A 121,896-nucleotide genomic window follows, 5' to 3' on the forward strand; every position below is an offset into this window, starting at 1 on the left:
TGTGGGTAAACAATCTCCAAACACATTCCACATGAGCAAAACACAGGAGAAGCAAATGCAATAATTATTGTTTCCCTTTTCCTCTGGGGCTTCTCAGCTTCCCAGGAGAAAAATCCTGGGCGAAGGGATTTTTTCAGAGAATGTGAATGCCACAGGAGATCAGCAAACAGATTGGGACATCAGGCCGGGCACCCACAGCCACTCTTTGAGGGGCACATTTGTGCACGAACTAACTCTGCTACACTTTTGTACATCATTAGGCTAATGTGCTGTTTAAATAGAGTCATCAGTCATTTTGTTATTAAACCCCTTTGTGCCTGGCAACAAACTGATGGGAAACGAAAGCATTAGTAGGTTGTTTGAGTATTGTAAAACAGTACTTGTAAAGCTCCCACTGCTTCAGTGGAAGGTGAAAAAGCACAGAGGAGCTAATTTATTGTGCCAAAACAAGCCTATGAAAGTGCTGTGACTTGAATTGAAATAACCAATGGAGTTGCCTTTTATTTGTTCTGACATGCTCGAGACTTTCAAGCATACATTGGGGTTGCATTTGCAGCTTTTTCCTAACAATCCTGAAACTTGCAAGTCTTAAAAAAAAAAAAAAAAAAAAAAAACACTAAGGAAAAAGGAAAGCTGAGAGTCTCATGAAACCTATAGTTCCAGCAGCTTATACCTTAAGAAGGATGAACTGACACTAGTCTCCTTATTTCAGAATTAAAACACTATATTCTTGCTCAGAGCTTATTGAGTACTTAAAAAATTACATATTTCTGCTTTTGCTCTCGGGTATCTTTATTTCAGTATGCAGTTGCAGGGAGCTACTCTAATAGTGCCCCACTTAATTCTGTATTGAAGCTTTGCACTTAAACCACAAATAAAACTCTTCTGTCTCACAATCGCATTGCTGAGTTTAACTTCCATATTATGGTCATGGGTTTTTCAAGGAAACCACAGTTTGTGCATCACATCCTGTATGAAACACATTTTGGCTTTTCCCAGGAAGCAGTTAAAAATCCCATTTATTAGCCCTGTCAACAGCAGCTGTCGAAACACTATAGCCCAACTTGTTCATTCCCACAGCTGTAGCTCCTCGAGGAGAACAATGAAAGGTCAAAGGCAGTGGCTGCCCATTTTCCTGCACTGAGGTCTAAGTTGTTCCTCAAACCTGATCAACTACAATGGGAGAGCACAGTCCTTAGCAGCACAGAGCAAGTGAAGACATCAGTTTGCTCACTCTCTCTTCCAGCATGAAGGAAGTGTCTTTAAATGGCCCTAGACTGAGCTGCATTCAAAAAGAGGCAAGAAGAGATCTCAGAATCTTAGAATATTCTGAGTTGGAAGGGACCCAGAAACATCAGTGAGTGCAGCTCTTAAGTGAATGGCCTGTGCTCACAACCTTGGGGTTATTAGCACTAAATATTAGTTATTTATTGGCTCCAGCCCATAAATGAGCTGGGCAGAAGAGCTGGGGCCTCCCTGCCCAAGGATGCCAACACACAGGTGCTCAAAAGATTCAGGAGCAGCACTCAGACTGCGCAAGCACTTGGAAATCTCATGAGGGCTAACAGAAAGGTGAAACAGTTTAGGCTATGAACCTCTTGGGGTTGAGGGAAGAGAGGTCCATTCCTGCCCACAGGCTTCAGTGCAGGGAGCACAGAATCATGCACTGGTTTGATTTGGAAGGAACCTGAAAGATCATTTGGTTCCAATCCTGCTGCCACGGCCAGGGACACCTTCCACTAAACCAGGTTGCTCAGATCCCAATCCAACCTGGCCTTGAGCACTTCCAGGGATAGGGATGAACTGCAAGGTGGAAAGAGACTCCTGCCTTCTTGTGCCAGGCAAATTTTGAATACTCATCTTGTGTTTGACTCTGGTCCAAAAGCCAATGGAATCAGCTCTCTGACTATCAAGGGGCTCTTCTACTTACACAGCAGCTTGAATTATATAAATATGGGACGCCAAAGGCTTTTGAAGCTTGATTGTCTCACTCCAGCAGCTGAGAAACTGCAGACTTGTCTGCTTCCTAAGCCCCACCAAATGAACTCTCTTTTGCCCTCAGCTCTGATTCCAACGCAGACATCATGGCCTGGCACCCTGGCAGAGTGCTTGGGGAGGGTTAGGGCTGGTCGCCTTGAAGTGACACGCTCCAGACAGTGGCCTTGCAGAGCAAACAGACCTTCATTTCACACCAAGAGGACAGCAGAGCAAATTGAAAAGCTTTGGGAAGCAGTGCAGGCAGCATCAGTTTTCTGCCTGTCTATTGTATACCCTAAAAACAAAACAGCTCCCTAAACCTCAACATGCTATAAAAGTGCCAAAAGCAGGAAAAAGAAGAGACAGCTATTGCACTGTTATCCATATCAATTTTATGTCTCAGAATCCTCTGTGTATGAATTTTTCATTTTTTTTCTTTAATAAGTACTAGCATGCCAGAAAGTCTCATAAAAGAGAAAGAGACCATCAGGGGTAATATAATGTTGAGGAGAGGAATGAGTAAGAGCAAGCAGGCCCCACGATCTGGAAAGAGAGCTTGTTCTCAGATATTTGGGGGTGGGAACCACTTTTATTTTAATGTCCTGATTGAAGCCAACAGCCCTGATTCTTCCTTCCACACTAATTAGACAAGTAACCATGACTAAGTCAATTTGGTTGGAGACTAACTAATGAAAGAGAAAAATCCCAAATTAACATTTCCACTTGTAACATTAATTCAGGGAAGAATTAAAGTGGTTTGGGTGCTTATTTTTGCATTTTCTGCATCTTAGCGACTTTGGGCTTCTCTTTAAAATGTAACTTAATTTAGGTTTGAATTCCGTTTCCTGAGTGTGTGTTTTCTTGGGGCTGGAGCATCCCTGTGGTGTGCTTTGCCCATAAGCTCAACCCTGATTCTCCCCATGTTGCTTTCTAGAACTGTAAGCAAATAGATGGCATTAATAATACATGCTCAGGCCACACACTGTGCCCAACCTTGCCTCCTAACAGAGAACCTCTCACTTTACTGCAAATAAGTGTGATAGCAAATTGATACATTTTCCCATTTATTTTTGTTTTCAGAGGAACAGGATTAGCAAAGGAAGCAGATGCACAAACATCACAGGAGCTACTGGTAAACAGGAGCACATGGGACACTGGCTGGTATGATCTGCCACAAAGTCACCACTCGCTTGTGTCCTCTGCAATATTAATCAGCTGCTGTGCTGGCAGTGCCACTGCTGCCTCCACACTGAGCTCATTCCTGCTCTATTCCTTGAGGAGGTGGCTGTTCCCTGCTGGAGCTGCTCCATGATGTGGCACCAGGGGTGAGCCGTGTCTGACGTCAAAGCAGATGTGAATTTGTGAAGCTCTTTTTCTCGTGGAGTCTTTAAGCTCAAATATAATTAGCTAAAAGCCTTTTCTAATACCATCATTCTCCCAATGGGCTGCCTTTCTGGAAGATCAAGGAAAAACCTTGGCTGATGAAGCACTGAAAGTACAGCCAGAGTTAAGCACAGGGAAGGTGGTTGCTACAGCCAGCAGCTCAACCCCTCTCTCCTTCCCAGCTGTGCCCAGGCACTGCAGCCCCTGCCCCTCCTGCACTCCCACACTCAGGATTCTTCCACACTTTTCAAACATGGACCAGCTTCACAATGGAGATATGTAGCTACAGAGCTGATTCTGAGCCCACTCTGTGTGTGTGACACAAACAGGCATTAAATCCTTAATTCTGGGGGCACCAGCTCCATGACACCCTTGCCACTCTCTGCTGGCTGTGCTTTGATAATTCAACACTGCTGAAAGCCTCAAAGTAAAAAGGCAGGAATACACCTCAGCTCTGCAGGCTGTTTTTAGCCAGACAGCTGAACTCCTGACACTCTGGCACGATTGTTTTTGTTAACAATACGAAAGGTGGTAATGTGAGAGCAGGGCTTGGAGCTGGGAAAATTGAGATCCACATTTTTATGGTACCCGTGAAAATGAATAGAAATCAGGGATCGTCCCCCCACTCATCCCACCACAACCAGGGTTTTCAACACATCCAACATTACCCTGGGAATCTCCAAAAGCTCCAGCTGGTGATGGAAGATGCTAGAAGGACTTAAGAAATTACTCAATCCAACTAAAAGCATTAAAAAGGGAGATGGTTTGATTATAAAAATATTTCTGCCCCAGACTGGGAAGAGTTAAACCCCCCAGTTCTGCACAACAGCACAGGGTTTTTTAATTCTTTGCCTTTTTTTTTTCCCTTCCTTTGAATGGGTTTGTTTGTTTCCCCTTGGAGACTGCACACACAATAGGCAGATTTTTCAATTAAGCCATTTTTTTTCCACTTTTAGTCTTCAATGGAGCCCAGGTGCCAATTGTTTGCTGCTTGGTTTCTGCCTTCCCTTTCCTGCCGACAGCTTAACCCCTTTCTCTCCTTCCTGCTTTTGGGGCTGACGTTGGTCATGCAGATGATGCTGATGTGGATGGCTGATAAGTGATTATCAAACAGCTTGGGAATGGTCTGTATCAGGTATCAGAGGCATTAAAAAATGCAGTATATGGACCATCCACCAATGAATTTAGCTACAGTTGGATAGTAACTAATCATCTTTCCTTTGAAGCCCTCTTCATAGCATATTTATTTGTAAAGTGAAAGCACTTGGGTTTTATTTTAAAAAAAATACTACAAATCACCAACAGCCAGCTTAAGCGAGCATGTCCTGATTTATTTCAGGAAGACTGACAAAGACATTGGAATGTTTTTTCTTTTAAATCCCTCACGACCCCATCGTGTACTGGGGAGGCAGCTCAGCAAGTTTTAGCCCACAGCTGCCATCCTGTGCTCATGGAGAGCAACCTCTCCAGCTGGCCCAGCTTCTGGAAAGCACAGAACAGGGCTTTGCACAGATCAGGGATTAAGCTAGACCCCAGGTTCAGCTCAGCTCAGTCACTGTTAGAAGCCTTAAGCCCTTTTTTCTATCAGATTGATCGTGGTTGTCGTGCAGCCACTGTGGTGCTGTCGACGCTGCAGCCCAGCCTGACATGGGGATCAGGTGCTTGGGGTTCTGCCTCATGTGTTAAACACCAAAGAGGAAGAGCAGATAAAACCCCTGCCCTGCCACATGCCTCACTCTGTGCCACTGCTATGAGAGGAGGGTGAAAGATCTGGTCAGTTTGAGCTCTGTAAAGAAGTTACAGAGCAGTGATGAGTGCCTGAATCACATCCCCTGCAGCCATCAGGGGAGTGAGGGCAGGAAAAGGGCAGAGAAAGGAAATAAAAAAACAACAGAACACCAAGACTGGAGGATGTGAGGATGAATCCAAAACTATGCTCTCCAAGAGCTGAAAGAACACATTTTTAAGAACAAGACATCTAACCTGGGACTTGCGCTCTTTCCAGATCCTCACGGCACCATAACCCATTAAAAAAAAAAAACAAAAACAAAAAAACAAACAAACAAAAAAAAAAACCATCTGTGGAAATGGGATGCTCCTTTAAGCCTTGCAGAGACTTTCTCCAGCACCACAAACCACCCTTCCTGTTGCTCTTCCTTTACCACCCAGTGCTGAGCCATGGAGACCTGCTTGTTTTGTGTGTGTGTGTATTTCAGAGGTTTTTTTTAAACCAAGAAAAAAATCAATATCAAATTTTAAAAAGAACCCCCAGGGATCTGGGGAAAGTGGGCATAAATATCAAACAAAACACAAAGAAAGGCTGAGCTACTAAGAGATCATACTTAGAGCAGCAGTGGTGGGGTGGGAGGGAAGAAATATAGCAGACAAATTAAACACCATTTAGGAGGGTTTCTACACAATGTTTACATCCCAGGCAGCATTTAGAAGTGACAATTTAGTGATTTATCATATCCCAGTTGAGTCCTTCCCTGTCAAAGTGATACGCAGAACCAGCAGAGCACCTCTGAACACACTGTTTACTACAAGGCACCACCAACAAACCCAGAAGAGCTTCACCCTTGGCCAACTCTGTCCCCTTGGGCCTTCTGAGAAGCTGGGATTTAGGAGAAGGCCCTGCAGGGGAACAGTGTTTCAAATGTCAAAGGATTTAAAAATATATAAGGCTGTAAAAGCTAATGGGACCTGAAAGAATTTAAGGAGAAGGTGTCTTAGCAGAGCATCTTTGGCCAGTGAAGCCAAATAACCCTCAAAAATCATGAATGGAGGATCTGGGAGCGAAGCCCAGCAGGAGATGCTGGCAACATGAACTCCTGCCCCACGCAAGAGGGTCCCCAGAGACCTAAAACTCCATGCAAAGCAGATAGGATCTGACCACAACACCTGCCTTGGGCCAAACCTGCTCCTTATTTTTCATGAGCCACACAGAAACATGGTGTATTTATGATCACTTCTTTCACCAGACTTGGTTGAAATCAGCACTGGATCCCAAAACTGAAGGAGATGCCTTGTGTAGACAATTCCTTCTTCAAGGCTCAGCTCCAGCACCAGGCTTTAGACCTGGCATGCATATGCATTTGGCAGAGAGTAGCAAATCAAGTGAAAGAACATTTCAGGGGTTTTTTTCAGTTGATTGTTTAGGAATTTACTTGGAATAAGCTTCCTCCCCAAGAGGGATTTCAATTCTGCACATGCACAAAGAGGAGAAAACATTAATGCAGTGTTAAGACAGCTCAGTGCTGAGAGCAGCATGCACAGGCTGAGCAGAAGGCCCTCTGAAGTTATGTGACACCCAAAACTAGGTATTAGCAATTTTTCAAGGACTAAGGTGTGAAGTGTCCAATGACAAGAGCAACCTTCCCCCTTGAAAACTGGCCCAGCAGACACAATTCCCCCTGAGACTCAACCAGGTCACAGGACAGGTCTCCTCACCCCTTGGTGGGGGGACTGGAATGCTGCTGGTGGCATCAAGGGACACACATCAGGTCCTCTCTGGGGATCTCCAAGGGACAGGAATTGTTCCTCTTTAAAGGCACACTTTAAAGATAGTACTTTGTGAAATAAAACTAAAAAAAAAATAAAAATCCAACAACTATGGCATCCTAAAACCAAGGAATATGCAGGTGAGACTTACCCTCTGGCTCTGCTTTCCATGCAGGTTTCAGGTTGGCTTTCCTTTCAGGATCCTGCCTGGTTCCAGGCATTACATAGCTGTAGTGATTAATTACAGCATGTTACAACTGAGATTTAAGCTTCTGTTGAATTTGTGGTTTTTATTTCCCCATCCTGACCAACTCGGGCAATCCATAGACTTGGGAGCCATCAGAAAAAATGGTTCATAAAATATTAAGGGTGCTGCTTCCCAATGACATGGGAGAGCTGTGGGAACTGAGCTGGTACCAGGGTGTAATTAACTCAGGGTAAGGTTAGATCATTATATTTCCAAGCAAAATAGGGGTGTATAACAGCATTGGGTCTTCAGTGGCCAATGCATTTTGTAAACGGGCTAACATATGTAGTCTTTCAGAAGACTCTGAATCCAAACCCATGTGTGGCTGTAATTTAATGTGCAGTGCTTTATGCAATTATACCTACAGATGCCTAAGTGAGAATTTAAATTAGCATTAACTTGATAGCTTTTGCTGAAGGCAGACGAATGCAAACGGGTGCTGGGCAGATTTCCCTGTGAAGCTCTGCCCATCCCCATCAGCTCCCGAGGCACTGCTCCAAATGCAAACCCTGGGGATCCTTTTAGCAATTAGGCCCGTTCTCTGCACAAGTGGGTTCAGAAATGAGAACCCATCTCTGTAAAAACCACATCTCCCCTGTGCAAAGTGGCACCATTCGGGGAGAGAATGATGCTCAAACAGGAGGTCCCCACCTCCTGGGTTCATGTAAGGGTAATCTTTGCCCAGAAATTCTTACAAATCTGTATATACCCCTTTTCTGACCCCAAAGAAGCCCTAAAGAAGACAAATTATCAAATGATACATGGGCAAGGGTTGGTATTTCATGGTTCTGCTGCATTGAACCACAACATATCTCTTGTCCTTAATGCTCCTTGGATGGTCAGCACCCAAACCCCAGGCAGGACTAAAGGATTTGATAGGATGTCTCTTTTAAACACTGAGGTTTGCAGACAGAGCTTGTCGCAACTTGAAGCCCAAAAGCAACCTTTACTCTGATCTCAACAAACCATGGAACTTTTCAACTACCCGAAGGAATTTCAGATTCCTCCAAACCAAATAATCAATATATTGTTCCCTGGCTGTGGTGACTGCAGAACCTGCAATGGCAGAGAGGTTTTCTCCCTGTCACTAATGAGTATTAGGAGGGCTGGCTTCATGTGTGTGTTAGCAGCAAACACACAGCATAAAAATGATTCAGAAGCAGCCTGATACCCTAATTTTATGAAAAAACAAAGCAACAGGACACAGAATCAGCTGTGACAGGGGAATTATCAGCTGAGTAGAGCACCATTTGTTTGCTGCAGATGCAGCAGCAGGCTTGGATCCTTCCCTCCCAAAAGCAGGTGCAGGTCAAGTAAACTGAGATACGCCAGGACATGGCACCTCCTGGGCATCTCCCCACTGGGCAGGAGGCAGACTGACATCAAAGGCCTGTGTGCCACCTGTTAAACAGCAGATTTCATCTTCCCCACTCTGCTGCAAGGAAACATCTGACGAGCTGGCTCAATCCACAGCTGCACACGTCACCTTGGTAATCTACTACTTGGAGCAGTTTCTCCCTTCAGCAGCTCTTAGAATTGGAGCTGGAAGGCTGAAAGGTTTTTAAAACACCTGGGAAGCATTTCTGGACCTCTCATCTGTCTGAGGAATGGCATATCTCAATGAGCACACACCACTTCTCCCAAAACCCAGAGACTGAATTTTCCTTTTAGCACAGATCAGGTTAAGAGGCACAATTGCTTTGTATGAAAAACAGGTTGTAAATTATTATTTAATGGAATGATATTAAGACAAGACTTACTCTTGTATCCAGAGAGGGGACAGAGAATGTTCCTTCCTTTCCTGGGATCTCCTCTGGGATCATCTATAGCTATAGGATAGTCTGCAATTTGGGCGGGCCAGGTTGTAGCTCCTGGATTTCTGTGGAGAAGTTCCAGCAGCAATAATGCAGCTACGTGTCCTTCAGCAAGACTCTCATCTCAAGGCAGCAAAGTTCATATCCCAAAGCTCACCACAGTAAATCCTCAAGCTCACTAAAATGTTTCAAGCCTCTTCATTTCCCCCTCTATGAAGGAATAATGTGACCTTGGAGAGCTGCTTTGTAGTTGGGTTTTCTTTTTTTGCTGAACAACAAAGGAACAGCTGTTCAGAATTTTTTTTTTTTTTTTTTGTCGCTGTTGTCTTTCATTGCAGGAATGTGTGTACTGAATATTTAGGACACATTATCTGAAAATAAAAGTACTGTTAACGAAAGCAGCTCATGAGCAAACACATGATGCCTCGCACAGTGAGGCAATTTCCCAGATCCCTTTGTGGTGTGACCAGGACAGTGGGATGGTGCTGTCTGGGCAGCATCAGGGAGGCAGGTGCTTGTTGCAGGAAGGTGCTGCAGTGGTCAGCTGGCTGGAAATGCCTCAGGAGCACAGGAGTGACTCAACTTCCTTAACCCTGACCAGATTTTAGCAAGGTGATGGGTCCTCTGCCAGCCTACATGTCTTTCCTGACTATAATGCACAGCACAACATTACAACAGAATATTTTTGCCTTTCTTTTTTTTTTTTTTAAATCGAGGTGGAAAGCTGAGGGTGTTTTGCCAGGTGAGGGAAGGAGAATTTCAGTGCTGGTTTTAGAAGCCCACAAGCCTCACGTGACCTTTGGCTCCTGGGAGCTGCCATGAGTTATCCAAGCTGTCACCAGAGCTGGAGGCTGCAGCACAGCTCTGCCTCTGCCCCTGAGGAAAGGAGGCCTCTCATCTGAGAACGTGGCACGGGAAAGCTCAAAAATCCTTCAGGGAGGAAAAATAAACAGGAAAGGAGAGAAGGCGGAGGGAGAAATGTGCACAACAGACACTACCTGCGAGTAGGCTAAGAGCTCCCACTCCTCCTCCCTTGGAAAAGCTCTCCTCCAAAGGTGAGAAACATCTTTCTATATTTATCTCACTCACTGAGCAGGAAAATATGCCCTGACCCAGCTTTATTTACCCAGGACATGCTATGGAGGGAGGTTTTAATCCAAACACAGTGCTGAAAATGGGATGGATGATTAAAATGCTGACATAGCACCCCATTTGTGTCTCTAAAGGTTGAGTGTAATTTTCTGCCTTTCATAATTGCTCTGTCTATCCCTTTCTGCCTTTTCCAGTGCATTTGCTCTTCCTAATCTGGCCTCAGCTTTCTAAATATGGCTTTTTATTGATTCCAGACTTTCTGTTCACTCCAGATGAGCATCACCAAGGCTGAGAAATTGGTCAGCAGTGCTTTGTCCCTGATAATTTTTTTTTTCCAGTTTTGACACAAATACTATAAGCACAGGATGGAAACCTAATCCCTGCTGCCTGGCAAGCAACGCTGGCACCTCTGGTCTGATCCAAACAAACACACACACATGAAGAAATGGGTCCTGACAGCCTCCTGCTCGGTGCAGAGCTGCACATCCTTAGAGTAAAAACCATTTTAAGTGGTTTAACCCCACTCTTTAAGTCCTGTTGGGTCTACACTGGAGGCTCAGCTCTCCGGAACAGCAAGTATCAGTAAGACACTGCTGTGGATGTTATATTTTAGATCCTTGCTGATCCAATGATATAAGATATGATTGTCCACATCCATATCCCAGCTGCCTTCCCTTGGACCAGCTTCCCTGCACTTTGTCTGATCAAATCCCCCTGTCTGTTGTAAAACACCCCGTTGTGTGATTTCACAAACACAGGTCTCAATAGCTGCAGGTGTCTTTGGCTCTTTCCAGCCAGGGAAAGATTCCTTGCCTCCAGGTCAAGGAATCATGGAATGGTTTGGGTTGGAAGGGACCTTGAAGGCGTATCTTTGCTTTATCCAACACTTCCACAGGTGAGAGGGTGGCTCACCTGCTTCAGAGCTGCTTGCTTTTCTCATGCCTTTCACAACCAAAGCCTGAAGGGCAGGACCTCAGTGAGGAGCTGTTTACCAGAGAGACTTGGGAATTTCTGCAGAGTGAACTAACAAGGCCCTAGGTCTGTCCCTGATCAGCAGGAGTTTGTTCAAGAGGCTGCTCTGGAAGGATGGAGAGCTCATAGCTGTAGCAAGGCAGATCCTTACCGAAACCAGATCCTTTCCAAAGGATTTAAGAGCTGAAGCTGCTTAAACATTCATGTAGCCCTAACACCAATCTCTATCAAAGCCAAAAGCAGATCCCTCATGGAAATAAATAAGACTGGAGCAAACATTGCCATGCTGCTTCCAAATACTCCTGCAGCCTCCAACTGTTGCTGTTTATGGAGAGCACAAAAGGACATTTCTGCAGCCTGTGCTGGAAAAAGCCAGGAGTGCAACTTCTCACCACCCCCAGCACATTTTCATAGAGACAAACACAGGGTTTGTGTCCCCCTAGAGTGTCTGGGGAGGGAGAAGCAAGACCCAGCCAGAGTGGTGGAATTGCAGACTCCAGGCAAGCTGGGCTGAACTGATGGTTCAATGGAAATACTGCTTGTAAACCCCCCCAAAATACATAACTGGTTGGTAGAGGCCAGCTTTGGTAGAGGAAAGCTTTGGTACAGCTTTCTCTGACAGACTGACACCCTGGAAAGACAGCTGCCTGAATAAGCTTCATTTCTGTATTTGATGAGCATCTTGTGCATCAGCCAGGATACTCCTTGTGGTTCACAGCACAGAAAACATCGATTTTGCATCTTCATTCATCATCATCACCATCACCATCCTCATCCCTTCCCATCTTTGGTAATCTGGGGCTATGCAGATGAAGGCAGCAGATTCCCTTTCTTTTGGCAACCATGGAAGAGCACCATCATCCAAGATGGACTCTGAGCCCTTCTTCCTCCCTTTCCCTGAAATGCCCCAGCAAAGGACACAGTCTCTGTGCCAGCAGGGCCAGCAGCAAACAAATCCCCTCCCAGGACATGGACACAAGCCCCAGGATGGAGCTCAGCAGCTGGGCTGGCAAATTGCTGCTGCCTCTGCATTGAAAGAGTGATTTTAGCTCACACATTAGAACATTATAAAAGGTTTACTTTTTCATCTGAGTAATTAAAATACGTGAAGCACAGAAATTAACTGAGAAACATCCAAATAAAACCTCTCAGCCAGGAACCAGGCTCAGGAGTAAGCACTTTCTTATGCAAACCTGCAGAGCCCAGTGCTCAGGAGCATTCACCTGGCATGGCTGTCAGGGGAGGTCACCTTCACAGCCCTAATATCACACATCAGCAAGAGCTGGACTTGTTGAAGGGTGAAGAGCAGTGGAGGGGATAAAGTTCTCATCACCTTTCATCAGGGAGGGCCCCACAATTGTCACTGCATGGCACAGAATACCCTCAAGATGTGCTAACAGTTTTGCCCCTCTGTGTGAAGCCCTTCCAAGCATCAAATGAGGAGAGCTTGGGTTTTGTTTTTCTTTAGTTGTAAGTTTAAACAAACATAATTTATCAGCTTTCTTTCAGTGTTGCACTGCTTTCTGTCACGGCACTGCCCAAGGAATTACAGCACTGCAAATATTTGCTGGGTTTAATTTGTTTTTACATAATTATTTAATCCCTCCACAGAAAAAGCCCCTCACTGTGGGTGCTGATAGCATCCAAAATTAAGTTGTTAGAGGAGCAGCTCAATGTATTTCCAAAATTCAAGGTCTTCTAGACTCAGCTTTGTGTCAATTATGGAATCATTTCAGTCTTTTAGCAACGTGCATTCCTTTTCCTTTCTGGTTAAACCTGGAAAAAGATTTTCCCCCTCCTCCCAGCAGCAGGTTTATTTTCAAGTCGGGTAAATAAGCACCCCTGAGCAATGGCCTTAGGCATTCATTGCCCCTGCTGGCCCCTCATTGTGCATTTCAGCCCAGCATCCCTTTCCCTGGCCAGTCCTAACTGGAAAATAGTTGTGCTCTGCAAAAAGCACTGGGAGACCTTGAATTAGCACACTGTGAAAGTTAGGATTAGGAGGAAGTCATTAACAATAGCTGCATGCCCTGAAAGCCTCTCATTTAATGGAGTGGTGAGAGATTATTTACACTGTGACATTAAACATCCTGATAACCAAATGTCTCATCAGCTCAAGATGTGCCCTTTAATTCCTGCTACCTTGCTAAAAACTCACGTCAAACCTGCATGGACTCTGCTCACACCAAAAATGAATCTCTTCCCTCTGCTGGAAGGCATTTTTTCCTGACCCGAGTTATGTATCTGGGTAATGAGGTGTAATAGAAAAGTGTTTAGGAGTCTCACATCAGTTTAGATGGAAGGATTAGCACTTAAAGAGAGCAGATTAATCTTTGCAAGACCCAAAACTATCCCCTGGCTCCTGCCAGAGAGACCCGCTGCACCTAAATTTCTTCCTCTAACATGTATAAAACTAAAGTGACCTAATTTATGGAACTGAAACAGAAATGGGCACGTGGTACAACTCAGACACAGACCTGTAGATCATCTCCACACAACCTTGGACCTTGTGATTAATTAGGCATGGAGGACATGAGCTGTGTACAGGACACACTTCAGTGCCTCTCAGAAATACTGGAGCGGTTTTTGTGGCCAGGCATTGCCTGGGCAGGAGTGTCAGAGCATCCTCCCTCCCTCCCTCCCTCCCTCCCTCCCCATCCACCAGGTCGTGCCATACTGTCTCACTTGACCCCATGTCAAGCAATTTTATTTCTTAAATACGTTATTAATTTCATTAACTTTGATGTTTGGGAGATTTATTTTTTTTAACCCCACCTAAAGCCAAGAGGGGCTTAGAGAGAAGATAATCACTGCTTGTACAGAAAGACAAATAGGCCAAAGGGGATCTTTCTGATACTCTTGCCTGATCTCTTGCCATCTCCCAGCAAGGTCTGAACCGTCTGCAGCAAATAAAGTATAAGATTACACTCCTAAGAACATCTGACCCTAAAATGACAGGTCTTTGACAAGGGGTCACCTCCCCTGGTATGGATGTCCCAGGAATGGTAGTCAATACCAGACAAAGAGGCTCTACATATTAATATTTAAAAAAAAAAAAGGCTTGAAAGGCCAATATTCAATATGCATCAAATTCACAGATTCAATTTGTTTCCATTATTTTAAGAAGTTAGTCTCAGCTCCCAGCCACCATTGAAGGGCTAGAAGAAGGCAAGAACACCAGGGACCAAGGGCAGACTTCTCTGAGCAACAAGTTGCAGAGCATCACCACCCTCACAGTGAAGAATTTCTTCCTAATATCCAATTTAAAACATTCTTTTGTCGGTTTAAAGTAATTCCTCCTTGTCCTAGAACTGCATGTCCCTGTAAAAAGTCCCTCTCCAGCTATTCTGTAGCCCCTTTAGGTACCGGGAGGTGTTCTAAGCTCTCCCTGGTTCCTTCTCTTCTCCAGGCTGAGCAGCTCCAGCTCTCTCATCCTGGCTTCATGGCAGAGGTGCTCCACCCCTCTGATCACCTTCAGGACCCTGCTCTGGACTCACTCCAATGTGTCCACATCCTTCTTCTGCAGAGGACCCCAGAGCTGGATGCAGCACTGCAGATGGGATCTCACCAGAGCAGGGCAGAATCCCCTTCCTCAGCCTGCTGCCCACGCTGCTTTAGGTGCAGCCAGGATAATTTATGCAGATTACTTTTCATTTCAAACCAGCCCAAATATAGAAACCCCACACTCCTCTTCAATAAGCTATTTGCTAAATTATATCAGGTGGCCAACCCTACACTGGGATAGATTGCTCCAGCCCTGACCCCGGAACGTGCTTGTGGTAGAAATTGCAGATAATTCAATGATTCTTTGTGCTGGCTCAGCTCAAGGCTTCTCTTGAGCCCAGAGTTCAGTGCTATGAAATTGGCATCCCAAGAAACCAGCCCTGTGACAGAACTGGGTCCATTTGCTTTGGGCTGGAACCAACGTGTTCATTAATGGCAGCGTCCCAGAATGGACTGGGGCTGGCTCACTGTCACCTTGATTATTTTTATGAAAATCCTTTGCTAGGATTTTTCCTCCTATTCTAGCTGAGAAGCCTCAGAAAGGAAACGTAAACAATAACCATCTGATGGCTGTGGAATGTGCTCTGGAGGTTGTTTACCAACAGATGCATCTTTGACTGGTCTCACGTGAATTGTTTTTACTTAATGACCAACCATGGTCCATTTGGGTCGACTCTGAGAGTCACGGGTTTTTGTTATTTATTCCTTTCTATTCCTTTCCAGCCTTCTGATGAATCCTTTCTCTCTATTCTTTTAATATAGCATTTTTAATATAATATATATCATAATATAATAAATCAGCCTTCTGAAAAATGGAGTCAAGTTTCTCATCTCTTCTCTCATCCTGGGACCCCTTGAACACAGCCACATTTGGTGGCTCCGAGTGAGTGGCACTGATGGTCACCACAGCTCATCTCAGAGGAGAGCTCACTGCTTTGTCAGCTTTGCTCCTCACATCCTCTCGTTAAATTTCCATCTAGGTCCCACATACTTGGCTTGCTAAGAAGCAAGGATTATTTTTTTTTTTCAATTAGCTCAATGTTTGCCAAAGCAAACAGCCAGACTGAGAGGCACAGGGCTCAGGGATTGGGACAGATCTGCATCCCCAGAGCATGATGCCACCAAACAGCTGAATTCAGCCACAAGGTGACACAAGATGACATTTTTTAGGTCTGGTGAGTCCTGACTGTTATTTTAGGGTTGAGCCAAGGGAGGAAGACATTGTACTTGGATGTTTGACCAGACTAAAGCAAACTTGCCTCATCAGGTACTAAATCTTCTTACCCCTGAACCCTGAGCTAGAAATTCAGCTACAAACAGTGAGATGAAGGGAAAGAGTCTGAGAAGACAGCACAAAGAAACAATTGGGAAAGATTCACTCCTGTCATGAGCTAAAGCACACAAATGAGATAGCCCAGCAACTGATTTCTGGAAAGCAGCTGGCCAAGGTGGGATATCAACAGGCTGGAAATCTCATTTCCATCTTTTCAAGCAGATGCTAGCTCACCTCCCTGACCCAGCAAAGAAAGGTCATTTATAGGCCCTGCTCATTTCTGAGAGCTGGAGATGGCACTGACAGCTTGGTGCCATACCAAGGCTGTCCAGAAGTGTCATTTTGGGAAGCACAAGGCTTTGTAATTAGTTAAGCTCTGTGATCCCCACTGGGGATCCCAAGGCAATGAAGATGTGCCAGTGATACATTTTTTTTCTGCCTCATGAGAACTGAGCAGTGCTCCAGAAACTATTCAAGAAATCTATTTCAAGCCTAAATAAAAACTACACTCTCCCTGCAAAAGTATGAGATACATTTTTCATCCTCCTGAGAGGAAAAGCTTTGGGAGAAGGTGTCACATGGGAGAAGCTCAAGGCACACTGCCAGCAGCAGAGGGGGAGGGTTGACACCTTAGATCATTACTTTTCTCTCATCAGCAGATATGAGAACCCCATTTTGTGATGCCAATCCTTTGTCACACTCTCCCATGAAGGGAAAGGGCTACAACCAGCCTGCTTAGCACAGTGCCTGCTGTGAAATGACCACGGGAGATAGACCTGGGTGGGAGTTCCAGTCAGCAGGCAGAGTAGCACACAAACTACATCGTTCCCAGTAACTTTTCCTTGCCCCTTGGTTCAGATTTATCTTTTATTTTTCATCAACTGGATAAAACTGAGCCTTCAGAAACGCAGCCTTCCCACCACACACATCCCATTACACTGTCACCAGAGGCAATCCCAGGAAAGCCAAGATTTAAGAAACAAACTGGAGAAGGTCTCAGACTGGCTCCAAAAATTATTACTGTTTTTTTCACCCCAAGCTTTGTGGTCTTTTCTTTCTGCTCTACACTGTTCTGTATCTCCTGCAGATTGTCCCAGCTTGGGGTAATTTGGTGTTCATAAAACATCAACTTCCCAATTTTGCTGCTGGGGCTGGCAGGTAAAAACATGCTTTGCTTTGCAGCTGTTTGTTGTGCATCTACTAAAGCATTCCAAAGCCACAGGGGTAGGAAAAGCAGGAAAAAAATATTTTTCATCCTTTTCATCATTACTGCAGAGGGCTGAATGCACAGCAGGTGCAGATAAGCACGAGATCCTCCACCTTGTTACACCACCTGCTTTGCACTTTAGTCACTCAATTCGGCCAAAACCAAAATAAACATGTTATTTTAGATTGCCCAGCAAATTCTCTACATTTAAACAACCAAACTGAGGGGTTTGGGGTGTTTTTAAACCATAATGACCATTCAAGAAGGCTTCCAGCTGTCCCACTGCTCTGCACTCAGCCTGAACTAGACTTCACCAACACTCAGGGCAGCTCATCTGTACGAGCCCCTCTCATTTTTCAGGTAGATTGATGCAGACACAGGAATATTTGAGTCCCCAGCCACACCCTCTCCCTGTTCCCACAGCCAGCCTCCTGGCAGGCATTCACTGCTGGCCCAGTGAGATCACAGAGTTGGTTTATCAGCACTCCTTTTTCACAAGAGAAGGTCCCCCAGGGTAGAGCTGGCACTGCACAATTATTTCCTGGAACTGAGGCTCTCTCCCCACACCCAAACAGCCCCATCGCTTGGGCAAAACACCTGGAGGTGCTTCCCCCAGCAGCACAAACACAACTGATGCCATTTACAAACAAAATGTGCCCAGATCTTTGCAGAGAAAGAAGTTTAGCAGCAGGAACAACAACTGCAAAATATTTTATGTTTAAACTAAGGCTGCCAGGAGGAAGGTGACTCAGATGCATCTACACTTTCCTCCTTGGAGCTCAGTGCTCATGTCATCCTGCGTCAGCCATCAAACCAGCTCTGCTTTACTGCTGCAGAAACCTGTTTTTCATGTCCTTATTTCCTGCCTGATGGTTTCTTGTGTGGGAGGCAGCACCAAGTCTATGGCACAACATTTGTAGGACCTGTCTGATGAGAGATAATTTAATTTCTGTGTGAACTGGTATTTATTACACTGGGGAAATGGGGAGTTTATCCCTCTGGTTCAGCCTGGATGGCTTTGTTTCAGCTCACACTCCAAAATGATTGAAAAAAACAGCTTTAAGGCATTTCTAAAATAAAAAGATGTCAGCAAATTAACAGTGGTTTTAAGGCCCTTGTATTTCTGGGAAGGTGAAACCTCTGTGTTAAACCCTCTGGGATCATCACTTGGGCTTCCTGTGTTTCTCAAGCTCTCAAAGTAAAATTGACCCACCAAACTCATATTTGTCTCAATCCTAATCCCTGCATCATCCTTCAGGTGCATTTTCCCACAATGAAATTGGAGTAGAAAATGCCTTAGGAGATGCTTTGCAGCCCCTTCTTCCCCAAAGGCCCAGTCTGCTTTAATTAGGAATGCTCTTCAAGCACAAGGTTTGGATGCAGCCAGTGAGACTCACATTGCAGAAGGACCATCAATGGTCTGATAAAGACATAGCACTTTCAAGCAGGCTACTGGGACTTAGGAAGATATTTGAAATACAGTTCTAGCAGTGGAAAATGAAATACTCTTAGACATGGCCGCTCCCCAAAACAGCTTTGCGTGGATCCACCTGCCCTGCAGCACAGCCTGCTCCCTTTCTCCTTACTGCCCTCTGCTCAGAATCAACCCAAACCTGGGCTATTTAAATTCCTGTAAGACACAGTGCAGCTGCTGGGCAGCAAATGCAGTCTTCCCAAAGTGGCTGCCAACGACCTGGCTTGCAGGGCAGACTTCAGGGAGGAGATGGCACTTTCCTCAGTGGCTTTTCCTGTCCTCTCTTTGCCATGCAGACCATGGCGTGGCTCTGTTCTGGCAGTCAGCCCCAAGGCAGGGCTGTGGTGAGGACAGGGTGAGCTCTCTCCTCCTTGCTGTGACACCTGAGCCAGCAGCAATGGCACGGTGACCTCGGTCTGTGCCATCACCGGCTTGAGCTGCTCTGGGCAGCACCATGGGAAGATCTTGCTCAGTGATGACCCTGAGACTGGCTCAGCTGGCTGGAACGTGATGCTAAGGATACCAGGTTTGTGGGCTTGATCCTGTGTGGGCCATTTGATGGTCCCTGTGAGTCCCTTCCAACTCAGGATGTTCTGTGATTCTGTGATGAGATACCTCGTACACAACAGGAAGGTTTTGGCTGAGAAGTCAGTGCTACAAAGGCCTAAGGGTACAGGTTCCTGCTGACAGACAGCCAGGGTAAGCCTCTCTCACAGACATTTGTTTCCCTGGCCCAATTCAAAACCCCGGTGATGGGGGCTTAACAGCTGTCAGAGAGCTTCAGTCACCACCAAAGAGCCACCACCCTTCAGGTCTCACTTTGTACCGCCTCCCATCATGGTTAAATGCAAAACATCACAAATAAAAATCTCTCCTTGCTTCTCTGCATTCGGTTGTCCTGCAGGAGACAGAGAGGAGGAACCCTCTGACCTCAAGAAACTTTGAAGATTTGTACACGAACAAAGTCGCCCCCCGTCTATTTCTGAAATTATGGCTATCAAAATCACACCAAATGTTGACTTTTGTTTGTCTTTTCTCCAGTTTGAATAATTTCTAATGTTAATGAGTTCTTAAAATTGGTATGGTTGGAGAAGTTGATGGACATGTCCCACCAGCAGACCATTCCCAGGAATGGCTGGTGAGCCCTTCTCAGCCAATTGCCAGGGCACCAACCACCCATGGATCCTGTCATGGGTGTTTCAAGTCTTTGGGTTTTTTTCATGTATCCCTTTCCAAAGGCTTTTCCCAAGACTTGCTCCCTCTGGTAGGCACTGTCTCCTGCCTTTCCTGTTGAGAACTAAATGACACAGCACTCATGGATGTGATTATTGCTGAGAGCTCAGTGCTTCCAGCGAGTGTGGTTAACACTGGGCAAAGGATGCTGGAGATTTTAAGGAGAATCTGATAAAAAAAGAAAGGCAGAATAACCTTAAACAAAGAGCCAATTATTTTCTTTCAGGGAATAAGACTAAAAAAATTGGTTTTTTTCTGTGCTAATGATGACAAAGTCCATCCTTCGCTGCCCTGAATGCTGGGGCTTAGGGAAAGAGCCAGCGAAGGTGTTTTGTTTTGTTTCTGTTAACACAAAGAATATGGGTAGACAAAAAGGATTTTCTAAACTTGGCTCCTGATGTAGGTACACAGATATACAACAAAATGAGTGACAGATTTGCCCAGCACATTTCAAGCAGCAATATGGATATTTTCCCTGCTAATTGAATCATTAGCTAGTCCGCCCTCAAAGTTACAGGACTTGTGATAAAATTAATACTGTGATAATCAGTGATGTGATCCTTTTCCAGCTCTGCAGAACAGTTCTCTTGCCCTCTTTCTGCCTCTGCTTTCCCATCTACAGAGGTGATAATTTCCTTTTTCTTTTTTTCCTCTCAAAACAGGAGACTAATCTCAAGAAAATTACTTTCTTTTTTTTGATGGAAGATAGTGCATCAGACAAACTATTTGTGGGTATTAAACAAGGGAAACTTTGAGACATATGTGCTGCTTGTCTTCTTTTTCATCCAAGGGATAATGAATCCTCAGGTCCTTTTTTTCAAGTTTATAAATAAGGTTTGGAAGTGCATTGAGCATGAGGGGAGTCATCATTCTTATGTTGTTCTGCAGTGCCAAGACCACGCTGGTAAATTAAAGCGCCTTTTATCAGTCCAGAGGAGGGATCTGCCACTGAGTAATCTCCCATCCTCTCTGTGGGGCAGATTACAGGGAGAAAAGGGCAGCCTGCCAGGGAGGGATGGCTCTTGCTCTTTAAAATTGTGAGTGACCTGTCAGCAGGGTTCCTTTTTTCCCATTTGCTCTGAATTTCACAGTAGCTTCTTGACCTCATTAGAAGACTGAAGGCCTGTCTTGGGACCGAGGTTGGTGGAAAATTGAACCAGACCCAAGGAATATTCAATTCAAACAAATGGATCACAGAAAAGCCCACACTACAATTAAACCTGAAGATAACTCAGTGGCTGTGAGGAAGCCAGCAGAGTTGCAATGATGCTGCCATTGCTGCAGGATGGATTTGGGAGCACCGAGAGAGCAGGAATTCATTTTCCCCCTTTTTTGTCAGCCTGAATTCCTCTCCTGGGTAACACCAGCCTGTCCTGATGCAAGGACACGTGAGCCATCCAGCAATGCCAGCTGTCCCTCCTTCCCAAGGGCCTCAGGGAAGGAGCAGCAAGGAGCCCACACAGCATGAGTAGGGCAGGGAGAGTAGGACAGCCAAAGCTCTCAGTTCTGATGGTGGCAGCTAAGCCAATTGTTACTTTTTTGGACATCTTATCTGCCTGCTCTGCCCATGAAATGGTCCAGCAACAGGCAAGCTGGCATCAACCCTGCTTGCTCTGGAGCTGACTCCATCTGAGTAATTCTCTGAGTTGTCCCAGGAGGGGCTCCAAAGCCAAACCTTACCTACAGGGTTTGGAGTTTTTTCCTTCCTGAAAATTCAGAGAGCAACAAGGTTGTGAGATTTTTCCTGTGGGTGGTCACTGAAACTTGGCCATGACCAACCCGCCCTTCCCACACTGCACACGGACAGAGGAGTTTGCAGCACACAGCTCCCCACAGCCCATGATCTTCAAAACCATGTTTGTGCTCAACATGCCATGGGACTGAGCCCTGACTGGGGGTCACCCAGTGACCCAGGTGTTGTGCCAAGTGCCCCCCCCCAGCCTGGATTTGAGACAACTTGCTCTCAGATTGTGGTCAGACATGGGTGAGACCCTTCTGGTGGAGGGATGAAGAGGTCTCAGCTGCAGGGCACTGGCTGGGTCACACTGCTTTCCCTCAGTGCTGTAATTACTGCAGTTGTACTCCCAGGTCGAGGCAAAGGTTGTGTAAAATGTCAAACAGGCTCATTAATGCAGGTTTTCAGAAGTATTGAGTGCTCATGAATACAGAGAGCAGCAGAATGGGGAAGGTTGGAAGGGACTGTGGTGGGTCATCTCCCAAGTGCACCCTGGAGTCACAGAGCTGGTTCAAAGGCTGCTTTCACCTGCTCAATCCCTTTTTGTGATGGAGCAATGGCAGGGAGTGGGATGAGCTCAGCATGGGTGGGTGCTTGGCAGCCCCAGGAACCAGTTCTGTCAGCAGTGACCATCTCCTCAGAGCACAATGCATCCACAAAAATCCCACAGCAATGCACAGGGCAGCTGGGAAAGCAGAGACAGCTTGCTGTCAAAAGCCTTTTTTGGTGTCACTCAGGTGTGCCAAAATGGATAGAGAGCAGTGAGGGGATAAATATATGTTGTGTTCTCAATGTAAAAGTGTTGTTATCTTATTGCAAGAGTCCCATACCTTCTCGGTGATTTCTCACGGGTAGTTCTTCTCAACACTGCTCCTTCCTCTTCAAAGCCCAGACAGCAACTGGCTCTAGGTCCCAGTTCTCCCTGTCTTATAGGACTGTTCTTCCTTACTGGCTGCAGCTGTGAGTCAAGCCTGTTTCTGATCTTGGATAATTGGCCTGGCTGCAACTCTTTGGGAGTAAAGCTGCTTTTTACACATTTCTTATACTCTATTCCCACCACAAATACAGAATAAGCCATTGAGACCATGAAGTCTGCAGTAGCTCCTGCTCCTCAGCTCTCCCCAGCTGAAGTGTAGCTGTCCTCAGCTACTCTGAAGTGTAGACTCCTTCCTGGGAATTTTTCCAGAATTATCTTGTATTTCCCCTCCACCACCAGCAGCAATAGGCACAGATAAACCAGCAGAGCCCATGCCCTTGTTAACCTCCTGATCCCAATGGGAAGCTTCCAGTTCCAGCATCCTCTTCTTGGGTTCTTAGACAGCAGTTTGTAAAACCAAGGTCCTGCAAACTAGAAGCACCTATTTCTTGAAAAATGCCACCCAGCTTCATTTCTTAGCTCCCAGTCTCTTACTTGTTGGAGGTCACACATTTGCCTCAGGTCTGCTTAAGGCCATTTGAAGCACCCCAGGTCATTCCCTGCCCAGGAGCCATGGCTGGGATGGGTGAGGGGCTCAGAGGTGCTGATACCCCTGCAGCAGGAGCTGGATCTGGCTGCCTGTGCCGTGCTGCTCTCAAAGCAGTGACATGTTTCCATGCACTGCTGCTCCAAAGTTAAAAGCTTGTCATAACATGTCAGGTGGCAAGGCTGAAATGTGAGTCTGATGAGACAACTTTTAGTCCAGAGTAGGCAGCCTTCTCTGGGTGCCAAAGAGAGGGAAAGTTGGCATCTGAGCTACTGGGAAAAGGGCTTTGTTTGCTTATGGCTGGAGGAAAGCACCAGAGAAAGGAACCAAGGAACCAGTTGGGAATTTGGAGAATTGGTAGTTTTAAAAATATTAACCATTCATTTTCCTGGAGCTGTACAATATTTCCATGAGCTTCAGAGTTGGGTGAACAGCAGGATATGATTGCCATCCATCTCCCTTAAAAAAATAGAAAAAGCAAAGAACACCTGAATTCCTCAGTACAGGGAAAAAAATTCATTTTTCAAGTGCTAGGCGAGAACGTAGAAAAATCTGGGCATTTCCCACTCCCAAAATAATGTGGCCCAAGCCCTGATCCCTTAATATTTAGGAAAGGTGGAAGCAAATTATTAGTGCACCCTGGTTACAGAAACAACACTGGCACAGGTTGTCCAGAGAAGCTGTGGCTGCCCCATCCCTGGGAGTGTTCAAGACCAGGCTGAACGGGGCTCTGGGCAACGTGGTCTAGTGGAAGGTGCTCCTGTCCATGGCAGATTATCTTTAAGGTCCCTTCCAACCTAAACCATTCCACGTGATTCAATGAATACTGGGGCTGAATTTTTTAGGGTCTTTCATGGGATGGCCAATTGCATGAAAGAGGGCAAGGCAGCTAGCTGTGGACATTACAAAGGATAAAGGTGAAAGATAAATGAAGAATCCAGGTTGAAGCACCTTGGCTGACATTTTCCCCTTCACAGCTTTTCTAGGGCAGTGCTCAGGTCCTGAGGGAGATCCCAGAATCACAGAATCACAGAATTTCTAGGTTGGAAGAGATTTTTAAGATCATCGAGTCCAACCCATGTTCCAAGACCTCAACTAGATCATGGCACCAAGTGCCACACCCAGTCTTTTCTTTAAACACATCCAGGGATGGTAACTCCACCACCTCCCTGGGCAGATGATTCCAGTATTTGACCACTCTTTCTGTGAAAAACTTCCTCCTTAATTCCAGCCTGGATCTCCCTTGGTGCAGCTTGAGACTGTGTCCTCTTGTTCTGTCTGTTGTTGCCTGGAGAAAGAGAGCGACCCCAGCTCAGCACAGCCACCCTTCAGGAAGTTGAAGAGAGTGATAAGGTCACCTCTGAGTCTCCTTTTCTCCAGGCTAAATAACCCCAGCTCCCTCAGTCGTTCTTCAGGTGGGAAGATGCTGGTGCACATCAGGCCTGAGGTGGATGAGGACCATGGCTGTCTTCTGTATGACACTTTGCCAGAGATCTTGGGTGACATGGGGCTTTCAGTTCTTCTCTGAAGGGAAAAAATAGGGTAAATAAAGAAAACAGTATGGTTTTAAATGCACTGCAAATCAGTAATTGCTTCAGCAGCACAACCCAAATATGTGCCCTCATTAGATTATTCCAATTTCATCACTTTTAGGCAACTTGTCGACATACCAGCGCTAGCAAGGAAAAATCCTTCAAAAGCATTTTTTTTTATTTTTATCCTCTGAGTGTCCAACTCCTTTTGCTAAATTTCTACAGATTGGAGCTCAAATTACCATTTCTGACCAGTGCAGAGACAAATGATGAAACATTCATGAGTTATTCTTACTCTTCATCTTATGGAAGCATCAGCCAGCACTAAATTTGCATGATCTAACCAAAGTAGACATTTCACAGAAAAGCACTTTCTATAGCAATATTGAAAAACTTCTATATATTGAGGTAAAACCATCAAGTTTCTGCCCTCGCTGGTGCAAAGTCACACGTTGTTTGAAGAGCATCCCACTGAATTTTCTAAAGATGTGTAAATTTGTCATCTGGACCACAGGAGATAAAGCAGGGTTAAAACACTGAGCAAAACTGAAGTTAACAAGCACAAGGTTCATAAACCTTGCAATAGAAGCTTGCAGAAACCTTTCAAGGCTCATCCAATAAAGCCCTATGGCACTTTGTTCTTCCCCCTCCTCTCAAATCTCCATCTGTCTGAGCCAGCATCAGCAGGAAATTTTGCATGGAAGCTTGCCAGATAAAATAGCTACTTCATCTGCCTTTCAACTGCCATTAGTTTTAGAGAGTTCTTCAAAAACATGTTAAAAATCTCTATTACTTTTTAGCTACGTCCCAAGTTAGAGCTGGGCCAAGTCTTGTGTCTTTGTGTCTGCCTCACAAAAAGGAGATTCACGTGTGCTTTAGTATCATATATGCAAATATTTCCAATCTGCACTCTGCCCTCCCCACCTCATCCTGTACTGAAAGCTGAAAATGCTCCTGCTTGTTAGAAAATCCAAAAAGTTCTTTAGTTTATTTAAATCTACCTCACTGCTGCCTGAATTGTCCCAAAACCTCCAGATACAGCTGTCTCAGAAGGCTAAGTGGACTTGACCTTTAATCCTTGACTAGGGTTAGACTTCAATATCCCTGTTCAGTGGCTGACACAAACAGGAGTTTGTCACCACGAGCTAGGGTGACAATTGACCTCCTGGTATCTTGTTTTACAAAAAACCTCTTTGATATCCCTTCCCACAGCACGGCACAGGTCATGTAATGCGCCCATAGATGCTTTAAAAAAATCCCATTAATTTGACACCTGGTAGATTTATTTCCGTGAGGATGGAGACCTCCTCAAACAAGGGCTGTCTCCGTGGGTCAAGGTGCATTTTTTTTATTGCTGAGTTTTTTTAGGAGGATTGTGCTCTGTTACTGGAGTAGATCCCAGCCAGAAGACTTCCAAAGGGAAAGAAACTTCATGTTCCTGTGGTGAAATGTCCCATTCTATTATTCGTTACCATCTGCTTCTCTTGGAAGGCTACCCGGGACATTCTCATAGAATCGTGGAAAGGTTTGGGTTGGAAGGGACCTTAAAGATAATCCAGTTGCAGCACCCTGCCATGGCTAGGGACACCTTACACTAGACCAGGTTTGCTCAGAGCTCCATCCAGCCTGGCCTTGAACAATTCCAGGGGTGGAACATGCACAGCATCTCCAGGCAACCTATGCTAGTGCTTTTTATCAAGGACACACAGAATTGCTGAAAATTTGCAGAGAAATGCAGGAAAATAAGATTCATCATATTTGACGTTTACCAAACCTGACAGCATCTCCTTAAATTTGTGGAGTGAACATTTTCAGCGTAATGAATTTTATTTGGTGCTCTTTATTAATACAGCAGTGACTTTTCTTTCTGTGTTTTTAATAGTCAGGAAGTGTCATTTTTGATCTACACTTTAATAATAAGTGGAATATAATTCCCAATGAAAAGTGCCAAGAAGGGTACTTATGTGAGGCTGCTCTGCCTCGAGCATTAATGAAGTATGAGATGGTGCAGCAGGCACAGTTGTGTTATGTGTAATGATACAAATTGAATGTATGTAATATAATTATTTGTGGTGTAACACAACTGCTGCACAAATAGTGCCCCTGGCAGAAAATGTGGCTGTTATGATAGGAAGGCACTGTTAATGCCACTGAGCATTACAATCAATTCTCGATAACATCACGTGAACCAAGCTAATAAATTGGGAATTATATGCCTCCTGCACATTTCTGCCTATGTGAGCCAGGATTTGTTTGATAATAGAGTATCAAATAATCCTGCTGAAAAAAAAAGAAACAGTTAAAAAAGCTGGAAGTTAACAAACCAAGAAGAATCCAAACGTAGCACTGAAATGATGGATGTTCCACCCCTGGAATTGTTTGAGGCCAGACTGGATGAGGCTCTGAACAACCTGGTGTAGAGGAAAGTGTCCTGGATGATTTTTTGGGTCCCTCCCAACCCAATCCAACCAATTCCCTGATTCTATGATGCTGCACCTCTGTGAAACACAGGGCTCCCACCTGCATGAACAAGGGGTGCCCAGGCACCTCTGCCCAGACCAAAACGTCCCGAGGGAGCCAAGAGGAGTCGCAGGCTGCTGATGTTTGGGTGGAAAGGTTCCCTCCAACCCCCCCAGCACAAGGCAGTGCAGCAGGTCTGGAAAAGGCTGGGAACCACACATCACTAGACTGGAAAAACAGAAGAGGGATTATCCAGAGAAGCTGCACAATCTGCCAGATAAACCACTGGTGCTCCCTGTGGAGAGAGCTTTTGCAGCTCCCCTCGGATAGACTGAGAGGAGGGATGAGGGCTAGCATAAACCTCATCATCTGCTAAAGGAGAAATTGGAGAAATCACTCAAACAAGGCAGGGATTCAACAGGGACCGAGTTCTGGTGAGACAGCTCAAGGAAATTTAGATTACAATGATGGAGAGGAAGATTAAAACTCAGGGCTGAGTGAGTAATGCACAACAAATGCATTCAAATGCATCTCTTCCATCGAGGCCCTTCCAGGACTACCATCACCTCACAATCTTTAACGCACTTACTCTGCTGGGAGGAAGGCAGTGCTGCTATTTCTGATTTCACTCAGGGAATGGAAACATGGGGAGATTAAATACCTTCCTCAAGGTGACCCAAAAGATCTGCTCCAGAAAAAGGAGCATTTCAGTTCTCGGCACAGCCAGAGGAGCATTGCTGTCACCTGCCTGTGAAGAGCAGGTCCCTCTGGGGTACACATTTGCTCCTCAGGTGTTTCCTTCAGCTGGCAGTTGTGGGCTGCAGATCCCGGCTCTGGGCCTCAACACCAAAGAGCCCGTCAGTTCCTTGCCCAGGCTCCTCTTCTCTGCTCATTCACAGAATTCTGCTGAAGGCACCAGGAATTTTTTGGAGGGCACCAGGAGGCGCAGGGTGAGGGTGACACATCCATGCTGGCACGTTTGGCACTCCTTTAATGACTGCAGCAGGAGGCAGGAAGGGTAGAGCTGCCTGCATTAATGACAGTGTGGAGACTCTGCTGTGGGAGGGAAGGAAATACTGGGGCACCTGCCTGACAACTTGATTTGCAATGAACTTGAATTCCATGCAGATGCATGGATCTTGTCACTGCAGAGCTGGATCCTCCTCTCTTGGGACCTGTGGTTGAAGGAAGCTTCTGGGGAGTCTCTTCCTTGTGTCTTCTGAGCTTCACTTGGCAAAAATTTGTGAGCAAGCTCCCGTGGTTATTTAATTTTAATAGAACTGAATTTGTCCAGAGCTGCTGGGAATTGCTCTGCTACTCCTTCCACTGCTACCGGACAGTCTATTAGTACCCAAGAGTTTGTCATAGAAAAATCCTTCACTGATGGCAGACAAAGGGAAAAAATTCATTTTAGACTCATAGCTGTAGTGCAGCTTGTCCCCAGTGCTCACACCATGTCCTAGCAGAAGCCATCAGCTCTCCTGGCCTGCCAGCAAGGTGTGAAACAACAAACGAAGTGTCCAGGCAGCACAGACTGAAGCCAGACAGGGGAATGGTCCAACAATTTCATCACTGGCCTCCTCCTTTGTGCTGGGGCTGCTCCTGTTTGTGGCTGCCCATTGGCCCAGCTCCAAGAAGGAGGATGAGTTGCTGCCAGAGACAAAGGTGCTTTCCAGGCAGAAGAGGGCACAGCACTGGCTGCAGAAGACAGCCTGGACCCAAGTCCTGGTGAGCAGGCCATTCCTAGGCCTGGTGCAGCAAAGGTCAGCTTAGTGCATTCAGAACAGTGAGCCCTGCTCTCAGAAGATGCCTGCAGGCTCTTGCTTTCAAGCAGGTGGGAGTGATAAAATGTGCTCTTTAACCTCATGCCCCAGATCTTGCAAGAGGTGAGGACGATTTTTATTTTATATTTAATTTAAAAACAAAAGCATCTGGAATAGCTCAGCATTTGTCATTTTGTAGCCTGCTGTCTGTGGCTACCCATCCAACCCTTGCTCTCCAGAAGCACCTTCATCTGGCCCTGGAGCCCAGAGCCTGCTCTTCCTTCTGCTGCCATCCCTGTGCCCCCCTGGGATCCATCCAGGTGCTCATTCTGTTCTCCTCAATGAAAAGCCAGTTGGATGCCTTTGGCTGCTTTTCAAGGTCTTGCTTTGTCTGTGCAGGGTTTCTGGGAATGGGAGGGAGATGGAGAGCCAGGGCAGCTCACAGGACCTCCCCTGGGCCCTCCTGCACATGCCAGGGATGGGCAGGGATGCCACACAGTGCAGGCTGATGGGTGGCTTGGAAGAAAAAAAAAATGCTCCTGGGGAAAAAAACTTAGCTCTGCAGGCACATCTTGGATTAGCACTGTCCCTGAGGATGGCAGCAATTTTTAGCCCATCTCTATTTTGCCTGGGATTTCACAGACCTGTCCAAGTGCCAAAACACATTTTTTGTTACCTCATTTGCAGAAGGTTTCTCATTCCTCTCTCTCTCTCTTTGTCACACCAGGCCACTTGTCCTGAGTTCTGCCCCCACACAGGCCAAGCCCTGGTTGTTTTCTCCACTGTGCAGTCAGTTTGCTTCCTTGCCTGCTGTGAAATGTTCAACATTCCCAAAAAGTCTCATCAAAACTCTCGAGTGCCCCCATAGCTGCTGGGCATCTCAGGGGGCTAAAGGGCTGAGCCTGGACTGCAAGGAGCAAGTGGAGCAGCTCCTGTCCCCTCTCCTGGGAGTGTGTTTTAATCCAGAGCTACATCCTTTTACTGGACTTACTTCAGGAAGTGATGGACGGGGTCACATCCCTTTGTAAATGGAGCCATGCAGTGTCTGGGTCATCTTTGTCCCCATCCCTTGGAGCTTGAGCTGCTTCAGCATCTGCCACCCTGCATGCCACCCTCAGCTCCCAGCCACCATCCCAGTGTCATCCCACCACCCTATTTGTGTCATCTCCCACACAGTTCCTTGTTGGGAAGGGTGAAAGTTTGACAAGAAAGTGTCACAGATATGTATGCTTGGCAGAAAGATTTTTGCATGTAGAATCTGAAGAAGGAATGGAGATGGAAGCAATTTCGGATATAGAAGAATGACAGATGTGTAAATTGACAATTGCTGAGCCAGTCTTACTGGATAACCAAGGAGGCAAAGGGTATGTTAGTTAGAAGGGTTTTTTTTTTTGACTTAGGGCAAAGGATAAACCCACCTCAAACAAGAAGATGTTTTTACCAAGCAGAAAGATAGCACAGGCAAACAAGTCTGCCAATGTTGCAGGTAGAAAAAAGGTCTCAGAATTTTCCATTGCAAGAAAACTGAAAAACAACTTCTAGCTTAAACTGTAACGTGCTAACTTTTAGTGATTGGAGAATAGTAACATGAATATGGTAATTACAGTAGTTGTGATAGGCTATAGATAAAAGTTAAGGTATAGATTGGTTCTACTGTATGAAGATGCTCAGAAAAGGAAAGTATAAAATGCATTTGTAACCTAAACTAAGGGTGTCTAGGCCTGCAGCTGGAGCTGACAGCTGTAGGCACAGGCTCTGTCACCCACTGCCACCATCATATTTTCTGAAAAATCTTCTTTGCCCAGGATTCTTCTCTTGGGAAGCTGAGAAGCCTCAGAGAAAAATGAAAACAACAATTATCTGATTTGCTTCTCCTGTGTTTTGCTGCTTTGGAATGTGGTTGGAGATTGTTTATCCAACATGTGAATTGTTTTAACTTAATGAACAATCACAGTCAGGCTGTGTCAGGACTCTGGAAGGAGTCAGGAGTTTTCATTATCATTCTTTGTAGCCTTCTGTCTGTAACCTTTCTCTATTCTTTAGTATAGTTTTAGTATAGCATTCTTTAATATAATACAATATCATAAAATAATAAATTAGCCTTCTAAGAACATGGAGTCAGATTCACTCATCTCTCCCCTCGTCGGGGTTGCAAATTCAACAGCCCACGACCCTGGACTGCTATGACACCTTGGATGTAATAAACTGCATTTTGAAGAGCTTGCACAGGCACAGGGCTCCCACAAATCCCCGGGCACAGGGATCCCACAAATCCCCCTTCCCACCCCAGCCAGTGCCAGCAGCCAAGGGAACGTGTGAGTAACTGATTGATGTGGGCATGATTTACATGCTTAATTAGCTCTTTTCATTGCTGTGTTCACAAGGCAGAATATTTCCCCACAAAGCTCTATGCCCAGAGCCTGTTTGATTATCTGCAGAACGGGAAGCATTCAGCAGCACAAAGCTGAACCACCAGAAAGTCAATACCTATTAAAGGATTTGAAATGCTGTCTCCCCCCAACTGAACACATTTCACAAACAGCAGGAAATTCTGAATTCAGTGCTAGTTATTAATTTTTTTCCCTTGCTGCACTGTCTCAAGGTCTTTGGTTGTTGGTTTTTTTTTCAATGGAGGACAAATTAGTGACACAGAGCCTGGAATTTTTCATAGTCCAACTTATTTCCTCTATGTCAAACTTTGTAAAGGGCCGAACTGGAGATGTGAAATCCCTTTGGCAAGAATTCTGCCCACACACCAGCAGTCCCAGAGAATTATTCGGCTCAGAGAAATTAAGGTAAAAAACTTTGCTGTTTGCAGCAGCTCCCTAAAAATAGGAATAATAAAAATTGGATCCCGAATTGCAGGAAGCTTGTGTGGCATTTTGGGGAGAAGCCTGGAGTTCCCAGCCGTGTGTGTGAGCACCATCTGTTGGCTGCATTGCTGCTTACAGGGTGCAAGCTGCAGCCCAGGGCACAACACCATGGACAGCCCCAGCTCTAGGGAGCATCTTCTGGACAAACAGCAAGGCAGATGGCAGCAGGAATCGCCAAATAATCCAGCAATTTCCACAAAATCACCCATCCTCCAGAAGTGTCTCTACCTGAGCCCACCATTCTGATACCCTCTAGAGCAGCCTGACAAATGTTACAGTTAAGGATGCTCCATCGTTCCTTTTTCCTAAACAAATAACATCTTTTGGCCTCAGCAGCTAAGAAAATGAATCCAACCAAGGTTTTGGGAGCATTCAGGGTATTAGGCCACTACTCCTGTTCAATCATTTTAAGAACAAAGGGCTAAAAATCTGCAGCAATTCACAATCTGACTTCCCAATTAAGGATTTGATGTGGGTTTATGCATTTAGAGTGACAATATTTGTCAGGACATTTGTTCAGTGCATTGTCTGCATGTGCAGTTACACAAGAATTGGTTTAATTAAGGTTAATTGGTGCATAATTAGAGCCTCTGCCAACACAAAAGAATGGCTGCAGACCAGGGGGAGAGTCGATTTCCATCCAGCTCCAAAGGACAAATGCTGTAAAGGGAACATTACAGTTGAGTGGTAAAAACCTAAACTGCTTCAAATTGTGGCTCCAATTTTTGTAAAAGCACATGCCTGACTGCCTGGCAGTGCTGTCCCCAGGGCACAGAGCCCTGTCCCACTCAGTAGCACATTTTTATTGGTAGAAGGTGTTTGTGCTAATGAATCTTTGCAGCTGGATGCTCTCATTTCGCAGCACAGGGGAACCACACAGGATGGCACCTCTGGGAAGCAAAACTGCACGAAAAGGGTACCGGGGGGATGCTTTGAAAAGCTGTGATTTATTGCACTAGAAACTCAGCGGAGATTGCTGGTCTGGCACAAGCCCAGTGGGACCAGCACCTCAGCCTGGCTGTGATGCTCCCTGGTTATGCCACCTGAAGGAAAACTGGGGAAGTTCTGGCATTGGTGCCTTGCTCTGCAGCAGCCCAGTGGGGTGATCAGCGCAGAGCACTTGTTGTGTTGTGTTCAACTCTCCTTCCCGAGGTTACCCGATGTTTTAGTGCTGAAAGCAAAGCAAAAAAAGAGCAATGCCCACCTCCATCCTGGCCCTGCTTTCAGCTCTCCGAGCCAAGGGCTCCCAGGGCTTCTGGGAGCAATGTCCCCCTCTCCTCTGAGGTGAAGTCGCTGGGACAGGGGGTCCTGGGCCACCACACAGCCTCTTGCTCCAGATGCTCCCATGGTCTCACAGCCACGGCAGCCTTTCCAGATGGCAAACCTTGCTCCAGCAGTGTGTGAAGATTTCAAAATGATGAAGGAAGATGAGATGTGGGAAGTGTGCAAGACAGGAATGAACACGCTAGAAACAAGGAGAAGACCCCACCAGATGGTAATTAAGGTCTGACCATTGTGGTCCTGTGCCAGATACAGTAAATTAGGGAGGGAGGGGTTGTCCTCCATCCCACAGGGGCAGCTGCTTTCTCTCAGTTCTTATTTCAGCACTGACAGAATTCTCCACCTGCTGAAGGAAACTTGGTCCTACCTTTGCCAAGCAAGGAATTGCAGGGATCTACCAAAAAGGCAATTGCCCCCTCTGCTCCCTTTGACCATAGAGTTTTCCCAAGAAAACTCTCCACTGCCCCAAGTAAAATACTACAGACCTTCCCATCCCCAGTGCATACAAAATTCTCCTTGTTACCATGGTGAAAGGAGTAGCAGTGACTCTCCCAGCCAGATCAGCATCAACTTCCCCTCTGCCCTCATGCACAAGCTCCTCAGAAGACAGCAAAATGGTCAGCAAGACACAATCAGAGAGAAGAAAAGCCTGTTGTGGGCAGAATTCCCTCATCTGTCACCCTGTCCACAGCAGGGTGAGAGACAGGGAAGTGCTGTGGGGAGCAGCTGTGTCAGAACTACTGGAGGCAACTTATGATTTTATTGATGTTTGAGAAAAGCCAGAGAAATGGCTGCACAGATTACAGAGAGCTGCAGATAATCCTGCAGGCTGAGCAGGGCTGGAAATGAGGTTGGATCCTCACAGCCCAACATTCCCATACCCCTCCCAGAAAATCACATTTTCAAAGCAACTGCTGTCAAAACAGACTGATTTTCTGGGGAGGGAGTCCTAAAAACACCAGAGCAAATTTTCAGGCACAAGCAGCTGAACTTTACGATGTGCAGCATTCCATTTTTTTTGCCCTCATTGGAAGATGTCCCTCTTTTCCACCTTGGCACTAAGGCACAATGGCTGCTCACACCAGACCTGCCCCTCTGCCTGTGCAGCCCCTGTGAAAGTTCAGGATCTCCTTTGAAGAGGAAATGCTCAATTCTGTAATTTTAGGCCTGTGGGTTGAACTCCATTGGCCTTAACCTCTCACTACTTTGCTTTTGGTGATGCAGCTGAGGGCACGATGAGGACAGAGGTGTTTCAGCACTGAAGGCTCCACAATTAATTAACTTGCTTCTACCACAGAGCACCATGGTGTATTCAATGGGATCCATCCTCTCTAATTTAGCTGTCTGGGAATTGGGTGTCCAGTCAGGATCCCTCTGCATTCCCTGGTAGACACTGAAACAACTTGAGGGCAATTCTTCTTCCCTCAGCTGAACATCCCAGCCCAGAAGGCAGCCCTGTACCTGCTGTACGTGGTGCAGGTCCCACCCCAGCTGCTTCATCTGCCTGACTTAATGAGCCATGAGCCTGTGGAAAGCTGTACATCACACAGACTTCCATATAACCCCCCCTCAGGAAGATCTTGTCCAGCAAAACCTAAAGGCAAAGCCAATCCCAGAGCAGTCCAAAGGAGCAGTCAGCATTTACACATAAAAAGCTAATAAATTATGAATTAAAAATAAACGAGGGGATTGAGGAAAGAATGACACGCCTGAGACAGGTTTGTGTTATACAGGTGGTTTCAGGTTGCTAAGCTGCAGAGAACAATTCAGGAAAAGTTTCCAAGGGACAAAGTAATGAAATCATGATGCCATGGAAATCCAAGTGCTCAGTGCATGCAGGAACAGGAAGAGCAGCTTTACTCAAGCTACAGGAACACAGCAAAAATGTAAATAAGTAAATATTCCTTCAGCGTGGTATGAGTGCATTAACAACCACTGTAAGGTATTTTTAATAGCCATCTTTGTGTATTTAATCTTTGCACTGTGATTTTCCAGACAAGCCCTCTCTGTTTTAACTCCAAGTAGTTCTCTTGGAGTTGCAAAGTGTCAGAAAAACACCCTGAGAGTGCAACAGCCAGATCTGGGGTGCAGGAAATGTGGTTTGGCACAAGGCATGGAGAACATCAGGCTCTGCCATCCACCCTGCTCAGCCCATCACCTCACAGTCGACCAAACGGTCTGACAATGCAGAGGATTTGTGATTTCCACAGTTCTGCTGTAAGAAACTACTTCACACCTTGATAAGGGAGGGATGAGCTTATTTCTCTGCTGGGGACCAGGGCAATTCAAGAATGGCAACCTCCCAGGGACATGAAAAAGCTTGAAGTAAAGATGAAAAAAGTGAAAATAGTTGCTTCTTCAGTTTTCTACACAGGAGCCAGATGAAAAACTGACAGAAGTCAGCACGGCTCCACTAATGAACTGGCTGGGGCCAAGTCTGAGCCCAAAAAAAAGCAGAAGTCTCCTCTAACCAAAACTTAAGGCAACAAAATGCTTTGAATTTTTTTTTTAACCACAAAATACCTTAACCTGAGAAAGGAAGACCCACTCAAGGGTCTTGCATGTGGGGTGGGATCCTCATAGTAAGGTTGCCAGCAATTTCTCTATGGTTATTATTAATTTCAGAATTTAACACAGCTGTATAGATCATCTCCATCCTTAAAGGCCAGCCTACCTTTGCTATGACCCTGGGGGCTCATGAATGAGGCCATAGATCATCATCATCATCATCATCATCATCATCATCATCATCTTCATCAATGTTTGGGAAGGTAAGAGCAGCATATCTCTGTGAATAAAAGCTTTCCAAACATTTTTAATCACCTCATTGTACCCAAAGGGACACAACTCTTCTTTGGTTCAAGAAGACAGCAGTTATGTTGGGGAGAATGTCCCAGCTAATAGATTGTGGAGATGATTTGAAGGAATGGGAATTTGCTGCCTCTAAATTCATGAAGGCCTTCGTGCAGGAGTGGGACAAACATCCAGGAGGACCCTTGCTCCCCTGCTTTCCATCTGGGTTTTCTCTCTTTCTTTTCATTGGTATTTAATGTGCTCTGTTGACCAAACTCCATCCCAAGCATGTTTCTTACCAAAGATTCTTGCTGTCAGGCTCAGGTTTACAGCTGAACAAGCAAGCCCTGGTAGACTGGGAAGTGTATTTGTTGACCCAGAGCATCCTCTTTAAATGTTGATGTGTTGGTCATCCTGTTCAGCAGTTGTAGTCAATAATACACTCCCAGTGAACTTCTAAATATAACAGCACAGGAAACTGCTCAGCTCCAATTCTTTTCTTACACAGCCTTGCTTCAGCTCAGAGTACTAATATTCTGAATATCTTTTCTAAAATAGTTAGAACAAGCCTGATTTGGGGATCAGAAACAACTCATTATGCACTTATTATTTGCTTGTTAGAGTAGCTTTGCTGAGCTATCAATGCAGTCAGTTATGCAAGGAATTAGGTGCCCATTAGCTGCTTTTACTCTTTTAATGTGATGAACTTTATTTTCCCATTAATAAGCCCGTTGAAACAAAATGCACAACATATAGAAAGATGTTATGGCTTGTGTAATGAAACATGTGTTAGGCCATAACTCAGGGGCCAAATAAAAGTCATTTGCCTATTAAAAAGAAATTGTGCTTCAGGTTATTCAGGTCATTCAGTAGTGTATGTGGGAGTGGAAAAGAAAATGGGAGCAGCAAAAAGAAACAAGTGAAAGGGGATGTTTGAAGCCACAGCTGAGTAGGTTGGTGCTGGCTCTTGGCTTTAGCTGAACAGTGTGAAGAGTGTTTTTTTAAGTGCAGGGGTCAAAAACTAAAAACAACGAAAAAATTCTCCAACCACCAACCAGAAAAAGCCATGACTGTATGGTACCAGTAATTACACTGGCTTTTAGCTACTGGTAATGTTTTCCAGAAAGGGTGGATAGGGATAGGATAGGATAGGATAGGATAGGATAGGATAGGATAGGATAGGATAGGATAGGATAGGATCTGGGTCAGATGTGGCAGCTGATTCCTTTTCAGTACAAAGCAAAATGTCCATGATGCAGCAATTTTCCCTGGATTGCACTATAATGTGTACAGCAGGGATTTTTTTCCTTGATTTGGTGTTTGGGCATGCTGTTTGTTGCTTAGCTACTGGATGCTGCCACAGCTGAAAAGCACTGCTTGAAGAGTTGACAAGAAGGAATTGCTTCTTCAGGGGGAGGAAAAGGGAGAGGGATTATCTCCTGGAGGTACAAAGCAGGGGTGGGAAGGATGTGTGAAAGTCAAGGCAGGATGTTGCAGGTGCTTCACTGTTCTTAGATTTGTTTTTTAAAAATAATAGTAAAAAATTTGGGGCATTATGGAAAAAAGTGATGAAAAAGAATGATAAACAAGAGAACAAAAATTGCTGCAGAATCTGAACATTCTTCTCATGAAGTGAACCCTGTTGGAGCAAGAAGAGGCCCTGGTGGTACCATTACCATTAATGGTGCTGCACCAGCTCTGTACCTGTAGGCAAAGTTGCTTCTGTGCAATTTGCACTTCTCTCCATACTAATGAAGTAACTGGGGGTTGGAATTGTTTTCATTACTAATTACATTGGTTTTATGCGCTCAATAAGCATTTAAGAAGAGAGAAATGTTATAGAACATAAATATGGAGAATTAAACAAACAGCTCAGAGTGATAGAAGAGGTTTTAGCTACAGTTTTGAAGGGAATTACATTGTGTTGCTGGATGAAATCTCCCTTTTGTGCAGCTGAAAGGCGGTCTGCTACTTTAGGATGGTACTGAAAGTACTGTCATCTGCCAGGAATGCTGACCCCTGGCATCACACCTGGGTTATCCAAGAGAGGCTGCAGGAAGCAATGCCAGGCAGCCAGGGCAGGGCTCAGTGATGTGCTTGCTCCTGTGGCTGGGAAGTGAGGATGTATTTGAAAATCTCTGCAAAAATATGAGTGTCAGCCCCTCTCTGCTTCTTCTCTTTCCTGCAGACCAGACTGGGAAACTAAAGAGACTGAACTTCTTCAGGCTCTCAGTGGTTCTCAAAACCAAAGCCAGAAAAGCTGTTCCAAAGACTATTTTGCAAATGCTCTGTGTGTGGCACACACACATGCTGATACCTCCCAAATAGTTAGCTTTGTTTAATCCAACTGGTATATAGATTAATATATGGCATATGGATTACATACAAACATCCTAAAGACTTTGATGTGAATTTCTGACTGGTATCAGTCCACTCCAAAAACTTCTTGTGTAGAAAAAGTAAAAACAATGATTCCAGTTTGGTCTTTTTTCCCTTCCCTGCTCCAACGTGTCATAATCACAGCTCTACCATCCTGCAGCAGTTTCCCCAGTACATCCTAACAGCAGGAGCTGTGTGATATCCATTTCCCACATTCCCTCAGTATTATACATCTGGGCAGGGGCTGTGCAGTGCCTAACAGCAGGACACCTTATTCTTATTTTCCCTTAAGCATTATAATGCTTAGCAAGATTAACAATTTATGCGTGTGTGATTAGCATGCTAGAAAAGGAGGGCAGTTGTTATTGTAGCTTTCATAAGGGTAGAAAGAAATCCAGCTATTGAGTAGATCAAACACAGCCACTGGGAAACAAATCCTTTCCAGATATTAGTCTTTTTCTCTACCTGTTTACTGAGAAGGGTTCAAATGCACCGAAACATGAGTTATGATCCTTTTGCTTCCCTCCTACACTTTCAGTTCTTTTTCTCCAACAGTTGCCTAATTAACATTTTCTAAGCACAAAAAAAGCACAACATCGTTGCTAATTGCAGGCATTGTATTGCCAGGATTAAATAAGGATTGTGAAACAATAAAAACATTAAAGACCAGCCCTATCTGCTTTGGTCACCTCAGTGCTGTCCAATGACAATTTATATCCAAGAGTAACAGGTTTTGTCGATACTCTTGAAAGAAAATACAAAATATTATGCAAGGTGCAAGTTTACAGAATGGCCTTCACCCTTTCAGTCTGAAGGGATGCTCAGGAATAGAAGGAGGATACAGTCAGAGCAGGCCACAAACCAAGCCCTTCAGCCTGGGAGCTACAGCCGAGGACTTAAGTCCATAATTTTGCAGATACAGTCATGATATCATAGCAACATAGAATGGCTTGGGTTGAAAGGGATCTTAAAGATCATCTCATTCCAACCTCCCTGCCACAGGCAGGGACAGCTTCCGCTGCACCAAGCTGCCCATCCAGCCTGGCCTTGAACACTTCCAGGGATGGGGCAGCCACAGCTTCTCTGGCCAAATTGTGCCAGGGCCTCACCACCCTCATGGGGAAGAACTTCTTCCTGACACCCAATCCTGACCGAGTCTCTCTCAGTTTGAAGCCATTGCCCCTTGTCCTGTCACTCCAGGTACTGTGAATAGTCCCTCTGTTAGGATTCAGGGGTTTATTATTTCTTATCAGTAAAACAGTCTCACAACCGTGAGTTCAGCAGCAAGGCACAAAATGGCCAACAATCTCTTGTTACAAGGTCTTTTAAGACTAAACTATCCAATTAAGAACTGACACCTCGATTATTTTCCCTTTTAACCCAGTAACTGATTCACCTTCATGGTGGTTGGAGCAAGGAGGGAAGTGTTTACCCCATCCTGCTTGGGTGACAGCAGAGCCAGAGTCTTTAGGGGCAGTTCATCCCTGTCTTACTTGCGAGCCTGAGGTTTTTTTTGCATCAAGAATTCACACCTCTTGTGATTTTTTATCAAATAAACTGTGTTGGAAAGTTCAGAAAATAAAGTATTTCTTTTAAAAGGGTTTTGAATGCTTCAAAAACCAGTGTTTAGGTGCTTGGGGGTTTCTCCCCCCCACTTTGTGTTTCTCTGCACTTATACCTACCTGGAAAAGTTGGTTGAGACAGGTGGGGGTTTTTTTTCTGAAAAAAAAGAATAAAAGAAAAAAGGGGTTGAAATTATCTTCTTCCAATGGTTTACAAGTGCATATTTTTCATTATACTGAAAACCAATAAGTATAAAGTAATTTTTAATCTCTGACAGAATAAATCCATTTCTACAAGCTCGGCTGGCAAAAGCTGAGAAGTCAATTTGCAGCTAAAATCTTTCACTCACTCACTTGCATTCCACTTTGAGGACTGCAGGAGAAATTCAAGGTTGCCTCATGTGTGAGTCTTTTTTTTGGTGTTGCTTGTCATTCCCCAAAATAGAGTGCAGGAGGCCCAGGACTGAGACTGCCTTTTCCCCTTCCTAACTGTATTATGCTGTCATTCAGCTTCACAGCAGGGACACAAAACTCTCCTCTTTTGAATTACTGGCATGTCAGTAACTCGCTTACCACATGCTGCTTCGTGAAGGAAAAATACCCTCCAAACCCCATCAAATGTACATTTTCTTTGATTTGGACAACATTTCCAAACCCTTATTTCAGTGACAGATTAAGAATTTGTTCAATGACCTCTGACATGAGCATTAATACCTTGGTCCTTGCTTGTTCACTCATTTTGCCACCAATGTTGGTGACTGTATCAAATATTGAAATGTCCAAATGCATGAGAGGGCATCTGAGCCACGTAGGACTGCTTCTTCTGACTTCCCTGCCTGGAAATTGTTCCTTTAAAAACCATCTTTCTGTGTGCTACCAGATAAGCCTGGTCAGGTTTGATCTGATTGGGAAGCAGCTGGAGGATGGGCAGTCACAGGACAAAGTGTGCTCAGTGTGTATTTGCCCATCACGGGATTGAAACCATGTCTGCAAATCACAGGTACTTTTAATTTGAAAAATTAAATCCCTGGCACTGAGTCTCCTGAAGGGAGCTGCATCTCCCACAGCAAAACAGCAATGTTTTGTCATCTTTTCTCCCTGCCAAGGTAGAAAAGAGAAGGACAATGCTCCCAGCTCCCCACATGTGCAAAGGAAACTGTGCATCTCTTCCCATCAACAGCCATGCTGAGATCCACTGGCTGGAAAAACAGCTCCACTGCTTATTCTCTCATTATCCTCCAGAGAGCCATTGTTGAAAATATTTTGCTTTTGATGTATCTGCATAGATTAGAGGCAGAGGAGCTGCTGACCACAGGGGTATACACACAGAGCTTCCCTGTTAACCACTCACCCTGAGTCTGTTCCAGAGCCACAAAGCTTTGCAGTCCAGGGCTGAACTCCGGGTGAGCAGATCAAACAAATCCCAAATCTCCAGGCTGAACTCAGTCAAACTGCTCAGTTCATCTTCCATATCAAAAGCATACATAATTATGGAAATAAAGGGATACACGAGCTGTGGTATACTCAGAAGGCTGGTGAACTTTAGCCTTCACCTGGAGATGGTTCTCCTTTGCTTAGATCTGCTTGGGAATGGCATATTTGTTTTTTTTTTTTTAATGAGCATTAAAAAAAAAGTGACTGCATGGAGCTGCTTTTGCAAACAGATTCATAGATCATCATTTCCTGAAGAACCATTATATTGCTTTTTTGTCACTAGAATTTCAGTTTGCAAAATGAAAGATGTGCCATTTGGAAAACTGAAATCCTCTTGGTCCTGCCCCATGTAGCACCATTCACCTACTAAAATTAGCAGTAGCTTCTTCCTAAGGAAGTTTTCCGAAAGGGAGTAAAAATACTTGGAAATGTTTTCCTGCAAAACCTGCTGTGCAGCCACAGACCTGAGCTTCTAATTTATTGCAGACCTCCAACCACACTGGGGTCCAAATTAAAGTGTCAAATGCTGCTGTGAACAGCTCTGGGTGTGGGACAAGAGTCCTGTGTCTAAAGACAAGGTATATCCTTGTGTCCTTTAGCTACAGGACAGGCTTTCCTCCTACAAAAGGCATCTGACCAGAGGAGAAGCAGCCTCAGGCCTGCTGAACCCACAGGGGTGTGGACAACCATTGGCAGGTTTTGGGTCGCCTCTTCACTTTTCCTTCTTTTAAAAGAAGGCGAGCAGGCCTGAAGTCCTTTTGTATAGCACTGCATTGAACACTGAACTTCAAAGTTAAGGCCAAAAGAAATTAATCTCTCTGGGTTTTGTGCATACTTCAATCTATGAAATAAATATTTTGCTAACCTGAGGCTGAAGTAATTTTCCTCATGTCGAATACGTACTTCCTTTGAAGGAAGTGTTCTCTAAATGTTCTGGTTGCAGGGGAGGAGGAAGATTTGCAGGTCCAGAGCTGTTTTACTGCTGCCCTGTACCTCTGCAGCACTTGGCAGCCTTGGGTAGGGCAAATACTCTTTTGCTGGGTTTGGTCCAGTCTCCTGTTAGCAGTGGGAACACTGCTCAGGAAGAATGACACAACAGGTTTGGTGTAATTTAGGAGTCCTTGGGTAAATGTTTACTGTGTAAGGAGAGTCAGTAAATATTTGCATTTTAATTGACATTAGTTGGGGGTGCCAGAATGCTCCTCAGAATGAAAGTACCCCTGATCCACCTCTGTGCCCAAGGCACTGATCAGGACAGACCCTCAAGTCTCTGGACATACCTTCAGGCACGGGGCTGTGACATATGGCAGGCACTAAGCTGTGACAGCACTGAAGTGCCTGGGAGGAGGCACATGACAAATCCCACAGCCTCAAACAGCGATGGAGCTGTGCAGGCATCGGCCAACACGAATCCTGCACGCTTCAGCTGCTGAGGAACCACAGCCAGACTGCCCCACAGGGCTGAGCACAGCCAGCCCCTCACCTGCAGCACTGCCAGGAACACCCAGGATAAAAGCAGAGCAGTGCCCTTTGCCAGCTGCCCCATGTGAATAAACAGAGTATTAAGTTAGATTTTGTGGGGTTTTTTTGCAATAAACGTGATATTAGATTTTCTCATCTAAAGGCTAGAAATCCCACAGAGCACCCAAACCAGAAAACCCCCAATTTTGCCTTTCATTTACTAGCCAGAGTACTGTCTGGATAAGATCTGAGCCTCCAAAAACAAAAGGCAAAACCTTGCACAGCAAAACCTCGGCAGCCTCTGCTGGCAGCCAGGTACTGACCCCAGCCAGCTCACTAAGCCAGGTGCCCAGCCAGCTGTGACTGGAACTGCTGCAGAGCTTTTCCCACCAGGATTTCTAATTAAAATGGAAAGAACAAGAAGACTAATTCAGCAAAAGCAGAAAATCTTGGACAAAACACTTATTACATACAAGAGATGCTAAGCACATGTTTGTGCCACTGGCTCCTTGCACTTATGAGCTTGCCATGCTGCCGGAGAGCTGCTTCAGCCTGTGGGGCTTATGTTGGGATGGAAGCTACTCAGGTCAACTTGCTGCAAAATCTCTGTGCCTCAGTTTCCCCGCCTGTGGAAAAGAGGCAATGTTTCACAGCCCTTACAGGGCTGTGAAGAACGAAGCAGGAAAGGAGAAAACGCGCCCAGCTTCAATAACACAATCAATGCTCAAGCAGAATTCCTGCCATGCCTGTTCAGTAATCTTGCCCTGGCTGGGCTCATCCTCAGATGACGGGAGCCTAAGGAAGCCAGGCAGCTGCTGCTTCTGCTGCTCCCGAGGCTGTGTTTAGTCCTCATAACCAAACACAAATGTGAGAGCTGCCCTACAGTATTTATGCAGTTAATCACTGCCACTCAACATGCCAAAACAATAATTTAACTTTTGGAGCCCCTCTGAAAAGCTTGAGGTCCGGCCTGGCTTACAGGGACTGCAGAGCATCATTCAGGTCAGCGTTCCCACTCCCATCACACTCCTGACATGGAGCCTGAGCTCACTGTGATCCCCTGGGGCATGGCTGTAGCCACATTTCTCTTCACAGAGAAGAGCAAGGCACAATTCTTCCCAAGAAAATTTCTGGGTTTCACATTCTCTGAACCTCAGAGAAAGGAAAAACAATTCTTATCTCATTTACTGCTCCTGTGTTGTTCACAAGTGGAATGCATTGTGGAAGATCATTTACCTGAAGGGAATTGGATTCTGTGTGAGTGTTTTGATTCACTGACCAATTGAATGTGTGTATGTGTGTGTGTGTGTGTGTGTTGGGACTGTCAGCTGGCAGTGCAGTTGAGTGCTTGGCAGATTCAGTTTGGATGTAATGTAATATAGTGTAATATAATACAGAATAATACAGTATAATAAAGTAATTAATTAGCCTTCTGATAAGATGGAGCCCTCTGCATCATTCCTCTCCTTCACTGGGGGCAAAAATATCTACTATACATGGTAGCTCTTTAAAGGCCAAGGGCTTGGTAAAACACAGCCTGGTGGCTCTGACGCAGCTCTTCTGTCTCCTGCTATGCTGGCAGAAGGCTGCATGTGTGGCTCTCCTTGTATTCACAGAATTCCTGTGTTCCCCACAAATCTTGTTTGCTGTGTGGAACGTGTGCCTCTCAGCTGAGATGCTGCAGGGCAAATCTGAAAGCATCCAGGGGGAGTATATCGGTGCTATCATGCCCAATAGGCAGAAAGAATGATGCTCAGAACTCCATGATATCAGAAGGTTAATTAATTACTTTGTTCTACTATATTATACTAACAAGAACTATCACTAACTCTGCCCAAGAGTCCCAATTGGTCAATGAATCCAAAACACCATCACCAGAATCCAATCAAGCAATCATCTTGGGTAAACCATCTCCAGAATACCTTCCACATGGGCACAAACACAGGAGCAGCAAATGAGATAAGAATTGTTTTGACCATTCTTTTCTCTGCTTCTCTCGCAGCTTCTCTCAGGAGAATCCTGAGAAAGCTAAATCTCTCTCTGCTCAGAGGGCATGTGAATACCACAGGAGTGGTCAAAGAAAAGCAAAGTGTCAGTGGCAGAGGAATCCTAAGGGATGTGGGGATTTCAACAGAGAGCAATTCAGCCTGCCCAGGACACACACACCCTCTGAGGGACAGAGAACATTGGCCATGTGACAGCAGCTGTGACTCTAAACCAGGCTCATCCTGACACCGCTGTGGTGGCAGGGAATCTGTCCAGATCAGGCTGCCCAACAGCCAGCCATCCATCCATCCATCCATCCATCCATCCATCCATCCATCCATCCATCCATCCATCCATCCATCCCTCCCCCTCTCCACTCCTGTCCCCACCTCTGGGTCCCAAACCCCAGCCCCATACAGAAGGTTTTAAACTGTGCTGCTGTGATCCACTGAAATGCAGAGTCACAGCTGCCAAGCCCTACAGCTGGGCTCTGCTGAGCCAGGCCTTGCAAAGTCCCATCTTTCCTCTTTTAATGTGTGGAAGAAAATGGCAATGCCTTCTCTAAATGGACCAGATGCATTAGTGCATTCAGTGTATGGTGAACAAGAGTGGCTGAAATTGAAGGTGTGTCAGTTTTTTCATTACAAACTCTGTTGTTGGAGCTCTATTCCTCAGCTGCAAATGGCTGGAACTTGGCAACGTGATCTTGGACAAAAAGTGTGCTTCTTATTTTCTGAGCCTTCTTTTTTTTAATGCCCATTTTTGCATTATGCATAAACAGTGGACTGCTGCTAGAGGTGCTTTTGCCACCCTTATGGCATGCAGAGGAGCTGACAGCCTGTGTTTAAAGGGGAATTTAGTAGTGCAGGCTTATGCCTGACCCCTCAATGACTTTAACACAGCTTTAGGAGTGTGAAAATAGAGCTATAAACCTACTCTGCTAAAGGAAAAGAGCAATGAGATCCTCCTCAATGTGCTCTAGACACACGGTGGCTGCATGTGACATGTTTTTCTCTCTGATTTTGCTGTCTCTGTTAAACTGACAAGCTGTTCTGTGGAAATAAACGCACCCAGCACAGCTGTCTGTCTGTCCAGGGTGCTGAACTTCCCAGTAGGATTCTCAGCTATGCCTGTACCTGCAAGAATCTGACTTGTGAAATTGTGGGTGGGAGGCAAAAAAAAGGGGGAGGAAAGGGCTTGTGGAAGAAAACACCAAAGCAAATAATGTTATGGACTTTGCTGTTATTCTTGCCCTAGACTGTATCTGTCTTCTAGTGGGAAATCTCTCCCTCAAAACTGGATTCAGGCCTGGCCCTGAATACCTCCTTGCTTTTCTGCATCATATGTCTTTTTCCTCTCCCTTTTACTGTCACAGGGGATTCTTTGATGCTCTTTCTCCTGCAGAGTCTGTTTTCCAAGTGCTGTGGCCATGAGCAGCCAGAGAAGCAGGGCTCCCAGGAACCAGAGTGGGTTCTGTGGTTGGTGACAGCTTGCACGGTGTTTCAAAGGAATAAATCAATTGTCCTGATTAATACATCACACAGGCTCTGACATAAAGTTCAGGTACCAGACTTCAAGCCTGGCAGCAAATTGTTGGAATTTGGTAAAAGGACATGATTACGTCAGAGTGTCCAGGCTGGTGAGAAATCTGCAGTCAATTTAAGAAATTTGTCATGCTCAAAACTAAAAAGCAAACATCACAAAAGATAGAGATTTTAGCAGATCTTTGCTTTTCCCAGCGAGTTTCTTTGATGTTATTCCAAGAGGTGTGGTGGACCATTCTGCCCAAATGTACTTTTGCCAGCAATTTAAATCACCTCCATGAGCCCTGTATGAGATGTGGAGTCTCTTCCCTGGTAAGAGATTCCGAGCTGGGATGGATTTTCTCATGGAAGTTCATTCTGATGTTAAACCTGAATTGAACCTGGGGACTCTTGAGATCATTGATGTCACCAAAAGCTGCCAAAACAAGAGAAAAACTAGAGGGAGCCAGGAGGTGCCCACAAGGACAGCGACAGTGTGGACTTGGGGACATGAGCAGTGGCAATCAGGAATGGATCTTTCACCTCCAATTCCTTGTTCCTGAATGTGGCCAACTTCAGATCCTTATGAAAGGTATTTTCCTGAGGCAGAAAGAACTCAGCCCCATACCAGCTTAACCCAACTCCCAACTGGAAATATTTGGGGCAATTAGACAGGCCTTGCTATTTTGCATTTTCAGCTTCAGTATGATAAAGCTGTACTGAAGAGAAATGGAACTTTTTAGACTGAAATTGCATTCACTGGAAAATATTGATTTGCTTCAGTTGAAGCACTGCACAAGCCCAAATCAAACCCTTTGGTTAGAAAACAGCACACAATGATTGAAAGGCAGAGTCCCTCCATTCTCAAAATGAAACATCCTGACCTGCTGCTCTGAAACCAGTTCATCTTGAGCTTCTGCTAGCTTTCATTTTAGAAGATCAAAAGACCATTTCCATCTGGTTCCCAATTCCTTAAACTCTGACTTTCAACCAAAGCAAAAAGCAAAATTTGTGCACTTGTACGCTGGATGCTCTTCTCACCTGTCAGATTCTCCATTTCACTCCACATCTTATTCCACTTTCAGTCTTAATGCAGTGATGAGTTCCACATGAAATGAATCATCACATGTTAAGAAGGGATTTTCCTCCTTCCTTCCTTCCTTCCCTTCCTCCCTCCCTCCCAACTAAGAGCCTCCCTTGAACCTCAAAGCTGATTTCCTTCTCATATTTAAATAAATTGCAAGCTTGCAATGACACACACTCATCTCAAGGCTCATAGCAAGCATGCAGGAGCTCAGGCTTATTCGGTTCCATGGGTCTGTGGTTTAGATGGCTGAGAAAACTTCTGGTTACTCTCTATTCCAATAAATTGGAAGGCAAACCTCAGGTCAATCTCAGAGGCTCAGTATGAAACAGGAGCACATCCAGCTGACCCACAAAAAAATCTCTTCTTGGGCCACTGCATTTTGCTGAAATGGGCAAATATTTGCATGTGAACAGCAGCTCAGAAAGAAGTATTTTTTAATGTTGTCTGCTCTACTTGGGTCATTTTCTGCTTGTTTCTTTCTGGTGTGCCAATGCCTCTGCTCCACCAAGGTCTGGTTCCAATGTGGAGAGCATGCTGCACATCCATTTGTGCAGAGCTGGATGTGGATATCAGCAATTTGTTATGGATACCTCCTGCTGCATGACAGGGATGTTTTCTGCAGGGTGACAGCTGAGTAATCTCTCACTGCATGTGCTGCAGATTAAAAAACCTGAAAATCCCCTGTCCCTGAAGGCTGCCAGGCAAGCAAACAGAAGGAGACAACGATCAGCTGGGACACCAGAGATAAACTAATTACCTGGTGGTTATTAACAGCTTATTAACACAAATCTAATGTTATCACAGATAGAATTCTGTATGAAAATGTTTGATGAGCAGTGACAAAGTTTTTACTCCCTGCTACACAGCCTGCAACATCCTTGAGAGAGCAGAGCAGCAAAAATCACAAAATTCTTGGCACGTGGAAGGGTAAAAGATTACTGTGGGTGGCATATAAAAACGGTCCTATAAATGCACAGACATTCAGTTTCAGAAGCCCAGAGTTAAGGATCTTCTCTAGGAAGCCAGAGATAACATAAAATTTATAAGATTTTCTTCTTCACTGAAGGAAATGTATGTATATATACACACCTGTCCATGTGTGTAGGTTTTTTGTTTTTTTTTTTTTCTTTTGAAGCTACAAGAATGATTTTCCATCTTCAGTTATTTAGGAAGAAATGATCCCTGTGACTCAGGACAGAAGGGCTTTTTGATCATGACAGCTTTTGTGTTTAACCTGGAAGCAGCAACAGCCAGAGCTGAGGCTCAGCAGAGGCTGACCCAGGCCAGCCCCTCCCTCACTTCCCTGTGTCACAATGACTTCCAGGCAGAGGGATGCAAAGCAGATTTTTTTGCCTTTTTTCTTAAGTGCAAATAGGTAAAATATTTAGGCTTTGAAATAACTAATTACCCTCTCTTTGAACTATCCCAAGGACCGTTTTAAAGAAAAGACAGAAGATTGCTGATAAATCCGTATGGGAAAGGGAAGAAAGCAGCAAGGATCTGAGGCCAGAAGTGTGCCAGGCAGTGTCACATCCCTGCCACCTTGTGACAAGGCACTACAACTGCAAAGGCCCAAAGCCTGCAAGCCCTGGAGCTGTCAGATGGATGGACCTGTGCTGTATTTGTGGGGTGCCTCGTGGCAGGAAGGAATGATGAATCTGACTCCATGTTCTCAGAAGGCTGATTTATCATTTTATGATACTATAATATATTAAAAAATGCTATACTAAACTATACTAAAGAATACAGAAAGGATACTTACACAATGCTAAAAGATAATAATAAAAAACTCATGAGTCTTTCCAGAGCCCCAACACAGCTTGGCACTCATTGGCCATGGCGCCAAAACAATTCACATGAAACCAATGAAACAACCACCTGTGGGTGAACAATCTCCAAACACATTCCACACGTGAGCACAACACAGGAGAAGCAAATGAGATCAGAATTTGTTTTCCTTTTTCTCTGAGGCTTCTCAGCTTCCCAAGAGAAAATCCTGGGTGAAGGGATTTTTCAGAAAATGTGAATGCCACAGACCTGGTTCTCTTCCCAGGTCTCCAGAGGGAAACACGAGGGCAGGTGTCCACCCCGAGGGTGCACACAGAGCCCCAGGCAGGGTTGGAGTCACTGGCTGCTCTCTCGGCATGAGACTTTCCCTGCAGGTGACAGTGGCTTGTCCTCTCCCTGTGGGACAGGGACCTCCAAGGTCTATGACTAGCCTCATTTTCGCAACATCCAGGTGCAGCGTTAGAGCCAGAGGGGTCAAGACTTTTTAGAACCATAGGATCCTTTAGGTTGGAAAAGCCTTCTGAGGTCATCAAGCCCAAGTGCTGTCACCCCAGCACTGCCAAACCCCCCCAAACCAAGTCACCAAACACCACATCTACATATATTTTAAATATCTCCAGGGATGGGGACTCAGGACTTCCCTGGACAGCCTCTTCCAATGCCTGACCACCCTTTCAGTGAAGAAATTTTTCACCATCGTGTTTCCTAGAAAAATCCCTTCGCCAGGATTTTTCTCCTGGGAAGCTGAGAAGCCTCAGAGAAAAAGGAAAACAGTATTATCTCATTTGCTTCTCCTGCATTTTGCTGCTTTGGAATGTGGTAGGTGATTGTTTCATTGGTTTCATGTGAATTGGTTTTACTTAATGGCCAGCCACAATCAAATTGTGTCAAGACTCTGGAGAGAGTCACGAGTTGATCATTAGTATCTTTTAGCCTTTTGTCTGATCCTTTCTGTATTCTTTAGTATAGTCTCTTATTGTCTCGCCATTCATGAAGCCCCAGGTTAGCTTGTTCTAGTTAGATTTCTGAGGTGGAGGAGCTGAACTGCCAGCTGACAGTCCTGACTCACACACATACTTGGCTCTGATGGGCCAAGGAAACAAAACACCATCACTCTGGGTAAACAATCTCCATATTGCATTCTACTCTGGCACAAACACAGGCACAGCAAACGATGAAAATTGTTTTTCCTTTCTCTGAGGTTGAGAGAATGTGAAACCCAGAAATGTTCTTGGGAAGAATTGTGCCTTGCTTTTCTCTGTGAAGAGATTGCTTTTCTCTGTGAAGAGAAATGTGGCGACAGCTTAGGGACAGCACAGTCACGGGTCCTGCTATTCTCAGCTCTGCTGGGGAGGATTCACAGCCCATTGACTCCTCCTTTGGGCAGGACACTTTAGAGCCCTGTCAGCAGCAGCCGCAGGAGTGCTTCCTAAACCCTTCCTGCCTCTGCGAGCACCCGCTCGGGGTGGTGCAATCCCACAGGCTGGGGCTGATCAGCCACCAGCAAAGGGATTTAATGCCATGGCAATTACTCCTCGCAGATGAGACTGGGGCCTGATGGCATGGAGCTAAGAATGCCTTGAAAATTATCAAGGGGTTCGCTTGTGGCAAACAGCAGCCTGTGTGGCTCAAGGCTGCTTGCAAGCAAGAAGAGATTTCTTCTGTCCCACACTATTATGTGCTCTAGCGTTTTACAGAATGATGAGCCACACAATCTTTAAGAGGGGGAAAGGATTTTGAAGACTCCTGCTAGGAAGAAAAAGGTATCTGCCAGAAAAGGAAATCGTCTCCAATTCCTCTGAAAATCCCATAAGAGGAGGCTGCAGAAATGTTTCTACCTGCACGAGTTTGAGAAAGAAATAAGTGCAAACAGTGTAGAAAGAAATAATTTCTAGATTTGATGTGTTGGGATGAACAAGATCCTTAGGACTTTTCCTTGTGTAACAGTTTGTGTGGCCTCTGGGTGAACATGTGTGGAATGGCTCTTGCTCAGCTCAGGTGACAGATCTGGAGGCAGAACAAAGCAACCTGGTCGAGGGGAAGGTGTCCCTGCCCAGGACAGGGGGTTGGAACTAAGTCATTTTCAAGGTCCCTTCCAACCCAAATTCTATGGTCTGATGAAACAGGAGAGTTGTAAGGAGGAGGAAGAATGAATTCCTTTGGAAGGATGACTTTTTGCCTCTCTAATAGCAGGGGGTTTTTTTGGAAGAATTGTTTTGCTTTTACAGTGGCTTTGGTTGAAGTTTTTTCCCTGTTTAGAGAGTAGTAACAGCCTGGTGCACACATTGTTCTTGGGCAGATCACACGGACCTAGAGGGGAAAAGCCTACCTTAAATAGCCCAAAAAGCCCCCAGTATTTCTCTAAAAGGTGCAGATACTCCTCCCCGTGTTTGGAAATGTCCATTAGGGATTTTTCCAGGAGATGGCAGCAGCAGACCCATTTGTAGTGCCAGGCCAGCCTTTGCAGGCTGCGTAAAACCTGGCTGGGCTGTACCCAAAGCATCTTCCAGGTCTGCTTTTCCCACTCCTGCTACTGAGCCTACCTGGTAGCCCAGGGCATGGTTACTGTAAAATAGAATAAATCTGTGCTGCAGAAAAGTGCACTACAAACTCTGGAGCTCCCAGTGTGTTTGCAGGGTTTAAAACATACCTGGTGCACTTTAAACAGATGAAAATTATGGCTCTCCCTGAATAAACATAATTTCTCTCCTACTATCTTTTTGAAAAATAATAATTCAAGGGGTGATCAGAGTGTGGGAGCACAGACAGTTTTCATTATTATCCTTTTAGCATTCAGTAAGTATCCTTTCTGTATCCTTTAGTATAGTATAGTTTAGTATTCCTTAATATAATATAGTATTGTAAAATAATAAATTATCCTCCTGAGAACATGGAGTCACATTCATCATTTCTTCCTTTGTCTGGGGGAACCCAAATACAATAAGCTCAGGGCATCTTTCCACTCCTCAGGCTTCAGAAACCCCTGAAACTCCCAAGTTTTCCTGCTGGCTGCCTGCTTGCAGCTGCCCTCCTCCCACCAGCTGGGTCACTGGCCAGGCTTTCTAGTGCTCAGGGCATGGCAGCCTCCAAGGAGAGTGTTTGTCTGTTTGAGAGGCGATTAAAAGCCTGAGGAAAAAAAGGTGAGTGCTGTTGTAGCCCTGAAGGTGCAACAACCATTAGCCCTGGAGATGTGAAGGTCACCTGGTTCATGTTGAGCACGTTCTCTGGTCACTTTGCCTGACTGTTCAGCTGGAGAGATGCACTTCCAAGTGCTGGGGTTGGTCCACCTCCAAAAAAAAAAGAAAACAAACAGGTCACAATTTGTCTCCCCTGCTTAAAGCTTGGTGGAGTAGGTTTAGATGGCTGGTTACTGTAAGCTTTTCACTGGTGCAAGCAAGAAATCTGACAGAAAAACTTCACGAAAGTTCTATCCCAAAAGTGATTTCTAGTTCCTCTCAACTGTAGAGATGTTTGATGACAAAACTCAAAGAAAAAACAAAAATGTGCAGGCTGATGCACAGCTACAAGGGACAGGAAAGTTGGACAGATTTTGAAATATTCAACCTTTAATTGGCAATTTTATATTTCTCATGGGAGAAGGAAATCTAGAATCATACAGCCATTTAGGCCAAGTGAAACCAATAGAGAGTAATTAAATTTGCATTTATCACTACAAATAGCCAGTACAGAAAAAACAGTGTATTTTTTTCTCAACATCTATCTGATAAAGACCTTTTGGCTGTAATATTGACATTTTTTGTGACTAATAACTCATTGGAGACTCACCCACAGTAAAATAAAATTAAAGACCTCTAATTTTAAGTAAAATTCTCTTTACCAAAGCAAGTGTTTTACTCCTGTGTATTTGGGCATACTGGGCAGCTTATTTTCATTCAGAAAAATAAAATAAGTTTTCTCTGTATGTACAAAAACCCTCTCCAGCAGCAGAGGATATGCTGGCAATAGTGTAATTAGAGACGTCAGGAATCAGGTGACACCACCAACATTGTTATATCCTTATCAACTGAAAAGAAAAGTTAAGTAAATGCCTTTAAAAAGTTAAAGTTGCTGAGGATGCATTGTGGGGGGGTTGAGTGTGCTATATTTGTGCAGTAAATTTATTTGCCAGATACTGCAAGAGAACAGCAAAACATGATTTTGCCTGGAATTCATGAATATTCAGTTATGGGCAGCTCTAAGCACCAGTCTGAGTTGGGACACAGTACATGGTAGTATGATTTGTTGGATTAAAGTGGTCTGCTGGGAAAAAAAAAAAAATGTTTTGAAAGATTTTAGATGTTTGGGTAAAGAGCTGGCAAAATCTGCAATCCAATTCCCATCACGAGGTAACCCATCATCAAACACTGGCTTCCGAAACAAAATCTGGCAAATCTGAAGTTTACCACATTATGTCTCCCAATCTGCTTTCGTAGCCTTTCCCTTCCTCAAATGCTGAGGCTGTGCTGTGTTTTCTGTGCAATGCTGAGAAAACAGAACGCTTTGCCAGTGCGCTCCTTACTTTTGGTTATTTTTAAATCTCCACAAAAGCTCCCACTTTCTTCTGTGACCAATGCCTCTTGTTCGTGGAAGCAGCTCCAATTTATTTTCTATAAGGGGAAAAAAAACATTCTACTGCCTCGAAAGTGCTGCAAATCTCCACATTGTTCTCCTGCACTGTTTTCCTTAGAAAAAGGGAATTCTTTGGAGCTGCAGAAGCATTGAGTAGCCTCCAAGCAAAAAAGAGTGTGTCCAACTCACTCTTTTTTAACCCCCCCAGCTCTCAAATAGTGGCTCTCAAACAGTGACCTTTGCTTTTCGTGGAGGCCAGCTTGTTATTTTGGGGTGAATTTCCCTGCTGATTGCTCTGCCTTTCCTCCCGTGTTGCTCTGCCATTCCCGCTCCCAGAGGGACAACCAGGGTGACCACCACCCGCTCCCAGTGGGACAACCAGGGTGACCACCACCCTGTGCTCCTCCCTCCAGCCCTGCCTCTCTTGGGGGGTTGTGTGTAACCATGGGGAGAGCCATACCCCTGGCACAGCCTTTCCCATCTTTACACGGATGGCCCAAAACCATCAAGCTCTGATAAGAGCCACGAGTCATAAAATCCTGGCAGCAGTGGCCATTTGTACACGTGGTGGTACAACCATCATTCAGGTGGCCAGAAATGGAACAGCAGCTTTCTAGAACTGCTCTCAAAGAGCTTCACCCATGGGTGTCACAGGAAGACACACATAAAAACCTGACCTTTCCGAGTGAAACAGCTGATCCGCTTCTCTGCGTGGGAATTGCTGGAATCCGGGATGCTGAGAATTTTAAGCTTTCTGTGCTGAAAGGCACAGAGCCACAGGAGAACACTGCATTTGACCTGAGGATGTGAAGAAGGCTTCCAAAATTGATTGATAGTGCTGGCATTATGGGTGTGTAGTTGGTTAGAAGTGTGTGATACCACAGGGTGGAAAACTTGGCATATGGGATTTAGAAATATAGAAATATTTAGAAATATAGAATATAGAAATAAATATGAAGCAAGATAGGGGTTTTAGGGTGGAGGCAGGTTGTTCTTCTTTACCTTCTTCCTTCTTCATGGGTTTGGGTGATGTTTTGTAACTGGACAAGAAAGTCCACATTGCGGGCTCTGTGGGATCAGTTATTGGGTTAAAAGGGAAAAGAATCCAGGTGTCAGTTCTTAATTGGATACTTTAGTCTTAAAAGACCTTGTAACAAGAGATTGTTGGCCACTTTGTGCCTTCTAATGAAAAGCTGCTGAACTTATGGTTGTGAGACTGTTTTACTGATAAGAAATAATGAACACCTGAGTCCAAACAGGAAATACTGTCTCAAGTGCCTTCAATGCAGACCCAGAGAAACTGATAGGAATAAAAACCTCATTTATATTCTGTGAGAGTAATTATTTGTCATCCCTGTATATTCTCTTTCTTGTAACAAGCTTTTCCTTAATATTATGAATCTCTTGGAAGAACATGCAGAACCCAGTCCTTTTCAGAGTACCTCTGCAGGATCTGAACTAGTTTGGGTCACTACAAAACGCTGAACCCACGAGCAAAAAGCATGAGGCATGTAGGATTCAAGGTGAGACTGGAAATCAGTCAAAACTTCTAATATAATATTTAAACAAAATCTTGGCTACCTGAAGCAGACAGGTCCAAAGTCCACCCACTCCAGGGTTGGGTTTTTTTGAGAAAGCCAAGATGTAAAATGCAGATTCACTGTGCTGAAGGATCTCATTTTGATTTCTAGATGCTGACACTGAGCCTGGCAACAAGTCCTGATAAAAATAAACTGGGACATCTCAAATACACTCAGCAGAAAAACAAGTACATCTTGATTCCTTGAGGACTGCTGCAGGCCTGGGAATCTGGAGCTCTGAGCAGACAGGCTTTATTTTAGGAGCAACATGTTCTGCTGTATTCATAAGGAAATATTCTCAGAAATTCCAGCTCACCGGGAGTTTGAAAGCTCCTTGTCTTGGTCTGATTTTGGGATGTAACCTGAGTGTGAAGAGATGAGGTTTCTTGGTGTCTTTGTGAACTCGAAGTGCTGCTTTTCAGCCAAAGCCCATCTAGACCCTGCACTCAACTTGCATGTACAAGGCACAGAGACAATAAGTAGAGTTTTCTAAATACTCATTTAATTTTGAGGTGATAAGTTTGTTTATATTTCAGAGTTCAAACTGAGACAAATTGTATTCCCTCACCCAACATATTTGCAAAATTTTTCGCTTCTGTTTCTTTCCCAGTAATAGTTTCCATCTGCCACTGACTGCATGGAAAACCTCAATGCCAAAATTTTAAGAAAAGCTTATCTATTTTTACATGTATTTGGTAATTTTACAAACTTCAGGTAAAGAAGAAAAAAAAAGATGATTCTAATACAATCTTTTATCTTGTACTTATTTCATTGAGAGGTGTGATAGGAGGATGAGAGCCTGTGCTAGCCAAACTTTTAATGCACTACCCTAACAATATAGGTAAAGCCTTAAATAATTGGAAAAATAATAAAATAAGTGGGAACAAGAAGGAGAAAATGACCCTCCCACCAAATCCTTCCACCTTGGCAAATATCTGCTGTGTTCAGAAAACAGAGCGTGAGACAGAAGGAAGGTGACAAAAAGGAGAAAAAACAACATCTGAAATCTCAAAATGTTTTCTGAAGATTGAAACAAGATGAAAATTTAAATCTAAGGGAAATATTTTGGTGCACCAAATACTTTTTATACAAAAGTCTCTACTTTGCAGGATAAATGTTTAAGGCACAAATGTTGGCCATCTGTAACTGCAGCAGTGAGCGAGGCAGCAAGATGGAAAAGGTGTCATGGCAAATTGCCTTGCCTCCCTCTGGAGCGCTGCATTGCAATGAGCTGGCCCCAGTCCCTGAAGCAGCAATGCCATATTTGTGTTGTGAGAAATGCAAGGTGCTCAGACCTCAGAAAAGACTTTTTCTTTTGTCCACACTGCCTGTCCCAGAACTGCTTCAATACCACACTTCTCACTGCATCCAGAGTGAAACATTTCCTCATCTTTATTTCTGCTTATAAGGCAAATTGCTTTTTCCTCCTTGTGATTAATTTGGGCTACAAATACAGCTACCTAGTAGGAAAAAAAGGGAAATAAACATGTACAAGTGTCTCTCCTGCTCTTTGTGTGGGCTTGTGCGTGCCTGAGCACAGGCTAACATAAATATCTTACACCTACTAAATATGTGTGTGTCTTCAGCTGCTCAGTTCCAGTGCGACTACAAACACCCATGCTCATTTTAGGAAAATGTGTTGTTCTTATTTGAAAACTCTTTGAAATCTCTAAAAACGTAAAGGCACCTGCCTCGCACAGAACTTTTCCCCGAGCTCGTTTGAGGTCTAGCGAGCGGCGCGCTGGGCCGCCATCTTCGTTGTGGCATCCTTCAGGCTCCCCCCGCTCCTGACACAGGCGTTTGTCCACTCGGCTGCCTCAAGCCGGCCACCACGCGGATCCCGCGCTCTCAGCGCGATTCTTCGCTGCCTTTCCCGGCGGGACAAACCGGATGGCGGGGCCAGCGGCCCCGGAGCCGGGCAGCAGCCGCGCGAGTGGCGGCAGCGAGCGGCGGCGACGCCTCTGCCGGGGGTCCTGCCGCGGCCGCCATCTTGAGTGTGGCTGGCGCCCGACCCGCCTCACGCAGGGTCCTGGTACGCGATCGCTTCTCCATCTTGAAATGGCAGCTCCGGTCCGACCCCGCGCCTCCGCCACCGCCGAAACCGGCCCCAGCACTGCCATTCTTCTCCTTCACCGCTCCCCTGTGTTTACAGGCGCTGCCCCGCCCGCCCTTCCCAAGCTGGGCAGGCCGGGGAGCGGCAGTGCCGCTCTGTGCCCACAAGGCGGCAGCACCGCCCCCTGGCCCAGGCCGGGCTGGGACGCGCTGTGGGGGCCGGCAGGGAACGGAGGCCCAAGGTGGCGGAGAGCTCTTTATTTCCATTCCCTTCAGCCCCAGCAGCTGCTCCTGAGGCTTCAGGGCACTCGGCTGGTTCATTCCTAGGTAAAAACGTTATGGCATTGGTTTTAAAACTACTACCCATCTCTAGGCAGAGTTTCCTACATTCCTGTATACAATAATTCCTGTATACAATAGAATGGATAGATTCTTTCCAAATGATTTTAGGGATAAATCCCCTATTCTTTGCCAATACCTGTAAAAATTTGACAGGTGTTGGTATTCTACGCCCATCCCTCCCTGAGAATTTTGGTGCCTCTGGGGAAGGGTAACCCTGCGTGACTCCCTCTCATTCCCCACTCACCTGCTCCTCCACCGCAGCACGGCTCTCCCCACTGGGGACACATTGGGGTGCCCCAAATGACAGCAGAGCCCTCGAGTCCCCACGCCCTCCCCCTCAGCCTTCCTTCCTCACCCCCAAAGAAGGCACAGAACGAGTCAAACTGCCCTGGACAGCAGCGTGGCGCTTTATTCAAGCCCTTTCCACGTGTACATGGCCCCCCCAAAAGGGACTCTGCTGCAACAAGAATGGGCGGCAGCCCCCAGAAGTTCCTCTCCAGTCACAGGAGAGAGGCAGAAAGAGAAAGGGGCAGCAGAGAGGACACAGGAAGAAAAGTAAGAACGGGTGCAGAATTAATTGAAAAAACAACGAAAACTACACCAACAAAACCTGGGATGGGCAGTGTGACAGAGAGGGATTAAAAAAGAATGAGGACAGGGAATGGGACACAAGGATCCAGTAGAGAAACAATGGCACACGGGAGCACCGCAGAGCCACCAAGAATAAAAAAGGAATACAAGTAAGGCAAAAAAACAAAACAAAACAAAACAAAACAAAACAAAACAAAAAAAAAAAAAAAAAACAACAAAAACCAAAACACCCAAAACCCCACAAAACAAATAAAAAACAAGAACAAAACCCCCAAACCGAAAACAAACAAACAAAACCACAAACAAACAAACACACAAACAAAAAACCCCTCGGATGGGTGGCATTACAGAGAGGGATTAGAAAAGAATAGGGGCAGGGAATGGTTCACAAGCGTCCAGTGAGAAACAACGGCATGGAAAGCACCACACAGAATAAAAGAGGAACAGGAGTGAGGCATGGAGAAGGACAGGGGAAAAGACAGAGGGCTACAAAGAAGGAAACAAGAACAGAGAGAGGCAACGACCATGGCACGTGCCAGTGGGGGAAAGGTGGGCAAGGAGCAGCACAGGGATGGAGAAAGAGAGGCAAGGCCAGCAGGACAGAGGCTTTTCAAGACAAGGGTACAATGAGGGTGAAGGACTGGGCAGAAGATGCTGACAGGTACAGGCAAAAGGACACTGAGAGGGACAAAGAAATACAGTCCCGGTGCAGGACAAAGGGGAAAAAAAAGAGGAAAAAAGAAGGAAAGAGAAAGATGCAGGCAGGGAGAGAGATAGGGATACAAAAAGTAGGACAGAACAAGGAGGGATAGAGCAACATTTATTAAATAAATATTGAGTATTTATTTCTTAAAAAAAAGAACAAGAGAGTGAAGCAGTGAAAGGGAATTGGGAGGGGGAGCACACAGGACCGAGGAACACAAAAGACACACTGGACAAAGAGAAGAAAAGGGGATGATAGTTGGATATGAGGCTGAAAGAAAATCAGAAACAAACCCCAGGACTTATCAGAGAGTGTGGCTGATGCACGTGTCAAAAAACCACCAGCTCAAACAGAACAGGTTACTGTCATGGCTTGGCCTGGGACTCATTAACTAACATTAACGTCTCTTGGCAGAGCCATAAACCCCCTGACAAAACATGAGGTGAAAGCTGAATGGATGATGTGCTCCAGCTCAGCTCTAATCCCAGCCCGTGCCACCAGTGAACACCCTGATCTCCTTTCTCAGGGAAATTTCACCTTTATCGGTTCTCTTCCCCTCAGTGTGCTCGGAATGAATGTGATGAGAGGCTAAGACATGTTTTGCACAGCACAATGAATAAAATGGTCTGCTTTTCAGAAGACAATTGAGAACAGACAGCAAAATTGTCTCAAGGGTACAGAGGTTTCCTAAGAATTCTCCTGGAACGGGTAAAGAAGAGAAACCACACAGGCTATCAATGCAAGACTCTAAAACCAGCAAGAGATTTATTCTTGTGTATTAAATGTTAAAAATCACATGCATAATTATAGAATATTTTAGTTAAAAAAATATTTCAAAAACCAACCCTGACAGTTTACCTGCAACTGCTATAAAATATCTATTTTTTATATATATATATATATATATAAAAACATGAAGATTTTCTGTAATCAAAAAAATTAGACAAGGATGCAACCATCCAGGTAATGCTGAGTGAACTGATGCCCTGCATCGGACAGTCTTGTCAAACTCCTGCTGGCAGAACTGAGCTCACCCCAGTTCACGGACGCACTCGTCTCGCACACGGATTCAAATGCAAGTGACAGCTGGGGAAACAAGGAGTGTAAGAAAATCATATTTTGCACACTACAGCCAAGACCTGTGAAAGGCCACAGTAGAATATGCTGCAAAAGAGCCCATGGCACAGGAAATGCAGCCTCATAGGCTGTCTCCTCAAGACATGATGGTGGAATATTCTGCATAACTGGCCACGTGCACGGTGCGCCTGGGTCCTGTAAGCAACATCAGAAACATCAGCCCGTGTTTCACCAGGCACTTAAGGCTTAAGACATGTTTTAGCTCCTAAGGAAGGCAGCCAACAAAGATGTTTGCAACGATTACCAAGGAGCAGATATAAAAATGACAGGTTGCTGGTTTTAAGCAGCCGAGTCGTGGCTGTTCTGAAGAAATGCCCCATATGGGTCACTGTTAAGGCGCTTGTAGACAAAGTGAAACACCTGGGGCTGCGGACGGCTGTGCAACTCCGCCTTGATTTTCTGAGGGTAGGTATCCTCTGTCAGTTGTTGCCAGGTGTCATCAACAAAAAGAAACAGCCTGTATTCTTCTGGATTTGCCACTTTAAACTTCTCAGCACAAAGCTGACACACATCTTCGGTAGTGATATATGGCCTTACTAGCAAAGTCTTTCCCGTACAGCCGCTGGTAACTTCCTGGAATGCAACACGAAGGTAGTTCTGTGAACAAGAAAGCAGACATCAGGCACTCGAAAAACCCTTGGCCTCTGAAAATTGAAAAGTCAGCAACAAAAAGCAAGCCTCTCCCTGCTCCAGCTGTGACACACACCCTGGTGATTCCCGGACAATATGGCCATCCCGTGAGCTGCAGCCTGGTGTCTGAGCCTGGCCTAACCCAGCTTCACAGGACAGCATTTCATTTTTTTACAGGGATTTAGAAAGAAAATTTACTCTGCACCATTTGAGTAAATGCACCTGATCTTGAGGCAAAAGCTGGATCTCTTCTCCTGTAGAAACTGTCACACGCCCACAACTCTGCTAACATGGACACGTTCTAAATAGGCCCCACAGGGAAATACAGTTTCATCTGCTTCCTGTTTGCTTTTGTCTTGGAGTGATTTTATGATAATACTGTATTCTCCTATGATCTGCTTTATGCCCAGAAATGGGTCCTGGAGCTTTAGGCTGGGTCCAGGGGAGGGTGGGAGCTGGCAGAACTCTGGCACGGGCTGTGCTTAGGCACTCGCTCCCCGTGTGCTTGGCTTTGCGGCGTGGAGGGAGTCACGCTTCTGCTTTGGCTACCTTGGTTTTAGTTAGCTGAGGCAAGAAGTTTTCCCAGGACTGCAACAGCAATCCTCCAGTGACTTCTGTGGCTTCCTCTGGAACTGCTTGGATCAGCTTTGGTCTGACAACCAGACCACTGGTGAGAGCTGGATGCTGCATCCTGGCTCTAGACCTTGGGGGAGGCCAGGCCAGCTAAAGAGGGAACTCAAAATCCACCAGCAGCGAGGAGCTTCAATACCTAACAGTTAATAATTTTCTCCCTGCCTGCCCTCTGGGCACTTTGTTTGTTAAATAAATGGTTTTTGTCACTTTCATCCAAGAAATTCCTTTCATATTGGTGGGAAGGGAATACCAAAACCCATTTTCTTCAGAGAAAATGTTAATTCCAGAGCGTTTTCTCCTAAAATTGTCTCTAAACCAGAGACAGTTTTAAAAGAAAAAAAAATAGCTGGAATTAAAGCCTAAAATGCTGTAAGATTGAAGGAGGTGGAAAAAATTAAAGGGAGAAAGAGTTGTTTATTGACTGAGCTGGCACCCATGGTTTGTATGCTGAATAAATTAAGCATGTGAAATCCCAGTGGTAGAAGTTTACCTCTCAAAGAAACAAGCTGTTAAAAGGCAGGACTGAGAAGAACGTTCCAATGACTTAAATTCCAAAGAGCACTCTTGTCTAATCAAGTATTTCTTGATACCACGAAGACTGAACACTAAAGCTCTGCAATAGATTTTTAAAATTGGGACTGAACCTGACTGAACAGAACTAAGCCTTTTTTTTTTTTTACCTGGTTTGAAGAACTTGTAGAAAAAAACCAGCCCTAAATAGGGCAAAACACACTAGATTTAATTTTTAATTAAGCTACCACACACAAGACATGCTTTGAACAGCACAAGTTTTTAGATGGACAGGATTGCTGGAAGGAAAGGCTGAAGTTTTTTTACAGATGCCCAGAAAGCTGTATTTCATCCAAGTACTGGGGTTTTTGCTTTTCCATCCATTTAGGCAAGATGGAAAGACAGCCTCCAGGGCCCAAGAGCCAGCAAAGCTGTGAGACTGCAGCACAGAAATGCCATGGCCAGACCCTGTTTCCCTGGGAGAAAGATGACTGGAGCTGCAGATATGTTCCATGCTGGTTGTAGGCAAGGTGCTCCATTTCAGGACTGCAAGACTCAGAGAGAGAAGAGAGAAAATCGCCATTCTGAGTTGACAGCAAAACACTTGCATCTGTGCCAAGCACATCCTGTGGGTGGTGGGATCCACTAATTTGAGGCTCTCTTTTAAAAGAGACAGCAGAAGAAGAAGCACTGAACACACTTGGTGCCAGCTCTTCCCTGCCCCATGCATCTTCCTGCATCCAAGTGAACACTGAGCCTGGACCAAGTTCACCTGCACAGAAAGAGAAGATGGAGCTTCCTACAAAATCCTGCAGAAAGAATCTTCTGTCATTTCCTCACCCAGCAGAAATTAAGGTGCTGGATGCTCCTACGGAAAGTGCAGAGTTTTGCCAGAAAGAACACAGACTCCAGCTGCTGCAATCTGACACCTAAGTACAGGTCAGGAGAACAGAACGTGGATCCCAGGGAGATGGACAGGCTTTGGGCACTGGAATTGCTCATAATCGCTTCTCCTCTTCCTAACTGCAGACAGCTGAACTCCAAGGAGTAAATCCTCTCTTCCCAATTCCAACACCCTCCCCTCTTTCAGCTCACAAACTGCTGCACCTTAACAGTCAGTCCAAAGCAGATGGAAGAGATGCAGGCTTGGGTTCAGAAGATGAAGTGATAACCACTGCTTTGTTATTCTCCAGTTGAAGGTACTGCCCTACTCTGGAAGAGCAGTACAAAACACAGGGGACAAAAAAGAAAAAAACAAAACACAAACAAATGTAAGGACATCCATATCACAGAACTCTGCTAACTCTGCTGCCTGCTTATACTTCAAAACTGTCGGGGAACATTTCTCCCACCTCTCCTCTCTGCTACCTGCTTTATGTCACCACTGGCTACTGGGCAGCTGGGCTGATTTATATCCTGGAAATCTGGATTTGATCTTTTGAACAATAAAGCTGAGTCTAAGATACAATCCAGTTTGTCCTCGCTTCACATGACTTAAAAGGGAAGGTAAGAAAGCTCTATTATTTAGTGTTTTCTTCAGACCATCATAATGAAACTGTTTGATAAAAAGTGAGTGCGAAGACTTCCAAGAGGCAAATTTGCCAGCTGTAATCTCAGCACTGTTTCACTCCACTTGTGGCACCAAGGGAATTTGCTACAAATGATACCTCTCAAATAAGAATTTCCAGCAACACAATCATCCCATTTTCTATTTCAGCCCTAAGCTCTACCTGAAAATCATCAACTGAAGGTATTGTCCTGTTTGTTGTCCTCCTCTTGTGCCACTGCCGGAGGGTATCTCTGGCCTCTGAGCTGAGCAGCTGGGCAGCTTGTTCTTCCTGGAAGTTCTTGATCAGTGAAAGTGCTCCATAAGCACTTGTCAAGTAATAGCCTCCTGTGAAGGACAGCAAGGGAAGAGCTTCTCAGAGTGGTCACAGTCACAAGTACAGGCAGTTTTCTTTGAGATATGTATAAATACACACAGAGAGGCACCCAGCCACACACATAGATATGAAAGTTGCCAGAATATTTACACACAAAAGGAGAACCCTCCCTTGGCCTGCACAACACTGGAGGGTGTGTTCTCAGCTGCTCAGAGACATGCAGGGATTGCACGTGCTCCATATTACACAGTGGAGCCTTGGGTCCACCCCAGCTGAGGAAAGCCATTTCTTTAAATGACTGATAATAAAATAAAATCTTTTAAAATGCCTCTCAGTTTCCCCATCTCTGTAAAAGCTAGGAAAACCAACAACTCTGGTAACTACTTTACTCCTGAGTATTTACTCCTCCAATCTTGGAACACTGGCTTTATTCCAAACAATTTTCTAACAGTGTTTTGGTTTCTTCCCAGGCTTCAGAGGTAGATGAAATAAACATGGCTGTTGAAACAAAGTAAAAAACAATCTAACAGTGTTTATCAACTTAAAAGCAACCACCCTCAGTGGCAAAAAAGCAACAACTGAGTGTGAGACTTGTACTCTGGAATTATCCCAAAGAGTTGCCTTTATTTTTAAAACAACAACTGATCTATCACCTTCTTAGCATTCCCCAGAATGTCCAACTTATTCAGGTGATGGTGTGTACAGTCCTGCACACTCCCCCTTTATTACATGGGTAGAGAACAAATTAAAGCCACAACAGAGTTGCCAACGTACAAAAGAAACTGTGGATGACAAAGTAAAAGAGTCTCAACAGGAGGCAACAGTCTGCAGCAACCAGGAAAACAAAAGACATGCTGTCCTTTCTTTTTAAAGTCAACTATTTGGGTGGGAGTGCTCAGCTAGGAGCACAGTCTATTCAGAGGCATTCAGAGATGCATTGGATGCCCACAGTAGTATTTTCTGTATTACTGACAGCATTCCCCTCTCAGCCTTTAGCTTTGCAACAAGATGAACACATAAAATTCATGCAATTCATGCATTCTATCCATTAGACAAATTGGACAACACATTACAGTTGAAATGCACAATCCCAAAGCCCTACACAATTTTTTCTGCACAGCAGAGCTGAGCTAGTGCCAATGACAGGCCAACCAACAGACAGATTTTCTTTGCTGCATTCAAAACAACAAGACTTAATAGTCCAGTAAACCTTTCTGCTTTTCAAGTATGTTAATGATTGCCAGCTTCACATCTCAAATATTTTCCATGCTATGACTCCTAACAATGCACTCAAGGATGCTCTGTACGCCAAGCAAGGAACAGACTAGTGCCAAATTGAAGGAGTCGTGGCATGAATTCTCCCAGGCATAATGGCATGCAAGAGGATACATGAAAAGCCAGGATATAGCAGGAACAGGAAACACACATATATACCCAAACACACAGTTAAGCTTGGCTGCAAGAGCCTTCAAATCTCCTCATAAACGTTTTAGATTCTGGGGCCTACCAGGACCTTGCAGAAAACTTCTAGGTTAAAAATACTACCATGGAAACAGCAAGGAGACAGATTTCCTTGCCTCCAGCAGACTTTAGCCCTCACTCAAGAAATGCCTCAGGAAACATACTGCTGGAGCTCATAAAAATACTTTGTGAGAAGCAAATACTGGGAAGAAACAAACATCATTAATAGGGGGCAATATTCTCAAAAGCACTTCTGCAAAGGCGCAAAGAAGTCCCCCAGAGGTCTTCACAAAGAACATAACCCAAGTCTTATTATGTGCCTCACAATTTGCTGAGTGCTGCTGCCCCATAAACCCTCTCAGGAAATTTTCAGGATTTTCAGGCACAAAAGGCTAAGGCCATTGGGCACCTGCACAGTGCATGTGTTTGCCTGCTGAGTCGAAATGGATTGGAAACAATGTATTTGCTCACAAAGCAACACAGCAGCAGATTTTCCAGCTGCTGGGGCTTGTGCTCTGCAAGCTACCCAGCAATGGAACTGATGATGACATTCTCTTGTTACACTATCAACATCACTGTCATTAGGTCTCCCCTTAACAGGATTCCTACTCAAAGAGAACACCCCCTCCTCACTAGTCCTTCAGGCAGGACTATTCTAGTAAATTCTATTTCTAGTAAAAAGAAATAGATTACCTTCTCCATGCAGCAAGGAGGGATCCAACAGCTCCATCATGTATTCGATTTCGGTATCCAGCTCCAGCATATCACACTGGGCTAGCACATATGTCAACACAGGCAAGAAGTCATCAGCTCCATACAGCCTCCCTGGGGTGAAGGGAACACAGGCACTGAGAGACAAACCACATTTTTTTTTACCAGTTCCCATTTTTGAAAGGAAAACACTCTTTTGTGCCTTCTCTACCCAGCATATCTGTATTACTCCAGAACCTCCTAAAGTCACCAATGTGCAGCAAAGAGAACATCACCTGACACTCACTGTACAGGAGACAAGCTCAATCCTGTTCTTCAAACAAGCACTAATCTCATGATGCATACCTTGAGGCATGCAAGGGAAATTTAGAGACTGGGCTCACCCTGGCAGCAGCTCAACTGCTCAACTGCTGAAAAGGCTGCCATGCCAGTCTGGCCTGACCTTCACTTGCACTGCTTCCACTGCCTAAGAGGTGATGAATAGGCATTTTCTTTATACATCCAATACCCTTGCATCCACTTTCTGGAAGCATTCAGACACAAATACCAGTCTCTGAGTATGAATCCCACAGCAGAGAAGTCTGAATGTAAAAGCCTATTAGATTTGACAAGAAAACTCAACTCATTTCCTTGACAGACAGTTGTCAAAAACACCAGAGAGGTGTTTTACAAACACCAGGTGCTGCACCTGAAGGGAGCCTACAAGAAAGATAGGGAGAGACTCTAAGGGGCTGGAGTGACAGTGATCCACAAAGACTGTGCTGCACCTAGGCCTGTCTGTGCTCCTGCCACTTTTCCTGCATTTTGACTTTTTGTTCAGAAATCCCAATGTGGCCAAATCTCTGATTCGGGCAAAACAGTGTTCACTGCAGAACGGATGTGAAGGTCACTCAGAACTGCCCAGACTTCCAGCTCTGGTGAAACTCAAGTGACACCAGCTGAGGCACACGCTCCAGCTACCACACTTACCTGGCTGGAAGTATAGATATTCAAAGAGCTGCTGGCTCAATGCCACATTTGACAAACTTCACATGACAAAATAAGACAGCCCAATGAGCACTTGCCACATCTCAGCCCGAGTCTCCCAGTGCAGCACTGGACCAGCAGCAGCCTCTCAGTATTTTCCTTCTGCGTGTTGAAAATACCTTACTCAATGCAATAACATCACAGTACAGAGAGATGAGTTTACAGAACTTCAGGCCAAGATCCCTATATCCATTTTTAAAATGCAGAATTCTGAAACTCACTAATAAGCTGGGCAGGAGCTCAGTCCTAAATCTTGTAAAAATACCTGGGGGGCTTTAACAGCCACGAGCTTTCACCATTCATTTCCAATCTCCAGACAAAGTAGGTGTCTTGATCTGCACCAGACCCAGCTGCACATGCAGTGCTTCCTTAGAAAGAAAACTGCCAAGCACCTGCAGCAGCTTCTACTCACTTAGGGGGAAAAAAAATCTCCCACTACCACAGCTTTGCTACACCTTAGCTCATGACCTGTCATAGCAGTGTGCAAGAGAGAATGTCAGAGTTGCACCTATAAATTCATGCCATCCAGCACAGCATTTTGAACCACTGACTGCTCAGCAGGTCTTAACTGGACTGTAGTGCCATTTCAGTATTTAGGTTTCAAAGGTGCTTTTGGATTCTTGCTGCAGTGCAGAAATAGATGTCATTTCTGTTCCAAAAGCATGACAGAAAGTGTCCAAATGAGAACATTCAGTGGCACAGCAAGCCAAAAATAGCAAGCCTTTCTGCCAGGCAACTTCAAAAGCCTACAGTTAAGGTAAGCTGCTCTTTTTCAGTTGCTTCACATCTGTAGGATGCTCTGCCTGGAATGAGGTAAAACAATGCCCTGTTTTGCAAAGTTATCAGTGGTGAACTAAGAAGTGGTGTCATGCTGCTTTTGGTGTTGAATTTTGCTAAACCCAGTCTGACTTATCAACCCCAAAGTTAAACAGCCTGACAGCGATGTGGCAAATAAAATAAAGTATCCTTGTCTAAAAACCACAGCTGGTGTGGAGACATCTGGCTGGCAGTCAATCATTTTGTATTCTAAAAGTCCAGTCCTGCTTTCAAACAGCAGGATCTAATATTTCCTTTCTGGGAGTGCGTGTGGAGACTCCTCCCTTGGGTGGGAATGCCCCTCACGGCCACTCCTGGAGGCCCAGCAAAAGAGATTTGCCCACCCTGGTCCTCAGTCTCAGTAAGAAACATCAATCTCTACTCAGTAATTGTTTTGGGTCTTTTTGCTAGCTTTAACGTAATTTCTTTATTATAATTGTTTGAAATAGTGCATTATACTATACTAGACTATACTAGTAGTTTTTACTTCTACACTGTATAGTAAATAATTCAGATTAAGATCTTATTGGTCTAATAATTTATCCTAATAAATAATTCATTTTTATATGACTGTATCTGGTTTGTCATCCTTAATCCTGTAGGACCAAGTTGTACAAAGGTTCAATCACACCTCTATAATTCTTTGGATTTTAAACCATTGACAAAGTCAGGGCTAAGATTTAATCCAGCTGTACCCAAGCTCCTCTCTGAGAAGGAGTTCAGAAAGCACAAGGGTCCTTCCTGCACCATGGGAGAGCTTCTCTAATCAACTTTGCCTGAAGCTCATACTCCATCCATGACAACAACTCTGCTTCAGACTGAGTTTTTAAGATAAGCAGCCAGATAGTTCAGAGAGAGCAGGTCAGAAGCAGAGAGCAAGAATTCCTCTCAAAAGGGCAAGGAGAAGCTACAAGAGCTTCAGCAGTAGGGCTGTCTGCCGAATGAGATGGGCTGATTCCTCTGAAAGACAGGTATGAAATATCAGTGAACCTGAACTACCAGAAGCACCATACCTGAGTTATTCTCCATAACAGTGTAAATCAATTTGCAAACTCTCAGCAGCAGCATGACTTTCTTTTCAGGTGAATACATCTTCTGCATAGTCATGAACTTGACTTTAATCTTTTCAACGTCCACAAAGTCTGGTGTTGGGACAAACACGCCCAGTTCCTGAGGATTCCTCTGCCGCACCAGCTGCAGGTTTTCCTTCAGTTGTTTCCAGGAACCATCTGTGGTATGAAACTCTTTCAACATCGCTTCAATGTGACCCTTCAACGGCTTCAGAATGCACTTATGCATGGCCTTCTCCAGCACAACATCTGCAACAGGAAAACACAAATCCAGCTGACTTCCCCCTCTAAAGCAGAGCCAGCATTAACACAACCATTCCCTGAAGAGACCCTGTAGAGCAAAGCCTACTTTCTAAGGCCCATTTATTACACAAGCTGAGTTTCCAGATGTTTGTTAACACGAAAACAGGAGGCAGAGCAGAATCCATATTTTTGTCATTTCTGGCAATGTGGTAAATAAAAAAGCTCACACCCACAGAGACAGACTACAGATAGCTTAAAAAAAAACAAAAACAAAAACAAAAAACAGCTGTGGGTCTATTAAAGTTTTTATTTTGTTGGTTGGAAGTCTGCAAGTTTTATTTTACTTTAGGTTTAGACTTTAACTCCCAAACTTAATGTGAAACATAGTCAAAATCATAATTTTTGTCTCTTTTGGCATTAAAGCCTGTCCTTTTTGCATAGTTTCCATTGGAAACTATAACTCAACGAAGATTTCGTAAAACTTGGCTCAGCTTTGTCAGGATCTTTATGAAGCTGGACAGATTACAGGCTTTAAACTATAAATGAAAACCAAGCTGTGTTTGTCCAGCTTCAGATTTCATCACACAAGCTTATATACAGCTTTGTCATCAAGTTCCATGTTCTTTGGCAATTGTATGCACACAGCACTGTAACTGCTAACCTCAGGACTTATTTTGATTCTTGTTCTACTCCAGTTTTTCTGTAACCCTCATTCTCCATTTTCATAGTACGGACTGTGTCAACAGAGAAAGCTCTTTGCTCAACACTTTCTCTGCAAATTTTTACTTTAAAAGCTAATTTCCTTTCTCAGCATCCTTATGGCAACACAGCTTACATTAGTTCTTAAGTTACATCAATTATTTTGTACCGTGGTGGGAAACACGGTGGGGAATGTTCCTGTGCCATCCCTGCAGGAGAGTGGGGCAGGACCAGAGCCTAGAGCAGGCAGATGGACCTGAGGAGCACAAGGACTGAGAGCACACAGAGGAGAGGCTGTGTCACTGCCAGGTCACACGTTTACCCAAATTAGCAGCAGACATTCTTGTTAGTAACAGTGACTCATTACAGCTTCATTAAACCATATGCCCATCCCAGGTTCTTTGCCTGTACTTCTGTGGTTTTTTCAGACTACAGCCTCTTTCTTTTCTCCCTGCTCTCCCTCCTTTTTTTTTTTTTTTTTTTTTTAAATCACATACTATTTCTTGGTTTTTACACAGACACACACACCCCCTCCAAACAAGCATTATTCTGTTTTCTTGCTTTTTTCTTTCAATTATCATATTCTTGTGTCCAGCCCTTTTTCCTTTTGGGTCTCCTTCCCATATAAACACCCTTCACACACACACTTCTCATCCTATGGTGCCCTGACTTCATATGTAGCATTCTTCCTGTGTTTGTCAGTAAAAGCACTAGGAAAAGCATGATCAGTCTGAGACATGCTCCTGGTGGCCTCTCACACAGCAGCCAGGGCTGGATCCAGCTTCAAACCAGACCAGAGCCATCAATTAGCAACGTTAGCAAGTGGCAACACTTCAAACGACTGATCCTTATCTACTGTACTTGGTAGAGCCACACAATCAACACCAAACCAGCCAGGTAAATAGAAGCATCACCCTTCTGCACAGAGACAGAAACTGCTTCACCCTGCCATCAAAGCAATCCTCAGGGCTCATGGGGCAGAAACAATTGCAGAAACAATTTTCCACCAAGAAAAATGCACGAGTCTCACCCACGGGTATGTTGGCTAGCTAAATTTCTAGAGTCTACAAATCGTTCCTTGCTATCTTCACTGAAGACTATTTTTTTGGCAACTCGGCTCACTTTATTTCTACTACCTGATTTTTTCAAATAGGAAAAACACCATCTGCTTTGCTTGTAAGAGGAACACCTCTGCAGTGTGCATTCCAACCACCTGGTCTTGTTTATTAAAGCACTTGGTGCTGCTTAACATCATGCAAAGTGAGAGAGCTCTATCCCTATGAATGCTGAACTCCCACAGGCTTCCACTGGAAGTTTTGGAGATGAATATTGAGCACAAGCCATCCTTCATCTCAATAAAGAGGGGTCATCACAACGTTTGTTCACAGAAGCCTCGGGAAACTCAGTAGGTTTCTGGATGTGACTGATCCGCTATAGGAACAGGAGGCAGAAGCAGTGCCTCCCCAGATCCCATAGCAACTGGATGCTGCTGGGAGAGAAAATCCCTCCCCAGAGCTGCAGTCCCCTTGGCTGGGGCCAGGCTCGTTGGAAGGCTCAGGGTTTCTGCCCTCAACCCTTCAACAAGGCAGTGCCACTTCCACAGATGAACCATGCAGATTTTTACAGCTGTGCAAGATGGCAAAGAGGTTTCTTTCACATCTGCTATTTGTCAGAGGATCCAAAAGCAGTGCCTGGAAATTGCTTTGAAATTTACTTGATCACATTTCCACAGTTTCCATGGAAACCTGAAATAATTTTGAAGCAGCACAGAGGAAGGGATCATGTAACTCGTGGCTGTGCTCAAAGCTCCACACAGGCACAACAAAACAAAGAAAAAACCACAACAAACAAAAATCCTTCAAACCACACAAACAAAACCCCTCAAAACAACACACAACCTTTTCTTCTCCTTTATGAATTCGTAGCACACACGTAAGAACCACTGAGTTCTGCCCTCAAATGAAAAAATGGCAAAATCTATCAAGCTGGTGAGGCTAACAGCAACAAGATTGATAAGGGCTGGATTGCTTTTTAATGGTCAGCAGTAATACCCATATGTATCCTAACACATACAAAAAATTATATTATTATTAAAGCCTGGTAGGACAGCACTTCTTGTGATCTGAGTCTTAGAACAACATTCAGTGTCACAGCACCTATGAGCATTTTTGGGGCCAGACCACTCAGCCGGCGACCCTTTCTTCAGCACTGTTGCTTCTGGCTGCTTTCAGATAAAGGTGTTTTTGGGTAAGATCCCACAAACCAATTCTCAGCCAGCAGCAGTTTTCATTGTTTGACTTCTAATGGCCGCAAAAAAAGTATGTGAGGGTTTCACAGGCAAATCATTATCTAAGTTGTGAATTGAGGACTTTTTTTTTACCTTAACACCTCTGTATATTTTTAAGATCCAAATCAGCAGAAATTCTGTTTATTTCAGATGCATGTTTTCACATATCCTCCCAGGATGCTTACCACTCCAAAACCAAAACAGATACTCTTCAGATTTTTTTTTTTTAAACTGAATATAATATGAGCTGAACACTGTGTATCGTTCCTGAAATGCTTATAATTAGCCTGTAGCCTCAAAATGGGAACTGGAAGTGCTTTGATAAATGAATTGTAAAGGCCAGCCAGCTAGTTTCGTTGTAACTTGTGGAAACACATCTGTATCCTGTGCTGACATACTATTTTTGTTTTGCTGCCAACCACACAAGTCTGCATCTAGACAGGACAACATATTAGTCATTGCCAGTGTCCTTACACAGCCTCCTTACAACCTGCACTTCCTCAAATTCTAGGCACGCTCTCACCTCTTCCAGGCTCTCCGTTTCCCTGCTACCTACCAACTGCTGCTGCTCCACTGACATGACTGTCAGATTCCAGTCCCTCAATTTACACTCAAGCCCTGTTTGCCATGGCCAAACCATTCACCAGGGACATCAGAGGTCAGCAGCAGCCTGAGAACCACCACAAAAAGGCACAGTCCTGCACAGGTCACACTGCCTGGGAGCTGAAAGCAGAAAGTTGCTTTGGAATACCACAGCATGATGGCCAGGCATCCATTTCTTGGTGGGTGCACACATGGCAATCTCCTGCACAGGACCAAGACTTGAAAGTAAGACCTCACACAACCCACATTCCTTGATAATCAGCACAACCCTGAAAACAGAGGTGGTTGATCTACAGGCAGTGGTGGCAGAAACCTAGCAGCTAGTGATGAAAGGTAAGCCTCCCCTCATCTGACCTACGTAAAAGCACACCAGAAAATCACACAGCTATCTGTGCTAGGTGTGCTCTGCTTTAAGCAGCTGTAAGTTATTTAAAACTCATGCTATAGCTGCGTGGTAAGCACGTGTCTTCTCTTGAAGTAGCAGGAAAGAAAAGAAACAGGGAAAAAGTCACAAAGGAAATTCAAGGGATGGGCAGAAAAAGAACCTGGTCCCTTGCCTCTGCTGAGTACTTTTACCACTGCTTCCTGCTTGCCCTGTCCTGTCACTCCTGTGGTGAAAGGAGGTGCACTGAGGGACGTGTTTGTAAGACTAAGCTCAACATGAGAAGATGCAACAATGAAGGTCAGGACACCACAACAAATGTACAAGCACCTAAAAAGTAACACAGTGAAAAAACCAGCTAGCATGAGTTTTTCAAGCAGAAATAGTGACACACCATTCCAGCTCCTTCAGGAGGATAACTGGATTAGTAAAAAAGAGGGGATCTGGGGTGGGCTGCTGCTTAACCTTTTTAAGACCCACAGGTCTAATTCTGTGCACCTTCCATATAAACAAACAAGAGAAATACTGTCTTGCCACAATAACCATAAGCAACGTGCATCACCAGGTGGGCAGAACACTGCACTGAGAACCCCAGTATCCATGGCTGGCTGTCAAACAAGACAGACACTTCAGAAGTGGTACCACGGGGCTCAGTGCTGGGCTTCAGTTGTATGTCCAGCTCTGTCTGCCTGCAACTCCTCTGTACAGACCCAAGGCCCTTCAACAAGGCATGGACCTCCAGTGAGGGACCAACACATTCTCTTTAAGCTTCTTTAACATTCAGCATTTAAATATCCCTAACATATTAGAAATACCAAAACAAGTAATACACAAGTAAAGGTATTGTTTAGGGACATTCCCACATGATCAGTTAGTACCTTACTGACAAGTGGTCTAAACCAGTAATTTCTTGGTTCAGGGCCAGATTTGGGCACTGAGACTGAGGTTGTTTAGATGTCAGATGTTAGATCCCACTTGGCAAAGTGACAGCATTCAACTTGACTCCATTCTGTTCAAAGCCAGGAAAAGATGAAAAGACAAACAAAAACCCCCAAACATTTGCTGATCAAGCAGGTCTGGACTACCAGGATCTCCTCAGACCAGTCTTTATTCTGTGGATACAAACTGAGGTGTGGATGTCTTTTAAAAAAATAAGTTACATTCATCCTTAAACAATAAAGAGCCACGTGCCTTACTCTTGATTCTGTCCCAACACTGGGAGTCCCATTGCTTCAGGGAGGGTTAACAGCCTACAGTGCTAAGGTTAGGAGGCATCTGTCAGGACTAGAAACCCTGAAGGATATTTTCCCAGTGATTTTGCAGAAGCTTAACAATTTGATGGGACCCCTATCTGGGAAGCTTAAAAGATCTGCAGCAGGTGTCTTTTGCTTGCAAGAGTCCACGATGCAGTTCTAGAAGAAAAGCTACATGATCAAAAAGATCATTATGGAGACATGGAATGAAGTTCCAAACACCAAGGGCTTCACTAAACCTGGGAGAGCTGTTCCAGCACCTACTGAAGTTCAGGAGACAAAAGAGGGTTAAAGCAAAGCCTGAATGACTCAGAAAGGAGGAGCATTATCCCAGAAGCACACATCCAGCACCAGGCCGACACGCTGGAGGAAAAAACTGCACCACGGAAGTGCAAACTGACGAGAGAGGATAAACAACTGCTCACAAAGTTAAAATCTGGGCTGCAATTCCATATTGAAATAGTCAAGGAAAGCTATGGACAACAGGCAGGGCTCCACTTCACAAAAAGCTCTCCATAGGGATGACTAAATTTTGCCGTCACATAATTATTTACTTAGATCAGCAACATCTGATGCTCCTGATCCACTGCAGTTGTTTGCTGGCTCAAGCCAAAGGCAGTAGATGATTCAAAAGCAAGTTCTTTCTTTGTTTAAACCAGCCCACTTTATAAATTAATTGTGTTTAGTCACATGATCAAAACCAGACTTTCTGTCGCTGAAGAAAACCAAGGCACTTTTAGTTGTTATACTTCATAGCTTATGCTACTCCAAAGTCTGAAACATTTAATAGCAGACAACATTTTTTCCAGTCTTGGGAGACCCACAGGCCGATTAAACCACACCCTTGTGAAATGAAAAGTACATAACAAACCAGGCTTTCACAAAATTACAACCAAGCTCGATCTGTATTGCTTTGTCAAACATCCAGCACTCTACAGAAATGCAGGCAAAAATGCACCTGCATCCCCTGCTTAATTTGGTCCTTTTTCTTCCATTTAACACCCACCTAACAGTCTTTATTATTATAGGGAGAATATCACATGTCTCTGAGTCTCAATACTGGGGACACTTTTCACATTTCTGTATTTGCTTTAGCAGCCCTTGTGACTTTTGCTTGACTTTGTGTAAGTGAAGCTGTGGTTACATGAGAATACTTCGTCTTGGTCAAGGACAGACAGAATGTCAATATAAAATTACCCTCCAGTCCCAGGGAAGGAAGTATCTGCCAATTTTGCACTGAGCCAACTGTTGGGACACTGGGGTAGGGAGAAAAACAAACAAATTAGGACTGAAGTGAGCTCACAAGGAAAGTATTCTACCCGAGGCGTGTTTTCCTCTTAAATGTGGCTTACAGGCTCTTTTACAAATACTGCTCAGACTCTGCAAGAGAGGAGTGAGATTTATGCAGCAACAATGATTTCACTTTTTTGGATACACAAATCTCTCTCTGCTGTTAAAACATATATTCTAACATACAGCTCGTCCATAACCACTCACAAACACATCTAATAGAGAAGTACAGAAATCTACAGAAAACAGCAGCCCCTTCTCTCTCCTGCACACACATTTGTTTTCTAAAACTCTTACACATCTTTTTATTTAGTTTCAAGTGCAGGGATAGTACAGCTTTGCTAGAAGTGACTAAGAATGTCTGGAGGAATCAGATTTATTTCAAAACTAAGTTGCCATAAAATGTCTCTCTGCTCTTAAATGTCACTGGTTTTGAATAAATTCTAGTTCTACAGCTCTTGTCTGTATGGTCAGATTTGGCAGTTTTAGACCAAACACTGAGAACTATGTCAGTCCAATTCAGAGAAAAAACACATGTGTGCCAGCAAATAAAGGATTCTCTATTGTCAACAGTAAAGCAGGTAAAAAAAAAGTAATAATCACAGATAAAAAAGTCTGCATTGCACCTGTTTTAAGGATAACTTCTTATGAACAACTTTGTAGCATAATCATCCCAAGCTGACAGTGTGATTTGGGGTGGGGAATGGAGGGGGAGGTTGTTTTTAGACTCAAATACTCGGTGGTTCAAGTTCTACTAGCCAAGTTAGCCCCACCTTCCTGAACTGGACAAAGACTATGACTGTAAACACAGATTACACATTTTCCCCTTCCCCCCAAACACAGGAGTGTTTCTTACCTATTTGGTCTTCAGGAATCAGTGATTCGATTGGGGGATCAAGTTCAGAGCTTTGGGACAAGTAGTTCTTGACTTGGGTCATGAACTGACGAATTGTTTGCAGCATATCAGTGCTGGAAACATGGCACTCCTTGTTTTCTTGGAGAAAGCTGACATAGTCCTGTACTAAGCATCCAAAATAGGTGCGTTTGTCCCGGGACATCTCTGCAATTTTCTTTATCATCCTCTTCTCAGGGGTCATGAAGGAACTGAAAACTCCACTGACTTTCCGTAGCTGAGATTTCACAATCTTGGGGAGAACAAACGAACTGCTTCTTTTCTTTTTGGGCTTCAAAGGAGGTGCCATGCTCTCCTGGTCACTTTCCCCCTCAAAGTCCTCCAGGCTGCTGTTGGTGTCCCCCTCATAGCCGAAGAGCGGCATGCTCCGATCGAAGTCCAGAGAGTCGGACGAGGAGGTGGAAATGCTCATGTCGCTCAGTCTCTGCCGGCCTCCATTCCACGGGATGTGTGACTCAGAGATGGCAGCCGGCGGCTTTTTGGGAGCTGCTGGAGCCGGCTCGGGCAGGGTTTCACGTGGAAGCACGGCTGCCTCGGGCACGCACACGGGATCAGGCCGGAGCGCTGCCGCGCTCCTGGAGGCACTGTCTGCCTCGGAGCACACAGCCTGCTTCTTCAGCCGAGGAGGCGGAATCGGGGTGGGCTTGTTCTGCAGCAAATCCAAACCCCTCTCCTTCTTATGGCTGACTGTTTCTGGCATGCTCGCCTGCTTTATAGTCCTGGAAATCTGTGAGCTCCTCAGGGTGCTATTAATAGCAGGAGGTGGCGGCCGGGGCGGGGGGGGAGCGAGGCCTCGCTGTGCCATTCACGTCTGGAGTTCTCGGGCTCTGCCTTTTCAGACTTCCACTGACATCCTGGCTGTGCACTTTTAAGAAGAGGGGATTAATGAAACACAGCGCTCCGTTGGTCTGGCTGCACTCCAGCTCTGAAGGCGTTCTGGTTCGTATAGAATGCACTCCATTTATAAGGCAGAGCTGGCGCGAGTCTTTGCGAGCACTGTCCAAAGGCACAGGCCTACAGGGAGGTGAAGGATCCGGGGGTTTGCTGTTAGCCAGGGAGCTCCAAAAGTCTGAAAATCATCATTGCATTAACGTAAGAATGCAAAACACCATGCAGATGGATTTCAGAACATTCAACTCAACAACACCGGTTTAAAATATCGAGAAATTTAGGCAAGACTTTATTAATTAAAAGGGGGAAAAAATCCAAGTGAACCTCTTAAAGTACCACCAGACATAACTGTATGCTACATTCCTGGGGCTGCTCTTACTCATTTATAAATACCATGACCAATGCATAGCTTCCAATCAGCCCACTAAGCTTAAAATTAAACTGAGAATCAAAGAAAGGCATGGAGACTGTAACAGAATACTTTTTACTGGCTTGAAACTGAAATGAACACAAACTTCTCACTAGCATCTTACTCAGGAGAAATAAAGGAAGATTCTCAGCTGGCATTAATAAGCTCACTTCATTATAGAGAATAGTTAAGCTGATTTACACCAGCTAAAGACCACTTATGGAAATTCTACAAGTATCTTGGTTCAGTTTCTTTTCATAGTGAACACATGAAACTATACATGAAAAGGCAGCTCCCATTTTGCTGTGGTGGATGCACACATCACCTTTAGCAAGGCAGACCAAGCGTTCAAGTGTCTAATAAAGGTCCTGGCCTGCTGCCCTGCCTTTGCTGCCACTGACTGCAGTGACACATAAAGAGACCCAGAGTGCAGTCCCACACCAGCAGCATGGAAAACCTATGCTACACCAGCAAGCTGCAGCTGCAGCCTCTGCACTGATCCCAGCCAAGTGGCAGCATGTTCCTGCAACCAAGCCACTGCTAAAGAGCATCGGTGCCTGAGGGTATGAAGATTGAAACCAGATGGGCCCTTGAAGGCAGCAATCATGCTGAAATAAGGGTAGAGTACCAGAGGAGGGAGATTTAGCTAAAATTTTCCAATCTTGGCATGGTCCTTTTCCCATAGTGTGTCAAGATGGCTCACTGGAGGCAACTGAGCAATGATAGCTGGGCCCAAGTGCACGAATGCCAAGCATCCACAACAGGTCCATGCCCAACAGCTGTGTCCTGCCTGTGGGGCAGAAGACAGGAAATAGCCCATGGTGACAGGCCAGAGCCAGAAAATGTCTATAGGCACAGGCATGTTTCTCTGCATAGCTATGCCGTGTTGCTGGTGTTCCCAGCTTCATGACTTCACATCCTGCCTGCAGATCTCTCAGTGCCTGTGCCTGGCACGTGGCTGCTGCAAACACATGTGATGTAAGCACTGCTGCAGGTGAAACACAAGGGAGTCTGAGAGAGAATCATATGTCCAGCACATGAAACCTTGCAGGTTGGCAACAGCCTTGAAATCTTTACCAAAAGTTCCTCCTGATGTGGTTTGCTGGGCTATGTGCTATTGACTTGTGTTGTGCAGCTCTCCTTCTGAGCCTGCTGCACAAGAGAGCTCTGACAGGGGATACAGCCCTGTGTTCACACACCACAGGGTTTTGTGCTTACACGTTCCTCAAAGAAAACTCACACTTAACAGGAAGGGCTGTTGGGAGTTTTTAGGCCTCTCTTGAGTCCACAGCATTGAAAGGCTGACTTTCTGGTGTGCTCTTCTGCACGTGGACACCTAAAGCTCCATCAAAATCTCAACTTTGTTGTCTGCTTTTAGCTCATGGAAACTGTGATCTGGTGTATATCAGGTAATTGATCCCAAATACAGCAACCACACAGACACTGATCCATCAGCTTTCTAATGTAGTAGCTACAGAAGAAACACACACAATGCAGACTGTTGAAGACCAAGACTAATTCTGCAGCAAGTAGGCCACAGTGCTTTGGGGTACTGGTGACAAAGTGTGGTTAGCCTGGAGAGCTTGATCAGCATTACCATTATCATCCCCTCTAGATAGACTCGCCTCATGTTACTTTAAGGCTTCCATGTGTCACTGGAAGACTGTCTTCACTACACTGTATCCCAGTCAGACCTTTTACTTTCTTTTTCCCGTCTAAACATTGACCCCAATACTACCATATTTACATCTATTCCCATGATAACCCATAGTTTCACCTGATTACCTAAACTTGCAGACAAGCAGTGCAGAAGTAATTTCTCTCCTCTCTAAAACAAACCCTTTAACTGCATTGCTGCTGCAGCAAACCAAAATGCAAAGCACTGCAATGCACCCCTGGGTATGGCTGTACTGTAAAGTCCCACCAGATAGTACAAGAGATCCTCATGCTAACACGGATTTAGAGAGGATCCTTTTCAAAACCAAAGATTATTAAAAAATCGAATGCAACAAACATTGCTGACAGTTCCCTTCCTGGAGAAGGAAATGAAGCCACTCAGCACTTCGCTCAATGCAGAGCTGCTTAATGATTCATCTGGGTGGTGCCCACGTTTCAAATCCCACCAGGCTTTGCATCCATCTCCTCTGAGCTCAAGGTATGCTTTACAATGAGCCTGTCTTCAGCTGAAGCAACCAAGTGATGCAAGGACACCCTTGCACTGTCTTCTGGTATTTTAAAAATTTCGCCTAACCCCTGCCCGTGGATACATTCTACACCATCATATATACACTCCTCATTTTCTAAATATGCCACTTCACTGAGGCACTGATCTCCAAATTCACCATTTTAAGCTTCCATGTCAGTCTGAACAGAAGTTTTATCAACAGGGGACCTCAGCTCCTACGCTCTCCTCACAATAAATTATAAAGCCAGTGCTTTATATAGCCTCACGTAGCCAGTGCTATGTGAGCACATAGACAGCGTTAGGTCTTGGAGCAGAAGCCACATTGACCTCTGCGTGAGGACTGTGAAATTTGCTTTGCCCAAGGGCTGCCCAGAGAGAGAAGAGAAGAAGGAAGAAAGAAACAGCACTAACAAAAATATCACAGAAGGCACAGAAGGAAGGAAGAGCAGCACTTCTTGGCCAGAAAGAGCTCTGGCCTTCCCAAATAAGAGAAACTGCTTTTCTAAACAAAATTTGTATCATCACTAACCAGTATGAACTATTTACTGATACAGCCTATTTCTTCAACGTTACAGGTGTGCTACAGGGAAAGACATCTGTGTAGAGAGCTACTTACTCAGTCCAAGCTGAGCAATCCCTTCAAGTTCAGCTTCTGTCTTTGCTGAAGCAATTGCATGAGGCAACTTTAGTGTGAACGGAAGGACATCCCTGTTTCCAAAGAGAAAAACCATTACAGTTTTCAGCAACATTCAAAATTTGAAAAGCTTTTTTTTAAAAAAAAACACTGGCAGTGTCTGATTGCTGATTATCTTCTTCTTGAGCTGTGTCAGGTAGCAAGATCCTTAAACACACAGCCCAGTTAAACATTACATTACCAACCCCAAAGCTCCTTTACTTGCAGAGTGGTGTGAAGGGCAAATGACAGACAAGTGCCCAGGACTTTCCCTAGGATCATTTCCACAGAGCCATCCAGTATTTCCTGCCTTCACAACAGAAGCTTTTACACCTGGTCTTCTATAAGCAGATCAGTGAGATGCAAACTGTTACCTGCCCTTAACACTTAAAAAAAGCTTCTCATTTTCTGAATACACTGTTGATTGTTATTCCAGTTTTCAGAATAAGAATTTTATTCTAACTAAATGTTGCTAAAGAGCAACATCTGTAGTAGAAGTACCCTACACAACTGGTGTCAGCATGAATTTTGGTTTTAAGGTTGTGAACAAGCCAACCACCTGCTATAGCACAGACAGATAGTGGGTCTTTATCACATAAATATTCTCTATGTTGTATGTTAGCTTCTTGAAAAAAACAGGATCTCAGAATTCCACTCACACTCAAGCCAAGCATTTGCACAAGACTGATAGACTAGCTAAAAAGCATTTGAAAGGCACTTTACACGGTACCACAGAAAATCCAGAGTCCAGATCATCACCATGGTTGCAATTCAAAAATAGGCAAACCCTCATAAAAACTGCTTGGGTACCTCCTGCAATAAATTCCCTCCGGTTTTAGAAAATCCTCCTGGTTTTCCTGTGATGTACCAAATGGTACTATCTCTTTTTCACAAACACTACCTCTCTGTCCCCTTTAGTCTATACAAAGCAATATTGAACCTTCAGTGAAAGAAAATGGATAGACTAATGCAAGAAATCCCTGTTTGCTGAATGATCCTGTAGGTACCTAGAGAGAATTTACCAGAGCCTGGCAAGTGGGCAGGACTCAAAAGGTGACAAGACAAGGATTATCTCCTCATTAAACTACGTTTAAATGCATTTTCAGCTCATTTCTCTTCTGAATTCTGACCAATTACCATGTGGTATCAATGCTGCTTTTCTTACATGCACATACAGCTCAGCCAAGCAGAGGCTGTAGCAAAAGGGTCTAAGATGCTTCTCCACCACAAACAAAACCAGCAAGCACAGCAGCCCAGGAGCATCCCACACCAGAAATCATCACATGGTCAGCATGAATGGGCAGCCTTGATGCAGTAGAAGGACTGAGACTATCACAGCTGCCTCTCCCTGCTTCCTTCAGACAATGTCACCTGGGCAGTTTGGTTGTGTCCTGTCTGTCCGTACATACAAGGCTCGATCATCAGTCTGGAAATTTTCACCAGTAAACTGAAGTCAAATTTAAACAAAGGATAAAAACACCAGCTACTTTTTTTCTGCATACTACCTGGAAAACAAGTTTGGCAACCATAAACTGCAAAGCTGACAAGGCCGTTTTTGTCGTCCACCATTTAAACTGACATCTCCCAGTTGTCATACTCTATGTATCTGACATTTTTCCATTATGCTCCAAAAATTCTTCTCACCAGAATTCCAAGAAATGGACTTTGCAAGCTAGTTTATGATTGTTTTTAAATGAGCTACAGAGCACTTAAGAAAGCATCACAAGATAGCAGCTAAAGTAAAGTTCAGCTTGCCAGCACCTCAATATGAATCAATATGAAGTAAGACAGAGACACTTCTATCCAGGAATATTCACAGATTGGCAACATAAATAGCATCAACAGCTGAACCAACTCCTCAAAACTCGAGATGGTCTAGCAGATGTGGCTTGGAACATATCACCATCTTACCTGCTAATACAGTAGAAAGCAATGAGTCTGAACAAATCAGCAAAACTTATTCCAGACCCCTCCAAGGAAAACGCTGCAAAGAAAGTTACAAGAAACAATCACATATTAATCCATTGTTTCTTAAAACAGTTTAATAAAACATATCTTAGATTTTAGCATGAAATTAGTAAGTTTTCACCATCAAAATAGCTACTATTTGATTAAGAGAAAACAACTCTGTAGAAGAGCACATATTCCTGCTGAAGGCATTTTCAAGAATATACTGTTAATCTTGGTGGCTGGTCTGCTTTTGTATTCCAAGGATATGGTCTAATTCCTGTAAAACAGATTAAGTGTGATGAGGCCAGCAGAATGTTTTGCTAATAGACAACAAATTAATAACTGAGGCTTTGTTTGCCCAGTGTACTAATATACGTAATTTTATATGTCTTATTTCCTCCTCTTGAATTCTATTCTAGAATTGTCTTCACTCTAGGTGTGTAGAACATAAAGGGTGATAAATTTTCATTCACTTTTAACCTGAAAACCCTTAAAAACTCCGACAGCTGTTGCATGCCATTGCCTTGCACAAGGGAAGAGGAAGACAGGAGCAGTGCCTTTCATTTTTCCCCACTTGATATCACTGTTTCTTATTGATACAAATACTTGTTCTCAGCAATAATGACCATTACCTCAGGCTCTCTCTGATGCCACTAGCAACTCTCACAGATCAAGCAGAAGCAGCTCCTAGACTGAAACGATCCAGATTTTTTGCCTCTGGTCTAAAACCTCAGCTGTGACAAGTGGCTAAAACCAGCAGTAAATACTTCCCCCTTGTGGAAGAATTTTGTCCATAAAAGACAGTATATAATTATTTTCTAGATGGGAATTTATTAGTATAACAAGCCTATAAACACAGCCTTAGATCACACATCAACTATTACTGACAACTTTCTCTTTGCCTTGCCTTATTTGTAACTGGAACTAAAACCAGACACATAGAATTCACTTTTTGTTCCTGGGTGCAGGAGAGGGAGAGATTAAAAAGGAAAAACTCAACTAAAATTATGTCAGTTTACAAACAGAAATAGAAGTTAACTATAGACTCTCTGTTTCAGGGATGTTTAACTGAAATTTTTGCTAATTTTCTCCCGTTTTCTCTTTCTTGTTAAAATGAAATATTTGCTCCACTTGCAGTTTCAGCACCACATACACTCACCAGCTGCAGCTTCCTTTTTTCATTCCTAAATCTCAAACTTATTTTTCACACTCTCCCTTCTAAAGATATGAGGGCATTACTGGTTCAAAACAATTTGGAGTGTTAACATTTGCTCATTTCTACTAAAAAGAGAAAGAACAAATATAGTTTGAATTAAAAAGAGAAATCATTGATCTTGCAACAGAAACAGTTCTAACAGATTAAAATCCATTTAGCTATCACACACAAAAATCCAAACAACAAAAAAACCCAACAACAAAACCTACCACCAACAAAAACAAACCCAACAACCCATCCCACACCTCAGTTGCAGAGAGCTCATGACAAAGTTGCATTCAAGAATATTTCATTGAAAGCAGACAGGATTGCAGTCCGTGTTTCTACAAAAGGCATAAATTTCTAAGACGATAACTACCCATAAAAATAAATGAATACTGGATTCATCGAGGTGCACAATGGAAACATTCCAGCTGAAGCAGTCTTAAGTGTTTCTATATATCTGCTCTCCTCGTGGCAGAATATGCCTGACCCACTCCCAGAGCCCACCTCAGAGAGCAGCACAGGAAACCCACAACATTATTTGCACGACTTTGGGTATCCTCTGCTGTGGTTTCAGCAGTGCAAGTGCTCCTGCATCCTACAGGGAAAAAGTACCTAAGGAACAGCTGAAAAGTATGTAACTCACAACTTACTGTATGTACTTTCTTTTATGGCAAATTCTTTCAGGCAGGACCCACAGTCACTGGACAGACGTAGAGAGATGACTTTCTTCTGCAGCCTTGCAGATTTCCTGACCAGAAATATCTGTTGTGGAGAAGGCAGAAGGGCAAGGGTATTAGCTTCATCACAGGTGCTAGAATAAACACAGATCATATACAAAAAGGAACCACAACAACCCCATGATGCCTGCTCTAAAACATACTGTAATTTTACTTGGTCATTACTGTATTGGGTCCAACACCTGGGTGTAAAATGGCAGTGAAACATTTAGGAAAAGCATGTCCTTAAAGAAATTGAGATTCTCCTTACCCCAGGAGGCTGTGTCTGTAAAATTTCCATGGCTTCAGCATCGTTCAGACCAAGCTGCAGCCACACAGGGTGAGTATGGAGGAGCTTGTCCAATATGCTTAGCTTGTTGGATAGGCTGTCATATCCAGAGTCCCGGGGGCAGCTTTTTACATCATTTTTCTCAGGAGAGACATTATCCATATCCTTTATTAGACTGTGGAAAATTTGGAAAAAAAAATTAGACAGGCTAACCTCCTATGAACTATCACTTAGGTCAGTGAACAGAATTACCACAAAGCTCATGGTGCTGCTGACACTCCGGGCTGGTACTTCTCCTAGTCAGAATTCTTATATTTAGCATACACAAAAATTCTCTTTAAAGGTTCTCAATTAAAAGCCAGCTTGAAGATAAGCCTTAGCATTCTTCTGTGAGGTCAGAGAAATTCAGCCATCACTTCAGGTGCATTTGTATGCATGTGACTGAGAGAACATTTCACTTGCCTTCTTTGCTGTGCTAATATATGGAAAAACTTCTCTTCAAGGATATCTATGCAATTCAGACACTTTTATTCCCAGATCGATTGCAAATGCTGCAAGCTACAGAAATCTTGCTCTCTCATGCCTGCCAGAAAAATCTGGCAATGAAGCAGCCCACTACCTATTGGTGATCACTGCACCAGACACAAGAACTTTGTTTGGAGGGATTATTTTCACAAGTCCACAAACCAGCATCACTTCACCTTATACCCAGACTACTGTCTCTGCTCCAGCAGCTCTGTTGCCTTCGCAGCGGCATATGCATCTTTGCTCCCCTCTGCTGAGAGGTCAGAGTGGGAGGAGGTGAGAAAGAGATGAGAAACCCAAGAAAGAAACAAGAAAAACAAGTTAAACCCCCAAATAATCCTCCCTAAAGCACAGCTTCCTTAAAAAATACGTCATAAGTGGCAGTCACTTCTTATCGTACTTCTGCTAAGTTCTGTAAATATTCACTTTTTTTTCTATTTTTGCCATGAAAGTTCCTTACCTCACATGTTAATACTACACTTCCCGGGATCAGAAACAAGTAAGGAATTGTATATTTACACTCCAAATTCCTTTGGCTGTGGATTGACTGCTATGTGAGAAATAAAGGCTAAGCTAAGTGTGAATGTGGCAAGGTAATGTAAGACTACAATTTATTTGGAATAGGGCATCTAAAGTTACTGCTATAGTCAGTAGTGAAGTAGAGTTCTTGGAGGCTGCAGATTCTTGTCTTAAAAATCCAAATAAACAGAATACTTTGAGAATTCCTTTTGTTATGCAAAGCTCACCATCATCCATATAATACAGAACACCCAGTACAAGTGCACATGTGCTGCTGGCTCAAATTCCTGATTTTTGAGCTAGAAGTACATCCCGTGGTTCTCCCCATGCTAGAAATCACTATGGAGCAGCTATTCTGGTAACAGCTTCCTGATGACAAAATTCAGGAACAGACAAAAAGCACCCTGCAAGCTTGACTGACTCCCTGAGCTGTCGGGCAGAGGATGTGTTCCCCTTACAGACCTTTTCTGGGCAGCAGAGGACAACCCAGCTCCACCTCCCCACTGCACACTGTGCAGCTCTTCTGAATTCCATGCTTTGGACAGGCCCTAAGCATCACTAACAGCATTTACCATCCTCATTATGCCAGCTACTAGTACCCTCAGCAAGTAGGGACAGAGTTCACAAGCACAGGAGCACTGAATACTTTTGAAACAAACAAAAAGCCTCTCCGCCGTCACCCCCCAAAAAACCCCACACCAAAGAGAACAAGCTGAACCAAATTAACACCCACCAACCAAACAACAGAAAAAAACCAAACAACCAAACTGCTTTCTTCTAGCTTTGTTCAGCAACTTGCAGAATCTCTGCAGAGAGCAAACAAGGAGAGTAAATGGGGAAGAGAACTTTCCCTGGATGATCAGATAAGAGCAGGTAAAATAATTTGACATTTCATTACCTGGATCAATTACCACTACCAGCGTTTGCCTCTTTATTTTTTCCTCTGTTTGCTTATTTATGATGTGATGCTTTTCAGATTTCCAAGGCATCTCAAATGCAGATGATTTCCCTCCCTTGCCCACAAGCATCAGAAGCTTTTACTAACTGCCAGTATGCCTTCAAGGGACACAAAATACACAGAAACACATTGGGTGCAGGAGGGAAGTAGTTTTTACATCAGTCATGACTGGGTCTGAAACTCCCTCAGTAGGAATACTGGGTTCCCTTTTCAACCAGTCCCAGCAGAGCCCAGTGTTGCAATGAAGGAATCTCCAAAAAATCAAATAATGAACCACAAAAGTGTTTTCCTGAGCTGTACCTCCAGTAAATATTGCTCAGAAATTTCCCACTCACCCTCAGTGCCAGTTAGCTGCACTACAAACCACAGGGAGCTGTGGCAAAGTACAACTTATACACCAATGCTGCAAGCTTAGACAGATACAAATGATTTCTACTCCCCTTGGTCAGGAGGTGAAAACTAAATATGCTGCAAGGGGGAATATATCCAAGAAGGAAAAGCTACTGAAGACAGCTACCTCACATTCAAAAGAAGGTGTGTGACTGGTATGAGCTAGAATGCCTGGCATTGCTTGCTAACACAAAACCACCTAAAGCTGGCAAGAGTTTGCACAGGCACTGAGAGTCACAATGTTCCTCTTTGGTATGACTGGCTTCGTGATGTCCCACACCCCCTAGACCACCATAAATCTGAATGGGAAGCTGTGGCATTCACATTTTCTGAAAAATCTCTTTGCCCAGGATTTTTCTCCTGGGAAGCTGAGAAGCCTCAGAGAAAAAGGAAAACAAATTCTTATCTCATTTGCTTCTCCTGTGTTTTGCTCATGAGGAATGTGTTTGGAGATTGTTTACCCACAGGTGGTTGTTCCATTGGATTCTGGTGTGAGTTGTTTTCACTCTTTGGCCAATCAGTGCCGAGCTGTGTGGAGACTCTGGAGAGAGTCACGAGTTTTCATTATTATCTTTTAGCCTTCTGTAAGTATCCTTCCTGTATTCTTTAGCATAGTTTAGTATAGCATTCTTTAATATAATATAGTATCATAAAATAATAAATTAGCCTTCTGAGAACATGGAGTCAGATTCATCATTCCTTCCTGCCATGAGGGTCCCTGCAGGGTCCCTGCAAATACAATCAGGTTTTTTGTACCTCCAGGTACTTAACTGAACAATCCCTGCCACATGCTGAGATCCAAGGAGGAAACTCTCTGACTTACATAAACAGGCCCCTCCTTGGGGCAGCTGCTTCTGCTCCCTCAAGAAATAAACCCAAGATTATGAATATCTGATCATGATCAGAATTTCTGCCACTCCTAAACACTAATGGTTCAAACAGCACCAGTGCAACTCAGATAAATCAGCACTAGAATGTTATTGCAATCTGTGGTGAGGTAAACAGGAATACGAAACACTTCTAGAAATTACTTCCTATTCCCAAATAATAAAGAAGGAGGCAGAGAGAAACATCTAACCTGGTAAACTCTGGAAAAAGCACACCTTGGAAAAAACACACTTGGCAAACCACATACAACCTACAAGAAGCCACCTCCCAAGGCCTGGGAGCAAATGCAGTAAAAAACCCCACTGGACTGTTTTGACAGCCTATTTGTAGTGGTCTAGCACTACTGAGCATCATATTCCCGGTTTGCTTTTTTATTCTTAAAATAATTTTAATTAATGATCTGAGCATTAGACATACAGTCAAACCCTGACACATGGGAGTTCTCAAACTCGCTATGTGTTAAAAGAGTTAGACTAAAATTATTTGGGATGTATGTGTAACTACTTTGGAAACAATTGCATGGAGAGAATAAACATTTGAATTCACGAGCAACTGATTAACTCAAGTGTACGGAACAAGAATAAGAAGTTCCTGTAACCAAAATGCTGGCAAAAGATGCTCACAAAATATGTATATTATGCAACAACTAAACTCCTCTCCTAGTTTTACTTTCGGGTTGGAGGATGTTTGGTTGGTTGGTTGGTGTTATTTGTTTGGGATTTTGGAAAAAAAAAAAAAAAAAGAAAGATTCCTGATAAAAGACAATCTGACCAGGTCACATTAAACTCAAAATCGAAACACAAATCAGCCTTAATGAATGGTCTGCTTTAATTCAGGGCTGCTACACAGTTCCTCTTCAGTGGGAAAGGTAGGTTTCAACACTACTCACAATGAACTAAAGAAAACACATGACTCATGCAAGTTTCCTTAGATTGAGAAAACCCATAAACACGTGGGAAGTACGGAGAGGTAATTGCCAAGATAAACAATGCTGTGCTGCATCCTGATTAGACTTAGTTCACAGTAAAAATGACAAGGATCAGGCTCAAGCTTTTAACCAGGATGATCCCTGGTCACGATGTGAACCTTGCTCCACTCCCACAAAGGTTAACCACCTCACAGTTAACTCAGTTTGACTATTTTCCTGGATTTCTGTAAATCTAACAGCTCCTAATCACCCCAGCCCAGTCTATACAATCATCCTGAGCATCAGCTGGGAGGGGCAGAGAGACACTGGTAACTCCCTCCTGCATCCCATAACAGCTAAAAGGACAAGGCAGTTGGGAAGAAGGTTTCTGGATAGCTGCCAACCTGTCAGCAAGAACAGAATTCTCTATGCTGGACAGAAGATGGCTCCACTGAAATGAGTAACTGCTGTGGAAAAGACAGCAGTGTGAGAGCTGTGCAGGGCAGGAACTAAGGCAGGGAGCAAAGCTCTGCCCTGTTCCTTCCACAGGAACAGAACAGGAAGGGAATAAGCTGCTGCAGCTGCCACCAGCAGCAAAAGCATCCCTGAACTATTCCACAGGCACCAAGTGCCCTGGGAAGCCTGGAGCTTTACAGCCTTCCCTCCAGAAGGACAGCAGGAAGAGCTGGCCCCTCATGGACATTCCCACAGATGGGCAGGGGGCCTGGGGCTTCCTAAAAGATCATCCAGGTGCCACCAGACCCATCCCACATGCTTCTGGGCTGCCACTGCATGCAGAAGCTCTCTGGTTACTCTTTCAAAGGTCACTGGAATGGCATGACAGAAATCTGTCCCACTAATTCCTTTTTCTGACAACTCCTCTCATTTGAATTACTGAGATAAATGTCTGCACTGGGAAAAAGGTGAGGCATCAAAATTGGGATACTGAAACAGTCCTTCTTAAAACACATTTTTGCAAGCCTGTTTTTTTGCCTGGCTTTTACATATTTCCAAGCCAAAGCGAGCCCTTGAATCATTCTTGATATTACATGGGCCATATTGTATAAAAAGGAGAAATGAGCCCAAAACAAAGGAGTATATAAGATGAGGAGTATAAATCTGAAAGTCACTACATAACCGCAAAAAAACCCAAACCACAATACTACGGCTGCAGACACACAATTTCATGTCCTTATCTTTCTGAATTCAGCTGAGAGCTCTGCAATGCCTGCCTTTCCAGAACTGCTCTGGGTGTCTGCGGATACCTGCTAAGGTGGAAAAAGAGCAAGGAAAATGGACATTCCATTGAGCTCAAACATCCCTAGGTGCAAATCCAAAGTCATATCAAGACACCAACTGCTGAACAGCAGAAAGCAGTAAGAAGAGAAAACTCCATGAACTGCCAAGTTTTAAATTAACTACAAAAAAATAAAGTTAGGACAGTAAACACAGCCTTGTGAGGTGTCTAGTTTAAACAAGAACTCTGGAAAACTCTTGTTGAAATTACTGTAATCTTGCTCTGTAGCACTATATTAAAAAAAAAGGTGTCAGTGCACAACTAAATTAATTAACTTACCAACTTTGATACAACTTCTTCCTTACATAGAAGCATACAGTCCAGAATTTTGCAGTCACAGTAGGTTTGACTTTAGCTCATTTATTCAGATTTCATATTTCACTTGATCATCTTGAAGTGACAGAAAATAATTTTTTTGACGGCTATTATTATTTTTCATGGAAATTGAATTATTCACTTTTTTGATGTTAGGTTTACTTTATCTTAAACCAAAATATGTTTTGCAGTCAAGATTAACAAATTAAGATTAAAAAAATCGATAAAAAGAAAACTCATGATCTGCAAAATGAGGAGGTTTAGTTGACTGTTTCTAGCTAAATGCTTCCACCAAGATTTTAGAATCAGTAGACCTTAGCCTTTCATGCATATGATGTATTCAAAGACACAAGAAGCCTTTTCTTAACTGAAAAGTAGCTGATGATCTCTAAAGTTAATTAGCTGAATTTACAAAATGAAGAAAGTATCTTTTCTGCCCCTCTAAAAGAACTGTGCTCTCTAAAGCTTTAAACTTGAGCAATGCTCAACCAGGGCCAAAGCCAAGAACTTTAATTAGTTCAACTGTCTTCCATTCTTTACTACTAGGCCAACAAAGCTGCTGCTTAATGTTTTTGAAAATAATCTACATATGCTTTGTGATAAATTCTAGCAGATTTCAATAGCATGCACAGGAAGAAAAAGAGCTAAAAATCTTGGATGCAATTCTAAAAACAATTTTCCACTTCATTAACTCACTGCTAGAAGAACAAAGCCCACCAGCTCCAGGGCTGGCCAAGACCACGCAGTCAGATAAAACACCTACCATCGGTTGCTTTCCTCTTGCAACAAATATTTCAGGTAAGCACAAAAATGTTCTCTTGTTAACACGAGGACTAAAATATTGATTATCCTCCAGATGCTTAGCAGATGTAACTGTTCAAGAAAAGCCAAAATGCTGGGGTCCCATTCTGCCCACTTAAAGGTACAATTTTTTAATGTGCAAGTTACTCATATATAAATTAACTTAAACACATAACCCACATATGCATCAGCTCATAGCAGTCAATATTTTACTTCCTAACGTGAGAGCATAAATAAGTCATGTTATTACATCTTGAATCTTCAAAGAGCCACTTGAAGCAATGGACATTTTGTCTTTACAGCGTGAAAGCCAAGCTGTGCCACAGACAATGGTAATAATGGTAGTAGTTTCCTGCTTCAGACATTCATCAGTATCCAAGGTTTTTAACAAGGAAGTAAAGCTCAGTTGTAATTAGAAGATATTAAGGCCAATACACCAAACAACTGAATCTCCTGCACAACGGCAAATTCCTTGGATCAGGACCAAGATTATCTACACCTCCTATGCTGCCAGGGAGAAAAGTGCTAGGACATAAGCCACCCAAGAAGAAAGCACAGTGAAAACATTCCTGTTGTGGTAGACGCTCCAGAACCATGAAAATAAACATTTTAATCACCTTTGCCAATCAGCAGATTCATCTTCCACTGTGAGATCTGTCTGTACCATCTCCTGTTTCAGTTCTCCGATTTCTGAGGCAATTGTGTCAATGAGCTAGAAAGGGACAAAAATAGTATGACATCAAGTGAGTGGAAGAGGCGTGGAAAAGAAGCCAGGGCAAGTTTAGTCACCAGAGATTACAAACTTTTTCTTTTTTTCTAAAATCGCATCCTATTTGGACTTCCCCTTGCAAAGGAACAAGTAAGGGTTGGGGCCATGTATAGAGGTTCTCAGAGGAAGAATACAGTGCCAGTACAAAACCTTCCAGTTTTGCCAGCCTTTTAATTTAAATGGATAAAATTTGCAGCCTCTGTGCATTACACAACATCTTACAAGAATTAAATTGTTTAGCTGTTTGTAGCATTTACCTTCTCAAAAAAAACCAAACCAAACCAAACAAAAAAATAGAAGAAATCCACGTGCAAGAGTTTTATTTCAAAAGGGACACTAAGCCAGCATTATGATACCATGGAGGATGAAAAGCAATGAAGCAAGAAGGGAGCAAGAAGGGAGGGCATGGCTGCTTTTCAGATTAGGTTTTGGGCTTCACTTGAACACAACAATTCAATTCAGGTAGAAGACCAGTCTAATTCTGGGTATGAGGGCAAAAACTCATTTTAAGGTAGGCAAGATTAGCACTGAGGTTGTATCCTGAGAAATGCAGAATTTGCTAGCTAGACTTTAGGGAAACATTTTGTTGAGCAGAAACCAACCATGAAATTTGCAAAGCCTGCTCTCTTGAACACTTCTCTGTAGCCAATGCATCAAGTTTGCCACACCATGACAGCCTATGAACCCTAGTTCCCTCCCTCCTGCTGGGAGGGAACCTAATAAAAGGTTTGCAGTGATGCAGCAATCTCTATCACCACCCCTGCATATCAGAACTAACAAAAACCCTGGCATATGAAGCAAAAATAGCTTTGGGGTCCAAGTCAGAACATTCTTCACAGCTGCCCCGAAGGTATGAGCCCAAGTCCCACTCAGGGCAGGCAACTCAGTACAGCAGCATTTTCAAACATTGCAGGCATCATTTTCCTAAATTGTTACATTGGAATTTTTCCTCTACCTCAGGAATTCACACTCTCCTTTGCTGAGCATCATTATTCCAATCAATTCAAAGTAAGTTTCAATCTCTGCTTACAACTGGCCAACTCCAATAAATGAACCTTATTTAAGAATGAATTACCATTACCCACACCCTAAGGGTTTTCTTCTGTCCAAGTCATAGTTCCCAGTGTTAGAAATTATATGAAGTTCAGCATTTTTTAATGTCATTTTAGTCAGGGGTTTTGTCTGCCTTTACCCAGGTGGGAAAGGAGTTGGAAGTTTCTTTTCAAAGGACTGTTCCACCACTCCAGGTCTGATGAGCTTAACATCTCAGCAGACTGGGAGCAGCACACAAAAAAAGAACATACACAAAAGAGAGCAACCATTAACGAATGTCAGCTCCAAACATCACCCCTGGCATGGTCCAACACTCCTGGTCTGGGAAGAGGTAAATTAGAGAATGAAGAATGAGAAACTAATCAACATTAAAGGCAAACCACCAACCAATAGGAAACCTAATGCTAAGACCTTGGGAGCAGAGAACATTGAACCAATGAATTTCTCTGGGTTTTGACGAATGTGAAAAATCTAATAAAGACTTGTGTGATGGAATGATTTTCTCTGCACAACCAGGGCAAGAAGTGGATGAACTGGTTTCTGTTGCACAGAAATCCTGGCCAGAACAACACACTGGCAAGAATAAAGTAATGCCTTACTTCTCTAGCACTAAAGATTGTTGTTGGAGAGTTTTTGTTTTTCCCGTAGTTTGGGTGACACCAGCCACGTGTGCCACTGACACTGCAAAGACATTCCACCCGCTGATTCCCAAACAACCCTGAGTCACTGCAGCCAGATGTGAGCCATGCCTCCCTGACCATTCCAAGGGGCAACTGGGGGAACACAGGCCAGCAGCCTCAGGGAGCGGCCACAGTAAGATGAATTTCTGCATTGCCACCCTTGCAAAGCTGCTTCAGCTGGCCACTGCATGAAAGCTGAGCTGCTACTCCCCTTGAATCAGCTCTGCACAAGGAGCTCCTCTTCATGGGCACCATCGCCCCAAGTCTCTGCATTTAAGACCAACTGTGGCCATGAAGAGCCATCACAGAGGTGTGCCCTGTTCTCTGACACATCAGCACAGACTTAAGTTTCTGGAAGGCCAACAGTCTGCACAACAAAGGAGTTTCAGCACCTCTCCCTCAAAGCATACAGTGCATGAGCTCTCCTTGTATTTTCAGCCACCTCCTCCATGCCTGCTTTGCTGTGTCATTACCTGGCTGGCCACTGAGTTAACTCTGTTAGAGGGCTTTGACCAGAACTGTGACAAAACCCACCTCCCTACCAGAACACAAAATCTCAGGGAGCTACAGCAAAGAACTCTCATCCAAACTGTGCTAACAACAAAGTAATCTTAACGCTTTTGAATTTGTATGCCTGCCTTGAAGAGAACTCTGCAGAAATTACTCCTGAGAGGAATTCTTCCATGTTTAGCAACTTTGCTTCTTTTTCTAAAGAGGACTTACACAAAATGGCACGTTTCAAGCAGCCTTACGCTCACATTCTATTCCACAGGCTAAATTTCTTGGGTATGCTACACAGCCTCCATGACAAATCAGCCTTTCATGAAAACTCAATACACTCTGGACAAGGAAGCCAGGTCAAAATGGGGCATCAGACCCCAGACTGACCTGTGAAGCTCCCCAGGATGGAACACACCACAGTCCAACCAAGACTAATCACCTACCACCATGTACTCCACTTGAACTAAACGTGACCTCTAGGAAGAAACCCCTCATTTTTTTCTAGGAAAAAACCACCAATATTTTCTGCAATTCCCAACTAATTTTCCTTAAATTCTCTTTAATGACAAAAAGAGTTGCATTTCCCTTGATTCAAGAAAAGAAAATCTTACGGAGTCGCATCATTTGCGCGTCCTTGCAATTAACTGACACATCCTGTTACAACAGCATTTTTCTAACAAATAATGTGAGGTGTAGTCATGATTTTATGACAGCATTTCCCCATATTTAGGATCAATGAAACTTCTGGTGATTATACAGCACACGTGATGCACATGTGACTAGCATCATACAAGACGAGCTGTTAATAACATGTTTCTACAAAACACAGGAAGGATCCTGAGTATGTACTATTATTAGCTCCAGCCCTGAGGAAACAAGCAGTAGCAGAAGGCTCTGCCTTTTTAGTGCTAGGCTAAGAATATTGGAATTCTTCAAAGAGACTCCTCTATTTTCAACAAGCATGTGGCTCTTTGGCTGGAAATAATGGGAAAACTCATCCCTTCATTTCAAAAGACTTGAAATCAACAAGGTAAGAGGCAACTTCCAAAGGAAAATGCAACAGAAGTGGATGTATACATTTGTCAGAGGCCTCTGTTAGTGTAAAACAGCATAATGAGCCCAAAGACTTAAAAAGTAATCAGAAGAAATCTGTTGGGGACTGTTTAGGTCTGTGGAATAGATATTACCCAACTATGCTGTAGAAAGAGGAGGTTTACCTGAAAAATGCATTTGGAAAGATGACATCTTCTCAGGTGGTCAATTAATCAGTGCTTTGGAAAAACGAAATTAAAACGAGATCTTATATAACATGATAAAACAGCTATTTTTGTGTGCAACGATTTTTCCTTTGGAATTTATTTCTGATAAAGCATCGTTCTGTAAATTCAAAAGACACTACAGTATAACCACTGTAAACCCAAATAATAATTATGACTCAGGCAACATGAATTCACACAGCAGCCCAGTACCATACTGCCTAACCAAATCTATCCTAAACATTAGATTGCCAAATACCCATGTCCTAACTGTTTACATTCCTAACATCCATGAACGAAATGATGAAATGCAAACATCTTAAACCACAGCATTTCCTTTCATAACGCACCACACTCTGCTTATTGTCAATTGATTCGGAGCTCAACAAGACTGAGCTCAGCTTCTGGGAGCTGGCAAGGGTGACAGTGGAACTCCTACATACAGCCCACAAACCCCCAGCGTTCTCTCACCATAACACAACATCTATTTTGCTTTGCATCGTTCAGGATGTTCTACAAGCAGCAGTAGTCAGTGTGTTCACCAGAAGCGAGTCACTCCCAAGGCTCCAGTCACATTTGTGAAGCTGCTCTACTGACACTCACATCACTGCCGTGCATCAGGGAAAGAAAGCACATGCCCAGGACAGATATAGACAGTGCCTCTCCCAGAAAGCCAGCATAACTACAGCTCTTATAACTCACTGGACTTGAAGAGTTTCCTGTCCCCAAGAAGCAGACAGGTGGCTTTGATTTGATGTCTGTTCCCAGACATTTTTAGAAAAAAACTGCGTGACAAATGAATTCCTGCTCTTTGTGTTGAAATGTAAATAAGCTTGCACAGAGAATTAACGAAACTGCAATCATTCTCAGAAGGCACTAAAAGAGTCAGCCAAGATGACCACTGCAGAATGTTTCCAAGCCCTGAGATTTACAAGAACTCAAGAGGAAAAGGCAAGATGGGTGCTTCTAATCTGGCAAGGGGACACCGGCTGAAGACAGCGAGATTAGAATCAGACTGGACAAATGAGCCTCAGCACTTCCCACTCCCCCTTCCTGCCAGCATCTCATTTTTCATTCTTTCTGGAGACCTGCATCCTCTTTGGCATCACATCTTTTCCTTCCTGTTTTGATAAGCAGAACGCAGCAACCCTCACAGAGGGCCCTGTGTGACGAGGTGGCCAAGTGCCAGAGACGAGCCCATCTGAGAACGCTGCTTCTGAACTTGTGCAAGCCTCTGAATGCAATCCAATATTTGGATACACGTCTGCAGATTCTGGTGAGCTATGAATTCTCAGGGCCACTGACGTTGTTCAGTATCTTATTCATCAGAAACAAAGTTTTACCTGATGCTTGATTTTGGAAAAGAAAAGCTTTACTGGTGTAAAACTTCTGATGCCAGTTCAGTGAACACTGGAACATTTTGATGAGAAGGAGGATAATTCAGTAAAGAGGACATTTGTCAGAGACATATATTCAGCCCCTTGCCTTACCACAGACTCTCTCTGTAACCACTGGCAAGCTATTCAGTCCCAGAATTATCCAAGACTAAGCCCATCATTGCCTCATTCTTACTACTTGCTGGCTCTGAGCATTCACCAATCACAAGGTGCAGAGTCCACAGAATTTAGCCTCTAAAACTACAGACCTCTGCTCTGTCTAAAATGGGGACAATACTGTTTCCCTTGTGTACTAACAGTCAAAAGAATGGCTGTGAAAAAAAAAAACAAACTAAGAGATGGTTAGAAGCTGTAGCAATGAGAACTACTTAAGAACCAGAAAAGAAAAGATAAAGTTGGAATTTCCCAGCTGGTATTTGTCAGCGATTTTTCTGGCAAATGTTGCTAAGAATGGTAAGATGCTCCCTTAAGAAGATTTAAGTGCCCTGAGAATCTGCATACCAACGTGGTAAAGGTTTCTTAGGCAACTGCAAATTAACAAGCACAACGTGAGAGCCATATGCAAGTACAGGGGACAGTCTGCCCATGTGGGAGAGCATACTGAAGAACAGATCAGCAGGGATAAAAGGCCATATCTTGATTACTAGGTCTCCTAAGCACTGACAGACAAAGCAAATTAAAATAATGCAAACTCAAAAAATCTGATGTGCCAAGTATTTTACTTGCTCACCAGCTCAGCTGTAGCAAACAAATGTAACTGTTATCACAATTCTGCTCACATGGCAGAGGGAGGAAATAAAAGGTAATTTCACTGTATGCACAAAAGCTACCAGGTGCACTGCACACAGGCTGGGCACACTGACTGCCTGCAGTTTCCAATCCCACACCCTGGGCTCAGAACCATGGTCCAACAGTGCAACTTCCCAGGGATGGTGAGAGGTCTGCAAACATAGCTTGGAGGCATCTTTTTCCCTGCCAGCATGTCCTTAAGAAAATGCAGGACCTTAGTTTTCTAACTGATAATGTTTCTTGAAATTGCCCAGGAAGACTGCAGACTGCATTTCTAATCATTTAGAGTAACTGCAACCCCATCATCATGAACAAAACAGCTGTTCCAGCATCTATTTTCTACATAAGAATTACATAAGGAGATCCCAAATGACTGCAGAAAATGACTGGGTGCTTGCTTACAGTCCCATCTAACACCAGGAGTCCTTCAGCATACACACAACAGACAACCTAGAGATATTTCTTGGAACTGGGACAGTTCCTAGCTGTGATTTGCAAAATAGGGCTGTTCTCCCTCTTTGGCTGTGGAGTGTTATCAACAAGGCTGATGTTTGTACTCCTGAGTTATGAGAGGTAGCTGAAGTGTGTTGCAGAACTGAGAGGTGGTTCCCACCACTGGATGACCCTGGTAACTGCTGGGCAAGACAAAAAGAAAACACGATGTCACTGCAGGGCTGATGGTTCATTTCCTAAAGATTTCCCCAAAGGAAACATCTGCCCCAGAAGAAGAGAAGGAATGGAAACAGCAACACCCCAAGATGGCAGCGTTAGCATCTTTCACTGGAAGAAGCTACAGCAAGTGATGAATATTCTAAGGGATGTGATCACTGAATTCAGTGCTCAAAAGCACCTGTAAATTTTGATGGCTCCTTAAAGCAAAACCCTGTTCAGCAAGGCAGCCACTGTGACCCTGGAACATAGTTAACAGGATTCACTCATCTTTTGAAAACTGCACTGGTAACTCCTACTGCAGCCTGGCTTTTTGGGATGCCAGTTGTTCTCAAAATAGGCAAGGAAATGAAACCAATTTTCAATCCAGTAATGGAAATCATAAACCTGTACCACAATTTAAGTGACACAAATCCGGTTTATGAAGGCTCCAATAATTTTATGCCTGTTCACAATAAAGCTTATGTTCTCAGCATTAGCAGCAAAGAAAGCCATGACCTATTTTACACCAAATATTCTACTCCATGTACACATGTGAAATAACTGGGGGGTGATCTAGCCACAAATCTGCCTGTAAAAAGAAATGCTCAAGAAGTACTTCCCAAAAGGCTTACTATGTATCACAGAGAGTACTGCACATTCTGCTGTGCTCATTACACATAAAATGTGAAATACTTCATGTTCTGTGTAAGTATCCCATTTACCTTAAAGAAACTTCCTCTTTTGTCCACACAACGGGCTCTCATTGTCAAAGACGACATCTTCCCTGAGGAGACTCCACTGTATGCCTTGATCTCCTAAAAGCAGACACATATTTGTAATGGTTAGTCCAGTCTGTAGGAAATTCCTCTGCAATTCTAAGCCACAGAAACAGTCACAACAAGCCTTCTGCCAAACCCTTTCCATCAACAACACTGTGCCATTTTTTTCCTACCAGAGTCCTTACATATCCCCTCAGTCCATTATTTTTCCATAAACTGCTTCAAAAATACAGTGCTACTCAGAGTTCTGTATCTCTCCCTTCTTTTCACAGCTGATCCTGTAGCTGTGGCTAGATTTTAATGTGCTCATTAAAAAAGAATGCTAAAACATAATGATTGCTTTCTTTGTTTACTTGACCTCAGTCTGCAGTACAAACAGAACAAAATGTTAGATGTCATTACAATCCACTCTCAAATATTACAGTATTAGCAGGACTTATCAGGAGGGGAAAAAAAACAGTTTAAAATCACCCACAAGGGAGAAAACACTCTACCATTAAAGTAAAAACCAACAAACAACAACAACAAAAAGCCCAAACACCCCCCAGAAATGTTGCTTCAGACTTCTAAAATGCAACTGAGTCATATTCAAGTCAGGAACTGAAGATTAATTTAGGAAGAAGCGGCATTTTCTGCTATCAGGTAAAATGAAGGAACAGTTCAACACCCAGGACAATACACTAATGCATCCATCACGTGAGGAATATCAAGAGGGGGATCTCCATCTGAAAGCAGAGTGGCAGAGTTCCTCTGAAGTCACAACCAATTCAAACCAGTAATTTATGAATCAGTTCCTGAACTAAGCAGGATTCAGTTCCATGGCTAAAAAGTCATCCTAGGATTTTTACAGGTGAGCTGTAACTGTATTTAAACAGCCTAACTCTTCTCCTTGCACACATGTTTTCCAACCGCATAGCAGGGAGTTACATTGGAAGTTTCAGCCACCAAAAGGGGCAAATAATGCAAGTGCAAAACACTGCAGAGTAGAGACAGAGACACAGCTTTTGATTTGATACGAGCAGAAATTAAAATAAAAGGCTGACAGCAGCAATGAAAACCAAGTTTAGTGGTGTGGCTGCAGAGGGAGATGGAGCAGAACAAAGCAGCTGGGACAGAGAATGCTGACAGGTAAAACCCCAAATTTGACACATATCCCACACCAAACACATGCATGCTTCTCCTTCCCTCTAATCCTTAAGAGAAAGAATTGACATGGGCGAGGAAGACCAAGGCAGAAGGAGGAGCTTAAATGAAAAACCCCGGCAAGCAAAAGTACTTGAGAAAACAGAGAGGTACAAGCAGGAGAAAAGAAACATTTTAGTTTTAACATGTAGCAGAAAGCTTTAAATAGTTCGCCTTGTTTCCAGAGGTCCTACCACAAGAGCACTAGAATAGGTTACATTTTTCCACTCCCATTCTGGTTAAAAAGCAGCCATGGCAGGAAGCTCAGTAACCTGCCAGTTTTCCAGGCAGGATCTGCAGACTTTGAAGGCTGAAAGTAAAATCTTGAATTCTGCACTGTTGTGAAAACCAAACACTAGGGGATGAACAAGACAAGACAAAAAAGAGTGCTGAGAAAAAAAAATGTAAGAAGTAAAAATTCCAACTTACTTCCTAAATCAGTGTATTTAAAGGATACACTCCTGGTCAAGCTCTGAAGAACTGTGAACTGTGTTTCTTTACCTAGAAGTGTGCTTAAATAACTTGACTGCACTTATTCCATAAGAGATGATGTTTAGAGGGTGGTTTTGCAGGTGCTACTAAATTAGTTAAGCTCTGTCTCCTCATTTGCCACATACACAAAGGTACAGAGCAGCTGCTCCCCTCTGGGGACCATAAGAAATTATGGGGTTTTTTTTAAATCTTCTTTAGGTCAATTCTGGAAAGAAAATTTTCACCAGAGAGTGTTAAGGAGTTACATTAGAGGGTTATGAGCAAGATCCTGCAGTTGTCTGTACATCTCTAGTCTCAGTCATTAATCACTCCATTTGCAAACAACAACCCCTTCAGAGGAAATCTCATGGGTTTTAATTTTTTTTTTCCAATTTAACCACAAGGATGTCTGCATGCAATCCTATTACCAAAACAAGACCATGAGGTATTTTTACATTCTCCACTCAAATGTGCAGAGGAAGGAAAGCACACACACAGTTTTTGCCCTTCAAAGAGTGGTATGACTCCAGTCAGAAGAAAGCCTCAAACAAAACCACTGCTTATTTCACTTGGAAGAGGTTCTGGAGCTCTAAACTTCTTCATAACTTCTATTACTGTCACTATTTATGCAACATTACTGCTATCTGTAGGACTTTAACTCTGAGCCTCAGCTGGGCTCTTCTCAGCTCCACACAGCCAGTGAATCAATCCCCACCACTTTTCATGGTTACAATGTAATTTCAAACTAATTCAGGGAAACCTAAATAATTTTTCATGTTTGAGTGGGTTTTCATATTTCTAACTAAAATCAGCACAATGGGAGACACTGCTGGGCTTCTCTGTGTTTGTTGGGAAGGGTTCTTTTGGTGCACATACTTCTTTTTCACCATCCAATAACACAGGAAGGTACTAGGGCTTGCAGGTAAAATGGACAGCCAGGCTGGGTGCAACACCCCAAAACCTGGGGGCAGGCTCCTGCCTCGGAGCTGAGAGGTATTTCCATATCATGCAGAAAGAACTGCAAAAAAACAAACCTACTGTCAGGAGGCTTCATTTCTCTACATAGCTGTGCACATCTGATCCTTACTCAGATCCAAAACAGGCTGGGAAACCACTGCTCTGAAGTTGTCCTTGTTGAATTGGGACTGCATGAGGCTGTCAGAACAAAGTCCTCTGATTGGGAAGGTAGGTGGAGTGAGCCAGCAAAGCCTGTCATCTCCTGCACCTACTGGAGAGAAGCCTTTTCTCCTCCTCCTGTGCTCCAGGCACCGAGGCAGAGAGCCCAGACAGATTCACCCAGACTCTGCCCAGGTGCTGCCTGCTCAGACAGCCACCTGGCAATGTCACCAGGCTGCAGGAGCCAGCTCACTGTGTAATTCATGTGCCCTTCTGCCATCTGGCCATCTGGAGGGAAGCCTCCTCTGTGTCCCAGGGCTTTGTCCCCAGCTCTCTGTGGGCAGCTGGTGCCAGACACTTCCTACCCACAGCACTGCCTTCCTGCAGCTCCCCACATCCAGGACAGAGCTCCTGTGTGTGACCAACAAGACAGGGCAGGCAGAAGGCATGATCTGTCTGCTTGGCAGACTTCCCTCAAGTCCAATGCTACTGCATGATGCTCATGCCCATGCAAGCTGTACGTTTCAAAACACCAGGTGCCTTTTTATCTTCCTTCCATTCCCTTCTCCTGCTGGTTTTCATTCACACAGGAATGCCCGAGCACCTTTCACATGCCTGTATGCAATCTGACTTCTGACTCCTCATCAAAACAGCTCCTACTTTACTACTCCCTCTACTGCAATTTTATTTGGATTTTTGTTGTATGTTCTTATACTTAACTATATTAGAGCCAATGACCACCTCACTAGACTTCTCAGGATCCTTCCCTTTAATCTTCTCATTCCAATCCTGCTTTTACAAAGCAAAACATCCCATTTTCTTTAGCCCAAAGTCCTAGCAAAGACAAGACAGCCCGTCTGTATGCCTCCCCTGAGCTCAGCCACAGCAATCTGCACAAAAGTCCCTGCTCACAATCCTCCCACAATCCCACCTCTTCTCTTTCCTAAGGAATCAAGGCTGTCCAACTGCACTAGCTTCCTGTTCCTTAGTTCCTAACTAGGATTTTTGATCTTTTGGCCAACCTAACAAGACAAAAAGATAGCAGGAAGAGACTCCATATATGCCACCACTGAAGGAAGAGATCTTGAGCTTTCCTTTTGCTGGCTGACCCACAGAATTATCACCTTTTTTCCCCCCCCTGTATTTTAAATGTAAGTTATCCCACTGAAGAAACTCAGTCTGCCCTCTTTCATTCTCTGCCTGTAAAGGCTGTGCAATCACTGAGCACAGACTCTTACAGAAACTACCTCAGGCAAATTAAGAAATGATTCTACTGTTCTGCAGCCAAGAAAACGCAGGAGAAAATATCAGTCCAGACCTTAAGTATAAGCTGGCACAGGTCAGCTGATGTCAGAGGCTAATGCTGGTTATTACCTGTCAGAGCATTCCCTTGGCCAGCAGTGGGGCACAGCTGGAATACAATCCCTACTGCCCCCTAACAAAAAAGCATGGAAGCTAGGTAGAAGCTACATAGATGTACTTGTAAAACCTATGGTGAATTAGCATCATATTACAATCCATTTGCAGAGTAATTTATAAATACACAGTATTATAACAACTAGAATTAATTTGGTGAACCCATTTTCTGGGGGGTTAAAGCAGAATCCAGAAAGAGGAAGGATAAATATATTTTACTTAATTAAAAAAGTAAAAAAACCCCACCCTGCTCAAATGCAACTCTACACTTGACAATATGCCAAGAGATATACACAGTACTTCAGATTTTCAGCAAATGTAATCATGCTCATGCAGTTCACTTCCCTGTTCTCCTAGTGCATTTGCCAGTCCAAGGGAGCAGGCTGTGTTCATCTCTAACCTACAAAGCTCTGGTTTGTCCAACTACTCTGACCTTATCTGAATCTTGGCAAAATTTAACTTTTCCTTTTGAAAGTATTTCCTCTGAGAAGCTGACTGCAAGCCTCCTTCCAGGAACATAGATACAACTGAGCACAGTATCACTTTGAAAATCTATCAAATAAGACCTTCAGTCTGCAAACTATCACTGGTGCCAGGATCTGGCAGATCTCTCAACTCAAATGTTGCATTGTGTTAACACAGCTGTATCCACAAGCAAAATGTGAGGGGATTATGTAAAAAGAAATTCTAATTTCCATCATTCTTCCGGCTGCAGAAAGGGTTTACAGTCTTTTTTTTTTTTAATTCAAGTAATGCAAGGGCACCTTACTTGTAGAAAACAAGTAAGACATACAGCAAAAAATGGCAAGTCACTCTTTACACACTGGTGGATTTTTGTATTTTGCCATTTTATTTAAAGAGTTTTAAAAACCTTGGAAATAACAAAAATTCCCTCACCCTCCTTTTCCTTCAAGCACTCTTTATACTTTTCTTTGCTACCTAAACATAACGTGATTGTGTGAGCTGCTCCCCCAAAGAAAGCCACCAGTATGGTGTCAGTGAGTACTCCTCAGTCAGGATTTCTGCCCTCGATGTAAAGAAGATCTTACAAAGACAGACATTCCCTACATGTAGGCAAAAGGACCAGGAGTGACTGTTTGCAGTCCTTTTCAGGAAACAATACTGTCTTCATAAACTGCAAAGGAAACATAAATTTGCAACACTCTGAACTTCTCAAAGGCAGTGAGGGGGGTCACAGGTAAACTGTACCAATGCTGCTCATCTCGCTTAGCGTAACAATGCTGTGAAATCACAGCCAGCTCTCCAAGGACACTCCACCTCACCATGCACTAAGCCATGAACTACCAGCCAGAGCTTAAGAAACTGTCACCCGGACAGACTGAACTTCAGGGGCTGTGACAGGAAACCCACCAGGACAGACAGATTTCCAGGGGCTGTGATCCAGTCTATGCCTCAGCCATGGCATAATTATCAGGGTCAGCCTAAAATGGGAACATCACTGCCAGACTTATCCACTGATTTTCTACATCTGGTTTCAGCCAGTCATCACTCCTGCCTCAACCCATCTTTTGCCAGCAGGCTTATTTTCTTCCCCTTGATTCCCGATCCTATTTGCTGGCAGCCTTTTACGAGACTAAAGGATAAAGAGGAGTTATTACTTTGAACTTGTTTTAGTACAGCACTCTCAGGAGAGGCTTTAAGTCCCATCAGATTTTGGGCAGATCCACTGTCTCACTCACAGCTGTCTACCCACTTCTTTTATCTACAAAGCCATAAATTCAGAAATGAAAGCATCTGAAAATCCCATCTGACAAGGGCACAAGAATCGTCCTGGCTCTGCTCCCATCAACATGAGCAGACATGGCATCACTCTTTCCAGCAGAAGCATACAGTTATGCAAACACTGAATGCCTCAGAAAAGCCAATCCTCAAGCTTTGTGCGAGCACAGCACGTTGCAAAAGCACGGCACCCCACCAGGAGAGGTCTGTTTGCTGCTAGCACTGTCCCTCTGCACCCCTTCCCAAGTTTCTTCTTCCTCTCTTCCACTAAACAACCTCTTCCTGCTTGCTCCCATGGCATACTTTCCACATTACTGAAAAGGAATAAAACCCCAAGTCATTTCCTCTGGCACAGCATTTAGTCATGGAGGATACTACCAAGTCTCTTATAAGAGAATGATTGTTTGTTGATACATTCAAGTCTTGTTTTGCCTCTGGAAATGTCAAAGAAATAAATTTAGGAAGAGATTGGCTTTGATTTGGATAACCTTTCAGAAAGTTTCTATTCTTCCCAAATTCCCTGGCCTACATACCTCACAAAAACTAGTGTTTCTTGCAGTATTTCTGTAATTTCCACTTACTATTCCTGCCAAAACCACTGAATAATAAAAAGAATAACATTCACAAGTGTTTTCAAACATCTTTAAAAAGTTTAACATAGAGCTGCACTTCCTGGGAGAAGCAAGAAAAAGTAATTGCTTGAATGACAGTTATTAGCTTTACAGTCTAGAGAAACTCCAGAATTCATAGTGACACTTTAATGCAAAGGGACATGGGGTTCAGCACTTACATCTAGATGGACATGCACAGGACAACCACCTGCTGGGCTTGACCACGGCTTATTTTAGGCACCTGGGAAAAGCATCTTCCCCCTGTGCCATGAAAGCCAGAGCAGGATGAGGGTTTCAGTGCTCAACTCCTAGTTCTTACCTTCTGGCCCAACAGAGGCATCAAACAAAGCTCTGTCTACTCCACTGCCAGAGGGGACAATCCTCCATGCCGCAAGGGGGAGGAAGACACCTGACTTCTGATGGTTCAGAGAGCCTGAACACTTCTATCTACTCACGTATTTCCAAGATCATAGAATTGCAGAATGGCTTGGGTTGGAGATCTAAAAGGGTCTCATTCCAAGCCCCTGCAGTGGGCAGGGACACCTTCCACTATCCCAGATTGCTCCAAGCCCTGTCCAACCTGGCCTTGGACATTTCCACGGATAGAACAGCCACAGCTTCTCTGGGAAATCTGTGCCAGGGGCCTCACCACCGTCAGAGAGAAGAATTTCTTCCTAATATCCAATCTAACCTAAACTTAGTCTCTGTCACTTTGAAGCCACTCCCCCTTGTCCCACCTTAAAACAATTCTTCCGTGTGGCAGAGTATCATGTACATCAAAGTTTGTGCTCATTTTGCTCAATGTTTCCAGAAAAGCTCCAGCTGATTTCAAGTAAGAGCAATTCTCTTTTCAGAGCTAGGGGAACACAAATTCTTTTGATAAATTCTTCTTCACATAATTCATTGAAAAGGATTGCATTTGTTCGCCCAAAGCAACACACAAATGGGAAAAAATGGCAGACAGATGTAAAAGTTGTTTGACCTAAAAGGTAAATATGAGACATAGACTGTGAGACAGAAAAGTGATCTTAAAAGAACTGTAAAAGCTGTGATTTTTTTAAAGCTCTAATTATCTTTTAGGCTCTTTATTACAAAAAAAAAATAAATAAAAGCAAATGTTAAATAGTTTATATACCACAAACAATGACAAATATATCTTCTTTTAATTCTAATGCAATAGCATTTTCTAGTTGTGTTTGTTGCATCACCAATATGCTTAGCAGGTACCTCTTTGTAAGAAAGTAACTCCTTGTAACAGCAAGCAATAGTTTCAGTATTCCCTATGAAATGTTTTGCAAAGTAAACTGCTGTTTAGGAGGCAGCCAGTGCCAAAGAAGCTACATGCTGCACTTCATAGAATCAACAAAAAGATTTCCATTAATAGCCATAATTACTGGAATGAGTCCAGCACAGGGCATTAAGTGGTGTGCAAGAAGAATCTGTAAGATCAGGAGCCCCTTAGGCTGTAATTCCAAGCTCCATTTAAAAGCTTGTGCTGTGCACCTCAGCTTCAGCACCGGCTAAGGCATCAGGGCAATGATTAACCAGGGAACCAACACCCCTCTCTTCATTCTGGTGTTGACCTTATGCTCATCTTCGTGTGACACATTCAAAAGATAATATGTAAACGCCACTAATCTAATGGTTTAGCTATTAACTAAGATCATCAAAAATGCACCACACTTTGGCACCTTGTTTTTTGGATAGCTCCCAGTGACAGAAGCTGCTCATTTCCAGTACACAGGCTGCTCTTCCTCTGATCCGAGTACACTAAGTTAAATATAGACTACTTTATTACAGCTGAGTCCGTGGTAAAGGCTCATATTTGAATTCCTTAATCAAAACTGTTAAGATGTAATCAGCTGGGACATGTCTCAGTTTAGCCCTTAGCATTAGTTAGGAATAATTTCACCCTTTCTTCTTTATTCACACTTTCAGCATATTACATGAAATAGTAAATTTTGTGGACCACAAAAACTCAGGCTTTATACCAAACACTAAGTTCACAACATCAAGGAGACAAACCTAAACAGCGTGGCATCGTCTTTAAAATAGAAAGATTTGGAATTTCAGGAAGTGTATGTGTCCTCTCTGGTCTATGCAGAGTCCAGAAGTACCAGAGTTAATGCACTCTTGTGATTTAAGAAACGGGCATCACATTTTGTGAGAACTTTGATGTGTAATGAGTTTTTGTTCCCCATGAAAATTGAGAAGAGTACTGCCCTACGTCAGAGGGTTTTCTCATTGAGTGACCCACTCAGAAGTGACAATTCCAGACACTGCATTGATGGGAGTGCACAGGAATCCCTCACTGTCACCAGGACACGTGCACAGGAAAGAAACGTGTGACCAGAGGAGTGGGACAAGGTCCCAAGCTCCTGATCAGCCTGCAGGGAGGGCTGGACTAGCTGAATTCTGCAAGCCCCTTCTAACCTCTGGTTTTTGCAAACACATCACAAAGTGGAACGGGGAAGGAAGGGGGAAGTGCGTCTTGGGGAGGTTGGGTATTATTTTTTGTGGGGTTTTGGCTTGTTTTGTTTTCTTCTTTTGCAATACCAAGATATCAGAGGAAAAGCATGAATTTTTCTTACTCAGTTTCACACAGGCGTGGGAGACTTCCATTGCTCCAAAACCCATTTTTACGTTTCATCACAAAGGAATTGCTAAATTTACATAACCCAAAAGGAAGCAGTAAGTCAAAAAGCATAATATCAGCTTAAATAATTAATAAATCAGACTTTAAACTTAGTATTTATTAGCAAATGACACACACCCAAGCCCAAAAAACTGTGTGAAAAAACATCTAAACTTGAAGCAAACAAATTAATGTACTGTTGGAACTACAAATCAACAGGAGGAATAAAAATTTGGATGTATGTTTTTTTACACAGGCACAATCTAAACAAACCACAACTATTATTTATCTACCACTGGAAAATGTTTAAAAATACCCTGGGCAGCTCACCTAGTAAGTGATACGCAAATATTTATCCAAGTTTAAACAAATGAGGAAAAATTGCAGTGATGGAACCTGATTTTTCGCTCCCTAAAGCAAGTACACTAAGTGTTGTAGGCCAGCTAGTGTGAAGCCAGTGAAATTCTTGAAAGGATCCATTTTCAAGCTGCCTGTTTAAGAATGCAAGGCATCCCACATCCTGAACAACACCAAGTGACTAACCTGAGGGCACTCCAGCTGCAGGCGTGGATTTGCTTTCTGTTCAATAACAATTTTATTTGCTTGTCGTTAGTTATATTTGCACAGTGCTTTCTGACCAAGAGGTTAATGTAATCCAACAGACTGTATGAGGAAGATCACATGTGAGTTTTTGTGGCTGCACTGTTTATTTTAAACAGCTGGATATCAGACATGATGGACAGTTTGCTTCTTTTATTCACTAAGCACTCACTACTAATTTTTGAAGAATGCTGTCGATTGCTTTAAGAAGCAATTTTTGTAGCACACTTTCAGTGTGGTTCCACACCCTTGAGGGTGCAAAACCACAGCAAACCATGAGGCTGAGTACCAAGTAGAAGATTTATTTCTCAATGAACAAAAGAAAATATTTTCACGAGAAAAACTTGAAAAGAACAGTGCTTATGTCTTGACCTGCTTGTTTTGGTTTATGCACAGAAGAGACTCCAAGAAAATCTTGCATTAGTTAAACCAAGGTCACCTGCTCTCCACACAAGGACGAACCATGTAACAACACTTCTGCCTATAGCAGAGTTTTCACTGTCCTAACTTACCTTGGCTCCACTGGCAATGAACAGATAAGTTGCTCACTGTAGAAACCTTAGAAAACTTGGATGGAGACAGGCCTGGGAACTGGGTTAGCCCCACTAGGGACCTGACACCTTCTGCACCACCACAGCACAGCACTGCCAACCTGTATTATGTAGAGGGAAAGCCACCACTAGGCTCAAAACGTGTCATTTGTTCCTGAGCCACACTTGATAACAGACTGGAAAAAGCAGACTGAGCCATGAATGTGTGTCAGCTCACTGCTGCACAAGTGTGCCAACACAGCAAGCAGGACACACCCAAAGCACACGTTCTCACTGCCCTGTCAGCTGTGCCATATACACATCATCGGAGATGGAATGCCTAGACAAAATGCCTGCACTTATTTTGTGTTACTAGGAGGTTAAAAACCAAAACAAAACCACAAATCCAATCCTGGAGAGAAAAACTCTATTTGCACAGTCATTTTTTTTTGCCTGTTAGAGGATCTGAACTACTGCTTATCTGCGGGACTGGAGAGGTGGAGGGAATCACCTTGGAGATGTTTTCTTTTTGAGGAACAAGGGAGTTCAAAATATTCAAATGTTTAGAATCTACAACTTTGTTTCCAAATATATGTTCACCAAACAAAAGAGAAAAGTCAGTCATAACATAGGATTCTCATAAACAGTCTTAAATGTTTCTTCTTCCATCCTATTTCTTTATGGTAAAAAAAAAAAAATTAAATCGTGAAAACAGGGTTATGAAACACAGCAATGAAACCCAGGAAATCCAAAACTGACAGCTGTTGAAATATCTGTCTCAAGATAATTCCACTCCTCTTCCTGTTTTCTATACATGCACCATGGGACTGGCAATGTCAGCCTCAACCAAACTTCCTGGCTCGGGTCCCAACCTGTGCAACTTCAAAGTCACGTCAGCACAGGTCACCCTTCCTGTCCTCATGGTGCTCTTCTTGATCCTCCTTCTGAGGACAATTGTTCCCTCAGACTTCTCCCTGCAACTCTTCCCTCTGATAACCCCATCACCTTCTGCCAACGGCTGACTTGTAAATTCATCAGCAGTGCAAAGGTTACTGCTGCTTTCCCAACCCTCTTCCCTTTTCCCATCACTAGCAGCATCCTCTTATTCTGCTGATCCTGAGCAGCCCCAGACTCCCCTGCCACAGCCCCTACACTCAGCTTGCCTTCACTCTTGCAGCTGAACCCCTGGGGATGAAGCCTCATGCCTTTGCCAGCTTCCTTCCCTGAACCTCTTAGGTTTCCATCCACCAATCCAACCCTCCTGCTTTTCAGTTTTCACTGTTTTCTACTTCCTACTAAAGCTCCTCTCCTTTCCTACCCCTTTTTCGCAAGCTACCTGCATAAGGATCCCACACAGGCAGGATTTCATATTCATAGAACCGTAGAACAGTCTAGGTTGGAAGGGGTCCTAAAGGTCATCTAGTTCCAACCCCCATGCCATGGGCAGGGACACTTCCACTGTAAGGTGGACACCGTGCATGTCTCACAACACCTTCACTTTATGCAGGTTTGAGGGGCCTTCTCATCCCTTCCCCTTCTTCCATCACATTAGTTTTTAAGAAGGTGGACCAAGATCATCACACCCTAGTAATTCTCCATCTGCTTCTTTCCTCCAATCCCTTGAAAGGCCAGGACACATAGAGCCCACAGATAAAGAGTGAGGAATTGATGCCACGGCACCAGCTGGCTCTAACAGTAAGGAGAACACCTTAATGCCTCTCTCCCAGGCTGTCTCCTTCCAGACCGGGAGGAATGAAGGTCCTCCCTATGTTTTGGGATGAGCACTTTTCCCTCCTCTAACTTCTTTCTGATCCCCCAGATGAATGGTGGATATCATCAAAACCAACCTTTCCTTCCTCAGCAGCACCAGCAGTCACATCAAGACCCATTTGATTAGAACTGAAAAGTTTCTCCTTACTCACTGGATTAATGAGTTCATAGAAACTCTTAGCAGGGGAACTCCTGAAGAAAGAAGCGTGGGTGTTTAGCTCTTCCCTGTTAGTTTGCTTGTGTAAACAATTTGTTTTTTCACTCCTGGGACACTGTTTTGAAATAGGCTTTCTAGAGGGCAACAAACCTCATTTGTTGAAATGGTGAAACTGGGTCCAAGTACTGCCAAAAGCAGAGCATTCCAAACACACTGGTGACTCCACATATTTACTGTACAGGGGGGTTATGTTACACACACAGATCACACAGTCTGTTGGTGTAACTTTTTTTTCTTTCAGATCTGAACTAAATGCAATCAAACCCAGAAAGTAAGGCAGCAGTCAGGTGACAGGCTGTTTCCCAGGGTTTAATTCTTGCTGACACGCTGGTACCAAAAGATTCCCATGACTGCCGGCAACAAACATTGGCAACCATTGTGTATGGGGAGTTCAGGCTAAGCGTAGTGAGGTACACATTTACTTAGTCCTTTTAAAAATGAAAATTTAAATTGTTTAACAGCTAGTAAATTCCATCACTCTCGTTCTGCAGATAATAAAGGGGAAGCTGCCAATAGGTGAAAATACTTCTTAGGTTAGATAGCACAGTTTCAAGACTTAACACGACATTAGTTTATTGCTTCTACATCTTGTGCCAGTTATTTTTATGCAGCTTCTTTGTACAAATTCAACAACTTCCAGGTCTATCAACCACTCTTAAAATAAACCCCAACAAGTCCATTTCTGTCTTCTGTACCTCAGCTATGACGTATCCCGTGCACAAAGGCGAACCCATGTCCCTGGGGAGTCACAAATCTCTCAAGTGACTTGACCTGCTGTGACTGAGCTAGGGAACTCAATCCAGCCCTAAAATTAATCTTTTTGTTCCCAGTCAGTCTGCCTTTGTTCCAAAACCACAGTACCAAAGGGCAAATCAAGGAGAAAACAAACTTCTTCTGCAGTTTGTGGACCATGACCACAAGTGGCCAGGACTGCTGTCCTGCATCTCTTCCTACTTGCAAAGATTTATTCGTGCCTACTGGAGAAGGTGAACATGAACAATGGCCAGCAAGGAGCTGGCATCAGCTTCCCCCTCTGCTCTGTCCATCCTGCCAGTGATGCCTTAGCCTATGCTTTCTACCACTGCTTCTGTGTACAGCAAACACTGGCTACCATGTGCTATTAGCACTGTGGAATTCTGCAGCAGGAGTTACTTCTTTGAAACCTGCATGTTCAGTGAACTTCTGGCAGTTTCTGCTTGTTAATCTCTCAATCAGAAATAGATTCCAAGCCCAGCAGCACCTTCAAACACCTGCCATGCCTCTTAGCACCTCGCCACGCAAAAGCATCTCTCTCCAATCTCCTAAAACACATAGTAAACCCACACAGAAACATTGCACACACACAGTTCACACCTACACATTAATTACACCATCATACCCAGGCCTGGAAAAGTAACAGTTCAATTTACCATTCTACAACCACCAAGGCTGTAACGTAAGAAACTCTAAGAAATTATAATTTTGCCAACTGCCCCAGCGATTTACAGGCAGCCTTGGAAGATCTGACCTTTAAGTGATGATCACCCCCTGCGCAGTTTGGAGTTAGCCTACACTTACACACCACAGGCTCAGGGACTCAATGGGGCAGGTGCTTTGCTGAAATGGATCTGCAAGAGGAAGATCTAAGCCTTGCTGTGGTGAATGACTATTTGAAAGGCAGGGAAAAGACTGGAAATTGGTTTAAATAGCCAAGAAAATAACCATGTAGCCTTCAGTTCAAAGCTGGCCAGCTTGAGACAAAAGCCTTTCAACTGACAACCAGGTGTCTGTGCTGGCCACCAGCCAGTGGATGAACAGAAGGAAAGGATTCCATAAAATGTTGAAGGAGTCACCCTGCAGGCGTCATACACAATCAACTTTGCCAAAGCTTTACACGAGCTACTCTTCCTCGGAGTTTGTACATCCAGGCTAAAAAGGTGTGTGCTGCAGATGTCACAGCCATGTACACAGCCTGTGAGTGACAAGGCCTGATGTTTTATCTTTGTCTAGACCTCACCCTAGTTTCCAGAGTTAAACACGGTCTGTTGGCCTGAATTAGTGCTACTTTAAGAAAATGCATCAACCAGGAAAAGCATAAACAGAGAAAAACCGATCGACCATTTATAGCTAAAATTAGATATATAGCATGTAAACACTTTGCTGGATGGAAAGCTTGCTGGCAAATGAGCTGAACCTACAATCTACCTTTCTTAAATTTCTTTACCTTCTACTGCACCAGATTTCAGCAAAATGCTGCAAAGGAAGGTTTCCACTAGCAAAATAAAGGCTGTCTTGCCATTCTGTTGGGGCCAAGGGCACACCCTGCCTTGACACAGGGCAAATGCCTGTAACCAGCATTACAATCTGATCCCATGCAGCAAAGGAAATATCCCCATGGACAGAACTGCACAGGGAACACAACACCTGCATGTGGGAACTGGAAGGCCCAGAAACAAAAAGCCCAAGAGTTTTCCCATCATGACTGGTGCATTGCCTCCTAGCAGCAGTTTTCACCAAACTGAAGAACACAGGCCCTTGCGAAGGAAAAGGTGGTATGAAACAATGTCTTGATATTGAGATTACTTTCTTCAATGCACTGCTTCCAAGTTACGGTCTCAATCCAGCAATCCTCAGTTAAACATGCTACCCAGCTAACCCCAAGACTTCCATAGTTTTACATTCTGTACTCCTGTGATGCAGCCGGGAACATTATTGAGATTGTATGAGCTAACATTCTTCTAGTCACAATTAGAATATTGATAGTAATACTGAAAACCAACTCTGTATGTTCCCACTGTATGTTCTTAGAACACACAGAACAATGAAAAGCAACACACAGAGCATCAGTGGAACTGCCACACTATTATGCACTCCTTGCCCTGAATAAACCTTAATTAAAAGATTGAATTTAGACATAGCACTCAGGGTGCCATACTAAAAAGGAGAAAACAAGCAGCTGCCTCCTCTGGCTGACTGTGGAGTAGTGAAAGCCATGGTTCTCTGAGACAGGGCAAACAGAAGGCCACCAGCAGCCCAGGAAGGTGCCCATTGTGTCTGCCCAGAGAGTACAGCTCTCCAGCAAGAATCAAACCACACAGGATGCAGCTAAAACATTTCTCTGGCTTCCAGAGCTGTTGTAAACCACATGGAAACACACCATAGCTGTCATGGTGTATCACCGTAAGTGATAGCTAACATATGCCCAAGCATTCAGGAAATACCAAGGGATGAAAAAATATTTTCCATATAAGCATCAAAAAATGAACCTGCATTATAACAAACCAAATATTTACTCTGGCAGACCATTATCTTCCAGCAAAAAATTTGCAATAAAGGTGAACATTTAAAGAGACATACTGCAAAACAGATGCTGAAAATATCTATGCAGGGCTTCCTGCCAAAGTGGAGGAGCCATGCATCTATCAGTGTAACAAACACGAACCAAGAATTTTTATGGAACCACTAAATAGAAACTCTGAACTATCCAAAGGAAAGCCAGCTGCTTGCTTGATGGTGAACTCATTTTTCCCTCTACTAAAAATTCCAAGCACTACAGTTTGCAGAGGATATACTACATAAATGAAGAACACCAACACAAGTTAGAACTGAGCCTTTCTACCTAACTCCTCAAGTATCATTTCCTAAAGTTCCAGTTACTTAAAAGAAATTTACAAAGACTTCACCAGCAGTTCTCAGCTCTAACACACATTCAGAGAAACACTTCAGGATGAGTTTTACTGCACCTACTATTTCAGTCAATCAAGTTCAAGTCCCCAGCACATTTTCTACTTCCACCTCCCAAAACTGAATTCCAATAAACTTCCAAAACAACCATCATTTTAACAGCTCTATCTAGATAAATCTAGTAAAACCAGAGTAAAAATTTAGGGATATGCTGTGGCACAGGTTCATATACATCTTAAATAACCTAGAGCACACCCTAAAGGTTCCTAGTCATGCATCCAGACAGTTGTGGCCCTTAGCAAACACACCACAAGAACCCTACTTCCTTCTCCTAAGCTATTCAGTGTGTCCAAAGTCTGATTTTTATTCTTGCATTAACTACCAAGAATGCTGTGAGTAAATTATTCTCTTTTAAATCCCCAGCTGTAGCTAAAATAGCTTATTACAACATTTACTGGGGGCTGACATTTCATAGCTGCCAATATCTAACTGCTTTTTGAAAAAAAAAATACAGTCTCAGCGAGTTATGCAGCATAAAGCCTGCCAAGGCCCCAGCTGGCACAAGGATGCATGTTTATCTTTGTGAAGGTTATGGTTTTGGTTTGTGGCTGCATTAAAAAAAAAAAAAAATCAGTTAAAAAACTTAACTCCTTTGCAAAAGACGGTGAGCAGTTTGCCACACAAGCCAGATCCAAAACTGGCAGCAGGCATCCCCAGGCCTCAGTACAGGCCTTTTTTAATTCCTGAGTTAAAATTATCACAAGGCTCACTCACAGAACCAGCACAAAGCTGGACTACACAGCAGCACCTTGCCACACTGGCTCAGGCACACAGGTTGGGCTGGAACACAACAGCTTGGAATTCCATCCACTGCTCCACACAGGAGAAACCTCCCCACACCCAGTGCCACAGCATCTGGCTTTTGCACTGAGTACCGGCAGGGCAGCAAGATAAAAAAGGGTACTTGCAAACAGCATTTCTCCAGGCACTGGCTCCCTGTGCTGATCTCAGATCTGCCTTCTTCCATCCCCATGTGCTCCACAGCTCCAAGACCTCACCTGAACCAGGGAGCCGAGTCAATGCTCCCCTCGCTTTCCACACATTCGCTCTCAAATGCATCTAAAGGCACATCTTGGCACGCGCTCAAAAATCATCATCCATTAGGAGAAAATACTAAACAAAGGATTTAGAGGAAGACCAGGCTACAGATCCACAGTCAGGTTAAGAAGGGAATGTCAGCATATGCAACACACATCAAGCATGAAAGCAAAACCAGTAAGGGTCTGGGTTATTTTCACGTTGCAAGCATGTATGTTTCAACAAAGTCAGCACTGAGGAGCCCTGGAGTTAATTCCTGGAAAGCACAGATTTTTATGTAGCAAATACAAAGTAGAAGCCAAAAATATCATTTTTGATACAAAATAAAAGTGGAAAAAAAACATTTAAAAGTCAAAAAAGTATCTGGCTATTGTGGTCTTTTTCTTTTCCTGTACAAGCCACTTGTGAAACCTTGTTTAGAGCACTGTATTTAGTTCTGGGCATCTGGCCAGATGACATTCACATTCTGGAGACGGTGGAGTGAGGAAAAAGATTAGTTTTGGGGTGTTTTTCTTTGAGAAAAGAGTTGTGTCTGCATCTAAGCATGTATACATGAGATTGGAGAGGTGACTTAACATCTCTCACCAGAGTCAATCTGCAGTGCTCTGCCAGGTGTAAAGGAGCAACAGCAATTTGCAGCAAAAAATTTGTCATTTCGTTTCTGAATACCATACAAAACAATCCAGTGCTTTCAGACTTCTCAAGACTCAGAAAGACAACACCTGCTTATGTGCAAAGCAGGGCTTTTACTCCTCAAAGACAAGCTACAGATAAGACATCTTCCAAGAACATCTATTTACAAGGCTGTCTTGAAAACCCTGCTCCAAGATCAGGAGGAAAAATGTAATTTTCTCACCCTACCCTAGCATTATACACAGTGTTCACAGACCAGAATCCTCCCTGGTGCAGCATCATCACCTGTTTTCTCACACAACACGCAACACAAACAGGTGCACTAATTCCAAACAGTATAATATGATTACATACTACAAAATACTGTTATTCCTGCCAGAGGACTGGTAGGACTCCAGGAACTTCCTTTTGCTATTTTCACTCTATCACGGTGAGATCTTCAAACTCCTCTCCCATATTTATGCTGATGGCAGAATCCTTACCAGCTCCAAAGGAAACAGTACAGCATTAACAACAATTTTCAACTGAGCTAATTGTTTAGATCAAAATTTCCAAAAAAAAACCAGAATGAACTTAATGACAGAACATGACTGCAGCTCCACAATTTCTTTTCTGTTATGTGTAGTTTTGCTCTGCTCATCTCAAGGCAGAAACATGGCTTTAGCCATCCAGCAAAATTTTCAATTTTACTTTAAAAAGTAAACAATGGATTCTGTGTATGCAGGCTCATAAAATCGACATAAGGCAACTAAAAGTTACATGGATCAAGCCAAGCTCTTGGGCCTGATTCAGCATTCACAACAGCACAAATTCAGAAGCAACTCCCTTGAAGTCAATAAAGGATAAAACATACTGTCAGCAGAGGATAACTAGGTCCACCCTCCTTTGACTAAAGAATAGAGGCAGAGAAACAACTGTCTGTGTTTGCCTGAGTATACAAAAAGGTCCCTGAAGCCAAATTAACACAGGCTGGGTTATGGCACAGCACGTCTCCCCTGCCAGGTAAAGATCACACAGGGCCCAGACCAAAAGCAGCATCAGACCACGCACACACTTCAGACTCTACAGCCAAGAATGCAAAGCAGCAGCAGCTGCTCTTCCACAAACAAACCATGTCATGGCTCACAGCAGCTGAGACAAAGAAAATTCCATGTCCCTGACAGCTCTTTCTCCTTGTCCTGCTCTAGCTGCAAATGCTCAGGACTCCTGAATACATATGGTAAGGTGAACCAGAGCACCTCAGCATCAGCTAACTGCAGGTGCTAGAGTATCAGTACCAGTAATGTCCACAGTAGTCCTACTCTGGATCACAAGCACCACAAATGCTAAGAAGCATCCACAATCTCCTTTGTAGCTGCCAGTAATGTGCTCCATGAGAAGACACAGGATGACTGCATTGCATTAAGTGTCTTGATGTAGCATTTAATGTGTCAGAATAAATCTATTTTCAGTGTTCTGAAGTAAGACAAGTATTTAAAAAACTAGAGCCTCATATCCATCCAATTCATACTAAAACATCTCTGTGTTTTGCTACACAGGGATTCAGTGTACCACAGGGTACTGATTATTCAGCTACACTTCCAACCCCTCTCCTGATAGGCATTACTGACTGGATGGTAAGTGACTCAAACAAAAAAAAGGTAACTGGCATGCTTGACTCCGCCTAGCATTGTCTCCACAGCAACTCTTCACTAAGGAATTTTGGAGGGCTTTTCTGAGACACATCTTGAGAAATCTCCAATTGCATATTAGGTAGGTAAAGCCTCTTACTCTTACTCTTAAACCTCTTACTCTTGAGATCTGTATGGTATGCCAAATATTTATTACAGCCACAGGCAAGAGCTACACAACCACAGAGCCTGCAGTACATTTGACCACAGAACCAGTTTTCTGTGTGCTGCTCCACCAATGTTTGAAGTCACCTTGGATGCAAGGTAAGAGCACGATTTTACTGTTTATCTCCTTTCTCCTCCTGGTACAGAGTCTGGTAGCGATCCTACAGAAACAACAAACTGTGGCTGTGGTTTAGTGAGATGTTAAGCAAAGACCTGAGTCCATATCTACTTGGTACAGTACTCCATCAATCCCCTGCTGCTGACGGCAGATGAATTACCTCACATTATTCTCGTACATAACAGCAGCTCTTTAACTGCTACAGTAACAGCACTGTTCTTTTCTTTTCAAGGCAGTATGTCCCTTCTAAAAAATATTCAGTCATCCTACTGATCATTCAGTCTCTCAGTAGCCACTGCTTGAACTAGCTTTAAAAACACCTCAAAAATGCCCCAATAGTTAAGCAGATGAGCTAGTCTTCTTCTACACCAAGAGCAACAGGAGCCACCCCCCCAGTCCTGTCAGCCACACCTCAGAACACCTGTCCAGCTGCCCACTCACCAAATGCCTCAGCGAGGCTGGGAGGAGGGGACACTGGAGCAGAGTTTCACACAGGCACCAGAACTGCTTTCCTAGAGGTGCAATGAGCGACACGGAGCAGGCTGGGTGTGACAGAGTGATCCACCGCAGTTCACTCCCAAGAGCCCCCCAAGCCACTGGATGCAGCTGTGCCAGCAGCAAGGGCTGCCAACAGACCCCTGGCCAGAACAGCCTCATTCCACTTCCTCTTGCTGATCTAATTAAATAGTCAAGCCCTAAGGAATAAATTGGTATTTTTGGAGCTAAACAGATCTGAAGCTAATGAACCTTTATACAGATCTTGCCTGAGCAAAGTCAAGCACTTGGTTGCATGGCTATACTGGCATACTTTTACCACAACAAAACACAGAATTACTCACGGAACCGGCACAGACACAGCTGAACTGAACACGGAGCTGCTGTGCAGCAGCAGAGTCATGGCTGTTGAGCCTTTGCCTTTCCAAGCACTGCCCCATAAGCCTCCAGCCCCTGCCTAGCAAACACACACCTCTTCAGGTGCCATAACTCCACTCACCCAACCAGTTCCTCACCTGTTACCCCAAGCTATCCTCTGAGGGAGACAGGGCTCTGGCCAGCACGGTCCTGTTCACCCCCGGGGCTTCTACTGTCACACAAATACCTGGTGGAAATTCTGCTCTGCTCACTCCTCATCAACTCAGCTGGGCTGGCAAAGGCACACAAAGACGTTCCTTATTTAATAGGGCTGAACAGTTACACCTTGGGAAATCAGCAAGTAAAACAAATGAGAGGAGAGTAGCCTGAAAAGATGGCAAGACGAGCTCACAGAGGATAATACACCGTCTGCTTTTCTACATCTACCAAACCACACCTGCGCGATCTAAAACAAACTTCTGACATAATATTTACAAGGAAACACTTCAGAAGAGGACGCAGCCAGACATACACCGCATCCCCGCGTTTTAGACTCCAGGAGCCCACGTTCCAGCCAGCAAAGGGAGCAGATGCCCGCAGACACTGAGGATTGCTCATGGAGCAGGGGCTGGACTCCTGCCCATGGCGGGCGCTGCGCGGCAGTGCCAGGGCCGGGGCGGCGCTGCGGGATCGCACCGCACCGCGCTCCCCTCAAGCGACTCCCGGACACCCGAGGGCACAGGGAGGTGGAGGGACGGACACCAGCAAGGTGCCCAACCCGGGGCCCGCGGGGACCGGCCCGACCCGGCCGTCCTTGGCTGGGAAAGGGGCAGAGCCTGGTGAGAGCAAGGCGACGACAGCGCTGCCCCGCGGCACCGGCGGCTGCGGGGCTCGGCTGGGCCCGGCCCTCCCGCTCCCGCGGGGGCGCTTTCGCTCGGGCCCCGCCAACAGCACGGACGGCCGCGACCCCCGCACGGCCCGGCGCCCTTCCCTCACCTCGCTTCGCCTCACCTCGCCTCCCGCGCGTCGGCGGCAGCGCCGGGCAGCGCAGTCGGAGCCGCCCCGGCCGGCCGGGCCGGGCGGAGGAGCGGGGATGGGCCGGCTCTGCGCCGCCGCTCCGCCGCCCCGGGCCCGGGCCCTGCGCATGCGCCGCTCCCGCGCCGCGCTCCGCCCCGCCGGGCCGGGCAGAGCCCCTCAGGGCACCGGGGACAGCCCGGGCACGGAGCCGGGGGTCTCTGCGCCTTAGCGCGCCGGCACCGGCTCGTGGGGTGGGGTGGCCTCACAGCCATCCCCAAGTCACCAAGACCCGTGCGATGGGCGCAGTTCTCTGACTTGGGTCAAAGCAACTGGTTAAGACCATTCGCAGCCACGATGCTATTAGGCTGTGTATTTTCCACAGCTCACTCCAGGCTGCATTTCAGTGCAAGTTATCTCAATAACAAAACAATGAGAGCAACATTCCCCTTCCATTCTGGCAGCTGCCAGCAGTGCCCATTAAGAATGCCAGTGACCGCAGTGAGGAGCAGCTGTCGCGTCAAGCCTGGTTACAAACACGTTCATACACATTCACAGACACACCACAGTGGCAAAATCTGCTTAAAGGGAGTATAAATTCCAAAATCGACACCATTAAAATGAAAGGTGGATGCTTACCTAGCTTTGAGGAGGCAGGAGATAGGAATGCTGTCTCATGTCCAAGGGGGTGACTTTATTATTAATCCATGACTTCCGTGAAAGCTCCCATTTATCTTCAGGCCCAAGAGCCCTGGTTGGCCCCGCTGAGCAGCTCCTGTTGCTGCAGCCTCCGTGCAATTTATAGCTGCCTTTTGAGAGAGGCTGAACTCCGGCATGAGCTGGAGCAGTCCTGCTTGACACTTGTGGCAGCAGTGGTGACTTCTACAAGGTGTCCCCAGGGCCACTGGCAATGGCTCCACCTGCATGAATACCACACAGAACTGGGACATTAAAATGCATTTATTACAAACTATATTGTGACTGACTTTTCAGTCCAGTGGAAGCTGCCGGTGTTTATTCAGGAGTCTAGAACACTGGAATGAAGTCCAGCTTTGCAGTGCCTGGTTTGGTAGAGCCATCAGAGCCCTTGGCTAGCCTTTTACAGAGAGAAGGGGAGACACTGCTGCCCCCCTCTCCCCACCAAATATTTGAGAGCAGTGAAGTGAACTGCTAGCCACAGAGGAAAACAAGAGCAGAAAAGGCAGCAAACAAGAGGCAGGTTAGGGCATAGCCAACCTTGCCAAACTGGAGCAGAACTGAGCTCTAAGGCCTGAAAAAAAATTCACTGGAAAAGCCTCTGCCTTTGAAGAATCTGAGATACAGCGTGAAGTTTCATGGCTTGTGTTTCTTATTTATCCCTGAGACCCCTCCCCTCAATCCAGCTGTGAGATGGGCTTGGCATGGTTTCCTATGCATACACTAAGC

The 121,896-nt window shown here is 44.2% G+C and overlaps 1 protein-coding gene and 1 long non-coding RNA gene across 2 annotated transcripts in view; both read right to left on the reverse strand.

The window, feature by feature from the left end:
• LOC119699529 overlaps nt 1-7,071 on the reverse strand; it is a 12,994-nt gene extending 5,923 nt beyond the window's left edge. Inside the window, exon 1 of the long non-coding RNA XR_005256459.1 lies at nt 7,013-7,071. This is a non-coding gene — a long non-coding RNA (uncharacterized LOC119699529). The remainder of the gene's footprint in view (nt 1-7,012) is intronic.
• Nucleotides 7,072-59,978: 52,907 nt separating this feature from the next.
• RIN2 (Ras and Rab interactor 2) lies at nt 59,979-120,608 on the reverse strand. The gene is given in 13 exon segments (XM_038133169.1): nt 59,979-60,368; nt 63,275-63,438; nt 65,582-65,713; nt 68,455-68,760; nt 76,125-76,962; nt 76,964-77,250; nt 80,283-80,374; nt 82,251-82,323; nt 84,141-84,252; nt 84,478-84,670; nt 91,713-91,807; nt 98,914-99,006; nt 120,469-120,608. Coding segments are annotated over 13 exon segments (2,838 nt in total). The 5' UTR covers nt 120,604-120,608; the 3' UTR covers nt 59,979-60,050.
• Between the last annotated feature and the right edge of the window lie 1,288 nt (nt 120,609-121,896).

This window comes from Motacilla alba, chromosome 3 (genome assembly GCF_015832195.1).
Source record: "Motacilla alba alba isolate MOTALB_02 chromosome 3, Motacilla_alba_V1.0_pri, whole genome shotgun sequence".
In the NCBI taxonomy this organism is placed as follows: domain Eukaryota; kingdom Metazoa; phylum Chordata; class Aves; order Passeriformes; family Motacillidae; genus Motacilla; species Motacilla alba.